Source organism: Chelon labrosus, assembly GCF_963514085.1.
Source record: "Chelon labrosus genome assembly, chromosome: 21".
NCBI classification, from domain to species: Eukaryota; Metazoa; Chordata; class Actinopteri; order Mugiliformes; family Mugilidae; genus Chelon; species Chelon labrosus.
In genome coordinates, this window is record NC_140354.1 from 12517961 (window position 1) to 12662139 (window position 144179).

A 144179-nucleotide genomic window follows, 5' to 3' on the forward strand; every position below is an offset into this window, starting at 1 on the left:
ATAAGAGATTAAGAAACAGGAGCTCCTTTATTTTAAGATTAAAAAAACATCATAAACATCATATGAATAAAATACAGTCTAATGCTGAATGAAAAATAATAGTAATGAAAGTATAAACCGCGCACTCACCTTCATTTCTGTTTGCCAGCAGGATACGAGGCATGAGTTTCTCCTGGCAGTACGTCCGGAAAGAATCCCTGATCATGATCTCGTCCTCTGTCAGCTGGCCCTCCAGGTCCAGGGCATCTTGCCAGTTGAACTGGACCTTAGCTGTAAGACGTTTAGGGTAAGAACAATGTTACATTTACCATGGGAAAAACATATGTTCTGGTAAAAGGTCCAATTTCAAAACGTTATCTAGGGTTTCAAAAGTGAATAGTTGTCTCCACCTACCTGGTTTAACTTTCTGCTCGGTACTCTCTGCATCTGTGGTTAAAAGACAGATAAATTATCAATATTGTACGTGAAAGTTTTTTCGCTACCTAAGATAGTTCATGGGAACGCAAGTGACATTTTGAGTTAGTAATATATATCTAGAAGTACAATCATAGTTGAAGCAAATAGCTAATAAAAAGTTCAAGTGAATGCCTTTTAACGTCACAAGTTCTTTTGTTACTCAGCCCAACTAGTAGTTTTGGAAATCAGGAAGTGTTGCAGTATTAAGGTTACGGAGCAGCAGAAACAAACTACCTTGAGCATAAATGGATTGATGTGTGGAGAAACACACGATAAATCAGGGCTCTTCAACGTTTTCCAGGACAAGGACGCCCAAAATGATGGAGAGATGGAGCGGGGACCCCCTACTTATGTATATGTGTATTTAAAGACACTTAAATTTGTGGAAAGAAATGCAGGGGGGTATAAAAAAAATGTCTAACCCTGCAGTACCTCCACGGACCCCCTGGGGGTCGTAGACCTCCTATTGAAGACCTCTGCGATAAACAGCCCTAACATTTAGTTAACTCTGCACAGTTTCACATTAAAAACTCATAAAAAAATCACATTTCCCCCCGTGGATGTCAAACGATTCTTCACGTCGTACGTTCCTCCGTCTACATAGCTTGGTGTACAGTCAGTTTTCGGTGCTTGAATCATCCAAACACTCTCTATCTCATGTTCTGATCAACACACACTGATTCTGTATTGTTGTGGTCCACTGACAGCTGCACTTGCCACTAACCACTTGGAGTGGCCAGATGCCAGTGTGGGTGGTGCGACTTCCCCTTATAACTTCCCACAATAACATCTCTCTCTGGCTGGTGGTGGTCATAGTACTCACCACGTCTGGCGGGTGCTGCAGTTCCCTGTGCCCTGGAAGCTGAGATGATGGCACATCTGTGAGGGTTGACCAAGAGACGGCACACAGCGCTTCTTAATGCCATGATGGAAGTTAAAGTCTGTAAAGATAAACACACTGTTATGATCCACGTTCATTAAATTGATGACTTAAAATTTGTGGTAACGTAAACCCTTGAAGGAAGGCAGGAACTTATACAAAAAGGTCTCTAAACTGGAGAGAAGAAGAAGTAGTAGTATGTTGGATTGGAAGTAGTCTTGAGAATATTGTGTTATTTAAAGTTATTCAAGCGGGTTCATTCTCTCTAAACGACGTCAAACTGTTTTAAATTGCGAAATAAGCTGTCCCAGTGTCAACAGACCTCGGTGCATACAGTTGCAAATATAGCCAAGCTAGGCTAACTCAGGTAACTAGAGTTAGGTAACTTGTAGCTACAAGCTAACAACGCTAGCTCGACCTCGCCAGCTCGTATTTCGGGTAATTTTTAAATGTTTAACAAAACAACATGGTACTGTAGGCATAGGGCGTGTTAAGAATATAAGTTAAACCCACGGCGACGGCTCTGTGAGGGGCTTTTACCTGAGTTAAATAGGACGGATAACCCTGCTCCTGGCTTGTCTTTCTGCTCCTCAGGTCCACACAGCGCTGTCACCCCTAACGTCAAAACATGGAGCATACGTCATCACGTAAAGCAACCCGAACGAGCCATGATGCGTGTGAAAAAATAAAAGCGCTGTTAAATTAACAAACTACCCGGACTTTAAGTACATGCAAGGCTTTAAAATCCTCGTTTTAATTTTGAACGTATATGTACTCGTTTGTATCCTTTTTTTTGTTTCTTGTTCTATAATAATTGTACTGTGTTGCTTACAATATAATGTATTATTCCTGCGTAAACATCGATTTGTTTTGTCTGTGTAAAGGCTTCACATATAAAAGCGGAGACAAAAAACCAGAAATAGATTATTTATCTCTTTGTTTGTGTCCAGTCATCATCTTTAAAGATAGCGGCGTTTCGAGGACACTCCGGCCACGACTCTGATTGGCTGATTAGTGGGGGAGTGGACCTCGCTTCCGTTTTCAAATTAAAAGCCTTTCAGTTCCAAGGAGGTATTTTTTTAAACAAACTTTATTTAACATATCACAATAACATATAACAATGCATATCATTAACTGTATAATATATGTATATAATAATACATGATATATACACTAAGTCTTTTAAGTTTTTTTTTAAAGAAACATGTATGTTTACTCCTCCTAAATTGTTTTGTAATATATATATCTATATCTATATATATGTCTATATATATAGATCTATATATATATGTTACTTCCCATTTAAAACAATTGTAAGGTTAAGATTACACCCAGAATAATATATTGTTGTAAGAAAATAATTCTGTGTTTATGGATTTGGATTTCAGGTAGTCATAAGGATTTTCAAATGTATTGAAGCTTGTCACAATTTAAAAAAAATGTAATGTACCTTATGTGATTACATAAATTGTAATTCTGTAAATCAAATTTATATATTTTTTGTAATAAATTCATCTGAGGGGTAAACATAATTGATGTGTCTGAAATGTACTTCCTTGTATTTCAGAGGATGTAAGTGTTTAAGGAATATTACTCTAACTGCCTGTATTTAATTGATTCTTCTTTTTAGTTTAGTTTTCAGTGCCCATTCTGCTTGTCCATGGTACATAGTATTTATCAGGTGTTGCTTTAGGAAGACCTAACGGTTTAAGTCCCTCCGCTGGTGTAAAACTACAGAGGTAGTGTCCTCTCTCTGCCCGGAGATGGCAGTAGACACACATTTAACAACTTGATCCTGCTCTGGTGGACAGCCAGTCAACACTGACATTGTGTTTCACAGTCAGTGACATGCAAATATTAGTTGGCTTTTATTAAAGAATCTCACCAGTAATGTGTTGTCAAACTAAATGAATCACTTGTACGATTCGATTGTTATTTAAACATTTTTTTTTATCATCTCCTAATATGAGATACAGATTTTGTAGGTATGAACTTTGTGTAACGTTTTCGTGGTGGTGAGGTAAAGTGAGGTAGGACCAAAATGCAGGACACATAGACACAAGAAGGCGAGGCAGGATGAAATAAGAATATTCTCTTAAATGTGTCTTACTTTGATAACAGAAAAAAGAAAAGAAAACTGCTGTCGTCAAGGCAGGTAATCCTAACAGAGTTCAACAAGAGGTAATCCAGAAATCCAAAAAAGATGTCAAAACACAAGGAAATAACTAGAAACTGGAGGGAGCACAGGCATGGAACCACGAGGGGAAAATACAATCAAAACATCCAGGGAAGAACACAGATGAAATGACATTGTTAACAGAACAGATGACTTGACAAACAGCAAAAGGGGAAGGCAGACAACATATAAGCACACATGGGCAGAGGGGTTAACCAGACACAGGGGAGACTAGTGAGAGCGGAGGCCACAAGGAGAAACCAATCAAAGAGGATATATTCAGACTGTGAACCTCCGAACATCACACTCAGATGTACAACGTGTCACTGTGCCCGGCACAACCTCAGAGTAGAGACAAGACATTAGCCACTTTTCGATCTCAGCCTCTCTCAGACCTTATGACTCCAATGTTAAGCCCAAAACATCTGGTTTATCAGAGTGGTCGGCTACAGTTGGCTTTCTGCCCTTTACAAAACAAGAACAAGAAAACAGTCTTTCAGTACCCTTGCATTAAAGGATGTTTTAGTCCATTTTTGTTTTAGTCTTTCTTAAGGAACCGTAGTAGATTCAGAAGAGAAACATTGTGAGATGTGAGTCTCATAATCAGAACTCTTGCACTGAGTACGCTGGTTAAGTTCAGCTGTCACCTGTTTTCTCCTGCTGGACCCCTGTAGCCTGCCTTCCTACCCTCTTTTCTTGCCTGCTCAAGGTTTGGCCATATGGTCTGTCTGGATCACCAATCCTCCCGCGACAGGTCTTCAGCAAAGCGCATTCCTTCTTCGTTACAGGCCGATGAATCTTTTGTATGTTTCCATATGGCACCTCTCATCGTGCACTTGCCAAAGTTTTTTCTGTCTCCCTTCCAACTCTGTGAACGATGTCGACTGCATCTTCCATCTCTTCAGAATAGGCTCTGGTGCCTTCTATGGAAAAAACACCATCTTCTTCTGTGTCCTTCCTGGTTTAAGATGCGTTTCTTCATGGTCTCATTTTCATTTTTTGGAGCAGTTCCAGTTGTTTTTGTAGGTTTGAGACTCCCATCTGACATTCATTCAGCTCCTCAGAAGTTAGCATAGTGCAACGCTTCTCCACATGACTGCTAATTTCTTCCATGCCGTAGTCAACGTGTCTATAGCTTTTAACATAGTCTCTATGGATGTACGTATCTGTTTGTTCTTTAGATATACCTTTTACTTTCTTGTCCATGTGGACTTTTTCAAGAGTATTTGTTGGTGTTGCAGTTTCTCTGTCTGGTTTGTTGGTGCTAGTTCAAAGAAAAGGAAGGCATCTAAGTGGAAGTTCCATCTATCAACAGGTGTTTTGTCGGGACTCCCAACCGACGCCTCTTACAGATATTCTGCTTAAGCTGTGGAGGCTTTTCTGCAAGGTAACTGAAGCTTGAACACGGGCTACTGTCTGCGATAGACAATGAAATTCACAAACAAATTGTTGATGTGCAGCTTCGTTCTCCGTTAAGTTGTTAATTGACTGTCGTTGAGCCGTTGGACCGTTCCTCTGTTAGCGTTAGTGGATGCCTTTTCAGAAGAGCGTGTGATGCAGTAGCACTTTTGTTGCATTTCAGGACTGACTTTCTGCATGCCATGGTAGAATTGGCTTCACCTTAAGTGAAGTATTTCCACACGCTTGATGAACCGCTGCTAGTTTACTGCAACGACCCACTGGGCACTTCACCTGTTTTGTCCGACTTTCGGGTCGACACAGGAGTCAAGCAGGGATGCGTCATTGCTCCATTGCTGTTCTCCATCTTCATCGCAGGTATCCTCCATCTCACAGGAAACCAGCTGCCACAGGGAGTCAAAATTATGTACAGGACTGATGGACTTCTGAACATCAACAGATTCAGGGCTAAAGGTCAAACCACCACCGTATCCATCACGGAGCTGCAGTATGCCGACGATAATGCTATTGTAGCCCTCTCAGAAGAGGACCTACAGTGCACCTTGACAGCTTTTGCGAAAGCATACAAACAGCTTGGTCTGGCCATTAACATCAAAAAGACTCAAATCCTCCACCAGCCACCATCAAACAGCGGCACTCCCCCAAACATCTCCATTGACAGCACCAGGTTGGAAAATGTGGACCACTTCCCATACCTTGGCAGCCTCCTATCATCTAAAGCCACCATTGATGAAGAGGTACACCACCGTCTTAGCTGCACCAGCGGGGCATACTGTAGACTAAAGAAAAGGGTCTTTGAGAACCGGGACCTCCAGTCAAAGACCAAAATCCTAGTCTACAAAGCAGTACTGCTCCCCACTCTTCTGTATGGGTCAGAAGTCTGGACCACATACAGCAGGCACCTGGGAGCACTTGAGGCCTTCCATCAGAGGTACCTCCGGAGAATCCTCAGGATAACTTGGGAGGATCGACGGACCAACACCAGCGTCCTGGAGGAGGCTGGCATCCCTACCATCACTGCCATCATCGCCCAACACCAGCTCAGATGGATTGGCCACGTGATTCGGATGCCTGACTCTCGCCTCCCCAAACAAGTCCTCTACTCACAGCTTGTCCAAGGAAAGCGTGCCCCAGGAGGCCAAAAGAAAAGGTACAAAGACAACATCAAAGCAAACCTCAAGAAGTTCCACATAGGCCTTAATACCTGGGAGGCCACAGCAACTAACAGGGCGGCCTGGAGACAACTTGTCCGAGATGGAGCTGCACGGTATAACGACGACCTCCTTAGTGCTGCAGAAGACAAACGCAGACGCAGAAAGGAAATCGCCTCCATCAAAAAGGCTCCACCCAAATCCACAATCGTTACTGCCCACCCATGCTCACATTGCCCCAAAATATGTGGGTCCGGGATTGGCCTCTTCGCCCACCTGAAGACCCATAAGGACCAAGAAGGAGGACCGACATACTCGACCACGAGTGTCCGCCGATGATGATGAGTTTACTGCAACGACCCACTGGGCACTTCACCTGTTTTGTCCGACGCGTCTGTGTTGTTATTGTCACGTGAACGGCGACTAGTCGACTTCCTGCTTAAAGCGTCACAACATAGCAGTAAAGTCGACCAGTCGGAACAACTCCTAGTGTATACTGTACGCACATCCAGCCAAGCCAAATACTCTTACTTTGCGAAAACAAACATTCAAGTAGAAAAAAAAGTACGAAGATAAGCAAAAGTCAGTCAAAAGTTTGGACACACGTTCTCATCCAGTGGTTTTCCTTTATTTTCTACATTGTAGATTAATACCGAAGACATCAAAGCTACGAAGGAACACACGTGGAATTATGTAAAGGATAAAAAGTGTTAAATAAACCAGAATATGTTTAATATTTTAGATTAATATTGATGACATCTTTGCACGCTCTTGGCTTGTTCTCAAACAGCTCTAGTCACGTGGCATGGTTTTCCAGCAGTCTTAAAGAAGTCACCTGTGTGAACGTTGAGCATTTGTTGGATGCTTTGTGGTCCAACTCATCCTAAACCATCTCAGTTGCATTTAGAGTGGGTGATTGTGGAGGCCAGGCCATCTGACTCTACCACTGCTACTTCTTGGTCAAATGACAGGATGACATGTCGCTGCAGAGTGCTGTTGTAGCCACGCTGGTTATTCGTGCCTTGAATATTGAATAAATCACCAACAGTGTCACCGGCGAAGCGCCCCCACATCATCACACCTCCTCCTCCGTGCTTCACAGTGGGAAAAACACATGTCCAGTGACCTTGTTCTGCATCTCATAAGGACGTGCAGGGTGGAACCAAAAATGAGAGAGCCAGTTTCATCGTAGTATTTGATCTACAGTGTAGAAAACAATGGAAAAAAAAAATAAAAAATCAATGAATTAAACTTTTAACCGCATATCTTGGGTAATTCTTGCACGTATTGCAGGTGTCATGCCTGTTAAAATATTTATTCAGCAAATAAAAAAAGTGTGAAAAACAACAAAACAAAATAGCATTTATTTTAAAGTGTTTAATATGAGATGACTCATTTTGGATCATTGGGACATAACCAAAGATATATGCAGTACATGTGGATAGCAGCTTAAAAGATTTATCTCTGCTTGGCAAGCAACCTTTGAAGAGGAGGCAGACTAGGATTTGTTTTTAGCCTAGACCCACAGACCCCAGCCCTCTCTGCTGCACCTCCACCTCGTTGCACACTACTTACAGCATCCCTTCCCCTGACCTCCAGCACCGGGCAACGCCGAGGCTTGCTGCGGAGATCACATAGCTTATCCAGCAGATCAGCTTATTGGGTGATTTTTATGCTGGATCAGAGACTGGGATGGCAGACATAGACCTGTTGCTCTGATGTCGATATGTCATGAAAAATCAGTGGAAGTTTTATGCATAATCGTTCCTCTCTCTCTGCCTCTGCACTGGTCCCATCTGAGCCAGTATTTCAACACAGATACGTGTACATCATAGGATATCGTGTCATCTCGGGACTATTTCACAGAAACAACAGGATTTGTATCTAAAGAAAATCATTTTTACAAATTGCTTCTTTAAGCTGCAAATATTCCAGTGCCGATACCTCAGTATTCAGACCTGCTTTAGTCAGCCTCACCAGGGTGCTGGGATGGCGGCGGTGGCGGTGGTTGTGGGGGTGTATATTCATCACTCTGCTGTGCAAGTTTGCTCTGCTGGGAGCGATGAGGTTAGAGCCCACACCGACTACTGGTGTGTGTATTTGCATGTGATAAAGTTTATTCTGTCTCTAAACAACACAGAAATTAGTGATTTGGTAGGTTAGTATTTTTAATTATTCTACCGCTATGACCCTGAAGCTGGCTCTTGTTAATATCCACATATGCACATTTAAACCGAATCTACATTTTAAAATACCAGCTGTTGTGTCATCTGATCATTAACGCCCCAGAGCGACCGTGTCTGAGTCAGGACTACTCCGCAGAAATATATATAAAAACGAGGAGAGGAACTCCAGGGACGGCTACCTTGACATTTTACATCTTAGTCTGTTCTTTGTCTTCACCAGAGACCTGTCGTACAGCATACCAATTAGAAAAACTATACTTGTAGCAGAAGAAGTCCAATGCACGTTTAAACAGAAAGTAAAAAAAAAATAAAAATGTCAAGGCATCCTTTTCATTTGATTCATATTGCTCCTGTCTGATCTTTGCGACGATAACGTGTTTTGATGTTTTTTTGTAATTGTCATCTTCCTGTAAATTGCCTCATCCATGTCTGCGTTCTCGTCTGCAACCCTGTTATTTGTTCTGCCGCCTGCCTCGGCCACGACGCTTTTGTAATATAGATTATAGACAGAATACTAATAATATTAATAACAGCTCGTGTCTGTGCAAATTAGCTAGCGCCGTGCTATGAGGTTCTCACGGCCTCAAAGCAGTCACAGTTTACTGTAAGTTGATAATACCTCTAACAATAGTCAGTGAGGGCTTTGTTGATGTCGTTTTGTTTTGTGGTTCTCTCCTGCCTAGTCGCCTGGAAACGATCAGTGTAGCTGTTGAAGCGGTGGTTTGACATTTTTAGTGGCTTGAGAGGAATGTTTATTTGCTTAATGCTCCAACTGAAACCAGTTAGCATAACATTGAGGCCGTTCAGTTCATATCACCGCTCTCCTTGGATTATTCTACTTTCTATTTTGTTACGCTTCATGTACACCCATTGACCTGGCTCAGTGGAGAACTAATTACCTACATGGTCACACATCTCTGGAATATTGCTGATTCTCACGCAGTTGTAAAAACGTTTATGTATTTAAATCAGGGGTGTCTAACTCATTTTAGTTCAGGGGCCACACACTGCACAGTTGGAATAAATAACCGCAACTTCGAATGTTTCCCTTTGTTTTAGTGCAAAGAAGTACAAGGACGTTATGAATATGTTAACAATTAATGCTATTACAAAACATGTAATGAACAACCGGACATTTCTTAAGAAAAAGAAGTGAAGTTCTAGGTCTCAGTTTGTGTTATGTCTACCACTCTTAGTAAAACTCTGTGAAACCTAGAAATAGCATTTACTTGTATTGGAAAAATTGCAGTCAATGTCATCAACGTAATTTTTGCACTTTGCAAATTCAACCCCGGGCCAGATTAGACCCTCTGGCGGGCCGGTTTTGTCCCCCGGGCCGTATGTTTGACACCTGTGATTTAAATATACAGATGAGATAAAAATGAGAAATGACAACAGTCTTCTGAGTGTGTCATCCTGACGTGGTCTCACTTTTGCCTTCGTCAGTCATTTGTTGAGAGGTACAACAGTAAGGGAGTTCTGCTCAGATGTGATTTCTAAATTGGCTCCAGTGCTGCAGATACTGCAGAACCAGCTAGTTTCTGGCCAGCGAGTCAGGAGGCTTCTGAGGGCCCCGAAGACGTGGGAGGACCGCCAGCCCCTGGAGGTTGCACCAAACCGCAGAGCAGTCGGCGCGTATAGAAAACTTTATGTGACTGTTTTTGCGACAGGTGCCAGTCAAGGGACCTGTCTGGAATACTATTATTAAATTTTTAAATTTAGAGCAATTTATCCTTATAGATGGCGGAACCTCTCGGGACTGAAGGTTCCCAGGAAACATACAATCCTACGACTTTCCCTGTGAGAGCTTCTGATGAGTTCTCCAGCTTATTTCTAAGAGACTATTTTAACTATCTCAGATCATTTGCTACATCACCTCGTCTTATTTCCAGAAGGCCCACCTGCTCTAAAAAAACTGAGGGCTTCAGCTGCCTGTTACTTTCCTTCCAATTAGCAGAGCAGTGGTCACAACGTGATAAACAACCCACATGCTGTACAATTCCCACCTGGACATAAAAAAAAGAAAAACTTTCACCAGCAGACATTCAGGCGTGGGTGAATTTTCCATATAGGACGGGAATGTGTCTATGTAACTGAATTACGCAGGCAAATCACACACACATTTGTCTTCACATTCTTCCCATGATCCAGATGATCCAGATGAAGTTCCTGTTAAGACAGCTGTTTTCTTTATTAAATACACTATAAATGAATAGTAATTCAAACATTTCTCCTTATGAAGTATCTAAGCAAGTTACCAACACTATATGCTGTGTAAGGCCCATATTATTATTTAAGTTTTTTTTTTTCACCTACGGCATAAAGTGAAAATCAGTGGCTGTGGCTAAACGTCACAAATTCTTCTAATTATAATATTTCATTTCAGCCTTAATTTTGAAACTCATGTCAAATATATATTTTATTTAAGAGCATCAGTTTTGGGTGAATTGATCTGCATGTAAGGTTTATGTGCTTCTTTGCTTGTAAAGCTATTATACATAAGAAACAATGTTAAAATTATTATTATTATTAGAAGTAGTAGTACTATTGGTGTAATAATCATTGAACATATGCTAAGTGAGCATGGGAGACGTATGAATCAGTGTCCTGGTGTTTTGGATTGTCCAGACTTTAACCCCATTGAGAATCTTTGGGATGTGCTGGAGAAGGCTTCGCTCAGTGGTCAGACTCTCCCATCATCAATACAAGATCTTGGTGAAATATTAATGCAACACTGGATGGAAATAAATCTTGAGACATTGCAGAAGATTATTGAAACAATGCCACAGTGAATGTGTGCTGTAATCAAAGTTAAAGGCGGTCCAACGAAATATTAGAGTGTGTGACCTTTTTTTTGGTGGCGGCCAGGCAGTGTATTAAAATTGTCCGTAAATGTAGTTCCTGGAATAAGTCCTACTTGTGTATAAGTCCAAATACAAATGAATAGAGTAAACCGTTCAAGCTGCAAGCCTACAGTTTATTGTTTGAGATTTGAAATGTTATCGTTCTTCAAAATGTGTGCACCCTTAATGGTTTGACCCTTATCATCTTGAATTACCACAACACTAGTTACGAGTACTGTCCTCTCAAATGCACTGGCGGGTTACCTCAGGAACAGGTGTTCAGCCGCCGTACTGCTTTCGTAAGTTTCAGAAAATAAATTTTCTCATTTTTAATTAATAATTAAAAGTTGGAGAAAAAAAATGCAATAACTTTCTGTCAATGTCTGATGATGGAGACTGAGACAAAATTAAAAAAGGCAAAATGAACACCGTTCAAAATTACTCATTGACTACCTTTGATTAACTAACTTAAATCACTGGCTCTGAGGCTTCTCACTTACAATAATTGATATAAAATTACATACGCCTTTCCCCTGGAAAGATCCCAGAAAATTATCAGTTTTATGGACTCATAAAAAGCTCACTGAATTATGAATCTATTTGGTGAAGAAGTGGTCAAAGTGGTCTAAACACAGAACCTATTAAAAGTACTAAAATCAGACTAAAGAACACAAACCATGTTGAGTGGTTTTACTAAACTGCACATTAAAAAAGACACAAGCTCAGTTTCTAAAGGTATCTATAGCCTTGAAATTAAGATCTGTAACATGGTCTTAAGGGTAAGACAGGACAGTTTGTGATGGAGTATGAAGAGAAGAGCATGCCCAGGCATAAATGTACTTATATATGTATGGCTGGCCTTGAGGTTCTTTTTTCAAAGTGTCCTTGTGTTGTGAATACTACGCAGATGTACCGCTGCAGGACATTATTCAATTATTCACATCCAAAGTCCTTCCTCTCCACAGTGTCTTTTCTTCTCTCATTAAAGGTGGTGCTTCTGTTCGTCTGACGGCTGCTCAGTGGGGTTGACAGAGGACAACATGTTCATGTGACCTCCGGCCCAAGACCTTTGCCATGTCACTCAACTTTTATCCCCTTACATGACAATGTACTGTGTCACAAAATGTACTGTGTCACAAAAGAAGAACGATTTCTGCCTTTCACATCCAGCTTCTCAACTCTTGATTATACTTTTATCTCAGCTCTATTGGAAGGATGGTCAAGATGTCTGGTTGGTGTCGTAATGACATGAGTGAGCCCCTGCCTTACTTATTCAGTTAAATATCTCAAAGTGTACTTGATGGATTGATATTGAGGTTTATACAGATATTCATGGTACCCAGAGGATGAATCCCACATACTCTGGTAATCCCCCCCCCCCCCGATTTTAGTTCTGGTGCCATCAGGGTAACTGAATTGTATAACCTGGACAATCCCCTTTTCTGCACTTGTCAATGAACGGTGGTGCTTCTAACCAGTTTAGCTAAATATTTCTATCAGGAATTAAAGGGGAACTACCGTTTTTTACAACCTGGACCTTATTTCTGGCATATAATACGATTGTTTACTCACCCATATAACTTTGGTGTCATTTTTAGTCCTTCGGAAGATATTTAGATCCAGCGGAGCGCCGCGTATATACATATAGTGGGAGTGACTGGGGCACCGAAACGCAGCCTCTAAATAACGCATTATCTGCCACGAAACTCGTTCATTTCACCAATATTTTGTTACACTTATTTTGATACGCTAGTGCTATTCCCCGTTGAGTCCTGAGTTACCTGTTATCTATTTGCGGACGTGCAGCGAATACAAAATTACAGGTAAACAAGCAGACCGTCGCGAGTGAGTGCGGCGCTCAGAGACGACATCATCCAGGTCAGAAGACATCATCCGGGGTCTGTAGGTCAGTCTACAGACCCCAGCTAACTCCGGACTATAGCACTAGCGTACGATAACAAAATATTGGTGAAATGAACAAGTTGCGCGGCAGATAATGTGTTATTTAGAGGCTGCGTTTCGGTGCCCCAGTCACTCCCACTATATGGATATACGCTGATCTAATTATCTCCCGAAGGAATACCATTTACACAAAAGTTATATGGGTGAGTAAACGATTGTATTTTATGCCTGAAATAAGGTCCAACTTGTCAAAAACAGTAGTTCCCCTTTAAGTACTTAAAATAACAGAAAACATCTATGGTTCGGATATTCATGGTTTCCAGAGGATGAACCTCAAATACTTTGGTGATCTGCTGACGTTAGTTCTTGCCATCGATTGCCATTGTATTCAAGCCACCATTAGCATAAATGGTACAACCTGTGCAGGATGTGCATAAAACCTGTGCGCTAAAATACACAACAAAAATAGAGACATCTGTCTTTCACATTCTGCTTCAATTTGACACTCGAGGTCCCAGAGAAGAAATCCTTTTGGCATTCCTCATAATTTTCTTCCACCGCCATGATGTTGACATTTTTAATAGAGAGAAGAGAAGATATAACACCCATTCAAGCCTCCATTAGCATAAATGTATAATCTGGGTGTTTCTCCTTTTGCCTAATACCTCAAGTAGTCAGAATTTGAATTTGCACAGCACATTGGTTTGGAACTATTTCATGCATTTGTGTCTTCCAGGCTGGATTACTGTAATTCATTACTGTCTGGCTGTCCAAATAGCTCTTTAAAAAGTCACCAATTGATTCAAAATGCCGCAGCAAGAGCACTGACAGGAATTAGCAAGAGAGATCACATTACTCCAGTTTTAGCTTCTCTTCATTGGCTCCCTTTAAAATCTAGACTAGAATTTAAAATCCTCCTCCTTACATACAAGGCCCTTAAAGGCCTACCTCCATCATATCTTAAAGACCCCATTGTACCATATCATCCCAACAGATCACTTCGATCTCAAAGTGCAGGCCTACTTGTGGTTCCTAGGATTTCAGAAAGTAGAATGGGAGGTAGAGCCTTAAGCTATCAGGCCACTCTCCTGTGGAACCAGCTCCCAGTTTGGGTTCGGGAGGCAGACACCCTCTCTACTTTTAAAGTCAGGCTTAAAACGTCCCTATTTGATCAAGCTTATAGTTAGGGCTGGACTGAACCATCCCTTAGTTATGCTGCAATAGACTTAGGCTGCTGGGGGACGATGCACTGAGCATCTGTCCTGAATTTCTTATCTATAACTAGTCATGCAATTCTGTGCTATTACTGTATAGCATGTTAACTGCTGTGTGTCCCCCTCTCCCCTTTTTTTTCTCTCTACCTGGCTGGCGTTAGGCAGATGGTTCCCTCCATGTGAGCTGGGTTCTGCTCAAGATTTCTTCCTGTTAAAAGGGAGTTTTTCCTGCCACCATCGCCTTTGGCCTTGCTCTGGGGGTTTCAGGCCAGGTTTCAGACCGGATGTTGTAAAGCGCCTTGAGACAATTTGTATTGTTATTGACACTATAAAGATAAAATTTGAACTGAATTGAATTGGTTTCTGGCTGAAAGATCTGCAGAGCTAATCACCATTAACCTCACCTGTTGACTTTGTGTTCAATGCCAGGTATACATAACATTTAGCTCAAATAGCTTTTCTGCCCAAGTACATATTTATGTATTAACTAGTATGACACATGGGCCTTCAGTCTTGCTAATGTTTCAATACCCCAAAATCTAAATGCGGCTCCAGTCTTTACCACTTTGTCATGAGGATTAAAAGCAGTCGGATAGAAGAAATTCAGGGACATAGAAATGCAGTGACCGACATCAAACCCTGAACCTTGTCAAGAGATGCTACAGTCTCAAGGCTGAAAGCCCAATTTATCTTCATTTTAAGGAACTCAATTGATACTGATTGTCTGCAATTAAAAAGAGTTTGTTCTGTTGCCTCTTTATGGCTGTATTTTCTCAGGTATCTATGTACCTATGTACCTATATACCTATCTATCTACATTAAAATCCCAAAATCTGGTTTCAAAAGAAGCCCCCAAGGACTGGGATATTCTTGGCCTGATGCTCATTATTTACCTGTCATCACAGCAACGGTGCATTCCCATCATAGGCATGTCCAGCTGACGGAGTGGGATGTTCTAATGAGAGCGGTGTTCAGCCTGCAGACAGTTCCAGGCGGCAACAGGTGAGTGCTCTAATTTCTGTTGGAAAAACCAGCAGATGGTGCATATGTGGCATGTATCATCTATCTTCTCTGCCTGTCTCCTCTTCCACTGAAGGTTGCAGGTTAAAAAAAAAAAAAAAAAAAGAAAAACCAAAAGGTGATTTTATTTTCTCCGCCATTACAGTTTCTGGGAGAGAAAGATTTAACCAGTAACAGGGGTTTGTAGTTCCTTTTTCAGGGTTATGGTCTGAAGATGCAGTTAAGAAAGTGTTCCTGGTACCAAACAGAGGTTGACAAACGTTGTAGAGGACTTGTTTCAGTTCTTTCACTCAAGTGTTGGTATTTCTTTTAACTAGTAGCGAAGACATTCAATTTGAACAAGGACCGCCAAAGAGTTGGTCATCATCTGTGGACTATGAAGGTAAATGTAGTCATTTAGTAGTTGCAGAAATATTTCAGCCTTGAAGTGGTTGCACAACCAACCGATGAGCTGCATGTCACTGATGCCTTCATTAAAGCCACAACATTATGACCACTGACAGGAGAAGTACATAACATTGACCATCTTGCAACAATTAATTGTTCTGCTGGGAAAGTTTTGGACCTGGCATTCATGTGGATGTTACTTAGACATGCAGGCACCTCCACCCCATAGCAATGACACTCCTTGATGGCAGCAGCCATCCCTAGCAGGATGCAGCCTGACACAGGCACACACAAAAACAGTCTAGGAACAACTAAACAAAACATGAAAAACAGCACAAGGTGCTGACCTGGCCTCCAAATCCGCTAGATCCCAAACTGATCAAGTATCTGTGGGATGAGGCCCCTCCCCTCAACCCATAGGAACCAAAGGCCCCCAACCAATAACATCCAAGCCCTTCCTGTTACAGTAAAATCCCAGAGCATGGGTATAAATTCTTAGCAGTTTGTTAAGGTGTCTGTTTCATCAAATCCTACTTCCATTTCTCCCTCCAAACGTAGGTTTGGAGGTTTGTGGCAAAAGACCACCAATTTAAACTTCATCTTTCCACAGCACTCCTAAAACCACTTTGGCTTTGGTGATAAAATGTCAGGTAAGGTTTGTCTCTGATGACCCATTTGTGAGCAGTGGAACGATGCTCCACTGCTCCTGTCTCAGTTAAACCTTTCTTCAGCTTAGCTGTCTTGACTTGCACGCCGTCATTTCTTAATGATATCTCAGACAACAGGAAACTGAAACCTGGTTTCACTTTGATATCATTTAATCCCCTCCTCTGCTTTGTTTTCATGCATTAATCTGACAGATATCTCAGTGCCTGTGGTTAGTGAAAAGCCCCACGACGTTTGAAGAGTTAAAACATCGGGCATCAGTTGAGGCCTAACAAGTTAATGACAGTTAATCTCCTTTTAAATGAGAGTAAAACTTAATTGGCAAATGCATGCGACATTTTCATACACAATAAGAGAGCTGATTTGGTTTCTGTGGCATAAAGACAACACACTTATTCACACGGGGCTTTTAAGGTTACTCCAAAAACGCCTCAAACGATCTTAAACACATTGAAAGCGCGATGATGCAGCGGTGATGCATCTTCACACACCCACCAAGCATTCACTGAATTACCGTTCGTCTCAGTCGGAAGCCATTTACGGCAATTAAACCTCAGCATTTCTTTTTTGCACAGACAGAATCCACAGATATTATTCTGTGGCAAGCTGGAGGCGGGATTAGGTGTTCTAAATCTGGTAGCGCCGTTTGGCCTGGTTGAGGCGCTGTAATTCAAGGGAACATGCTGTTGTCGCTGCCTGCTTCAGAGTGTGGATCATTCATAGTAGATGTGTTCGTACGTAAATAATTAATAGACGCTATGATTTGAAAAAATAAATAAATAAACGCAAGCAAAGCAGATAATCTTCAAGCTGCTTGAGCACAACAGATATTTATTGACACGCAAAGAATTCAGAAACAGGGTGCCGATTATTCATGTGTACTCAAAAGGAGATGCCAGGGATTTTACTACTACTAGTAAAGTTAGGTTGCTAGGATACAATGGCAGGCTGGAGTGAGATGGAGGGGGAGGTGGGTGACGGGTGCGTGTGTGCGTGTTGAAGGGGTGAGGCTGTAGAATCAGATGGTACCGCCACTGAATTCTTATTAGAGAGAGAGAGAGAGTGTGTGAAAGGAGGAGGCTGGAAACGACAAAAAAACGAGGAGATTAACGAGATGAAAGAAGGAAAGGTAGAAGGCTGAAAGGAGCAGCAGTGGATGGAGAGGGAGAAGGGGGTTGTGACGATTTTGTCCTGACAGCGAAAAGGCAAAAAAAAAAAATAGGTGAGAGAGGAGGTAAAGCAGGTGTGTGTGTGTGTTTGTGTGTGTGTGAGAGAATCCCAGGATGTGTGGGGGAACTCAAGGGAGCGAGTGAGGAAGAGAAATGTAGGTGGAGAAGAGATGAGGAAGCAACTGTGTGTGTGTGTGTGTGTGTGTGTGTGTGTGTGTGTGTGTGTGTGTGTGTGTGTGTGTGTGTGTGTGTGTGTGTGTGTGAGCGAGGAAGATGTGGCCAGAAGTATGTGGATGCCACGGCATTAATAGGACTGCAGAACATGTCCCAAGAGGAAATTAAAGACATCGGTCACTGATGTCGTCCCCAAGTTACTAAGCTTAGTTTTTAACACCTGAGGAATATTTCTAAAATCCAGCCCATCTCATCTTTTAAAGACACAGAGACTGTTTTACATGCTTTTACTGTAACAGCCCTTTTACCTTTTTGAACAATAAGTCTGTTGCAAGACTTATTAGCACTTACCTTGACATACCTTGAGGGCTACAGGTCTACTGGCTGTTGCAGGGGGCCCGGCCGAAAACGAGAAGGGACGGGGGTGTTTGCAGTCATGGCCCCACGGGTCTGGAATGATCTGCCCGAGGAGTTTGACTTTTTAAGATCTCCCAAACTATTGCCACAAAGTTGGAAACAAACCATATCCTGTAGCGGCACGTGTGCCCTTAACGGGGAATTACCATTTTTTACAACATGGACCTTATTTCTGGCATAAAATATGATTGTTTACTCACCCATATAACTTTGGAGTTGTTTGGACAATATTTAGATCTGTGTATATCCATATAGTGGGAGTGAATGGGGCACCGAAACGCAGCCTCCAAACACGCATTATCTGCTGCGAAACTCGTTAATTTCACCAATATTTTGTTATGATACGCTAGTGCTGTTCCCCGTTGAGTCCGGAGTTACCCGTTATCATCATCCCGGGTCTGTAGATTGGGCCTATTAACCTCTGACCTGGATGATGTCATCTCTGAGCGCCGTGCGCACCAGTGACAGTTGGCTTGTTTACCTGTAATTTGCCACTGCTAGTTTTTTGCAACATGGCTGAATATTTTTCTGATTCTGAGATTGTGGACGATGACTTTATGTTTAGGATGGACGTCCTTACCGTTTTGAGCCAGAGTATAGGGATGAGGAGGTCGTTGAAAGGAGGATGCAGAGATGCAGAGACACAGAGTGGAACAGCTGGCCAAAGAACAACAAACCGCTGCACGTCTGTGAATAGATAACAGGTAACTCCAGACTCAACAGGGAATAGCACTAGCATATCATAACAAAACATTGGTGAAATGAACGAGTTTCTTGGCAGATAATGCGTTATTTAGAGGCTGCGTTTCGGTGCCCCAGTCACTCTCACTATATGGATATACCCAGATCTAAATATCATCTGAACGACTCCAAATGACACCAAAGTTATATGGGTGAGTAAACAATCGTATTTTATGCCAGAAATAAGGTCCAGGTTGTCAAAAACGGTAATTCCCTTTTAATTTAAATAAAGGGAAGGAGTTGAAACTTTAAAAAGAGAGCAAACCAGAGCAAAAGCACTAGAAAGCAGACATGACTGCACGCGTTTGGCTTCACTGTGAAAAGATGAGACTGGCATTTACATTATTGCTCATCGCTTCTGCGTCGTATTGTGTCAAGAAGAAGGCGCCAAAGAGATGCAGCGGGGGAAAGATGTAGACGGAGTGAACGAGTGCCAGAGAGCGAGTGTGACAGAGAGACAGAGGCAGAGAGCGGGTGAACTAAATGGAGGAGCAGCATGCTCCTAACCTGAGGGCAGAGCAGGGTGTGATATTCCCATGGCTACTACTGTGACAGACACTGAAACCAAACCAGACAGCAGGCTGCTTAACACTCAGCATCAGACCCTCTTTAATCTGACAAAATACAGCCCAGCCCAGAGCTGGATGGATGGATGTGTACGCGCACACATACACAAGCGTAGGAAAACAGGACGGCGCACAGACTCCGCTTCGCACTTACAGCTCTGAATCCAAAATGAGGATAAATATTTGATAAGGAACGCCTTGTGAGTTGAATTTGCAGACAAATCACGTTGCTCCGTGTCTGTGAAAAAAAAGAAACAACTCCACGCACTTCAGGAGAGGATCTGGGTCAAATACAGTGTAGCTTCTCCAAGACAATCTCTGTTATCTCTTTATGTTGAAATTACCCCGACAGAACAAAACTCAATTATTCAATGAATCACCATTCATCCTTTTGCAGGAGCATGGTGTGTATAACTAATCAGTTGGATATATAGATTGATTTGAATACATTTTCATTTGTGCGGGAGCCTTTGAAGAATATTTCCGGTTTCCTTGGTGGCTAATTTTTCTGTTTAAACAGAGTCGGAATCAAAAGCAAACTCTCGAATGATTCGTTTAAAAATGATTTAACTGAAATACGCTGTTTTGTTAGACTTTTCGTTTGCCCAAATATCTACAGAATTACGGATATAGATAATGCGATTGTAGCTTGGCCTCCAGAGGTGACCTCAGATAACATTCAATGCCATATGCTGAAACCAATTCTGTTGCTAGAGATGGCGAAATAATGGACAATGTGGAAAGTTCTGGAACTTGTACGTACAATTGTGGTTGGTGTTCTTAGTAAAGAGTTAAAGGGGAATTACCGTTTTTTTACAACCTGGACCTTATGTCTGGCATATAATACAATCGTTTACTCACCCATATAACTTTGGTGTCATTTGGAGTCGTTCGGACGATATTTAGATCCGCGTATATCCATATAGTGGGAGTGACTGGGGCACCGAAACGCAGCCTCTAAATAACGCATTATCTGCCAAGAAACTCGTTCATTTCACCAATATTTTGTTATGATACGCTAGTGCTATTCCCCGTTGAGTCCGGAGTTATCCGGAGTTATCTATTCACACCAAAGTCATATGGGTGAGTAAATGATTGTATTTTATGCCAGAAATAAGATCCAGGTTGTAAAAAACGGTAATTCCCCTTTAAACAGATGCTGTCTTAAAACAGAAAGTCTAAGCTGAGAAATCTTGCAGCACCACTGCACTGACTAATGTCTGTACACTGAATGTGAAGGCAAGGCCAGCAGTCGGACAAGAAGAGCACAATGACGGCAAACTCAGAGTCTGGCTCTGGTGAACGTGACAAAATCCATATAAAGCGATTGCTTAATCCATTCAAGTTTGATGCTTAAGACTAAATCTGTGACAGGAATTCAACAAATAAACTTTTCTGACATTTTGAAATGTGGGATGCATACATGTCAGCTCCTTTGCAAGTCTCTGCCACCTCTATTTATCCGTTGACACCATTCCTCATCTGCGGAAATGTTTAAGACAAGAGAACAATGTTTTAATTTTGCTCTTCCCATCTAGAAAACAGCCCGACTTTTCTGCATACAATATGGTAATCATTGCTCCGTTTTTAATGAATAATTTCATGAAAATGAGTTTTCACACTCTTGTGGCTCATATTTCTGGATTATTTCAGCATTTTCTTTTAACCATTTTAACCATGACATTCTTGAATTTTTATTTCATTCGTTTCTTCTAAAGTACATTTAAGGAATCTTTTTCTTTGTATGTCATTATTATCTTTTAATTTGTATCTATTTTGTTTCCATTTTCCGAATCACCTTATATATATTTGTTTTAACTTGCATCTTGGTGTCCATTCCATCTCCAATTCAATAATTACCATATTAATTGATTGAGGGGGTAAAAAATAAATAAATAAAAGCATTTGTGGCATTCCGAGTAAGTCCACAGATGGGATGAGTTTGCGTTCCAACGTTAATTTAAGCTTTAACCTTCTGTTTTACCTCAAACCTTGATCTTTTTTTTTTTTTTTTTTTGATTAAGTCAGCTATGTGAAAATAAATGAACGGTCTGAGGAAGGAAACAAACCTCAGTCTCCTAGCCAAGAGTCCTTTCTTTGATTACTGATTGCTTTTCTTTAGTTAAAGTTTAAATGTTCTTTTGGGGAAACCTCCTATTCAAGCCCCTTGAGGGTTTTTGGGGTTTCCCTGGCATTCCTTCATGCTTTTTCTTTCTTTAATTGCGTATTGTTAATGTACTTTCGGTATTGTTATTGTTGTTCGGTTGTTTATGAATGTACAAGTATGTGTGCCTTTCCCAAGAGTGAGCATAAACTGTGACGAGTAACTGAACCTACAAAGCTTTACCTACAAAATTTGTGGGATGCCCCTTTAAAAATGTACATAATTTCAGTTTAAGGAACAACACTGTATGATTGATTGGGGCCTAAGATTGTTCTTCATCCTTTACAACGTCCATTGATACGATTCTGAGCGATCAGATATAATGGGATCGTCTGGAACAGTCAGCCTGCACCAGACAATGGGCAGATTATATCTGATCTGATGTTAAGTTGTAAAGATGATCCGTTACTCTTATCTTGACAACAAAATAGCTTTTATAAGCCTTGTGCTGGCACTTTACTATCTTAAAGGGGGTAACTCACAATGTTCCACTATTGTCAAAAAAGGAAAAAAATTGTTTTGTTATGCTTCTGCAAATTACAAATGCTCAATTAATTGTTTTCCACCAAATAATATGAGAAACATTATTAGGGAGCATTCATAGTGCTGCTCGATACCTTTTGAATCCACGTCAATCAAGAACATCAGCAAAGACAATGAGTTCCTTTTATATCATCTTGGCATCCAGCTGCCTGACAGAGAGAAATGCCTTCTACTGAGCTTGAAAACTGAACTTGGATGTATTATTTACTTCAGTGGAAGTTGGAACCAGCACATCCTGACAACCCATCAGCATCTCTCAACAGAATAATAAGGAACATCTCGGGCCTAAGAAATGGCCCCGTTTCAAGGTTTTACAGCGATTCACTTCAGCGCTGATCAGATATTATGTTCTTATCCTCTATGTCCATGCTGTATGTTTTCTTTTATATCGTATACCGCTTTGGTCCGTTATGTCAGGCCGTCAAACTTATTGTAATGATCCACAGATTCTGTGCCGTAACCAAACTGAGTGTGACTCAGCCGGTTGGGTCTGAGTACCAGGGCGATCACTTACGTAACGTGGGTTTTTCCGTTGGGTTTATGCTGGTAGCCTTGCAAGGCCTCACCTGGTGCAATGGAACATTCTTATGTAACATAGACAAAAGCTGCTGCTGCTTTTATATATGGGAGCAAATGTGGCCTTGAGCTAAGAACAACAGTGTTGAAGTCAGATTTTTTTTACACTTTGATTTTGTGCTGAATAAGTTTTGTAGCCTGAGCACTCTTAAAACTATTCATTTTAAGATCAAAGGGGATGTGTGATCTCATCTGACCTATACAGGCTCCTAACTAGACTTGATCAATTAGCATACACCAATCGAGCATAACATTATGACCACAGGCAACAGAATGTTGTTAATGGGGGCCTTTGGGTCCTATGTGTTGAGGGAAGGGGCCTCTGTGGATCATCCCACAGATACTTGATCAGTTTGGGATCTAGTGAATTTGGAGGCCAGGTCAAAACCTTGTGCTGTTTTTCATGTTTTTGTTTTAGTTGTTCCTAAGCCATTTTAGTGTGTATGCCTGTGTCAAGATGCATCCTGCTGGGGAGTGTCATTCCTATGTGGTGGAGGTGCCTGGTCTGGTCTCGGTGGGTGCTACATGTCTAAGTAACATCCACACGAATGCCAGGTCTGAAAGTTTCCCAGCAGGACCATGAATTGTCACAAGATGGTCAGTGCTATTTACTTCTCAGGTTACTGTAACTCTAGAGAAGCCAGCAGGCCGAACGTCACTGCTCTTCGACTGGATACCTATGACTGTGCACCTGCATGAAACATCAACGCAATCATAAAGTACAAAGAAGACGCCCCACTGATTCACTGTGGTTCTGAGCACTGATGCAGAGTCAGCCTACAGAGAAGAGGTGGTGCTGAGGACACAGTCTGACTCACAAAACAGCTATTGATCTCATCTTAGGAGAGCCACAGCTATAAGTTTAAATAAATGGTGTTGAAGAAAGACAACTTTCTGGGCATCTGTCTTTCAGAAACATTGTAAAATATGTTAAACAAACAAAAACAAAACAGCTAAATCTTTATTTTCTAAAGCAGTTTGAGACAGAAGTGTTAATTTTGTCCTCCACGCCGGTACTATAATGCAGGATTTTTTCATCCTGACATGCAAGAGTAAGAGAAATCGCTGGAAACGTGAGGCCAAAGAGTTCCTGCATACCCATCGTCTCTATCACTAAATAGCTAATTTTGGTCTGTTTTTCACGGCCACTAAAAAGCGTGAGCAGCTGATGCATGAGGTGTACTTGTACGTATTTCCTGTTTCCTGGGGTTGCGTTTATATCATTGTTGTTGAGGATACCCTAAATCTTTGGCTACTATTATTTTTTTTCCCCAAAAGGGAATGATTTCGACTGTAATCTGGCAAAAACAAACTAAATTATATTTACAGCACCACTCAAAGTATACCTCATGTTCAATTCAGGTGACCTCAAAATAAATAACAGAATTTTTGTAATTGTGAATTTCGTCTGAGCTGAATGTGGTAACACCAGTCTCCATCATTGTTACACATCCTTTGTTTTATTACAGTTACATTTTGAAAATGAAATGGGACAGACGGACTCGGCTTTGTTTCCTTCATGAGATACAACATCACAGCAAACAGAAAAAAAAAAAAAACTATTCAACAAGCTACCGACCACTTGTGTTGGTATTAATCCAATGTTCAATCCTTACATGCACCCTTAATACAAACTTAAATTGTCACTTTGAAATTCCACATACAGACTGTGGATTAGCTATCTTCATGGACCTTGACCGAAGAATCGAAGTCAACTGGGTTTCAGTCATATTTGGAGAATCAGGTCTGTGTTTCAATGTGTCCGTTTCCTGAATGGATACAAGCAGGATCTTCATCTGGTCTGATCGGGCAGTGGGTCGACCCATGAAGACCATCACGTAAAAAACGGTATCTGAAAAACTGATAAAAGGTGCCGTGTAGAGTTTTGGACTTGTTGAGCAAGTTCTCTATTAATTCCAGTTTTGCGAACAAGAAAACTCCACAGAGCATCTTTAATATTACAGACACTAATATTTGTATCTTAGCATAATATTCATTTCAATCTATGGCACAAATGTTCTCTTCAAATGACACCTGGAGGACATTTTACTACTTTGTTGCCTCTATCTAGAACACCAACTTGTAATGTTTCTCTGTATAAGTGCACAACGGCCTAACCTTGAGTTACTTCGGCAACATCTGTCAAGCTTTCACTTACATGTGACACATATGCACTTGGAGTAATGTCAAGTCAAAGTTTAACGGAGTAATATTAATAACTGACCAATCTCTTAGTGGTTTTTGAGGCAAAAATATTTTGAGATTTTTAGCAGACAACTGAAGATTTTGTGGCTGAAATGACAGTAGCTAGCAATAAGCTAACGGTAGCTAGCATCGCAACCATAGCTGCTCATCTAACGGGGAATAGCACTAGCATATCATAACAAAATATTGGTGAAATGAACGAGTTTCGTGGCAGATAATGCGTTATTTAGAGGCTGCGTTTCGGTGCCCCAGTCACTCCCACTATATGGATATACGCGGCGCTCCGCTGGATCTAAATATCTTCCGAATGACTCCAAATGACACCAAAGTCATTTGGAGTCATTTGATTGTATTTTATGCCCGAAATAAGGTCTAGGTTGTAAAAAAAACGGTAATTCCCCTTTAATGGTATGAAATTAATTTTCTTGTTAGGTAGGTAATGATGATCAACAAATAAATTTAGCCAATATCTTTTGTTTTGTTGGTATTTAATGATTTAGTGATGACAGAAGCAGCAGCACAAACTGACTGGCAGCTGCTATCTTGACTGAATACTCATAAAAATCTTTAAGTTTATCACCTTCACTCCTACAGTGTTTTGTCAACCCCTCCATCCGCCCTGCCGTCCTCCTTGCACAGACTTTGTGGATCTTAACACACTTTCCAGCATTTTCATATTTTTAATTTCCACCGCAGTATTCAACCTTTTTTTCCAGCATTATAGAAACCCAAAGCTTGACAGATGTGCCTCGTCTTTTCCCAGTTGGACTTCAGGGGTAGGAATTTACCAAGTGGTCAGTTTGCCCATGTACACCACAAATACCTACGGAGTCATAAACTAGAGCTCTGCGCTTCATGTTGCTGCGAAAAGAGACCCGATGCGAGGCGAACTGTGTCACCACGTTTTAATTAAATACCACGAAGACGAATGAAATATTCCAAAATCATGCAAAGTGAGAGACCCCTCTGATTTGGATCTGCAGGGATTCCATCTGTTGAAGTCTGCAAAATGTCAGAGTTATAGTCTCTCCCTCTGTTTCTCCCCCCTTGAGCTATGTAGATTGAAATTCACAAAAAATAAATAAATAAATAAATAAAAAATTGGCCTTATTTAGTTACGGACAGGATATCAGGAGCAACATATTTTTAACTCTCACATCATCGTACCACCGCTGAGTCCAGGTCATCAGTGGATATGTAATAATTCCTCCAGCGGGTGGACGACAGTTTTTATAACATCCCTCCGTAGCCAGGATTCTTATGTAGACGAGTGATGATCAAAGATAAACATCACGTACTGTAGTCTTTAGATAACATCCATTCTTTTTAAAACCAGACATAAAATGATCTAATCTTTACATCTCCAGTCTTTGTGAGTTCAAACGACAAATATAAACACAGCAAACTGTGAACGACATCAGAGTCCTAGTGGTCTATTTCACACTTTGGACCAGTCTGTGCCGGCTCCGATGAGTTGTGTTACATTGTGGATGGACAGGCCCGCACGTTGGTTAGTTTAGAGTTCGGTCAGTGGAGCTTAGCTGGTATCGGTTTAGTTAAGCTGTCCATGGTGAAGTGCAACTCAGTTCATTTCCTGCTAGTTCAGGCCAGCATGGTTCGGCAGTGTGAAATAGGCTCGAACGATTCCTGCCTGTCTTCTCGTAGCGCAGCAGCTTCACTCCTTTTTTTTTTGTCTTCTACTTCAGAAGCCACTGATTAACTGAGGGAGAAGAGAAGAGAAGAGAAGAGAAGAGAAGAGAAGAGAAGAGAAGAGAAGAGAAGGAGGAAAGGAGATAATTAGTACAGAAAGTATAAGCAGTGCCGAATAAAAACAGGACAAAGGGGTGCCTCAGGTTTCAGAAGTTGCAAGGCGAAAGACAAGCAAGAAACTGAATGTGTGCACGGGAAAGGATAATGAGAGACGAGAAGGATAGAGGAGCAATAACTCTACGAGTCTGTCCTAGTTCCACACTGTTTACCAACTCTTAGAGGTTATGAGCATGCGGTGCATTCACAGCGGAGAAGTGATGAAATTATGTATACGCAGAGCTGTCAGCGTGCAGACTAAACCAGATCAATGTTTGAGTGTGCTTTTGGACATTAAATTCCCACAATGCACTGCACAAAGGAAAGGAGAGCACCAAATTAAGCTGTAAAAAAATAATAATAAATAAAATAAATAATAATAATAATAATACATTTTATTTGTAGGCGCCTTTCAGAACACCCAAGGTCACCGTACAGGTAAAACAGGGTTTAAAATACATTACAGACATCAAAAGCATTTAACAAACCATAATACACTAAAAGATACGATAAAGAGATAAAAGATTTGGTTTAAAAATTAAAAATGTGGAGAGAGTGACAGTCAAGGAGGGTATGATTGGAGAAAAAGGTGGGTTTTGAGATGAGATTTGAAAATTGCCAAAGTGTCGATGTTGCGGATGATGGGTGGAAGGGAATTCCAGAGGCGAGGGGCGGAACGGCTGAAGGCTCTGGACCCCATGGTGGTCATGCGGGCAGGAGGGATGGTGAGGCTGATGGATGAAGATGATCTAAGAGTCCGGCTGGGTGTGTTGAAGTGGAGAAGTTCTGTCAGATAAGGAGGGGTGAGGTTGTGGAGGGCTTTGAATGTTAAGAGCAGAATTTTATAGGTGATGCGGTGGGTGATGGGAAGCCAGTGAAGCTGCTGGAGAATAGGGGTGATGTGATGAGAAGAAGGGGTCCTGGTGATAATCCGGGCAGCAGCATTTTGCACAAGCTGTAGTTTACGGAGGGACTTGAGGGGGAGACCAGTGAGAAGTGAGTTGCAGTAATCCAGGCGGGAGGTGACGAGGGAATGGACCAGGATGGCGGTGTTGTCGGCGGTGAGGGACGGGCGGAGACGGTTGATGTTGCGGAGATGGAAATATGCAGACCGGGTAATGTTATTAATGTGAGAGTGGAAAGACAGAGTGCCGTCCAGGACGACACCCAAACTCTTGACTTGAGGGGAGGGGGAGACAGAGGAGTTGTCAATGGTGATGGTGAAACTGTTAGCTTTGGAGAGGGTGGATTTAGAACCAATGAGAAGAACCTCAGTTTTGTCACTGTTCGGTTTGAGAAAGTTGGAGGAGAACCAAGTTTTGATTTCTTGGAGGCAGTCACAGAGGGAGGTGGGAGGGAGGATGGAGGTGGGGTTAGAGGAAAGGTAGAGCTGGGTGTCGTCCGCATAGCAGTGAAAGTGGATATTGTATTTATGGAATATGTGACCAAGGGGGAGGAGGTAAATAATGAAGAGGACTGGACCGAGGACAGAACCTTGTGGTACACCAGAGGAGATGGGAGATGGCTGGGATGCAAAAGTTTTTAGTTGAATGAATTGAGTTCGGCCAGTGAGATAAGAGTGAAACCAGTCCAGGGGTGTGCCAGATAGTCCAATGGATGCCAGTCTATGGAGAAGGATGGAGTGGGAGATAGTGTCAAAAGCTGCGGTAAGGTCAAGGAGGATGAGAATAGATGGGAGTCCAGAGTCTGCTGCCAGGAGGAGGTCGTTGGTTATTTTGAGTAGAGCTGTTTCAGTGCTGTGATGGGGACGAAAACCGGATTGGAACTGTTCGTAGAGGTTATTGTCGGAGAGATGAGAGTGGAGTTGGGATGCAACTGTTTTTTCCAGGATTTTAGAAAGGAATGGCAGATTGGAAATAGGCCGGAGGTTATTGAAATTGCTGGGGTCTGAACCAGGTTTCTTGAGAATCGGAGTTACTGCAGCACATTTGAGAGATGGTGGGACAGAACCAGAGGTGAGGGAGGAGCGGATGATGGTGGTGATCAGAGAAGACAGGTGGGGGAGACAGGCTTTGACCAGGGGTGTCGGAAGGGGGTCGAGTTGACAGGTGGATGGTTTCGATTTTCTGATAAGTTCCAATACATCAGCAACAGAGGGAAGGTGGGAATTAGAGAATGGTTGAAAGGAAGTAAATAAAGTAAGATCTTGGGGGAACACACAAAATGTAAAAGGTTTTTCTCCATCAAAGGAACATGCTCCTGTTTTAGCGGTGCTTAATTTGCAGTTTGTTGATACTAAACTGTTAAAATGATGTGCTATGACTATTAGTGTGTGATACTGTGTGAAAATAGGAGCTATAGTACAAGACAAGCCCTCACAGTTTCTCTGTATATTCAGATCTTGTTAGAATTTGCTGGTAGTAGTACTTTTTATTATTTTTTTGTTGTTGGTCTACCATCTGCCAAAACAGTATTATCCATTTTATCATTAAAGTTGATAAGATGTACTTTATAGTCATACAAATGCACCCTACCCTAAAGTGGAAAGAAATAAGTTCTGGTATGCCCACTTTTTCATTTGTTGGTTTGTGTATCAAGCATTCGGTATCGGCAAATAATTACAAATCATATTCTGTAATTTTCACAACATATTGATTATTAGATCAATAAAGATGGAACACATTGAGCAAAGGTTAACCGAGGAGGTCGGATATACAAACGTTTGTATTACTTGCCATTCACTGAAATTTCGGCGAAAGTTTCAGTTGCCATTGTTGAAAGTGAAGCAGGAAGTTGAAACAAAAAATAAACTGACTGGCAAAAAAGACACAGCGCCAACTAGTGTGTTGGGTTGCGTTTTTACAGGGTAAGCCAGGCTGTCGAGAGCACAAGTATAAATGACTCGCACCGGCGCAGCCTGCATGCGTAAGTTAAATGAGACATTTACATGAACATGCTTTGCAAACATCTTGGAAATCTAGCCATTGAGAATCGTGACAGAACAGCACAATTTTTCAAACTTCAGTCCAAAACCATTTCAGTCAGAAAAATCTGATTTGATCAAACTGTATTTACGCTTCAGTTACTTCTTGCATCTTGAATGAACTGGGAAAAAAAAGCGAAGCGTAAATACATCCAAGACACACTAAAGACAGATTGAAGACCTCACCGAGATGCATTCTTGTTAGATATTGAAAACAAACATTTTATGTTTGATAAAATGTAGAGAATGGGGTTGTAGTCAAATAGTTTGTTTTGCTTCTGACTCTGTGAAATGGTCCAGACAAGTGATGAGAGCTGATCAAATTCTCTAAATTCTGTAAAATCTCTCTCTAACTCTCTTCCTTTCTTGGCTCCTTCAGCATAAGGCGCAGAAAAGGAAAGGAGACGCCACAATTCCTTGCAGCAGGAGCATTTGTATTCAAGCCCTTGGCTAAGATTCCCACACAGTGACACGACAGCTGATTAGCTATGTCCTCATTGCGACTCTTATTGTATACTTGAAGAACACCATTGATTCATTTGACTAGATAAAAGAGAATAACGTGATGAAGTAACACTCTTCGCCGCATATATCCATATAGTGGGAGTGACTGGGGCACCGAATGCAGCCTCTAAATAACACATTATCTGCCGTGAAACTCGTTCGTTTCACCAATATTTTGTTATGATACACTAGTGCTATTCCCCGTTGAGTAAGGAATTAAATGTTATCATCATCCGGGGTCTGTAGATTGACGTATTAATTTCTGACCTGGATGATGTCATCTCTGAGCGCTGCCCACACCCACGACTGTTGGCTTGTTTACCTGTAATTTGCTACTGCTAGTTTTTTGCAACATGGCTGAATATTTTTCTGATTCTGAGGTTGTGGACGATGACTTTGTTTATGATGGACATCCTTACATACGTTTCATAACAAAATATTGGTGAAATGAACGAGTTTCGCGGCAGATAATGTGTTATTTAGAGGCTACATTTCGGTGCCCCAGTCACTCCCACTATATGGATATACGCGGTGCTCCGCTGGATCTAAATATCTTCCAAACGACTCCAAATTACACCAAAGTTATATGGGTGAGTAAACGATCGTATTTTATGCCAGAAATAAGGACCAGGTTGTACAAAACGGTAGTTCCCCTTTAAGGACAAGAGTGAAGGAAAAGGTATAGACGCATAGAACATTTTCTGACTATTATACCCCGACCAAAAGGCTCTGCAGGGGCCACACAGGTTGTCTCAGACAGTTCTTTTTGACACTCTGGTTGTATGTTTGGAGTGGCTGCTCTGGCGTAAAATGACTTTGGTATCAATCAGAAGCTCCACTGATTTTATTGCATGATTAAAACCTACATAACATAAGCTCTAGCATTGTATTATGCATAAGTGCATTAAATCAGTCTGCATTTTCTATGGTCTGCCCTTCAAAGCACCTCTCAATAAAACAAAGTGTGCCCCAATGAGCAATGAGTGTGCCAGGAGAACTAATCCCCTTCTACTCTCGGCAAAAGCATACCCAGGTATTAGATTTTTAGAAATATTACCCACAAAGGGGAGGAGGAGAAGGAAAACACACGTTGAAGGTTACAGTGTTCTCTTTGAAATATGACTGGGCATTATTTGAAAGCTTGATTTTGAAGAATAATGTGATTTCTTTTTTTTTTTTTTTTTTTTTTAATTCCAAGCTCATTTATAATATGGGAGTGGTAAGATGTAGGAGGCTAAGGAAAAGATTTTTATACCCATGCTGCCAAAGAACATATGAGCAGGTTGACTGGTCATTGGCTATAGACTGAGGTTAGCTTGGCGTGTCAATGCGCGTCAAGACCCTGCTCCTACCAACAAAACAAAATGGAACAAAACAGAGCTAGGACAGGAAACACATAAAGGGAGTCAAAGGGTATGAGTACAAGAAGAATAAACTTCAAGAGTGAAAAAAAAAAATCGTGAATAAACTTCAGACAAAGAAAGAGACAACTTCAGCCAAAAGATAAATCCATTCATTTTTTCCACTGTGATTTATTATTGCCCTGCAAGTGTGTTTCTGGTCTTTTTGAAGCAGCAGGCTTTAAGAAGAGCGTCTAGCCGGTTATTACATTCTTCCATGTTTCGGCTGTATATCAGTCTATCAGATTTTGTTCCAAACTTATCGCAGTAATGCTTTGGCCCGACAATGGATATTCATCATTTTCACACAACACAATGAAATGGCCTCGACATTGCTTGCAGCCAACAGAAAAAAATAAATAAATATAGAAGACGTGAGGGTCCGTCCTGAGTTTACAGACGTACAAGCCTGCCGAGGAACTGGTCACCCTCAGTAATCAGGGTCTCCAGTCCTTCCACACCTTGATGGAAAGGACGACATAGGGTGGAACATCTGACCCCGGTGTGGCAACATGACGCACAACAACCTGACAAAGGTGAGCAGCGTACACTATTGTGAATCTAAAGCTCTCATATACAGTAGACGCTCCATAGGGTTTAGATTGTCTCTAAAAGACACCTGCCTTCGCGGGTTGACCCATAACCAAACATATCAGTCTCACGGCAGTTCATGAAAAACGGTCACGACATTTAATCAACTGATTCACGGCCATGTCCGGAGAGAAAAACATTGTCCCCGTGCAATATGTTTGAAAGGCCGCCCAGTCTCAAGGCAGTAGAGGAAATAGTCACAAAATTGCACATTCCTTTCCAAATTTTTATAAGTGGCGCTGACCACGACTTATATTAAGGTGCAGCACAGACCAATAAATGTCGAACCTTCAACTTTTGCCGTGGTGGATGTGCAGTTTGAGTCTTACTTGTTTTTTTCATTTTGTGCTTCTGGAAGAAACCTCCAGCACGGTGTATCTAAAACAAAAATAAACCAAAGGCAACAGGGCTTGTGGGTTTTGTTTTTTGGATAAGCCCCAAGCATGATTTATCTTATATGTAGGAGAACCCCCACGCAAGTCTGATTGCATCTGTGTTATCTTTGTTTTTGTTTGACTTATCACCAGGAAATGAACACCTGTCTGACCTCAACAGCTGTGCGAGTCTGTTAATTATTATTATTTTTAACACATGGTGGTTTACATTCGCACAAACTGGCAACACACACACACACACACACATATTTTTTATTCTGTGTCTCACTTTTCATTTTGCCTCCTCTCTGTTTTATTCTCTATACTCAAGTCAGTGCTGACAAAGGAACATGTGTCAGCAGCTTTAATGATCAGGTGCGTCTCCGTGCTTAATAACCACCTTCTGCTGACTTCTGCTGCATTGGCTCGAACAAACTAACCTAAACATATTCCAGATTCAACCTTGAAGCGCTGCACAATAACACGTCTCCTCGGTGCGGCCCAGAGCTTAAGGAAAACCAATGCAGATTTTATGTATATTACGCTGTGGTGTGTGCTTTAGGCTCATCTACGACAAAAGCAATGAAATGCAACATGCAGATCCTCATGCAGATCCTCTCAGTCTTTAGACAGACACAAAATCAATGAGTTATAATGGTAAACTGTTATATTTTCATGAACTATACACGTTTGCGTGTCAATTAAGACAGGAAACTGATGAATGACAACTTGAAAGCATTTGCTATTGAGTATATTTAGTCTGATTTAATTTTAATAACAACGATTACTGCTGTACAAGCAATAGTTTAACAAATTAAAGTCATATCTTGCATTTGGAAAAACATCAACACTAAAGTTAACACATGGGCTGGGCTGTAATAAGGAATCACTGATGAAGTGATGACTCTCAGAGTGTTCACAGACAAGAAGTCCTTTTAGTCCAGATCTTTGTCAAATGTCGAACTGCAGCCTGTTTGGATCACCTAGAAGAAAACTTTACACAGACAAATAGATATGTTAAGGAATGTATGTGTTATCACCACAATCATGAGGTTATATTTTACACGTTACATTGTCCTTGTTTGGTTACAGGCTTATTTGTGACAAATATTTCTCAATTATCAGTATTCACTAGTGTAAAACACCATTGACATACATTTAGTAGACCAAAGTTAAAATCTAGTTACAAAGTTACGACAATACTGTTTTGTTTTTTTTCAAATGTTGAACGAATGTGTGTCGTATAATGTCAGTAACACAAATCATTGTTTCAAGTGGGGTGTAGCTTAAGGTTAGCTTACCTCAAGTAACGTGAGGTTGGACAAGTAGCATCAAACAGGGAGCGAAGAACGAGGCCACCGCGTTAGCTGGCTGCTAGCACCTCAGATAGCTCTTAGCCTAGCTTGGTAACCTAAGCTAACACGGTAGCGAAGGGTTAGGTGGGTATGTTTCAACAACCAGGCTTCATTCGGTCTGCCCCAACATGACCCCCGTGCCCCTTTTTGTCCGAGAGGAGGTAGAGTAAAGCACAACCAACATGGTGACCGCAGGCTTTGCCAACTTCCGGCTTCAAGCTCGCTCTTCAGAAATCCAGTGGTCGACGTCACAGTAGGTTTGTCAGTTGTCAGTGGAGCTAACACAGTAGCGGTGGGTTTGGTGGGTGGGTATAAGACAACCAGGCATCATTCAGTCTGCCCCCAGTATGACCTCCTATTTTTGGATTATCCAAGTAAGGGTGGAGTAAAGGGCGACCAACATGGCAACCGCTGACTTTCGTCCACTTCAGGATTCAAATCCAGTCTTCAGAAGGATGAGGTCACAGTAGTCCATTGTATATACAAACCAATGGTTATGACATCCAAACAACTTTTCCCTTCTCAGCAATATCACATTTTTTAAATTCAAGTTTCACTGAAGAAACGTTGCACTTGACCAGTTACCACGACAACAGCTCTGTGCCAACTTCTGAAGGATTCTGCGGTGGTCCTTACAAATGTGCCTGCAATCTGCAAAGGGCTACCATTTGTGAAATGCTGCAAAGTGAATCATTGTAACACTGCCACAGCTGTCATCTGTGTCCAAGTGATTCACCGTGACTATTGTCCTAGTCATACCTGAAGCAGCACGCTGTACTAACCCGGCTGACACAGCTGCTTGCATTTATTAAAGCAGACCTGTCTGAAGTCTAGAGGTCATTGAATTATAACGAAAATGTTAAAACATCTATTGAAAAACATTATGGACCTGACTGTTACTAACGGCGAAGCACTGGATTTGACTCAAAGTTTCCAGGATATTTATAAATGAATAAGTGGGACCCATGAGCCTGACAGTTTTTGGCAAAAAGAACATGCAAAAGCTGCCCTAATTAGCTTTAAAAGGATGGAAAGAGTAAAAAGGAAAAGGAAAAATCACACTTGGCATTAATTTCTGCTGGAGCTGAATATTTCATGATTGGCTTAATTTATTAATATAAAAATAAGAGCACTGCTCTCTCTCTCTCCGCCGCTATCACTCATCTTACCTCTGTACTGTGGGCGGAGGGCGCGGTTGTTCGGGCAGTCGCGGCCCTGCTTGCTGAAGTTGATGTTGGTTCGGATGCAGCGCTGCAGCAGAGGCTGGGTGGGCCGGGTGTTGTCGCTCATGCTCATGAAGATCTTGTAGGGCTCGTTCTGGCTGAGGAGGCGCAAGGAGTGCATCTGTGGGGGCACGGTCGGGTTTAGTTCAACGGGTGACCACAATTTTATGACTTCATCTGTAATTTGTCTGTCGCTAAACTAAATGGTGGCTTGCAGAAGCATGAATGCAAAATGCAAAACCTGCAACAAGGCAATGTTTAAACAGATACTTTCCCAATAAAACAATGCCTAGAGTTATAAGAGCATCACTTCCGTTGCAATACAATCATTACAAGAGGTGTAGCCAGAAAGCAATGAATAAACAGTAAAGAGCTACCTGCAAGGTGGTCTTAGAGACACAGAATGAGGAATCAGTGGTTGTCCCTCTCTAATTAAGACAACACAGATTATTGTTGCAGCATGCTAAGAAGGATGTCAAATCACACGCAAGTAACTGGTGGGAAGACTTGCCTCCCAATAGGGAAGTGCACAAACAACAAAAAATTTAAAATGCTAAACACCTGTGTGAAATGACAACAGGCACAAAGAGGTAGTTTGACTGAAAAGGAAATGTTTCTTTCTTGCGTCTTTCAGAATGTGTCGAAAATTACTACTGACATCTATTATGGGTAATTTTTTATGCAATTATTAAAGCGTGTCAGTTCCAATGATCAAAGCGTTTTGCAAATGAAAGCCTGTGTGAATTACTGAGGAGGTATGACTGTAGCTGGAAGGCCAAGACCGTCACAGGTAGCGGAGAAGCGGCTCAGGAGATAGGAGACGAAAAGAAGGGGGAAAGAGAAAGGATTGACGGAGAGATTAAAAAATGGGCTGACAGGCAAGTGAGAGGAGAAGACAGGGGAGTGAGAGCGGTAGTAAATGCAGTGAGAATAAACGGCAGACGGTGTGTGGAGCTCATCACATCAATGCAGGTGAGTGCTGCGCTTGGACGTTGAGCTTCCCAGTGTGAAGAGGCTGAATCTGATCTTTGTAGCTGCTCTTCGGGGACATGAAAGACACACTACAGCTTTATGAGTGGATTTATAGCAGTGGCTCTACGACTACATGGAGATGATGCTAAATGTGCTATCACCTACATTCACAGCGGTGTGCATGAAGGGAATACCCGACCTCAAAGGGTCTGCTATGTAGCTAAGATAATGGCATATAAATATTTCATTACTGTGTAATGATGTGAGTGGATTCAACTGAACCTAAATCATGCCTTTTTCTAGATACAACCAAGTGTTTTTTGTGCCTAAACCTAACCAAACAGTGAATAAGATTTAGAATAATGGTCTGGCTAACCCGAACTCTGTGGCTAAAATATTGCCATGTGAAGACTGCAGTTCCTTGAACAGCCACTTGAGGCTGGAACCACAAGCGGGTCAACCCCCATAGACCATAGTCCTTGTTAAAAAGTCCAACAGTCTGGAACAAAAAATCTTAAAAATCTAACATCCCAAATCAAACAAATGAGCTTAATAACATTACTACCTATTTATTAAAGGGGAACTACTGTTTTTTTTTACAACCTGGACCTTATTTCTGGCATAAAATACAGTCGTTTACTCACCCATATCACTTTTGTGTAATTTGTATTCCTTCGGGAGATATTTAGACCTGCGTATATCCATATAGTGGGAGTGACTGGGGCACCGAAACGCAGCCTGTAAATAACGCATTATCTGCTGCGAAACTTACCCGTTACCTGGCAAATGACTCCAAATGACACCAAAGTTATATGGGTGAGTAAACAATCTTATTTTATGCCAGAAATAAGGTCTAGGTTGTAAAAAAAAACAGTAGTTCCCCTTTAAGACTTGCAGGTATGTAAAATCAAGGGAATGGTCACTTTTTGTGGTGGGTGGTTGCTTTCCCAGGTTGCTAGCTGTCTGCCTAGCGTTCCCCCACTCATCAACTCCACCTCTTTGCAGTGAAAGGCACTGCCAAGTGTTTGTCCATCTTCAAATTGGGTCAATCAACCCGACACAGAATCCAGCTTCAGTCCTCTAAAACTAAACTTTGAAAGCCCACAAATTTGTCAAAAGCTATATTTGTTAGAAAAAGTGCTTTTTATTTTTCTGGGAATCTATGGCAATCCGTATACACTGTTATTTATGGATGAGGATGTACTGAAAGAGACAGACGAAGGAAGAGAGATTTATTTTTTTTTTAGACCTTTATACAACTGGGAGGTTAAATGTGTCTTTCATTTAACACTTGGATGGGTTTTGGGAGGTTTACTCACTCAGGAAAATATAGATGCTTTCAGTTGCAGGTTATGAAGTCGTATTTTGCATTTCCCAGATGTGTGTGCCCCATACCGACAAGGATATTTAAAATTACCTTTCCACCTCGGTCAACACATGCATGCCGTTTTTCCTGCATCGCGTTCACCCAGCCTGCACTCACATACCTGCATCTGTGTGACATAGATCGGCTTGTTGATGAGTATCCACGTAGACGTTTCGTAGCAGGGAGGGATGGTGATGGAGCCCTCGTATGTGATGTAGCGTGTGGTGTCAGGGTAGAGGTCCGCGATGTTCAGGCCCATCAATAAGAACGCGTCATCTAGAAAGAGAAGAAGAAGTGAGAGTTTTGAGGTGATCCGCTGTGTTGTCTGACAGTCTGCTATGTCCAGACACGTTGAGAGGAGTGAACTGTCAAAAGATTAAAGGGAAGAGATGAATATATTATTCATGCTGTGGAGACATAGACTTTCAAGTTAATATACGTAAGCTTAGGAAAGTATTAGCTTGGGTAAGTCTTCAAGATATAAACACAAGTATCAACCTATTGTTCTCTGATGTGATGGAAAATTTTTGTGTTGACAAACTTCAATACCGTCGCAGTGAGGACACATCTGCATTATGAGGACACGTCTGCATTGCGAGGACATTTTGAACCGGCATTTCAGATTGCCTTTCGAGCATCCTCAGAAAGACAGGAAGATGTGGGTGTGTGTGTGTGCTTGTCGTTGAGCACTGCGTCGGGGTGTAAATCTATAATTTCTGGACTAATTAAAAAGGAAAGATTTGCCTGAGAAGCAAACGTGAATGTGTTGGCGTGGAGGGGGTTTATGTGTTTTTGTATTAATGAAGGACAAAACCTGCTCACACGGACATTATCTGGGCTCAGTTGTAATTTAGGCACTATCTGCTCTTTCCCAGAGGCTACCCTATAAAACTTTTAAGGTTAAACCTGGACTCTGCAGGAAACACGCATATGTCCAAGTAATGTCTTCTGTAGTGGCATAAACAACACTGCGATGTTGTGGTGGGGTTGCTCAATTGTAAGCAAAGCAGGCAGGCAGGACTGTTGGAGGAGGTAAAGACCTTCGAGGGAATGGGCAGGAGTTACTGGGGTTCAACAGGGATGGGGAAGACAAATATTGCTCGGGCTAGAGGTCAACGGTGAAAGCCAAATATGGATCTGACAGCAGGTCAGCAAGGGGCCTGCCTCTTGGAGCTTACTGGGTGTTGGCTGGTGGGATCAAGCAATGTGTTGACCAACTCAGTAACATAGGAACTCCTAATTAGGGACCAACTGCTGATTCCCATCGACTAAAACGCTAAATCTAAAGGTCAGACCTTGCATTGTAGTTGTGGGTAAGTGTACGTATATGTAGAGAATGAATGCAAGTCTAAGTGACTCTTTCTAAACGACACAAACAAGTTCCTGTTTGTGTGTGTGGTTGCACAGCTCTGCTATGTTTAGCCCCATTACCAGGGAGGGAACTCTCCAGAGGGCTGTTCATCTTCACAGCAGAGGTTGGAAAACAGATTTTTGGCAATGTAGCACTGATTTGTGTGCAATTAAGAATGCGTTCTTGCTGAGGGAAGACACCAGAAAACCACCAATGAGTCAGGGTTGTCATGTTGCAATGCACAGAACAAGAGCGTGGACAATATCCCCCAGCGTTCATGAATTAACCGTTATTCAGCGAGCTTCAGAAGCTAGAGGTTGACTCATGAGTCATTTAGACCTGTGCATGTTCAGTGACGTGCTGCAGGTAAAATGCTGATATAATGAGTGGGGGAAAAAGAGAACAAAGATTGGCACCAAAGCGGGATATACGAATCTGGTTGCAAACATGAAAGGCAAGATTTGCTTAAAGCTGGTGAAAATACAAAAAAAGAAAAGAAGGTTAAAAAGAATTCAAATTAAACACGACACAAGCCGGGAAAAGTACGCTGGAGAACGCAACGACGATGGGCTGACGAAAGGAAAACACAAGAGACGCAAGAGAAGCAAGGGCAGGGAAACAAACAAAGACAGGAAGCACGACCAACAGATACACACAGGGTAAGGGAGTCTTTCAAAATAAAACAGGAAACAACACAAATAAGATTCTTCAAATTGATATTTGAAAGCAGGTTAAACGGTATACACAGCAGATTGAAAGATTTCATTAGGTCCAAGCCCTGTAGATGTTCAAAGCAGGATTAGCCCGTCTAGGGAGAGAGATGTGTAAAAAGAAAGAGTGTGCCTCTTACGTTTGTAGTTAATTCTGGTGATGGTGTCTCTGTTGAGCATACGGTTGAGGAAGGCGTTGGAGTTTTCAGAGAGCTGAGAGACAAAGAGAAACGGAGGATCAAATATTCTTCACAAACCACAGAGCTACGTACACACACACACACACACCCAACACACACACACTCACCAGTAAAACACACGTATCAAGTGCGAGTTTTGCCCTTCCATTTAGATAATGATGATCTATAATCCACAGCTGTTTTAAATCCAACATATGCCGTGGAGTAAGTGAGCTAAGTGAAACATGAGATAAACTCTTACACAGATTTGTGTGTTACAGTGGAGTTCAGATGAAACAATACATTTGTCTGATGAGTCTGTCTGATGGTCACTCCTGTTGGACTAGGAGATAATAGAGTCATCCATTCTTGCCGTGATTTGGCCGAGACACTTGACAGACTACACCAAAAGGTTTTTCGCTTGTGGTCTTTCATGACCTCCGTGATCATCGTGAGTAAAGCGGTTCCAGGAATAACTACTAGTTTCACACGTGGCATGGTGTCCAAACTACGACACATCTCGTGGTGATTAAACAATTCATTTACGGTCCTGACTGCTTCCGGGTTGGGCTGTTTTCATTCAGGTATCGGATAGTCTGAACCCAGCATTAATTCCTTCACTATTGCTCCCCTGTTGTCCCGGATGGACGCACAGACCTTTATGAAGATGGTGACCACAGCAATGCCGTGAGGGCTCTTAGTTGCCTCGCTGTAGTTGGCGTAGAGATCCTGGTTATAATGGATCAGCTGAACCTGGGAATAAAAGAGAGAGATTTCATCCAGCACTGCAACTGAAACACTTATGAGTATAATGTGGTTCTGATTAATGTTCGAAAGCTGTATGTGTTCAGCTCTAACCGCAACCATCTCATGTCATTTTATGGCAAACTATCACATGATGTGACACCTTCATTAGCTCCTTCCCTTTCACCCATCCTTCTTTCCCCATCAGTTATCTGGTAAATCTCTCCAGTCCTTCCCAGACTAGATGGGTAGTGTAATTGTTCCAGGGTGTCCAGGTCTACTTGAGTGTCTTCTCCTAGTGATGCACTGTCTGCTCTGAGGACCTTTCAGATGTTACAGCGACTCTATAAGACTAATTTGAACCCCTGTGTTTGTGACGCTGAGCTGGAATATAAAGTAACGTGTTAATCAAGGACTACTACCACTAGGCTGAGCTCCCCTTCAACATGAAAGGCCACTGCAGCCCCTGAATTACCGTTCGCATCTGTGACGGATCTCTCTCTCGGCCTCGGTGGTGAACAAGACACAGAGATAACTCTTTGTCTCACTTTTATATGGGACACCACTTCCAACAGTAAGTCGGCAAACCACCGTAAAGGTCTTTACGTATCCACTGGGATCCGAGATTAAAGGATAAGACCAACGAGTCGGACGAGGCCCAAGTCATACTCAGTCTAATTGGGTCATTTTTCTGTCGTGGTGTCGGTGTTCTCTTTCTGTTCATGTTCTGGACTGGGTAAAAGTAAAAGTAATTCGGGGACAGTTCATCTTGCTTGCTGATTTGAAAACTATACAGTATGTATGCACTTTTGTGTCCTTCTAGCATTTCTAACCCAGCTCATCCACTCAAGGCTACTTTTTTTTTTTTTTCCCCAGCAAGTTGCGGTTCTCTCACTCTGTTCAATCCATTTTGACTCAGTCAGTGGGATTACTTCTTTCTCCACAACATCTCTAGTAGAAGTACAATCGCAAACCCAATTTGCATAACAAAACTGAGACGCATCTCAAAGGTTTACAGTTTCCTTTTAAAACGTCGACACGTCTCTCTGGATGAACTGGATTTACAAAACAAATACAGTACAGCGATTAGTGGCTGGTTAAAACGTGGGGACTCGCCACAGTGCCCCCGAAACTGCACAGAGACAGATAACATTAGCTTTGCCACTTTTAGCAAACAAATGTTGGAGCTTGAGATGAGTTTATAATCCGTACTGAATGGGACAGAACTGCAGCATGCCTCCTAAAGACTGAAAACTGTATCAGAGTGTCTTACTTTTGTGAGGGTCTTTACACGATGTGCCTTTTTTGTTTGAAGCATGCATGCACACCTGCATGTGATATTACACCTATCAGGCATAACATTATGACCACTTTCCTAATATTGTGTAGGTCTCCCTTGTGCCTCCAAAACAGTTGTGACTCATCAGAGAATGGACATGGGCTATGGGTTGAGGGGAGTTCCAGTGCACAGATACTTGATCAGTTTGGAATCTATTGAATTTGGAACTCAGGTCAACACCTTGTGCTGTTCATGTCTTTTTTAGCTGTTCCCAAACTATTTTTGTGTGTGTGTCTGGGTCAGGCTGCATCCTGCTAGGGATAGCTGCTGCCATCAAGGAGTGTCATTGCTATGGGGTGGGGGTGCCTGGTCTGGTCTAGGTGGGTGGTACATGTCAAAGTATCATCTACAAGAATTCCCAAAAGTCCAAAAGTTTTCCAGCAGAACATTGTATTATCACAAGATGGTCAATGTTATTTACTCCTCCTGCCAGTGGTCATAATGTTATGCTTAATTGGTATATAATTATGCAAGTGTTAACTCTAATGATTTGTTAGTCTGTTGCCAGTAATCATCTTATTGACCTGCCAGTTTTCACAACATTTTTTTCCCCCTCACCTCTCCAGGAAAGCCCTGGCCGTTGAGGAGGTGCTCTGAGCCCTGAGAGTCTTCGCTCCCAAAGTGTAGGCGGACTTCTTCCAGGCGGTAGCTGTATCCTAACGGGCCTCCTGAAATGTTCACCAGGTGAGCTTTATCAGGCCGCAGCGACACATGTTTCCCCGTGTTGTACATGGTGCCTCCCATCTGCAGAGAAACACACATAGAAGGACGGCCATTAATGATGCTACATTAATTTGTCATACCGTGAGGTGAGAGGACACCAGGGTAGAAACTAAACCAAAATGACTGAGGACTTATGAGGAAATAAAGTTTTTCTGTCTTAAACCGCATCAATTGCAGTGTTCATTATCTCAGGAAGGAAACCTCCCTGTGGGCTTAAAGTTTAATTAACTATAAGTGTCTGGCAACTTAGACTGAGCCCTGGATTCTGGTGGTGAATAGATTTTGACCACGCTCATATTTATCTTACCTAGGTAAGTAGACCCACTAAGCAGCATGCTGGGCGATCACAAATAAACACCACATTAGTTGTGCTCGCTGTTGTGGCGAGAATTCGATGAATAATGGAAAATGTATTATGTTGTTACACTAATAATACATAAGCAGGAACTGTGTCTTGCCCAAGGACACTTTTGCATGTGTATGGATACTCTTTAACCCTAAGTGCCTTAATGAGCCACTTCTTTTTTTCTTATTTTTAACATGGGTAATCCCATCGCCCCAAGCCCTAGCAGCACCATGGCCCAGTTTCAGGGCTACACCGGCTTTGCTTGCTGATTAAATGCAGAATGGAGAAGCAACATGTGCCGTGATGTGTGACGGGGGGTTTGCTGCAACCTATTTTTTCCCCCCAAGCTTTTATGGAAGCTCCAGTGAGTTGACTTTCTCGGCTTAATTATGGAACAAGAGGACATTTCCGCTTCACTTGTTCTCTCTGGATATCAATGCTGTGTTATACCAAGTTATATAACCGGAACAAGAAGCAACGTATGCTGTAACCAGGGCAAAAGATCAACAGCAGTTTGTTTGTGGGTAGTAGCAGGTTTGTATACATCTCTGCAACGTTAATTAAAGTAACTGGTACAAGCAGTCAAAGCAAAACTGAAGTGCTTCTCCTCCTCACTCGATCACTCAACCATGAAATCAGAGTAGAAATCTGAACTAAATAATTCAACATTACAAACAGCACTCAGTTTATTCTATTCTCGTTGTCTTCTGCCCTCTTCCCCTCTACTGACCTCTCCATTTGAGGAAGAGGAGAGCAATGTTATTTCGGTAAGCCGGGGATGTCTCTTTAAGTGCAAATTGTACATTCTGTACTGGATTGAGTCTGCCTCTTTAACCATGTCTTCTTCGGCAACCCTTTGGATTCAGTGCAGATTGGTTGTCCTTGGTGGCTCTGAGAGAAATAAAGTGATTCTGTTGGTGTGGATTAAAACAGCTTTTCTTGTTGCTCATGTGGCCCCAGAGCTGTTTGCTGTCAGCTCCACTCCTGACAACACATAAACCATTAATGCTCTTTACCGCACACCAGCCATATTCATCATACATATTATATGACACTGCATCGCATTCAGATATTCATTACTGCTGTTTGTATATAATAAAGGAAGCGAGAGCGCCGAGCCTCAGTTTAATTGTGACATGCCGCTGCATGTTACCAGGGTGGTATGAAATTAAACAATTATTCACCAGCCTGAAATCTGTTCACAGCATAATCCTTGAGGAAAAACACATTATTTTAAAGGAGGCCAAGGATTTAGATCTAAAAATGGCTGGATGATTCAACAGGTTGAGTTACAGGAAGTACACAGTCAAAGCACTTGCCAAATCTACACTGTACCACATACAGGGATATCTGCATATTTTCATCTTATAGTGTCAAAGAAACCGCTGTCGTTTTTATAAAGAAGTCAGACAGTAATTGGACTTGTTCAGTCAAGTGTGATTTTATGCTGGACGCGGCTTGAACGTGTGAACATGTGAAATGAGTTGGTTGCCTGCAGCTCCTCATCTAACAGCTCACTGCAGCCGCACCTTCTTGTTCCATTATTTCTTTGTCACCAGATTATTCACCATTGTGTTAAGCCATTCACCCACAGATAGTCACATTTATTGGCATTTGAGTCACCCAGTTTGGATTTAGTAACAGGCTATTTCTACTTGAAGAATGGCACCTCTGACCTCATGATGAAAACAGTGTTGATTGTTGGTTAAAAGGGGAATTACCATTTTTTTACAACCTGGACCTTATTTCTGGCATAAAATACGATCGTTTACTCACCCATATAACTTTGGTGTCATTTGGAGTCATTCAGAAGATATTTAGATCCAGCCGAGCGCTGCGTACAGTAGGAGTGACTGGGGCACCGAAACGCAGCCTCTAAATAACGCATTATCTGCCGTGAAACTCGTTCATTTCACCAATATTTTGTTATGATACGCTTGTTATGATTTGCTATTCCCCGTTGAGTCTGGAGTTATCTATTCGCAGACGTACAGCGGTTTGTTGTTCTTTGGCCAGCTGTTCCTCTCTCTGCTGGCCAAAGCAGACTATACAGACGAGCTCCTCATCTGTATAGTCCGGCTCAAAACGGTAAGGATGTCCATCATAAACAAAGTCGTCATCCACAGCCTCAGAATCGGAAAAATATTTAGCCATGTTGCAAAAAACTAGCAGTGGCAAATTACAGATAAACAAGCCGACCGTCATGGGTGCGAGCGGCGCTCAGAGATGACATCATCCAGGTCAGAGGTTAGTAGGTCAATCTACAGACCCCGGATGAAGATAACAGTTAACTCTGGACTCAACGGGGAATAGCACTAGCGTATCATAACAAAATATTGGTGAAATGAACGAGTTTCGTGGCAGATAATGCGTTATTTAGAGGCTGCGTTTCGGTGCCCCATTCACTCCCACTATATGGATATATGCAGCGCTCCACTGGATCTAAATATCTTCTGAACGACTCCAAATGACACAAAAGTTATATGGGTGAGTCATAAGATGCCAGAAATAAGGTCCAGGTTGTAAAAAAAAACAGTAATTACCCTTTAATGCCTTCTTGTAAAATGTAAAGAATTTCATATTGCCCTGTTGTTGGAAGTTGGAACTGGTGAAATGATTAAACCAATAGAAACCTAGTGAATGGAAAGCGTCATCTTGTTGTACATAAACATATGGGTCACTTCATTGTACGAACATCCGTTGTTTTCCACTTTAAAGTGTAAAGGGCTTTGGAGATGCAGTGAAGAAACGTCTGTTTGCACAGAACAGAAGCTAAGAAGCTCTCGAGTGTTTTTCACATCTTTAACAAAACCGCATAAGATGGGGGTGTTGTTGCACAGCAGGCGGGATTAGGCAATTGCGCGGGGGAGCCCCCTGCGCCTGGATTGATGAAAACAAATCAAACGTACTCCCAAGTAATTGAGTACAAACAGGTTAACGCCGTTTGATGTGTGGTCTCAGAAAACTAAACCAGCTTGAGGCAAATCTTCAAAGGCCCTCCTCTGTTTTTCGTCAAGCATGTGATGAAATCCAACACACGGGGAGAGAGGTGAGATGGGAGGGGGGTTGGTGAACAGAAAGAGACTAGAGAGAAAAGAGAAGAGAATTTTATATAAAAAAAAGGACTGTAGAAAAGACACAATCAGAATGTGTGAAAAAAAAGATGAGAGACAGGGATAGTGATACATGTACATGCAGAGAGTCGAAATCTGGACAGAAAAAAGCAGACGTTTTGGATGGAAAATCTAATAGAGAATGGCAGAAAGGATGGAGAAACTGTGGCAAAGATAACACTGAGGAAAAGGAGAGAAGTGAAGGGTGAATAGCTACAGCAGTGAACATGAAACCTAATGAGGAAGCCAGAGCAAACCCAGCTGACAAAGAGGTGAAATGGAGAACGTTTTCCATACCCTTATTTATTGACATGTAGCATGAAAAAACATGGATCTAATAAAGGTCTACTGAAGGTGGTATAGTATTGTGTTGAATAAAGTTAGGGAAATTGCATAAAGTAGATCTGACGAAGAAACAGAGTGGAAAATCCCATATTGTCCAGGTTTAAATGACATCAGTCAGCCTCAGACTGCTGAAATCTGCAGGCAACAGATATTATATTTCCCGATTTGAGATGAGATCAGATTACAAGAGTTTTAAAATGTGATTTTGAAATCTGCTTGCATCACAGTAATTTGTGGATTGTGGTTCCTACGGTGTGAACTGAATTGGGAAAGACAGCTTTTATAGGGTTTCTGCTCCTGCTGCACGGAACAACCGACAGTCTGATCTCAAACTTCGAAGTTTAACGTCCCTGAAAGATGGTGAAATCTGCCGAGTCATGTTCAGATGTTTTACCTGAACATTTCTATGTTATGTTTTCATGTTATTTCTTGGTCAAACTGTGGTGCTGCCACTCTAGTCCACAAACTGTATATAAATATAGACAACATCCCCACTCCCTTTCATTAGCCAAACGATGCTAGCTTCCCGGGTATACAAGCGGCGCCGTCTTGTGAGTTTGGAGCCAGAGTCTGCGTAGTACTGTCAGAGAGTGGAGCCACAAACACTTCCAGGCTCACTGACATTTTCGGTTAATTAATACTGCGCTGTGCTCTAGCTCCACCAGTTACAACTTGTAGTCATCATGTTGTCACGTCCTGTTTTTATAGTGTCAAATAACGAACTAAAACGAAACCTATCAGAAAAATGGACACTTGAGTATGCATCAGTATTATGTTAACTACCTAAAATAACAGAAAAAAAATGTATTTGACGTGTACTTCAGTGTTTTAGTTTGGCCAAAGTCCCAAACCACTAACATGGAGGAGGTGGAGCTATACTGCAGCCAGCCACCAGATGGAGCTCTACTTGCTTTGGCTTCACTTAAGAGGAGCTGTTACACTGCCCATCTTTATACTGACTATGGTTTTGGCCAATAGATCTCGGGGATATAAAAACCTTTTGAAAAAAAAAACAAAAAAAACAGAGGTCCAAATCCACATAGAGACATGTGGCCCAGACCTGGCTTGAAGCCGGCACAGGTGGTGTTCACTCGGCACTGGCATACGGCATGTGAACCGGACATGACCCAGATGCGGCAAAGGCAGCACTGTCTTGACTCTGGCAGACAGATGTGGGCCACTTGTGGAGTGCCGAATTCGGCCCACATATCAGCTTAGACCTCTAGGCCACATATGTGAGGCCGGACTCATCCCACCTTTAAAGTTATTTTTCGATATTTTTGAGTGAGTTGTTGTTTAACATCACAGATTTAATAAAAATAAATAAATAAAATATTCTTATGATATATTATCAATGTCAAACAAAATCAACTATCACCCTTAATAGCGTTCTTGTCGAAACGCACACAGACAAGAAAATATTTGAGGAGACACTTTTAGCACTGGGTACTGGAGTTAAGCTTTTAACAGTCAGATTGTTGCTTGACAACACAGTCAGCTGCTCTCTGACCTTGTAGACGCATCTCTCTCATTGGTTATTCTTAACGTACTAACAAATTCCTAATTATCAAACATGTTTGATACCGATTGGAGTTAATAAGTCTGCGAGCGAGACGGGATCTGCACGTACCACATAATCTGGGCTGAACCTTGGAACTGACGGAGGTCTGGACCGGATATTCCTGAAGGTTGTCGGGAGGTTGTGAAGAAATCTGCCTGAAATTCATGTAGTCTGAGCCCAATTTTACACAAAAACCTTAAATACTAATGGTAAATCATATTCTGGTATATATCTCTGATGGATCAAACAGAAATAACGGCTAATAGTGGGGTTATTTTCAAAAGAAACCATTTAATCGCATGAAGCATGTTGAGAAAGTGCTCTGATCAAAGGCTGTAGTTTGGGTTGTTAGCATTGTTCCAAATGTCCATGAGATTTTAAATTAGGCTTCTTTTCTCTTTAACTTCTCTGACAAAAACCCGCTTTGGCTTTCCGCGGAGAGAAGAAAGAGAGAATCAAGGCTGAATCGTGATTCCCAGAAAACCGATTAGTCAAAAACACACACTCACAATCTGCCCGCTTCACACTGTTCTGCATCTTTCAGGGACTGAATTTAGCAATTAGTTAACATGTAAAACTCGTGAGTCAGTGGGAAATGTGCCTGATAGAAGAGCAGGACAGAGAGCCATTATCATTAACATGTAGCAGCAGATATTTATACAGTTACTGATCCATAACGTGGACTGGATAACTGATAAGAGAGAGAGTATAACTAAAGTCTATTCTTCTAGGAATGTCAAGGATTATTATTTGAAGTAAAACGTTCTAGAAAGAGTGGGCATACTGAAAACCATTAGCCAGTCACGCCACAACACCTCACACTAGGAATTAATTGAAAGAGAAACAGACAGGGACAAAGAGAGATTCAGGAATCAAGTCGGTCAAGCAATCACACATCCAGTAGGAAATGGACAAAAGGAAGATAAAATTAGCAGAACTGACGCAAACGGCAAGGCTGAATAATAATGAAGAAAAGTACGATGGAGGGGAAATTAACAGAATAGGGCGCAAATTAGATAAACTAATGATTGACAGACCGAAATAGGTTGGAGGGAGAGTTTGAGATATGCACGAAGCACGAAGCACTTTTGGGTGGATATAGAAATGGGTTAGGACAATCTCCAGCTCCTCAGAGCAACACTAAGGGAAATGAAATGCTAATATTTAAAAGAGGAAAAGTGATCAGTCCCACCTGGGCTTGCGCTGTAATAGGCCACTGCATAATGCATGTAACCCAATGAGCACACAGCGAGGGCCGAGGTTTTAATTTAAGTCCTCTGCTCTGTCAGTATCTATTAGACGAGCTCTCTGGCTGTCCCTCTGTTGACACTATAGGCTTAATTATCACACCGGAGGACGGCGAGTAGAAAGCTCCTCTTTGCCGGCTCCTTTTGCAGCATTATTCTGGCGCCCGGCGGTTTTCCAACCATTCTCCCCTTCAGGGATCTCCGCAACGCACACGCGATAGAGAGACACAACGCTGCAGGGCTGAGCGTCTCTTACGAGGCTAATCCACACTCTCAAAGAGATGTTTACTCCTTCATCTCTGGAGCACCGACCCCTTGCATTGTGACACGAACATCAAAAACGTAACATCCGCTTTAAAGTTCATTTTAATCAGAACACGTTTAAAGATTCAAATAGGCTGGCAAGATTGCAGCGCGTCTAATAAAGCTGGGAGTCCCAAAACCAGATGTGGAAATGCTATGTTACGCTTTTGGAAATCCCCCATTTGAAGTTAAATACTGGAGGCACACTGTGGAAATCTGTAAGGTATACGGGATTGGAAAGATAACCCAGTTATAAAAAGTTTGAATATTTGGAAGTTCAACTGCTAGATCAACCACTCTTCAGTATGCACCGATCAGCCACAACATTATGACAGGAGAAGTAAATAACATTGACCATCTTGTGACAGTACAATGTTTTGCTGGGAAACTTTTGGACCCGGCATTCATTGGTGTGGATGTTACTTAGACATTTACCACCCACCTAGACCAGACCAGGCACCCACACCCCATAGCAATGACACTCCTTGATGGCAGCAGCCATAGCCAGCAGGATGCAGCCTGACACAGGCACACACACAAAAACGGTTTAGGAACAACTAAAAAAAACATGAAGAACAGCACAAGCTGTTGACCTGGCCTCCAAATTCACTAGATCCCAAACTGATCAAGTATCTGTGGGATGATCCCCTCAACCCATAGGACCCAAAGGCCCCCACTGACAGCATCCTGTTGCTAGACACCACAGGACACCCTCAGAAGGCGCATGTCCATTCTCTGATGAGTCACAACTGTTTTGGAGGCACAAGGGAGACCTACACAATATTAGGAAAGTGGTCATAATGTTATACCTGATCGGTGTATTTACTAATCGTGGCACATGCCTCCCATCAAAAACAAATTCCTCACCTTCATCCAAATCTCTATCTCTTTAATTCTATTTATTTAATTGTTTAAATGCACATACACTGGATGACTGTGCCACTGCAAGCCTACTTACATCCTCTCAGTAATAAGTAGAGCGTGAATGATCAGATACTGGTCTCACTTCTACGTCTGCTCTTTCTATATAAGTTGCACCTCTCTGTTCTCTGAATTCTGCTGCATGCTGGGAATTGCCTGAGCTTGAATAGCTTCAAACTGTTTTTTAAGGTGAAATTGCCTCAAGAGCTTTCACCTTAAAGTTTATATGTCGGTAGAATCTCAGTCTTAGGGTCCCATAGTCTCAAAGATGTTTTTGTCTTATTTTCAATCCACATTTTTCTGTTTATGTTTAATGGGAGCAGGTGTTTGAGATTAAACACAACCAATGATTGAGCCCAATCTAGCAGATGTTTGACCATGAATATGACCCCGCGAGGCGAATATCATGACCTTCCATCCCATCTATTCTCTAATTTTACGTATACTTGCAACAGAGCCAAATTTTGGAAACGAAATCCACGCGGAGAACTCGCAGCCGCATTTAAAAATATCTTTTTATTTTTAAACTGCACTAGGTTCGGCGTCTCCTGCTGCACCCCTACTGCAATTATCAGTTTGTCACATCTAGTGGGCAGAACTGATTTCCTGCAAGTAACACCCGGCATTAGTTTGAGCAAAGACTCGCAGAGGACGGGAGTACGGCAGAAAGAAAGCGCGGAGGCTAAAAGGAGTCCTTTCGCACCTGCAGTCCGCATTCACATCGCAATTATTAGAGCTTTACAAGACGTAACAAACACCCTGCCGTCATCACCTCCAGCTCTACGTCTCCCTTTGAGTTGACTGGCATGTTGTCTGAGGTTTCTGACAATTCCTGTGAAAGTGAAACGAAATATACGGTCTCCACTGAATGAATCTTCAGTCCTTATAGTATCAGTGAAGGATATTCACTAGATTTATTCAACCGCTGTGGCCTCACTAGTCCACAGAGCAAAAACTTTGTATTTTTTCCCCCTGATTTCTTAAAACATTTATAAGAATTACCAGCAGACTTTTTACTTTGTACGTAAATGTGTTAAGATCACAACAAGACTGAACTATCTCAGACTACAGCTTTTTTTTTTTTTTCTGCGGCAACTCCTTATGTTAAGAAGTGTTTAAGTGGTTGAAGTGTGCATGTGTGTGTGAACGGGGTGACAGATAAGCTGTCAAAATGATTAATTCCCTCTTTGTATGACCCTACGCTCACCTCTGTCTTCTTCCATCTACTCCCTCCCTTCATCTCCTCTCATTCTCTTTACATCCCCCCCGCTCCCGTCTCTTCCGACCTCCTTACTTACTCTTTCCACTCCTGTTCTCCACTTCACTCCGTTCCCCTCCCTTAATCACTACCTCCTTTCAGTCAATTTTTCTTTCTTTTTCCTCATCTCACTTGCTCCCCTCTTGACATTTCTCTTGTCACTCAGTCAGTCTGATCTTTTGCCCGAATTCTCTTTTTTCCCCCTCCGATGTGATCTCCCTTCTCTTCCATCTCATTTATAAAGTGAAGAAAGTCCCGCGACTTCTCCTGCGGATTTCATCAGTGCTGGTCTTTCATTAAGCAGATTCATTTCTCCCAGCGTCAATCTGCAATCTAATCTACCTCCTTAAAGGTGGTTTAAAACTTTGCAATTTCGTCCGCGGTGCCGTCACGCTGTAACCATGGCTGCACTGACCTAGTAGAGGGCCACGGGGCGCCTGCCAGCAGTCAGCCTGTGGGATTAATATCGTGCCATAGTTTCAAACTGCAAAAAAAAAAAAAAGAACAGAGTTCTACAGCAGAAAACTCTAATATAAAGTAATAAAGTGAATAAATAAATAAAGTTTCAGACCGATCAGTGGTCACGTCTTTAAGCGGTATATCTGGTAACACCTTCTCAAATAGGAATACTTTCTAATTTCCTGGTTTTCTATCACAGCTAAATGTGTTTTTCTGCAGGTTAAACAAAGAAGGCATTTGAATATAATGGACTCCAGAGCAAAGCAATTTTTCATGTATGGCAGTTTAACAAAAGGGTAGCCACACTTTCTTGGCTTACAACCTATTTTTTTTTAAAAAAAATTGTCCAAATCAAAATGATCTATCCACATTAAAAATGTATATGTTAAGCCATCAATCAATCAATACAATACATTTTCTGGTCACTGCATGAGGTCAGCCAAGCTTGCATAGTCCAGACAGTAGCTGCTGGTTGCCAGCCTCAAGCAGACTTTCTTACTCGGTCCAGCACTGGAAGGCTAACTTAGCTACTTAGCTTCCTAGAGTTTTGCAGAAGCTCTGTGCATGCGTGGGGACCCTGTCAATTCGTCGTTGTACTGTACGCCAACCAGATGTCGGATGCCGTAGTGAGGATAAATGATCTAAAACATTTTATTTGAATGGCACGACATCTGGAGCGGGAGATCGACAGGCAGATCGAAACGCCGTCTGCAGTGATGCGGATGCTTAACCAGCTAAGCCGAAAGGCGAAGCTCTCTCTTTACCGGTCGATTTACGTTCCAACCCTCACCTATGGTCATGAACTTTGGGTAATGAGTGAAAGAACGAGCTCGCGAATACAAGTGGCCGAAATGAGCTTCCTTCGAAGGGTGGCCGGGCTCACCCTTAGAGATACGGTAAGGAGCTCAGAGTAGAACCGCTGCTCCTCCACGTCGAGAGGAGTCAGTTGAGGTGGCTAGGGCATCTGGTAAGGATGCCTCCCGGACGCCTCCTGGGAGAGGTGTTTCGGGCATGTCCCACCGGAAGGAGACCTCTGGGCCAACCCAGGACACAGTGGAGGGATTATACCTCTCGTCCGGCCTGGGAACGCCTGGGGGTTCCTCCGGAGGAGCTGGTGAGAGTGGCTGGGGAGAGAGCTGTCTGGACTTAACTGCTGAAGCTGCTGCCCCCGCGACCTGGATACAGATAAGCGGGAGAAGACAAAGCCACAAGATCTACCCGCACTGCCTTCGCAATCTATTTGGCACCCCTGGTTTAACACAAGATCAAGTAAAGTTTCAATACCGTCATTTCAGCCCCAAAAATCTGCAGTCCTTTTGTTCTGCTTACATGTGAAACCAAGAACTTGTCGTTTCTGAAATTACTACTGGTCTTGAGCTGTAAATCTGCCACTGTCATCATTCTAGTTAGCGAGGTACTTGACTGTGCCCCCTTGGCTCTTTTAAAAGGAGTCGAGCGTCCTTCTCCTTGAGGTCTGATCTTCGTCACCTCTGCTGCATTCATTTCAATAGAAACCATCCCTCGCAACACAATTGTGTGCACATACTTTTCAATTTCCCACTCATTTTGTCGGAATTACGCAAGAAAGACTTGACGATGGCTCCAAGCAACACAAGTTCTAAAACTGATGACGGAAGTACAAGAAGCAGGTACATGAATCTGGGCTTTTTGAAGTATAAACTATTATTTTAGTGCATATGCTGGCACTAAGAAGCTCTTCAAGGCAGACTACAAATCGGATCAAATGAATGATGCAAATGTAACACAACCACTGATTACGAACACAGAGAAGAGGGCAATTTGTCTCTCGGCCTTGAAGCTCAAACTCGGCTTCCACTTTAACAGGAGTTTCTGGATATTATTATTATCATGTAAGGCCACATCAAAAATTAAATGGAATTCAACAATTAGTCCAAATTGTCTCTGGTTTGGTTAATGAGGGTGATTTTTTCTTGTCACTGATCAATTACAGTGTGACTAAGTGGGTGTTTGCATGTGTGTGAGCCTTTGCGTACTCGAGTCAGCCCATGAGATAGGATATGACTAATGAACCATGACTAATGACTAATGAATCACTTTCACAACAACACACACACAAACACACACGTGTACTATCCAACCTATTAGTAAAACGTAGGATGTCTATGAGCAGAGCAGTTTGATGCGTGAGGCCTCCAAGGCTACGCCCCAAATTAAGGAATATACTCTCATTCCCACAGTGATATATAAATTATAAGAAAATCTAGGGGGGGGTTTCTGTGAAGCAAATGCAATGCAGTCAAGCTTTCTTTGTGTGTCTAACTTGAACAAACTTCAAACCCCATTCAGGGATAATGGGTATCACAGCGGTTATCAAAGTTCTTTGTGAACCCAGATTTTCTTCATCAGACTCTGTGAGCCTTAAAGATTATGTGAGGAATTGGAGTAGAGCCGCCGTTCCTCTACGTCGTAAGGGGCCAATCGAGGTGGTTCAGGCATCTGGCGAGGATAACTAACCCTAACCCTCATGTAGGTTTACCAAGCATAACCAACAGGAAGGAGACCCCAGGGTAGAGCCAGAATGGAGGTCGCTCTGTGATCATTCCCATGGAGGGAAAGTTTTTGCATCATTGGACTCTTCTTCCACATACACACAGTTCTTCTCTGTGTCCCCAAGTTAAAGGGGAACAACCGGTTTTTACAACCTGGACCTTATTTCTGGCATAAAATACTGTTGTTTACTGGTCATTTGGAGTCGTTCGGAAGATATTTAGCTCCAGCGGACAGCCGCGTATATCCATATAGTTGGAGTGACTGGGGCACCGAAACGCAGTCCCTAAAGAACGCATTATCTGCCGCGAAACTCGCTCATTTCACCAATATTTTGTTATGATATGCTAGTGCTATTCCCCGTTGAGTCTGTAGATTGACCTACTAACCTCTGACCTGGATGATGTCATCTCTGAGCGCCACGCACACCCCGCGCAGCTTGTTTACCTGTAATTTGCTACTGCTAGTTTTTTGCACCATAGCTGAATACTTTTCCGATTCTGAGGTTGTAGACGACAACTTTATTTATGATGGACGTCCTTACCGTTTTGAGCCAGAGTATATAGATGAGGAGATTGTTGAAAGGAGGATGCGAGAGGAACAGCTGGCCAAAGAACAACAAACCACTGCACGTCCGCGAATAGATAACGGGTAACTCCGGACTCAACAGGGAATAGCACTAGCGTATCATAACAAAATATTGGTGAAATGAACGAGTTTCGCGGCAGATAATGCGTTATTTAGAGGCTGCTTTTCGGTGCCCCAGTCACTCCCACTATATGGATATACGCGGCACTCTGCTGGAGCTAAATATCTTCCAAAGGACTAAAAATGACAACAAAGTTAGATGGGTGAGTAAATTATTATATGGCAGACATATGGTCCAGGTTGTAAAAAACAGTAGTTCCCCTTTAACCAGAACAGAGGTCTTATTTAACCAATCTGCAGAATTGAAGGCTGTAATGTTGAAAGTAGACGAACAGGAAGAGTGACAAAACATAACAAGGCAACCTATGGAAAGAGCAATAACCGTTGCTTAGATTATTCACTTTTAAAAAGTCATATAAGAAGAAGTCAGACAGAAATAGTCAGACTTGCTCATGGGTAAGGGACGCTAACAGTAACTGGAACAGTCAGTACAACACTGCTCTGATTCCCTACCACGCGGAGGCTTGAAGTGGACAGGCTACAGTAGCAGAGCTATCCCTTGTGAGCTCTATTTGAGGCACAAACATGATGCTGTAGCGATGACGATGATGAGGAGGGGAGCAAACAGTGAGTGTAGCTGTAGCACGGTATCGCATGCCAGACATATGAATCCTTTAGCCGAGTTTCTGCGGTACTTAGTTGGTGTGCGAGTGATATTTGTGATCTCTGTGCGCTATATGACTGTGTAGAAACAGTGGGGGATTACTGTAAAGATGCATGTAAAGGAGGTCCATGAATATCCAAGCAACAAAGAAATCTGTTGCTGACAGCGGGAGCCAAAACAGCCAATCTGTTGTGCAAGAGCTTCTAGGGGGGACACTCGCTTACAAGAAGCTAGAGGCTGCAAGAAAGGTTTGCTCACATGGATACAGGCACTATACTACACTTAAAGTCAAAGGGGTCCTTCAAAGGGGTCCTTAAGTTGCACATACACCCCGCTAGTAATCTTCGGGTCACAGAGAGACTTGCCTCTGCTCTTGAACTTTGATGTAATTTTTCTCTGATCTTAAACATAATCTCACCGTACACATGCTTTCCATCTCTCGCTTCCCAGCATACTTCCAAACACACACACAAACACACACTCACCAGGACAGATGGCCATGCTATGCACTCTCACTGAGCAGATGCACAAGAGCATTAATCATGAAACAAGACTCAAACAGAGGATTTAACTCAGCAGCTTCCTGTAAAGAACCCTGATTTGCTTTTTTTCCCCCTTGACCATCACAGACACACCAGCCTTCTCAGATGATTCACGTGTAAACATGTCACATAGTAATAAAATGTGCTGAAAATTCCTCAGCTGTCAAGAATTGCTAAGGAGAACAAATTATAATTCTTAAATCTCGCTTTCATATTAAATATACGCTTCTAGTGCGTCTATACCAGGATGACGTTCAGCAGTTATAATGACAAACTGCATTCACAAACTGTGGTGCTGTTCGTCTCTTAACACATAGAGTTAGTGGCGTTCCTCCCACCAGGTGCAGCCACAGCCAAAATTTATGCACACGTGGTTGTGTGAGAGTTTTTGTCTAAAAATGGCATGTAGTTAGTTCTGCTCTGGAAAGAGAACCCCGATCTGATCAAGAGCTGCAGGATGGATCAAGGTGGAGTACTTCCATCCAGGCTAATGAAAAATAGCATCTAGCGCCACCATCAGTTTGACATTCGTGATTTTCAGTGAAATATCTTGATCGTTGGCTTGATTGCTAAAACATTTGGGGGGAAAAACAGGATTGGTGACTTTTTCCATTATATCATCACGCCAACCTTTTAAGTAGTATCATATTTTGGTTTATGACCGTACAAAGAAATGCAATCTCAACTGGATCCTACGTAGCACCCCAAATTTTCAGTTTAGTTTGGAGTGAGGTTTGATATTCGTGCGATTACTACATTACCGCTAAATCCCAAGGGATTCTGTTTAAAAGTTCAGCATCCAAATTCACCACTTCTAATCTCTCTGGAAAAATGTGAGGCCGGGCCCGGAGGTGTAAAATCTGGAAAGTAAGTAGTTTAACGGAGGTCCCTCCTAGAAAACCGCCAACTCTTGGATTAATTCAAGAAGTGGCCGACAGCGTGATAGTTTAGTGGGATTAGGGGTGCTATGAAAACCTAGAATTCACCAAAAACAGAATACGATAAGTTGGGTCAGGAAATGTATTGACTGTGAATCGATCTGTGTCTAGTTATGGGAAATCTTTCAACCAGTAAATGTTGCTATCTTCCACAAAAGCATGGCACTCAGGGTTTAATGTTGCATCTGTGTGAGGCCATGTTGTCTTAAAGGGGAACTACTGTTTTTTACAACCCGGACCTTATTTCTGTCATAAAATATGATTGTTTCCTCACCCATATAACTTTTGTGTCATTTGTAGTGGTTCAGGAGATATTTAGATCTGCGTATATCCATATAGTGGGAGTGACTGGGGCACCGAAACGACGCATTATCTGCCGCGAAACTCGTTCATTTCACCAATATCTCGCGACGGTCGGCTTGCTATGGTTCGTCCACAACCTCAGAGTCGGAAAAATATTCAGCCATGTTGCAAAAAACTAGCAGTAGCAAATTACAGGTAAACAAGCCGACCGTCGCGGGTAAGCGCAGCGCTTAGAGATGACATCATCCAGGTCAGAAGACATCATCTGGGTTCTGTAGGTCAATCTGCAGGTCAGCCCCGATGAGAATATGTAACTCCGGACTCAACGGGGAATAGCACTAGCATACAATAACAAAATATGGTGAAATGAACGAGTTTCGCAGCAGATAATGCGTTATTTAGAGGCTGCGTTTTGGTGCCCCAGTCACTCCCATTATATGGATATACGCTGATCTAAATATCTCCCGAAGGACTACAAATGACACAGAAGTTATAAGTGTGAGTAAAGGATCACATTTTCTTCCAGAAATAAGGTCCAGGTTGTAAAAAAACAGTAGTTCCCCTTTAAAGGACTACTCTGCTGTTTCTCATTCTACTTTCAGCATGGTGTCCAAGTATGACTGGCTGGTGCATGGGTTTGATCACATTAAACAGCAACACAGATGAAGGCATGGATAAAAGGTATAGGAGAGTGGAGTCACCTCTGTTCTGCTGAAGAAGCTCATTTCTCCATTTTATGCCGCAGCTCTTGAGCTAGGTCACAACATACACTGCCTCCTCTCATCCTCTTGGAGGGTGTTTCTCCCTTTCTCCAGCTAAACTAGTCCAATAACACCTGAATTGTCATAGCAACCTCCCACACACGACGCTCATGTAAGGCAAGATGATGTACTAGCAGTGTGTTTAAAAATATATCCTTTCATCATCACAGAGAAAATGTTGAAAATGAAATCGCGGAGGCAGGCATGGAGGCAGACAGACTACCGTGGCTGCTCAGGTGCTACTCCTACTCCTACATGGCAGCGCTCCTGGCCGTGTCAGCTGGACAGCAGCCAGAGGAATGACCTTTGTGTATGGCCATGAAAAATGTGCTCCTCTCAAGCTTTCATAACCAGCTAATCGGTTTCATTCAGACAGGTGTGGGAAGAACCCCTGGCTGGGACGGGAAATGCTGCCTCTTATCTAGGAGTTCTGTTATTAGCTTTGTCTGGACTTTATAGATTTGAAATAATATCACTGACAGTGACCAAACAACACACCTATTGCCTCACCACTAAATAAATAAGCCCCAAACAGTCTTTTCAAAATATTACTTGCGCGCACAGCAATGGCATCTCATCACAGAATGGGGCAGAATGAGATCTCCTTTTAGAAAAGCAGCAAATATATACATGGTGTGTCTAAATCTTGGACTTGAGAACTGGTTTGGTGGCTCCGGTCCTGCACTTAAAGTCGGGAGGGCATCTTCTTTTTCACAATCTCTCTAGACATTTAGGGCCTGTTTAGACCTTCCGTTAAGATCCGATCTGGGCAAACCAATCGCAATGAGAGCTTTAAGTACGTGTGTTCAGAATCAATAATTAACAGAGACTCATGTACTCATATTAAATACTTTCATTTGTAAATTCTTTCTTGGATTTATTTATTTTTTAGTTAGTTAACAGCTACAAGGTCAGACTATTTTAGAAGGCTCTCGTTACTAATGACCAAACATCATTTATAATTACAGTCGTGTGTTTTGTTTCCGGCAAAACTCTGCTGGTCCAGGAGCACCCCTGTTGAGTAAAGGCAGTCTGAGTTCACACTACCGAAGAAATGCGACCCAGACCACCTCCAAATGTGGTCAGAGATCGGATCTCTCAACGTGTCCGGCGGGTGTTCACATATGTCTTTTACGTGATCAGATCAGCCAGATCGGATCTTAATGCAAGGTCTGAACGGGCCCTCTCTCGAAGAGGTCAACAAATTTACCTACCTGGGAAGTATGACAGCTGTGGAAGACGAAGGAAGACGAAAAGGCAAGAATTGGAAAAGCTAGAGCATCATTTAACATCCTAACCAAGATCTGGAAAACAAAAAACCTCTCTCTCAAGACCAAGCTCAAAATCTTCAACTCAAAGCTGTACTGTCGCACGGATCCGAAACACGGGAGAACGCCACTACCGTCATAAGCAAGCTGCAGACATTCATGAACCACTGCCTAAGACGCTACCTTGGGATCTTCTGGCCAAACACAATCAACAAAATCAGTCTGTAGCCTATGTTCCAAAGGGAATTCAAAGGGCTGAGAAGAAGAAGAGCGGGCCCTTAGAAATGAAGAAGCCACTTGGGTGAGTGGCATAACAACTTCAAGAAAACCAGAAAACAAAACCAGATACGATGCTGCTGTCTATATGACTATGTTCTATGGGCTTTAAATGGGGCAACACTGAATATTTCACTGTATTTTTCCTCAAGTATCAAAAAACGCAAACAAAAACAGTTTTTATAGTTTTACAGTTTGCATATTTATCCTGCAATGGAAACTGAAAGTTCTCTGTTTGTCTTTCAAATTCACAGCTGAGATGAGTACACTGATCTAAATCTGTATCAAAATCAATAAACGTTTCCCGTTAACTTGACTTGATCAGAACAGAGTGCAGTTAGGGCATCCTTCAAGCCACTGAATCTTTCACTAATCTTCAGGCACCTTCAAAAACTTTATGAATTTATCAAAGTTAAGCCAGCAGCAGCTTCCTGTAATCACCTCGGCCGCAGGAATCGAATCTCGGACGTCAACATGATTTGCGAACAATAAATGCGAGAGGACACAGCCGACTGCACTAAAACCATCCCACACCTGAAACCTAGAAATACCGGGAAAGCCAGAGCACAGGGTGTCACAGTTCATCAAGCGCTTCCGAGAAAATCCTACATGAATTTCCCATAAAGCAGCTGACCCGAAAGCCACAAAGTAAGAGAAAAATCTGACCTACCGTTAAGTAAAGAAACACACATTTTGCAATAAAACATCTGCGTGTGAATGCCATCCCATGGGGAGAGGTCCCGTTAAGCCTAGTGTGGGTAAGCAACATGGATTGTGGATTTGATGCACGGTTGGATTAAGGCCCCCTGGATCCCTACTGTGAACATGCCATTCTGTCTGAAACCATTTTGGACAAAACGCCCCCAGGGGATCTAAAGGTGCTAAGAGATTTTAAAGCGTAAAGTCACAGTCTGTTAATGTCTTAGGGAGCTGAACCTGTTATAATGCTCCATCATCATTTTGAAGAGTGAAACACAATGTTGTTGCTAAGGCGGACTGCTATTCACAAGCCGGTGTGTTGCAAACAGTTAGGAAACACATTTAGCCAAGAGTACACCAGCCTTTTATTTGAGTATTTACATTTATACACCTTTATACTTCCACTCTTCTACATTTCACAGGTAAATATGGTTTTTATTTCTCTACATCTGTTAAATAGCAACTCAACACTTGGTGCATATGATGCATTGTGAAAAATGAGTAGTAGCTTATATAAGGCAACTTATAAGTGCTCCAAGAAAATTGATTTGATGAACGTCAGCAAACAGAAGCAGCAAGACAGAGCAGCACTGGCTGGAATCATCCTTGTTTTCACCTGAGTCCAGTTTAGACCTTGAAAAGCTGCAGGCTGAAACCAAAGATGTCCTCATTATTGTGATTATTAATACCGTTAGTGTCGGGTCGTGTCCTCTGTGGATTTCATAGCTATCAATTCCATTCCTAAAATGCACACTTAATCTACAGCCGTGCTAACAGGTCCATGAGGATGTACTTATTTTGTGTTAGTTTCTGAATAAACCGAAAAATGAGTTCCCATCTGGGAGACAAACTTGCCAAATGCCAAACCTTTGTCACATGCAACCTGCACATTCATCTTCGACAAAAGTCTACGTTTCAGCAAAATGCAGGTAGCAAAAAACAAAACAAAAAAACACATCGTGTGCAGCATCCATGATGTTTTAACATCCTGACTTCCTGTGTAAAGCTACAAACCAGATCCAGCGAGGCAAGAAAATGCAAAATTCTGTCCTGATGTGAATCCAGTAATACTGATCATCTTTTTGTTAGCCTATAAAGAGTGGTAATCATGGAGGAAAGAGCCATGTGCCATGATTCCTGAGAAGAATGCAATCAATTTAATAAAATATTTTTAGCATGTGCTAGTGGGATGATTTTCCCTTCAGAACAAAAATTAAGTTCATTGATTCTTGATAAAATATCTCCAAACCTATTGGGTGAAATGTCGTGCAGTTTAAGCCCCAGTTGATATTGTGTTTTCATTTGGTTTACGACCAGATGTGTCAGAAACTACTGATGCTCCCATCAACCTCTGCTGTGCTGCGTTCGGTGCTAATTAGCCAATGTTAGCATGCTAACAGCATTACCGGCTTTTAACTACCAGCTGGAGTGAACTGGTGGCGGGGTGAGTGTCCTTTAGGCTACGTGTGAATGTATTCATCTGCGCAATTATTAATTTGACATGACGGAAAAGAAAATACATCAGGAAGGTAACCACCTACCACCGACTGTGTAATGCCTGTGTGTTTGGCTAGTCCAGACACAGTTGCCCACTTGACTTTGCGAAAGTTTGAATCACGCGCAGAACAAGAGCGGGCGCAAACACTTGCTCTATTTTTGTCCCAAATTAGACCACGAACTGAGCCGCACCGTGCGTCTGCGAGCATGTAAATACATGCAAATGTATTTCAAATGGCACAGTGTTTCAGTAATCCAGATATTTCATTAGCCCATGCGACCTACATTCCCCGGCGGTTTGGATTAGCAGAGCCTGAGCTTCTGCTGCTGTTCATCTGATCTCATGCCATCCTCTCTCGTGTGAGCCACGGCGTGCAGCGGCAGCCGTGATGAGTGGTTGACACCGCTCTCTCGGAGAATGACATCCCTAGCCCTCCCGACAATGTGCAAGTCTCATAGGGGAATTACAGGGACAGGCCATCTGCAGAGATCACGTATGGGGCTGATGTTCCTCTAGGCTTCTCTTTGTCCTGTAGGACAATGTTGGCCGTTATAAGTACGTAACAAAAATTGCACCTGATATTAAAAGAAATAGCTGAAAACGCTAAGCCAAATCCAAAAAGAGTGACGCGTACAACGATGTGTGCCTTTAGTTTTCAAGCTGACAAGGATTTAAAGCTTGATTTCAGAACATATAGGATTAAGTGTAATTACTGTCTATACACGAGACCTTAGATAAGAGGCTGGCCTAGATGTAAGAGGTAAATGGATGAGTGGCCGGGCTTTGTCATTTAAGCTATGAAGTGGGCACTTTACGTCTTACAGTTGTTCTGTCAGGACTGTAATCAGCCCTCTTTCTGTCTGCTCCTGCCCCCTAACAGGCTTTTAGCTTTTTGTTTCGGAAGGTGACAAACTAATAATTCTAATAGTGTGCATTCAGAGGGGCAGAGTACATTTATCAGGACGTCACAATGATGTTTTTAACATGAAATTGTCGTTATTCTGTCAAACATATTACATCAAGACAGAGTGTGAAAACAGCAAAGAGAAGAAGATGCTACTGATTTTTGATAATGTTGAATTATTGTAACTATATACACCAATCAGCCACAACATTAAAACCACTGACAGGATAAGTAAATAACACTGACCATCTTGTGACAATACATTGTTCTGCTGGGAAACTTTTGGACCTGGTATTCAGTGGTGTGGATGTTACTTAGACATGTACCACCCATCTAGACCAGACCAGGCACCCCCACCCCATAACAATGACACTCCTTGATGTACAGCAGCCATCCCCAGCAGGATGCAGCCTGACACAGGATCACATATAAAAACAGTTTAGGAACAACTCAAAAAAACGTGAAGAACAGCACAAGGTGTTGACCTTGCCTCCAAATTCACTAGATCCCAAACTGATCAAGTATCTGTGGGATGATCCACAGAGGCCCCTCCCCTCAACCCATACAACCCAAAGGCCTCCCACTAACAACATCCTGTTACCAGACACCACAGGACACCCTCAGAAGACCCATGTCCATTCTCTGATGAGTCACAACTGTTTCGGAGGCACAAATGAGACCTACACAATGTTAGGAAAGTGGTCATAATGTTATGCCTGATCAGTGTATAATGACGCAGAGTCTGACTGACATTCATAGTATAAGAGTTTTTGCAGCAAAGCAGTCTGTTGTCCTGGAAAGTAAAATACATGGGGTTTTAAAGATAATGTCTTAGATATAATACGTTTTTCTTTTATACCCCATATAAATTACCCAGCTAACAATAGTATTTATCGTCCCTCAAATACATAACTAATGGGACTAAAAGAGAAAGCACGGCAATCAGTATTCAAACATTCAACTGTCTCTGAGTGGTTATGAAACACCTACAGTCATCATCACATTCAGCTCCAGCCAGCCTTTAACAACACCTCTAGAGTTGGGAAGCCTACGAGAGGAACATTAAAAGATAATAGCGAGGCCCCGTATTGTACTTTGCCGAGATCAAAGCCGTCTGCCGTGATCAAATTTTCACAAAGACATGATGTTTCGAGATAATGTCCCATGATTCAAAACAGATCCTCGTCTAAATCAAAGGCTGAGGTGTTATTGTGGTAAAAAAAAATAAAAAAATTACCTCTAGTTTGAAGTCTGCCTCATTTTCAGGGTGGATTATTTGAAATAATGGACTGTGGCAATTTTGCAGGTGCGACTAAGAGCGGCTGATCTTAGTGAATGAATGTGTGCGGTGAACTGATTTCAAAGGAAAAATGAAAACTGAAGATTTGGTTTGATGTGAAGTGAAAGATTAGACGGATAATATTTATCCACCTTGATTGAAATCATCCTGATTAGAGATTCTCACTTAACTGTTTAAGTGCTAAAAAGAATGATCTGACAAGATATGAGATAGATATATTATTACCAATACGTGATATGCTCCAAAACAAGCTGACTTGCTGCCTGTTTTTATACAGGCTATACATGTCTGCAGCACACAGTATGTAGCACATCAGCTGTCTGTTTCTTAGCATATGTAATAAGGTCAAGAATATAGCTTTCATTGTTGAAAAGCATTACTTTCTACTGTGTTTTTATTAGTGTTGTCATCAGCGACTAGTCTGTGTCCTCTTGACTTTCGACTTTAAAACAATCTGAAGTCTTACAACCCCCTAATAGAGCATGTTGTTCAAATATAAAACCCTGGTGCATGAACCATAAAACAGCAATAAACACCACTCGCTGTCTTTGTTCCAGTTTCAATTTGATTATTTTGTGATTCCTGAAATCCTTTTTTCCCCCTGCCACAGCAATTGTTCCTTGTATTGGAATAAAATTGGTGTTAAATAACCCTTAGATTGTGAGATAAATTCAGATTTCTTGTTTGCTTGTTGCAAGACATTTTTGTGATCTAATGCAAATTATATTATGCTGTACTCTAAGTAGCATGTTAGCAGAGCAGCATACTGTGCAGAGCTCAGTGCATGGAAAACACAGAACACGTTCTTCAGTGGTGGTGTTTACGGGCCTATAGAACATAACTCTTTGCTGGAGTTTTTCAAATATCACCTGGTGAGATGGTGAAGAGCGTCTCTTATCCACAGAGCCCAAGGTTGTTCATTTCAGGCTTAAGTTTATCAGGTGAAAACTCGGAGAATAGCCGAGGGCTTAAGGGATAAACACTTGGATTTTGTGTATCTCGGCCCGCTGTTTTCCAACAAAACTATTCCTCGGCTTCCCTCAGGACAGGACCTTATAGTTCTAAACAGAGAACAGTTTCTCACGAACAGAAGGTGAAACCCGAAACCCAGAAAATGTAACAAATATTATCCCACAAAGATTGAATTCAAGATAATTAAAAAGGATTAAGTGTTTTTATTTAACTTTACTGTAGGACAGTTTTGCCATCTAGTAAGTGTGAACTTTGAAACACAAACCTATCTTTGACTATTCATGCCCGGAGACTGTGACTCAAAATTACTTTTTTTTTAAAAAACATTCAAATGCTTCTAGCTTTGGAGAAGTTATATTTTGTTTCTGAAATTGGGTGATTTCTCTACCTGCAAACTAACCTTAAACGTTACTAAGCTATCTTTACTCTGAGAACAGTATTCATTTTGTGTAACCGCTTGTCCTCTGGAGGGTTGTGGAGGGGCTGGAGCCTATCCCAGCTGTCATTGGAGAGGCGGGGTACACCCTGGACAGGTCGCCAGTCTATCGCAGGGCTAACACAGAGAGACAGACAACCACTAACACCTACGGCCAATTTAGAATCACCAATTAACCTAACGAGCATGTCTTTGGACGGTGGGAGGAAGCCGGAGTACCTGGAGAGAACCCACGCAGACACAGGGAGAACATGCAAACTCCACACAGAAAGGCCCAATTGGCCGATGGATTCAAACCATAGACTGTATAAATATGGACAATGCGTCACCACTTCCTTGCATTGGCCTTGTGACTTTGTAGCCAGAGTCTGCGCAGTACGGTCCGAGAATGGAGCCGCGCATATATTGAATTGTATTTTAGTGTTTTAGCTTGGCCCAAGTCCCACCCACTAATATGGAGGAGGCGGTGCTTATGACCTATACTGCAACCAGTCACCAGGGGGAGCTCTACTTGCTTTGACTTCACTTGTGCCGCTGTCCATCTTTATACTATGATTCAAACCCAGTGCCTTCTTGCTGTGAGCAATTTTCAACCTTTTTAATTCTTTTTTCCCCCCATGGCGAGCAATTTAATTTGCCTCACCCCGTAATGTATGACTATAATCATTCTTGGATACTATCTGAATTGTGATCTTTCATTTGGTAGAGGCTTTGCTTCGTCAGCGGTCATACAAGCTATGACTTTATTATGTTGACTTCTGCAAGGCTTTATGATGAGAGCCCTACATCACTGTGGTTCATTTGGATTGTCACAAAATGTTAAATGTGAGCATAAATATCAGTATAATTTAAGCAGGCTGTTAAATGTTCTGTCAATGACGAAAAGAACAAAACGTATTTAAAAGAGGAAACTAGAGCATCTGGATTTTGACTTGTTCTCACATCTGCCCCGTCAGTCTGGCATTAATCCATCTAAATGCCAAAAAACTACGCTACGCTACTAAATGTCAAGATGAATCCAGGGTGCAATGTACAACGTCATGGAAAAGCTGTGTTTAATAGTGATCCAGGGTGATTTAGAGAGGATTTTTTATTTTTTTTTGCCTGTAAAGATTAACTGTGATTGCTGCGTAAAGGGCTAAAATTGTAATGCCTCCTGAGCCTTTGGTCAAATGCAGCTGGGAATGTTAAAGAAGATGATGAAAAGTTTGTGGTCTCTGTCAAAAGAGTCTCCGAATCTCGAGCTTGATTCTTGAGGTAGCGCCATATTTTCTTTGTGATGAATTAAAGCCCAGCTGTCAGACAAGGATGGTCCTGCTGGTACTGAGATGATTTGATGAGTTCTGTCTCCTCTTCCATCGCCGCCGCCGCCGCTTAAACACTGAGAATCACTGAGGGAGTGTTTTCATGTAAAGATTAATGTCTTGTGGATGAGTTCATCTCTTACCTTGCGTCCCCCTGTGTTGAGCCTGAGGGGGGTCAGGTAGGGGTCAAAGATCATGTGGCTGGTTTCGATGTCGATGGGGGACTGCCTCTTCCCAATGGCGCACAGGTTCCAGGCTGAGTTCACCAGACCCCAGAAGGATGGGACTGGTGTTGGAGAACAAGAGGCAGAAGAAGGAGAGTAATTAGTGTGTGTGCATGTGTGCGCTTTCAACGTATCAAACCGTAAGAATAGAGAAAAACTGAGCAAATGAGCTTCATTATGATGGGATGGGAGAAATGAGGGAGGCTGGGGGAGAGCCGAATTTACATATGGCTTTCATTAAAGTCTCTAGGTTATTATCTGCAAGTACAACTAAGGCGGAGAAACAGACTTTATTAAAGTCTGTCAAAAAACGTCTCCCGCCAGTGTCCACTGCTTACCCTCTACAGTTTTTGAAGACTCAGGGGTCACATTTGGCCCTCCAACCAAAATATTTTACCTAAACATGAAAGCTGTAATTGTCCCACTGTGTATTGTGTTGCTAACCCAGTGTAATTATAAGCTGAGCCTATACTTAAAGCAAAACTGCGTTTGACCTCAGTTAATAATAATAAAACTCACTTTTATAAATGAAGTGATATTTAATATATAACATATTGTGGTATTCTGTGTACAGTCTTAAATATTTCAGTATTACAGTTGCATTTTTTTTTCTACCTCAGGCTCTGTGCTCCAGCACATGCAATATCAAACATACTAATTTATACCACATTAAAGAGCTGACTTTAATTAGAGTAGATTTGCATTGATATAGACAGAACTGTGTGGGAGATATAGTCCTTTTAAGACATAGTGCATTATGACGCAACATGGAGACAGAGACGTGAACGGGAGAATAACGAAGGGTAGAATGAGATTTAAAGAAAAAGGTTGAGGGAGGAATAAAAGATTCAGAATGAGCCTGGGTTCAACTGAAAGCGAGCCTTAACCAAGCAAAACATTTACTTATTTTAATTCTTTACCACATAAAACTACAGCACCGGTGAACCCTTGAGAACACGGTTTACATCTATATCTATGCTACATAAATGCCAGTGTTAACCCTGTAGTCACCATTTATACCAGGTTATATGACTTAACCTCCATCAAATGTCCGTTTTCATGAAATTTCCATTGTTACCTCTCACATGGGCCCCGAACCAGTTTGTTTCCTGGGTATCATTCCTAAATTACCAATTCCATTAAAGTCAAACACCAAAACAGCCACATCCTCAACAAAAAGGAAAAACAGCTTCACTTTTTTGCCAATATCCTGTCCAAACAACACACTTTCCGATCTGAACCGTGTTTGCGCCTGAACTCCTCATTACTTTGAGGTGACTGAACTGTAGGAAATTGGACAGTGGAACTATTAAAACTGCAGGACCTTCCAGCAAAATTTCTGAAATGCCAAATATCTCCCCAGTTGCTAGAGATCCTTGTCAGTTCAGGATTTAATCCTCGAACTTACAACAACAAACACAGGAATTGGGCAAATTTTGCCAATTCATGGTTCAACTGAGGCCTTCAGTATAATTATTAGGTTTAGCCCTGCAACCGTTTAGCCGAAACATGATCCAAGTTTTTGATAAATGAGACTATACGGCATGTTTTGATACCGCATGTGGGCCTGCGATGTAGGATCTGTTTAAACCTAAGCCCCATGTAGGATCAGATGCTGCAGGCTCGCTTTCTATGACCAGCCGATCAGTTGCCGTAATAAGATTACCGACTTCTACTACGCTGCAGCGTTGAAACTGCACTGTGATTGGACAAGTGCGTCGGGCTGATTGCTCTCCCAAGGGCAGACAGATGCGGAATTGCATGAGTTTCCACTGCAGCAAATAGATATGAAGAGGATGATCACATGCTCAGAAATGAACACAGACCCTTGGATGACCCTACTAAAGCCACTGTAATTTTGACACATGCATAAGGAAAGTCATTCTCTCTCTCTCACACATCCAGATGAAAGGGCTTATCACCAGCTAAACTGTAATAATGCTCGTCAGGGTCAGGCTTACTGACAACTCAGAGTGTAAAACAGCTGTCATAAAACTGATCAATAGCTGTTAGCGGGTTCCTTCTCTACCAAGATAGATAAAAAGAAATGTAAATGCAAAAAAAAATAGAGTCTTAATAAGAAAATATCTAAATATATAACATGTACAACCCCTCTATGCATCTCCTTACTTTCTCTTCATCACTCTCTCTAGCTCTATACATTCTCCTATCCCTCTCTGGCACCATTCGTGAATGAGTGGAGTGACAGATGTGGCAGCCCTGATCCGCAGAGTGCAATCCTGACCCCGTGCTCGGCACACAGCCCCGTGTAAACACTGTTATATCACCCAGCTGTGTGTGTTTGTGTTTTTAAGTAGGCGGTTCATGTCTGTGATCCTTCCACACGAAACCCTTCCATGCAAAATTTGTACGGCGTTCCGCAGGGTTCTGTGCTGGGGCCGATACTATTCACATTTTAGATGTTGTTTTTTCGTTATATTCTTAGGAAATGCTGCATAAATTGAAGTTGCCAACAGATGACACTCAGCTATATTTATTTAAACCCTGGATGAATTTTCTGTTTCGAATTCAGACAAAAGTGAGGTTTTTGTGTTTGTCCTAAACACCTCAAAACACACTAATCATATACATGGTTGCCCATTAAGTTGGAATCATTTTGTTTCCAGATACATTAACATTTTTATTCCTATTTATACACATCAGTTATATATTTGGAAGAGACTAATCAATAAAGTTTTGAGAAGACTTTATTGACCAAGAATAAATCACGTTGTCACAATCATTTCGTGAGAGGAGGTAAAAAGTATTTTATTCCAAGTCTATGAGGTGTTATCGTGGCCTACAGTACAACAATGAGAAATCTTGGACTTATTTGACACTGATATATATGTCCTTTAACTCATTCATAAAACAAGTGACTACCTTCACCTGTCCAGTCTTGCTACACTATCAAACATTAGATCTCAAAGTGATGCCGAAAAACTAGTCCGTGCATTTGTTAGGTTTAGGGTTAGGGTTAGGGTTGTAATCTGGATGACTGCACTTCCTTATTATGTCCAGATAAGAGATATTTAGCTCATCTTCATTGGTTCCCTCTAAAATCCAGCATACAGTGTACTGTTAAAGTCCTCTTCTTACACACAAGGCACTTAAAGGCCAACCTTCATCTATCTCAGACACTTCATAGCAGCATATTGCCCCAGCAGAACACGTCTCTATCAGAGTGCAGGCTTACTTGTGGTTCAAAAAGAAGAACTAGAGGCAGTGTGTTTGACTATCAGACTCCCCTCCCGAGGATCCAGATCCCAGACTCGGGGGTCAAGAGGAATACACTCTTCTCGTTTCCGATCCGGCCTCACCAACGTGCACAGTGTTCTTTAGCTTACAGCTGTCAGCTCCGCTTATGATTCATCTTACATTTACGCCGGCCCACTCACCTGTAATATAAACAGCTATTATCCTTGACATAGTTTTCTGCCTTGATGCTCTTGTTAATCCTCATAACATTAACTTTATGAGCACACTTCATACCCTCTAAGCCGTTTTGTAATAAATACTTTGAGTGCTGGCTCTCTTTAGTATATCCACCGTGAATCTTACATGTGTCAGATGTGTGTCATGAAATCTTGTTCATCTGTATTTTATTCATATACATGCCCTATATGCTATGCTAATGTGCTTTATCTGGATGCATCTGTGAATTTATCTGTCTGCTTCTGATTATCCCTTCCAGCTGGGACTCCCTGCTCCATGTTTCTTCCTGTTAAAATGGGGGGGGGGGTTCCTTGCAACCGTCGCCCTAGTGCACGCTCTGGGGGTTTCAGGCTCTGTGTTCTGTAAAGTGTCTAGAGGCAATCCTGCTTGTTACTGACACAATCTAAACATAACTTTTATTAAACCGAACAGTGTGAGCGACAGACACTCACAGTATGCCAATTAGCACATGTAGCTGTGCTGGAATAAACAACAATAGGGGGCAAAAAAACGAATCTACTAAATGGTGGTAGTGGTGGTGGTAGTGGTGGTTATGAGCCTAATAAAAATCTTTATTGCAGTCTGAGACAGTTTGAGACATGACAGCTTGTGCGATTAAGGCCTCTTGAACTGTAGCGCTATGATGTAAATACAAACACCGGGGCGAGATAAACACGAACATTTAGCAGGGCAAATCAAAACAGTAAATATAATGTCATGTTTAATCGTATTTAAAAACTGCAGCAGGTCTACGCAACAAGAGCTCTTCCACATGAATATAAGGATATACTAAATGTTAATTATTTAAAAAGGGGATATAATACTTTAGCTGTTGTATACTTGCACGCTATTTTGTGGTGGTTCCCAACTTTAGTCCGTCAATTTAGATCAGGAGAAGTCATCAAGAAATAATGTAACCCGGTGAAAATGTAAGGATATGAACTAAGGTTGAGCCTTCCTAATGGAATATCAAAATAATTTTACCCACCTCTCTGATTTTACCCTTTAGCCTATTTATTTACAATTGGCTTTAAGTACCTGCTGAGAGCAAAAAATATCTGTTCATTCCCAAATAATGTATCCCTATTCATTTGTATCTCTTCACATGCCAGTTCACTGTCTCAACCTCCACACTATTTCGTTCCACCTTCCTGAATTAAGGGTACGCTACCTCCTGCACTGGTGTTGAACAGCGACACTAGGATGTTGTGTAGGACTGCTGGATGACTGGGAGGTGAGTCATGGCAGCATTGCACCGTTTTTGTATCAAATTTCCTACACAGTCCCTCGATAGAGGGAGCCGCACTTTGGACGCCAAAGCTCTATTCATCAGTGGATGCGTTTGGGACCCGATGTCTGTTCCATAGTTGCTAGTTTTCAGCAAAGCAACCAAATTCCATGCTCACTGCTCAAGGAGATAGTACGAGACCATGTGGCAGCTACCATAGCTTGATGATGAAGCCCAAGTAGAAGTGTGCAATGCCAACACGGATGCCAAAGTGTCCCTGGCTCCAACTGACTCCCATTCAAAAACTACAAGTTCTCTCTCTGCTAGTGGTCATTCTGGATATTATTGCTCTGTGAATAAGATTTGAAGGCTTGTAAAATGTTACGTTTCCTGAGTTTCTGTTTAAACAATGTCCATGCATGTACACTGATCAGGCATTATGACCCTTGACAGGAGAAGTAGATAACATTGACCATCTTGTGACATTACAATGTTCTGTTGGGAAACTTCTGGACATGTAGCACCCACCTAGTCCAGACCAGGCACCCCCACCCCATAGTAATCACACTCCTTGATGGCAGCAGCCATCCCCAACAGGATGCAGCCTGATACAGGCACACACACAAAAACGGTTTAGGAACAACTAAAAAGAAAAAAAAAAGAACGGCACAAGGTATTGACCTGGCCTCCAAATTCACTAGATCCTAAACTGATCAAGTATCTGTGGGATGCAACGGAACAAGCCTGATCCACAGAAGCAACCCATAGGACCCAAAGACCCTCACTCATGTCCCATGTCCACTCTCTGATGACTCACAACTGTTTGGAAGGCACAGGGGAGACCTACATAATATCAGGAAGGTGGTCATAATGTTATGCCTGAACGGTGTAGTACATGATAATGATGATTTTGTTAAGTTTAATATTTGTACCGAAAATTATGGGGGCAGGCTAGGTCCAAAAATGAGCCAGTTCCCATAAACCTCTATTTTAAAATACCAGTACCAGAAATGATATCGATAGAAAAATATTGGGTTTAGTTACTAGGTTTAGTAAACAGGTTATATTCATGCACGATTAAGTGCCTTATTTTGTAGAAAACCCATTAGTTCAAGGAGAGTGCAGGAGGCCTGAGGCCTTGGTGCCGTCTCAAGGAAGATACTCCCTCCTTCCAGAGAATAGATAACATACTTGTTGATACGCAGCATGATGTGTACTAAAGACAATTTACCATTGTGTATAAATACGGTTTCATTTTTCTGTTCTGGGAGCTCCTCTCCCATAACCTTGTGTTGTGCAAGATTCAGTGCTCTGCTTGAATAAAGAAACGCTGACGTCAAGATCCTCATTGCAAGAGTCTTGATTCCTTTTCTCATTCCTTTTTCCTCATGCATAGTGTCCTGCTTGGGTGCATTGAGTGGCAGGAGGTGGGCCAGCAGGTTGCTAGCTTTCTGCCTTGGCGTCAACCACCAACCTCAACTTAATTCACCGGACTCGGGTAATGGCAAGGGCACGTCGTGGAGGGTTCTTGTGTGAGCGAATGGGTAGATGTGTCTGCGACTGTAAAGCGCTTTGAGTACCAATAGGTAGAAAAGCGCTATATAAACGCAAGGCCATTTACATGCAGTACTTGATTACAAAACCAAGGTTACGACCATGGACATATACAGTTTACACAGGAGAATTGTTCCTCTACAGATACAGTGAAGTTGTGGAGTAAGGGACACGGAGACAAATGGAGGACTGAGAGAGGAAGGAAGCAGAGGGATGAAGCTAGAGGAAGGAAGCCCTGAGGAATCACCCTCCTTTTTAATATTAATGACTGACTGGGTTCAAATGGTGGGAAAAAGAGAGAGAGACTGAAAGGGAGGGAGAGAATAAGGAAGGAAAGCCTGAGGATCAGTCGAGCTGAACAGTTTTCCGGAGACTTATGTGTTAAGGACATGATTAAACATGTGGAGTTGTGGCGTACATTACTGAGTGGCGAGTGATACGAGCTAATTTACACTGGATTATTATATATTTGTCCTGTCAACAGCCCATCTGACAGAGCCCAGTGCATCAAGGACTGCATCCGACTAACAAGGACATAATGTTTATCCAAAGCCTCCGTGGCACAGCTCTGTGCAAGTGTCGTCCCTACGGTTAAACTAGCTGTTGCCTTCATTACCATTTCAATCCAAAACATACTGCTGGCCCAAATTCTCACAAGAGCACCGCATATGAATTAATCCACCACAAAAATAGTCCCAGACATGTGTCCTATTTTCACCTAGAGTGCCCGTCTGCTTTAAGGGAATTACCCAGCCTCAAAATAAAACACAGCCTTACAAGTAAAAAAAAAAAGTGATTAATACTGAAATATATTGAAAATATATATATAAAAGTCCTCAATAAAAATGATATGACATAAAGTTGAGGGGGAAAAAAATGGTATAATCAGTGTTATAGTTGGTCATAAAATATTATTGGAAATATATAAAATGGGATGCTTCGGCGGGGTCTCTCTCTGGGACTCACCCGCCACTCAAAACAGCCAGGCCCTAAATTATGCATTAAGTCTTAATAAGATTTAAACATACGTTATGTAAAAATGTTCCCTTGGTGATTCAGGCTGTAAACATGTTTATTTCAGCTGTAAAGTTGGAGACTTTAACATGGAGGTGTGTGGGGATTAAGTCACTATCATGGTTTTTTTTTGTTTGTTTTTTAGCCCTGAACACTCCTGCTTGAGTAATGGCTGTATGCTAGTATGTACACCGATCAGCCACAACATTAAAACCACTGACAGTAAATAACATTGACCATCTTGTGACAATACAACATCCTACTTGGAAACTTTTTGACCTGGTATTCGTGTGGATGTTACTTAGACATGTACCACCCACCTAGACCAGACCAGGCCCACCCCATAGCATTGACACTCATTGATGGCAGCAGCCATCCCCAACAGGATGCAGCCTGACACAGGCACACACACAAAAACGGTTTAGGAACAACTCAAAAGAAACCTGACCTGGCCTCCAAATTCCCTAGATCCCAAACTGATCAAGTATCTGTGGGATGATCCACAGAGGCCCCTCCCCTCAATCCACAGGACCCAAAGGCCCCCACCAACAACATCCTGTTGCCAGACACCACAGGACATCCTCAGAAGGCCCATGTCCATTCTCTGATGAACCACAACTGTTTTGGAGGCACAAGGGAGACCTACGCAATATTGTTTCTTTCCTTTGTGAAAAATTAACTTAAGACATTTTTCTTTACCACCGGACTGAATTTTGTTTGCTCCATTAATTCTCGGCTGAATCGAGCTCAAACCCTAACCCACAAAACCTGAGGGACTTTGTACACATCTATCTCCTTGCCTTGATACAACTGTGAAACAAACATTTGGTTAGCTTAGCTTGAAAAATTGTGAAAAAATAAATAAATAAATAAAATTCTCTGTTTTAATTTGGGGGTTGTATGCCAGACTATTTCTTGGCTGCAACAGTGTCTTTCTGGAGTCATGTTTCTCTGCTGGTAGTCTGGAAAGAAGCCTTCTTACATTTCATTCACTATTTGTGACACAGCACAGAGCTTGTGGAATTAATGGAGTTAACGGAGTATAGACGGCATGTCCACAATAGAAGTGATACAAGGTTCAGACTGCACAGTGGAGTATAAAAGTGAGAAATGGGAGAGATTATCTCTCACGGAGCTGGGACATAACGGCTGTTTAGACCTGAGCTTAGGAGGTCGAGCCACTATCAGAGAGCCAGGAGTGGAGGCTTGATGAGTGGATGACTGGGGGAGCAGAGCAGTTGGTGGTGGAAATCTCACGCTGGGAAGGGGGAGTGAGGCCAGACTGAGGCCTGTTTGTTTTGGGATGGTGCACTCACAAAATTATTGTTTCACCGAGCGTGAATAACTCGTCAGCTTTAATCAATCTGGAGTGACCCACCTCTCAGGGCAAACAATAGCCATTAAATGGATTGGTTACGTGTTAAAAAATAAAAAAATTCTGAAAGTTTTCCCACTTTCAGAATTGATGTGTAACGGCGGTGGACACACAATGTAGTCCCAAAGTCTGCAAATGCTCACATTAACCTTTCTTGTTCTTTTCAAAAGCAATTTATCCTCTGAAATGATTTCATTATCAGCTCCTGCTACAGCGGAAGCCATAATAGAAGTCCCTTATCAGACATCCATTGTGTGTTAGTGGTGCAGCATCCGCTGCAGCTCATACAGCTCATACAGCCAGCAGCACTGGCCTCATCTTAAAAATCTGGAACATACCTATTCCTCTTGCTCTTACTTTTATCTACAGTGATGTCCTTTCTGCTTACTAAACCTTGTCGCGACAATGCGCTTTCTAAAAGAGTTTCAGAAATAAATGCATTTGACTTGATTCAGACAGAAACAAAATTCGTTATGCTTGGCTCACTATGAAAAATTCTTAAAAAGCTTGTGACATATATATATATATATATACAAAATAAAGTACAAACTCAAATCAAATCTATTACACCGTAAACCAGAACAAAGGTTGAAATAGAGTTCAAAGACTGGCTCATGAAGGGGAATTACTGTTTTTTGCAACCTGGACCTTATTTCTGGCATAAAATACGATCGTTTACTTACCCATATAACTTTGGTGTCATTTGGAGTCGTTCGGATGATATTTAGATCCGCGTATATCCATATAGTGGGAGTGACTGGGGCACCGACACGCAGCCTCTAAATTATCTGCCGCAAAACTCGTTCATTTCACCAATATTTTGTTATGATGCGCTAGTGCTATTCCCTGTTGAGTCCGGAGTTACCCGTTATCATCATCCAGGGTCTGTGGATTGACCTACTAACCTCTGACCTGGATGATGTTATTTGCTACTGCTAGTTTTTTGCAACATGGCTGAATATTTTTCCGATTCCGAGGTTGTGGACGACGACTTTGTTTATGATGGACGTTCTTACCGTTTTGAGCCAGAGTATATGGATGAGGAGCTCGTTGAAAGGAGGATGTGGAGGCAGAGAGAGGAACAGCTGGACAAAGAACTACAAACCGCTGCACGTCCGCGAATAGACAACAGGTAACTCTGGACTCAACAGAGAATAGCACTAGTGTATCATAAATGAACAAGTTTCGCAGCAGATAATGTGTTATGTAGAGGCTGCATTGCAGTGCCCCAGTCACTCCCACTATATGGATATGCGCAGATCTAAATATCATCCGAATGACTTCAAACGACGACAACAGTTATATGGGTGAGTAAACGATTGTATTTTATGCCAGAAATAAGGTCCAGGTTGTAAAAAACGGTAATTCCCCTTTAAGGGCTGGAACAACCTAATTGGCAGTGATGATAACCAGATGACAACCAGTTAAAACCTTGCATACCAGTTATGCCATGGAAATACATGAGAACTGAATGAAGGAAGTACAACTGCGCCTCAAAAATGAAGGATGCATAACCTCAGCGTGTCCACAACCTTAGCTACAGCCTTGCTGGTCAGCAGTAATTGGTGTTGACCGCTCCAAAAGGGAAGTAAAATGTAATGTGAGCTCTGTATAGCTGCATCATTGAGCCGCCCATTAGAACCACACATTAACCCGGCTCAAGGCTTAAGAGGTTGTCATCCATACTGGTGCAGATTGCCAGGGTCTGGCAACATCTAAGTACACTATATTCACTTACACGCTGTACGTACTGGCAGGATTTCCTCACCAGCAGTGTATTACTGACACGCTGTTTGCCGGATGTCCGGTATGTACTTTATTCGGATCAGCCTTGATAAACCGCATATAATGTGTTGATGGGAGGAGGTAATAAGATTACGAGATCATGTCGCTCCATTAAGAAAGATGACAGGAAAAGAAGTGGACACAAGAATTTAACAAAGCTCCAGAAAGTATTTGGACTAATTATAAGCATGTGCAATGCTGTGATTGGTCCCAGAGACTAACATAAGGTGTTGGGTAAAAGATAATTTGGACATTTGGCATCATTGGCTTCGTTTTTAAAACCAGAGGTTGCTGCTTGCTTTAAATTAGGCAGCTAAGCCATTCATTCTTGTAACTGTAGGAGGTTACAGGCTTAAAAGCTTTTTGTTGTTGTTAAACTGCACCTTTAAAGTAAAAGAAATCCCAGTCAATTTAAGGCAAACCAAAACAACCAAAATATTCTCACTCTCAAAAGTTCTGCATTTAAACTCACTTGTGACGAGCAGCCAATATCTTCTTAAACCGGTCCACATGATGTTTTACTGACTAAACCTCAAGCAGCAATCAGAGTCTTTGTAGCTGTGGCCCGCAGCAACACGTTTCAGAAAATGTTTGAACCAAATATGAGTGTCTGAGCAGCAGAATGGTTGGAGTTAGCTGTGGGGTGCAGCAGCGTGCAGCGGCTATGTGAGATTTTCTCGGCGCACTTCAAAACATTTAAGATTGGGAATTTGACATGTTACAGGCGGCATTCGTCAATGGAAAATTTATAATAAGTCGAGCCAAATAAAATGCCTCGATGCTTTCAAACAATGATGTAACACCGCTGTAATCCACTTTGTGTCCCTTCCTGTTTATGGTCTCTCTGTTCATCTGCTTCCCCCCTGTTCTCCTGTATCCTGATCACTGATGTCTTTACCTCTGCGGTGGGTGGAAGTGGCCAAGACACACTGTGAGAGACACGCAGAGAAGGACGAAAAGGAAAAGGAGGACTTGAGCATAATGACATAGCAGGAATTCACACCAATCTCCTGACACATAGAGTTTATGTGCACTATTCTGCAAACGTCTAGAGCAACATCAGAGAGATGTCTGACTGATCCAGCATTCATCCTGCAGCATGACTACAAGTTCTTACATCCAGCGTGCAACTGTCTTCAAAGAGTACACATGGTCTGGCAGCTATAGAGACAGAAGACATTGAGACATCAGTGTCAACTATATATATATTTTTTTTTTTACATTACAGCAATTATTCTTGGCATCCTTTACAAGTATCACAACTTTTATTTTAGTGCTGAAAGGCTCATTTAGGGTACTGCGGGAAATAGACGCTGTAACCTACGTACGTAGCCCAGTGCGAGACATTTATACCTAGGCGCTCATCAGTCTGGCTCGCTCTGCAAAAACGCCACCCAAACGCTATAGATGCCGCTGGGTCTTTTTTAACATATGGGTTAATTTTTGCTTCTCTTTCCACTTCTGGCTTCACTTTCAGCAATGGCGACTGAAACTTTCGCCAATATTTCGCCGAAGACGAGTCATACAAATGTTTGTATCTCCGAACTTCCTCAGTTAACCATTCCTCGATTTGTTCCATCGTTATTGATCCAAAACAATCAATTCGAAAATTGCGAAGATGGAGAAGCAACGAGAAATACTAAAGCGGAAACACATTCGGACAAAGTGGACTAATCACAGCTATTGCAGCTACGGCGTTAGGATCTGCGTATGGTCTGGGCTGTCGCAGAAGCCTTAACCGGCTATTAGAGATTTGCAAAGAGGTTGTTCTTACACCTCTGTAAGCTGTTTGTGCAAGCAGCTTATTATGACATGTACGTACTGAATGTCTAAGACAGCATCAGACGAATCAGCAAATACCCAAAAATGACGCATGTTTACATCACACTTGTCGTGGAGCCACATAGAAGTCCACGTAGAAATAAAACTGTGGACATGTGAACAAAACACTAGACTGTAACACGGGAGTTTCCTGTTCGTTCCAATTGACGGCAACTAAATCAACCCAGAAATATAATGATCCTTGGTCACCCAGGTCATGGTAAACAAAGCTAAAACAAAGGTAATTGGGCATGTTGAGTTTTCTTTGGATGTTACCTTGTTAAAACTCAACAAATCCAGCTGTTTCAAGAGAAGAATTTCGCTTTCTGTCTTTGACCGCATGATATAAATAAAATAGGCTGTTTGCAAGGGAAAATCCCTACAACATCAATTATGCTTTGTGATCTGTTCCTTCCAAAGCTGCTCCCCTAGGCTCCGCCACTGAATAAGCTTGATCCTGGCTTATGTATATAACAAAAACCAAGAAAGTAAGATATAGTGCATACAGATACACCAATCAGCCATAACATTAAAACCACTGACAGGAGACGTAAACAACATTGACCATCTTGTGACAATTCAATGTTCGGCTGGGAAACCTTTGGACCTGGCATTCATGTGGATGTTACTTAGACATGTACCACCCACCTAGAACAGACCAGACACCCCCACCCCATAGCAATGACACTCCTCGATGGCAGCAGCCATCCCCAGCAGGATGCAGCCTGACACAGGCACACACACAAAAAATGGTTTGGGAACAACTCAAAAAATATGAAGAACAGCACAAGGTGTTGACCTGGCCTCCAAATTCACTAGATCCCATAATATGTTGTGTCTTCTACTCGTCTCTGTATGGCATATTCAAGCAAGTGGTCAGTCAATGTAAAGTTTAAAAAAAAAAATTTGAGGACAAAACATGAAACCCTACTCTTAATCAAAGCTGAAAGAAAGGCAACTGGACTTGTTTGAGTTTTCTCAGAGACTCTCACCAGCTGTTAATGACTGGTGGGGAGTTCAGAGGTTTTTATTTTGGTACTGTAACACCATTGCCTCACTGGCTCTATTCCAGGAACATCCAGCACCCCCACCAGCCCGAGGATTTGCGAGTGAGAGTGTGATGGTGTTAAAAAAAAAGCAGGTGCAGTTTGTTACATCGCTGACCCAGGTGTTCAGCGTGAGCATGACCCAGAACACACAATACTAAACTATAAATGTAACGCATTACGTAACCTCTGGAAAGCGCTGCAGCTGTGGTTAAGTGAGAGTGAATATCAAGGCAGATGATTGTAGGATAATGTGGGAAGATCCCAGGAGAAATTCTGACAATGAGACAGCTTAATGTGGTGTCTTCTCCATACCATCTAATGCTTCCCCCCACTTCTCTGATATAAATTACCTTTTGAAGCAGATCACCAAGTCGAGAGCCACAAGACGAGGCATCAAGGGGCCACTTATCAGAAGCAGAAAACTATTTAAGCATGTAACTGGGGGTACTGCAAAACAATCCACATTGAGGAATAAATGGAATCATGGAACATCACGGGGACTATCAGATGAAACCTGGATTAACAGTAACGATTAATGCAAGTCTGCTAGCAACAACATCTGATCAACAAAGTCTGGTAGGTTGGAGGGAGGTTGAATGAAGCTCATAATAAAGCTCCTGGATTTCCTCATAACATACGTCTTCTTATATGCCGTCGTACTTCAAACAAAGCACTTTTTTTTTTTTTTTACGCAGCTGAGGACCTCTCCTTGTTGTAAATCAAGTAGGATATTTTATGAGCCGGTGAAAGGTGCATTTCTTTTGTGACCGACAAAAAGAATTTATCTAAAGCCAGACTTCGAAATAGCTCACGTTGCTGCTTTTGTTTACTCGTTAGCTTGTGTTTTATTCCCATTTTGCCACATAAATCCACCAGGACTCAGCTGAAAGGATTAGATTTTCCAATTTCCAAGCAGTTTGAAAAATAGCAGTCCAAACTGGGGCAGCGGGCCACCTTTTGAACCTTTGAGTCTCACCATCAACAGCAGACAGTCACTGGGGGGAAAGCATTTTTAGCTCTTAAACTTTCTATGAAAATATAGGTTGGATGTAACGCTTAAATGGAGAAATTACATATTGTTTTCTTTTTATGATTTAGACATTATTGTTTATATATGTAGCATCTCAATTAGAAAAAGGACCCATCAGGTAATGTTTTACCATCTTAGTTTGGTATGTTATTGCACTAATGTGCTAATTTTTTTATATATATAGACTTAAGATTAAAGATGGCTATAGCTTACAGTCATCCATTGGTTTGTGGATTTCTATTTTTCAGTTGCACTTGACCACCATCTTGGTTTTTGGGAGCCACGTCTGACACACCATATTTGGATGACAGGGAGGAGGTGGGGCAGAGCGAGGGGTGAATACAACCCAGGACACGTTGTCAGACATGTGAAACATACTCCCAGACATACCTGCCTCTCTTTGACGCCTGATATATAATTATGGAATGATATTGCAAAAAAAATGTCAATTCATATTAAAATTTTTACTCATCATAAAAGAGAATAAAGGAGAATCTATTGGAGCCAGATATTTCATTGGAGTATACACTTTGGGACAATTAGTGGTACTTCACTTAAAGGGGAATTACCGTTTTTTTACAACCTGGACATTATTTCTGGCATAAAATATGATTGTTTACTCACCCATATAACTTTGGTGTTATTTGGAGTCCTTCGGAAGATATTCAGATCCAGTGGAGTGCCGCATATATCCATATAGTGGGAGTGACTGGGGCACCGAAAGGCAGCCTCTAAATAACACATTATCTACCGCGAAACTTGTTCATTTCACAAATATTTGGTTATGATACACTAGTGCTATTCCCCGTTGAGTCCGGAGTTACCTGGCATCTTTACAGGCTGCGTTTCGGTGCCCCAGTCACTCCCACTATATGGATATACGCACTGCTCCACTGGAGCTAAATATCTTCCGAAGGACTCCAAATAACACCAAAGTTATATGAGTGAGTAAACGATCATATTTTATGCCAGAAATAAGGTCCAGGTTGTAAAAAAACGGTAGTTCCCCTTTAAGACTACTTCTGCATACCTGGTGGCTATATTTGACATGACAGTTATAAAACATAATATTTTAGGTCAATTTTTGTTTAAGAACAAAAAATTCTGCAAGATTTCATGGAAACGCTACAAAAGTCAGTCTGGGGCGGTAGAATGGGCAGAAATCCTAGTGTAGATGGCACAAAGAAAATAAGGAGGAACTAGCACCAAACAACACCAATCAAAACAGACCACTGCAACTGTATACTACTGCTAATATACTGGCTTTAAATGCACCATAGCTTAATCATACAAGCCTCATATATCATAAGTGGCAATGCTTCAGGCACCAGTAGAAGAGACTGCATAGCCCAACAAGGCAGCCACATATTCACATACACACATCTGACAGGCAAAACAGCATCATTAATCAAGTCTGTGGATAACGGGCACTCCAGCTCCTAAATGCTCAGCTACGATAAAGACAGCACTTGAATATACAGACTTATAAGCCATGTAAGGTAAACACATGCACCTGAGCACGCACCGAGAGATAAAGAGAGACAGCCGAGGCAACAGAAGCAGAAAATCCAACTGTCAACAAAACGCAAACTAAAAGCAAAACATCAGAATTGTTTATATTGATCACATCATGTATGCAGATCTAGTTTAGTTTATTGTACAGTAATTTATCACTGTAGATTATTTAGGTTCAATCCTGTTACAAAAGAGGACCAATCACCTCAACTTGCTCAGACTGATAAGTAAGGGCTGACTGTAATATGTTAATATACACATAACACAACGACCTTACAATAAACTGAAGCTTACATTATTATTAATAGGGGAAGTAGTGGTTAGAGATACAGCTTGGGTCCCAGGTTTGCCTCCCCCCATGCCCCACATGTGTCTGCCCTGTCATTGTTGGTTTTGTTTTTTCATGATGTTCAGCATGTTGGCAGCATCTCTAACACTGCAACTAGTCAGATAACAACTACACTACGAATGGATCAGAACAAAGTCTAACCCTTTTAATCACCGACTCATTTTTCTCATCACACTTTCTCTGATGGTGATGCTGATCCGGTCTTCTCCCGCTCCATCTCATCCATCTCACATCCTACATGACTTAGATGTTTAAAAATAACGTCGTCTCCGGAGAATCAAGCTGTTCAGGGCGCCGTGTGTCATGCGGTAATCTCGTGTTCTTAAGGAGATATAACGTGGGCGGGAGAGTAGTGTGGGTGGCGCGGATGCTTGTGCGGATTGTTGAAGAATAGCTTAGCTGTACTCTTGAACAATGAGGGTCAACATGAGACTGCTGTCAGCAGCGGATAGTGCTATAAGGGTGATACCGCAGACTGAGCAGAGCTAGAAGTGGCCACATTTGATCGCTCCTGGTCTGAAGGTAGACGCTGGTCTGGATCGAGAGGTGGATTTGTCTGAGAAATCAGGGATTATGATCATAATTTAGAGAATGAACACCATGCTGTAGTGAAGATGATAAAGTATTTGGAAATTATTTACTGAGGTAATAAATCAAGCAAGAAAATGTTGTTTTTTTGCATCTGCGGAACTGCTATTGTTGATATTTAAGGGGCTTCACTTAAGGGACTTTGATTGCCTTCCCTTTTCAGATCTAGAGGTTGTGTCCACATCTTCTATCCAGGGGTGATTCAGGTCTCAAGCAAATCCTACATTTGCACTTGAACTATACATACAAGATACAACTATACAAGATCATAACACATGGAGCTGCACTTGTAAGCATAGGTAACAGGTCAAGTACAACTTGTGGGGGGTATTAAAGAATGGAGAAGACCAATATTTAACTTTAAGTTATGCATACTTGAAATGAAAGGTGTGCACCGTATTTAACCATGAGTTTTGTCCGGTAACTTTACAAAAATGGCATCTTTTTTATAATATATAAAAAAATTAATGCCATTCCTGTTGAACTGTTTAAATAGCAATAAGAAAATCCATTTATTTCATTAATTTTCCATTTGAATGCAGCCTTTCATACTCAGACTAATGTATCCTTCAAACCATCTTTTGGAAACGGTTGGTGTTACGATAGTTGCATTCATCCAAAAACCTGTCAATAGCCAAGTCCTTCATGATGTTTCAAATTGGGTGTGTTTATCCATCCGAGCAGAGGTAAGGGCTTTATTTTGGGTCATGCATCATGTGTAGCTGTTGTGTGTTGCAAATTGTGGTATGAACCTTCAAGGATGTGCATATTCCAAATGCATTGCGTCTTAAAATGCCAATGTTACCAGCATTTCCCATATGCGTTAATTGGAAAACTAACATTCAAACTGTAGACGTATTCAGAATAATAGTTGAATATCAGTGTGCGAGTGAAGCAGATTTTTTAAAAACATCCCTTCCAGTGTACGATTCAGTCACGGTGTCACGGTCCAAGTCCAATTAGGTTACATATCATCTCTTCTTTCTACCGTTTTCCTTTCCATCCTTAAATCTGAGCTATCCAATTAAAAAGAGCCCCCCCCCCCCCTGAACACACAAACAAAAAGATCGAGGAAGGATTATCCTGCGATAACAGAGACTTTCAAGCTCGAAGCAGAAGACGCCAGCTCAGTTGAAATAATATCTCTTGAACTAATTAAACATCCAAAGTGTCTGTCCCCGGCCAGATTAAAGATCAGAGCGCTGGGAAAATGTTCAGACTGATGCAATGAGCCCCCCCAAAAAAAAAAAAAAAAAAAAAAGTGTTCTTCCATGTCAATCACCGGTTTGCATCAGCCTGGCTAATAGAAGGAAGTTTCTTCAAGGCTATGTGGAGAGTTGATGTCCATGAAAACTAAAGTAATAATGTCGAGCTCCTCTTGCAATTTCCGGGGCTACTGGCCAGTTTTACATTGACATATTGCATTCAATTGTCCTGGGCTTAATGTGACATTTCTCACCAATCTGATATTTGGTGCGGATGCAGGAGGTTTCAAAGGTTCAGGAAAAGAAAGGACATGTGGGAACTTCAGTGAAAATGACTATTGAGCTTCAAGACTTATTATAGAGTTAAGGTAGGTAAGTTCAGCTTTGAACATAACGGGTAAACAGAAACACGAGAATCCGATGAAACAAGTGACAGCCATATCAAAACTGTGTGGTAAGCCAGTGTCAGATTAGTTTGGTCTAAATGTGTAGGGAGTAGAATTTATCGGATGCTGCTGGTAAACACATGAAGAGAGGGAGCGGCGTTGGCATGAACAAAGCAGTGAATTCGAAAGTTAAAGAGTTGTTCTCTGATTGTTTTGGTAGGTCTAGCAGTTCTGCTCTAAAGCACAAATAAATATACTACACAAGACCTGCAGCTCTTAATATATGCACTGATCTGGCATAACATTGTGACCACCTGCCTAATACTGTGTAGGTCTCCCTTGTGCCAAAACAGTTGTGACTCATCAGAGAATGGACATGGGCCTTCTAAGGGTGTCCTATGGTATCTGGAAACAGAAAGTTGGGGGACTTTGGGTCCTATGGTTGATGGGAGGTGCCTCTGTGGATGATCCCACAGATACTTGATCAGTTTGGGATCTAGTGAATTTGAAGGCCAGGTCAACACCTTGTTCTGTTTTTCATGTTTTTTTAGTTGTTCCTAAACCGTTTTGTGTGTGTGCCTGTGTCAGGCTGCATCCTGCTGGGGATGGCTGCTGTACATCAAGGAATGTCATTGCTATTGGGTGGGGGTGCCTGGTCTGGATCTGAAGACCATGTAGACCAACAGATTTGCAATTACTTTCTTGAGTATAACTGTCACATAACAATAGAAAAACACAATCAGCGTTGTGATAAACCCCAGTTTAGCGATGGTTCTGAGAGAGGTCCATTGTGAAAAAAGTTGAAGCAGTGTGTACCAATGTTGACCTGAGACAGATCCGATTCTTCCTCTAAGAAACTCAGCACGTCTAATGAAATGCCAGCGGGCCGTTCAGTTCACTGATGTGTGGAGAGCCATATCACTCCGCTCACAGCAGAGAGCGTCTTCTCTCAGCTGGACTAAAGTAGGTTGAGGTGCTTGAGAGAAATTACTTGGCGTACCAGCTGTTCTATCCATCTCCTAATCGCCCTGACCATATGAAAGTCTGCTCCTGACTGCCTTTAAGCTCGCAGCGGTACCACTGCGTTAGGGAACCTCTGAGTATCTTAAAGATCCTCCAGTAGCTTATAGATTTATAACAGGATGGCTGTTTTTTTTTGTTTTTTTTTAGAGCTAGTTGGATAGCATGGAGGATTGGAAGACGTGATTCTATCCCTTCCTCTGCAAACATGGAAGAACACTGACACTGGTGGAAAAAAGCAAGCGAATGAATGTAAAACAGGTTGTTGCGGGGAATACACGCAGAGCAGTCTGTTTTGGGTTGATTAGTAAAGGTTATTACACTGAATAAAGAAAATGACAAGGTAAGACATTCGAGCTAGAGGCTGGTTGGATGAGGGGGCTAAAGACCTGGCTGTGAAACAAAGAATTTTCCTGCTCGCTGACGAAGGCTTCTCTGATCCAAGGCTGGCCTTTCGCCACGATTCCTCACCCCGGTTTCTAAGCACTCCAGCTAACGTGTCTAATTTACTTGTGATCAAGCTCGGTCTGCCAAGTTTCATCTTTGAAGATAATGAATTGGTCCCAGATTTAGAACATAGGAACTGTTGACTAGACAGAGAGGGACATGAATTTTTTTCCCCCCCTTTCAGATTTAGCTGCAGTGTGATTCAGAAATGCAGGTTTATCAAAGTTTCAACAAAAGTAATATGGACATTTAGAGTATAAATATCCACATTGCTTGATAAAAAAAGTGGATGTTTTGTTCCAAAACAAAAGGTGACATCTTATTTCTGGCATAAAATACGATCGTTTACTTATCCATATAACTTGTCATTTGGAGTCATTCGGACAATATTTAGATCCACGTACATCCACATAGTGGGAGTGACTGGGGCACCGAAACGCAGCCTCTAAATAACACATTATCTGCCGCAAAACTCGTTAATTTCACCAATATTTTGTTATGATATGCTATTGCTATTCCCTGTTGAGTCCAGAGTTACCCGTTATCATCATCTGGGGTCTGTAGATTGACCTACTAACCTCTGACCTGGATGATGTCATCTCTGAGATAATGCGTTATTTAGAGGCTGCGTTTCGGTGCCCCAGTCACTCCGACTACATGGATATAAGCGGATCTGAATATCGTCTGAACGACTCCAAATGACACCAAAGTTATATGGGTGAGTAAACAATCGTATTTTATGCCAGAAATAAGGTCCAGGTGGTAAAAAACTGTAATTCTCCTTTAATATTGCTTGCCTTCAAGTTTCGCATAACCGAAAAGATTGTCATACAAGATTCTGCAACCATTAAATTTTGGATGTTTTAATAAAATAAACTCAACTTATCAACCTTGAACTGACTAAAGGATCAAATGGTTAACCATTTCAGCTCTATCAATGCACGCAATCAGCAGCTGCACCTCATTCATCAATGCAGCACGACGACTGCAGCAGAAGAAGTCCTGTCTGATGGTTGACATGTCGAGAGTGATGGACAGAAAGAGAGAGAGGTGATCAAAATGCTTCAGTGGCAGAAGCACAGAATATCTAAAAAGATGCATTAAAAGTTAATTCAACCAATCCCTCTCTTCCGACACCACAATGCAACACAATTGTACCGATCCGCTTCACTCTCTGTTCGCCTGCTGGAATACCAATTTTCCCCCGACTGATGACAGCTGCAGTCCACTGTGATATGATTGAAACAGCCAATTAAAAACTCATTAAATAGGCATGTTATATTATTTTTAATCTCTTTTTTACAGCAATAATCTAGTTGAAGGGCTCTAAAACTTAACATAAATCTTATTAAGTTTTCAGTCGATTTTAGAGCATTTCCTCACATACTGTAGAGCCCTTATTCTTGCAGGATGAAAACTCACATGTATTACCAACAATGCATTGTTTTTCAGACACGTGCAACACAGACGTGAATTTAACTTGCAGAACTCTAGGCTGGGCACATTTGCTTTCTGTAAATACCAAGGAGAATTGCTGCAATACAAAATGTTGGCAGCAATTCGCAACACAGCTACAATTGCCAGTTTGTGAGGCTGCACCTGGGCAAAGCGGCATTTTAAGCTAAACACTAATGGTATCAAGCTTACACGCTAACCATAGAAATCACCTGTCACAAATGCAGCTAAGAGGACACTGAATCAAACAAAAGTTGCGTAATGGCTGCTTCAAGGACGTACGCCGGGATTCTGGACTCAGTGTCACGATGTGTAAAACAACAGCCACCGTGTCTAGTGTGCGAGTCCCATCATGTCAGTTCTTCCCTTCACAATGTCGCGCATTCGGCATCGTGACCTTCACTGCTGTAGGCTTGAAGGCGCAACAACAATGCCATCTAACCCCTAGTTCCATCTCTATACCTTTTCACGCAGAATAAGACTGCAATAGTGATACCTTTGCTGTGTGGAAGGGGATAATGAGTAACTGTTGTGCCACTAATTAACCACAAACCAACAGACAGATGTTGATGGATACTATTATCTCACTGACAATGTGGGAATAGCTCACAGCTGGAAAAAGTACATTGTGTTAATTGATGAAACAACACCAGAAGACATTTTGCTTTTTCTTTAACCATATTTGATTTCTTGTTAGCATAAAATCGTATGTCAGTTTTTTATTTAATAAAAACTTCTGGAACAATATACTGTCATGTTTAGTAGCATGTTCAGGTTTTATGGTTCAGTTATCACGACAGACCTTAGGGCATGTTGGAACTCAAGTGCGTCCAAAATTTGGCACCAAAGTTGGTTAGAATATGTCAGCATGGAAACATGAATGTCTGACCCAATCAGTAATAGCAACGATAAGATACGATCAGCCACAACATTAAAACCACTGACAGGAGAAGTAAATAGCATTGACCACCTTGTGACAATACAATGTTCTGCTGAGAAACTTTTGGAACTTGCTTTCATTGGCGTGGATGTTACTTAGACATGTAGCACCCACCTAGACCAGACCAGGCACCCCCACCCCATAGCAATGATACTCCTTGATCGCAGCAGCCATCCCCAGCAGGATGCAGCATGACACAGGCACACAGTTTAGGAACAACTCAAAAAACATGAAAAACAGCACAAGGTGTTGAGCTGGTCTCCAAATTCATTAGATCCTAAACTGATGGAACAAGCCTGATCCACATAGGCCCCTCCCCTAAACCCATAGGGCCCAAAGGCCCCCCACTAACAACATTCTGTTGCCAGACACCACAGGACATCCTCAGAAGGCCCATGTCCATTCTCTGATGAGTCACAACTGTTTTGGGGCCACAAGGGAGACCTACACAATATTAGGAAGGTGGTCATAATGTTATGCCTGATCAGTGTAGATCAGATAGGTCAAGGTGATTGAAGTTGCCTTGATTCAAGTTTCAATGCAACTGATCCAAAAGAATGTACAGATGTTTCACTTCGGACCAAAGTGGCAGACTGATTGAGCTTCCCGCCGACACTTACACCTCAAGAAACTGACAGCTAGCCATGTTTGATCTGACTGTATCTACTAAAACAAGATGGTATTTGGCATCGTTTCCACAAGACAAAGACGTTTTCTCCAGACTCAAACAGCAAACGCATCCATGTTCTAAAACACTAGTTAGCTGTACACCGTAACGTGTCTGAAGGTGGCCTAGGTCAGGTGCTAGTGTCTACCCTTTTCTTAGCTTATAATAAAAGCTGTCATATACAGAGTGTAACACTTCTGAACAAACATACGTATCAGCACCAGTTCTGGGACAAGTGGGGGTCTTAACCTCGCGTCGGCCTCCGTAGGGGGAGTTACAGCCATCTGCTACAGGAGCTCCTGTCTTTCCCTTCATCTTTGTGTGTGTGTGTGTGTGGGTGTGTGTGGGTCATTTCTCTCTAACCCCCCCGCTGCCCATTCTCTTTGTATTCTTGTCACTCGTCCATCCTACAGCTCGTCCGTCTCTGTCTCTCTGACTCACGCAGCGATGATGCTCAACACTAAAAAGAAAGGTCATATTTAAAGAGGCAGTGAGACAGCGTGACTGTAACACCACCGAGCACGATCTCTCACGCGTGTTCCTCTGCTTTATGGTTTGCCAAGATTTATCATCCATCAGACATCACGTCCAAACAGAAACGAAGGGCAACGAAAACAACACGAGAATTATCGTATTCAACACACAGTAATACAGCATGAACAGAGCACAGCTGACAATTATGGACCGGCTTTAATATACCTAATACACATCGGATTATGTGTGGATTTCAGTAAGAAACACATAAAAGTGAATGTGAAATAGGAAGAGTAAGACAAAGAGAGGTATAGAAGGAAGGATTTAATGTACTTCAAGAAAAAAAAGGGCAGAACAAATAAAACTATAGAAGAAGGAAAAAAATATATATATAAAAAAGGAAAGAGGCAGATAACTGGAAATTTCTGAATGGCTGACTTTACGGTGAGGTAGTACAAAGAGTGACAAAGTCCCCTCTCAGAGAAAGAGGGATGGTGGTGGCTTAAAGTCAAAATGCCAGAATTATAGCCAAGAGTATTTATCCTGGGTATTGGACGATTGTTGGTTGAAGTGCTTAAATTCTTGTGTCGGACCATTAATTTGTCACGTATTCCCTTATTGAATAATTACTTTCGTTCTCAGACAGTGTTTGCTTTGATTTATAGTCAGATTACGAGACTGGGTCGCGAAATCGAGCTAAATGAGACCATCAGACAAGACAAACTTCAACAATTTGTAACATGATTCCTCCAAGATTTTCTAGCTTAGGCCAAGAGGAGAAATTTAAAATGCACGTATTCACACAACCCCAGACAGACCGATGGATCCATAAACCCCAGCCGCTGCAATCGCCTCAAAAATTCAACCACTATTGGCATTTTTCTAGCAAGCTTACATGCGGCCTTGTTACATTTAGTTACAAGCAACTGGTTTGACTTGTCTCAGATTGAACAAAACATTCCCAGTGTCGAACTAAGCATCAAGCTGACACTCAATTCAAAGTAGAATGAAATTTAAACCAGAAATCAAGAAAGTCAAGGAAAGGAAATGTGAACTAATGCATGTTCCCATCCTCTGTTGTTATGCAGGTTTAATTAATGGGTTTTTTTTTTCATATTGGCCTTAAACGGGAATAATCGTTTTTTTTTTTACAACCTGGACCTTATTTCTGGCATAAAATATAATCGTTTACTCACCCATATAACTTTGGTGTCATTTGGAGTCCTTCGGAAGATATTTAGATCAGCATATATCCATGTAGTGGGAGTGACTGGGGCACCGAAAGGCAGCCTCTAAATAACGCATTATCTGCATAGAGAGGAAAAGCCAAAGAACAACAAACCGCTGCACGTCCCTGAATAGATAATAGGTAACTCCGGACTCAATGGAGAATAGCACTAGCATATCATAACAAAATACTGGTGAAATTAACGAGTTTCACGGCAGATAAAGCATTGTTTAGAGGCAGCGTTTCGGTGCCCCAGTCACTTCCACTATATGGATTTACGCAGATCTGAATATCTCCCGAATGACTCCAAATGACACAAAAGTTATATGGGTGAGTAAATTTTATGCCAGAAATAAGGTCAAGGTTGTAATAAACGGTAGTTCCCCTTTAACTCACTGCATATATTAAACATTTAAAATGGATTGTTTTCATTAAATTCAGTAAAAACACAGCTGAGAGTGTAGCATGTGTTTGTTGTAGTGGTATATTTCTTCACTCAGGAGGTGACACACGCATTTTTCACACATGAAAGATCAGATGCTTTACTGGGCATCAAAATAATGATGCTCACCTCTGCTTGTTTGTCATAGCACATTCATACAGATAAATGCATGAATTGCTTGAAGTATAACTTAAGGTTTTCTCATTTCTCGACACAGTTTGTCATGCAAAAATACGACTGTTTTTACATTACGCTGCATGACTGATGAAATGTAAAGTGTGCGGTACAAAAAAAATAAATAAACAAACAGAAACAAATGTTTTAAACTAAGCCTTGGAGCAAGGCACAGGAGGTCATCAGTGGGTTAGCGGGTGGTTTTTACATAATGTATTCTGAAGTGATTGCATGATGTCATTTAATTTTGAGGGAGACGGTGTGATTCATTAGAACATGATTAAAACACTGATATAAAAGATGAATTTAAATGCTCTGAATCTTAAATAGTGACCTTATCATTACTTCGACTGAGGGAAATAATTATAGGACAGTTTATATTATAGACCAGTCTAATAATAAACTTTGACTAGAGGAACTTTTGTTTGAGTTTTCTTAATTTTACTGTTAACTCAAAATGATTTTCACGTTAAATTCAATATAAATGCATATTTCAATGAGTACAACAGCAAAGTCGTGGTATACCCATTACTCTACTATACTGATACGGTTTCACACACACTCCTAGCTGGAGATAAAGCCTGAGTTAACGGCTCCAGGATACTGGTTATCCAAGCTCAGTGAAAGTATTCAAACCCAGAAGAGATAAAGGCTGTTGGCTAATCGGCACTAGAAGATAAGAAAGGTTCCTTCTTGGGATATTGAACATTTGAGTTCCATTATTTGTCTCTTTGTCTGTTTGTGGTGACGATGTCTCCCGTAAATGATTTTAATTAGGTGTTTATTATGAACATCTACTCTACATATGGAGGTGGCATAAGATCAACAGATGTTACAGTGAGTGTGATTTCTTTTAATGCCGACTTTATCAAACTAAAGAAGGCTGGGAAATATAAATGAAACTGAATCAATGTGAAAAGCGCTAGTGAAATCTGAGTGTTTGGGTCATCTCCTTCTACTGAATTAATTCAATGTTGTTAAAGTTGTGGGGAAAAAAAATCTTCTGTTATCTTCTGTTACACTCTTCTTCTGTCTCTTATCAGCCACAACATTAAAACCACTGACAGAAGTAAATAACATTGACCATCTTGTGACAATTCAATGTTCTGCTGGGAAACTTTTGGACCTGGCATTAATGTGACGTTACTTAGACATTTACCACCCACCTAGACCAGACCATGCACCCCCACCCCATAGCAATGACACTCCTTGATGGCAGCAGCCATCCCCAGCAGGATGCAGCCTGACACAGATGCATACACATAAAGTAGTTTAGGAACAACATGAAGAACAGCACAAGGTGTTGGTTTTGCGTGCCTGTTAGTTGGTTACTAATGTGCTGCTAGCGAGTTCATATTACATTTGAGTGTTAGTCGCGATTGCTAGCGCTATCATCCGTCTTGACTTGCAGGTTTCTTCCAGTGGTTTTTTCCTTATAAGGATTAGACAACAGGGTTTTGACCATAGACTGGACAGCGGAACTGCTCTTCAAAAGTGAAGCCAAAGCAAGTAGAGCTCCCCCTGGTGTCTGGCTGCAGTATAGGTCATAAAATAGCATCAGTTTGGCCAGTGCAAAGAAGTGGCGACACGTTGTCCATATTTATATACAGTCTATGGTTTTGACAGTGGAAGAGTCAGTAGAGTGTGTTTAGGTTTCAGAGAGACAACTAATTTCTGTCTCACCTTGAGCTGATAAAGTACAGCACTCCCAGGTTTAATATTACTTGTTACTTGTGATTATGTGTTAATGTCGTCACACTGAAATGTCTCTTTATAATGAAGTATATTTTGGAGCAGCTGCCTTCTTTGTGTATTTCTCACACTGTTCAAACTAAAAGCAGCTTCAGCAAAGAGCTCTGTGATGTAACAGGCCGGTGGGCTGCAGAGGCTGCTGCACAGCCATACATCAAAACAGGGCAGCAGCTTCGCTTCATGGCAGATTCACTGCAGCCACTGTGTTGTTGTTTCAACACCGAGGGTAATAATAGAAACAGAGCCATTTCATTAGCACCTCCTCGCCCGTATAATGCGCGGCGGAAAAACCTTTAAAAGCACGAAGAAATATGTAACACAATGGCAGACGTGGGGTTAAAAATGTAGCACGTATAAAATAAAAATGCTTTCATGCTCTCTCTACAAGAGCTAATGCTGCTGGGACACATTAAAGAAGAAACATCTTTCAGTTTTAATAAGTGATGCTCTCAGCGACTGAAGGACTTCAAAAACAGGATGGATTACCAAGAGATGCCAAGTCTATCCCAACGCCTCCACTATCTGCTTTATAGATAAAGAGTTTATCTTAAGATGCTTGTCAGATTATATTTGGGGGTTATTTTAATACAATTTATCATATTAATTTGAGTTTCCTATTAAGTTGCTTGCTGTTATTTGCAGAGCTGAGTTTCTTATAATTCATTCATTGACCGTATATTCCTCAAGTGTTTAAGTCCATTTTCCGCATTTTTGCATAAAAGTCACTCAAAACATCAGCGGATTTTCACACAAGTCTGGGAAGTGGACAACGGGAACCCAGTCAAACACAAATATTATACTTGTGTATTTGTTCGTTTAGAAAAATTAGCCAATACCAAGTGTTTTGAGAGACTGGTGCTAAAACACATAAAAACCACCCTCCCTCCTGATCTTGTCCCACACCAGTATGCTTACAAAGCAAACAGGTCCACAGATGATACAACTGCCACAACCCTCACACACCTTGACCAGAAAAGGACATATGTGAGAATGCTTTTTATTGATTACTGCTCTGCATTTAACACAACAGTCCACAATATTATAGTGTACACACTCCACAACCTCTGTCTCAGCAGTCCCATGTGCATGTGGATTAAGGACTTTTTAATCCAACCGTCCACAGTCAGTCAGACTCGGCTCACACCTCTTCTCCAGTCCGTCTTTCAGCACCGGGGCACCCCAGGGCTGCGTCCTCGGCCCCCTCATCTTCTCCCTTTAAACATCGGACTGCACTGCTACTCACCTTTCAAACACAATAATCAAATTCACAGATGATACAACAGTGGCGGAAGAACAAGGCCGATCTCACTCCTCAAACCACCAACAGAGAAGACGTAGGGAGAGTCTCCTCCTTCAAGTTTCTGGGGACCCACATTTCTGAGAATCTCACCTGGTCTGCAAACACCACTGCTCTGGTTAAGAAAGCTCAACAGAGACTCTACTTCCTCAGAGCCCTCAAGAAAACCAATCTGTGTACAGATCTACTAAAGGCCTTCTACCACTGCACCACTGAAAGCATCCTCACTTACAGTATGACTGCCTGGTATGTAAACTGCACAGACATAGACCGGAAACGCCTCCAGAGGGTCATCAAAACATCTCAAAAAATAATCCCCCTCCCGACTCTGGACAACATTTTCACAACGCGCTGTCTCCGAAAGGCCAGCTCCTTAAAGATGCACCCCTCCCATCACTCTTTACTCTGTTGCCATCTTGGAGGCGCTATAGAGCCATTAAAACCCGCACATCCAGACTGAAAAACAGCTTTTTCCACCTGGGCCATCACAGAACTGAATCAAATACTGAATTTCATTGTACCATTTGGTACAACGGCAGTAAAGCTTTCTGATTCCGATTCTGATGAATATGACATTTAAGTTGCTCCTCTGGAAGTGATTTTTGGTTTGGTTGCCTGCGCTTACACGGTACAGATGTGATTGTAACAGTCTTGGTAACATCTGCAGCTGAGAGGAGAGGGTAAAGGTGAGTGTATGCTACCCCGACAGTTAACAATCAGTTAGTATACTCCTCTGTTGTGTTAATAAAGGTAGTATAAAGAGAAACTGAACTTGTCATCCACAACCCAGATGATTTGTTAAACACCAGCTGGTATGGACGCATTCTTCCGCTTATTCAATGGATAAACATATGGTATTCTCCTTGTACCCTGATGTACCCTGACATGTATCTGATGTATCTGAAATGACTGCATCATACCTTCCCTTTTGCTACCAGCACTAAACAGAAGCAGCACAATTCACCAGGGCAATGTAACAGTGCAGCAGAGCTTTGCACTGTGTCATGCATGTTAATGTGACAAGCATGCACGTACTGGACAGCCAAGACAAATTATTTTGTTCTTTTTTTTTTTTTTTATTACTTGAAAGTGTGCAGTGCTGGAGAATGAATGCTTCGGTGCTACTTGAAGACGCCTCAAGTCACTTCAAGTAGACTTTGAACTGCAACAGAGACAAGATGCACATCCAGGGAAGATGAAATATTTAAAAACAGCCAGAGGTTTGGTGTTAACCTAGACATTCGGTTAAAGTCGGGACACGGCAACGAACCTGTTGAGCACAACAGCAAATAGGTGCGAAATCCAGAAATCTCAAAGCATCACGAAGGAGGAACCCCATTCTTTGGTGATGTCTCCAGTCACAGACTTCAAGTAAGTACCTTCTAATGCAAATTCTACAAACATATAGGGTTAAATTATTTAAACAGAATTTTTAAATAAAGTAAGGATGTCTCAAGAAAACAGTTTGCAGCTATAGGTGGGGAAGAAATGTACCTAGCTTTGCATGTATGTCATAGAGCAGGTGTTTCGAACTCATTTAAGTTCAGGAGCCACAATAAATATGATAATTTGATCTCAAGCGGGCCGGACCAGTAACATAATAGCATATTGACCTATAAATAATGAATAACTCCAAAATAATTTTGCCTTTGATTTAGTGCAAAGAAGTAAAAGCTATCCCTTTACAAAACATTTTATGAACAACCTTACATTTCTTAAGAAAAATAAGTGCAATTTCAGCACATTGCTGCAATTTGCAGTTTAGTTGTGGGTTGCAGTGTTGACTTACGTCCGCAATTTTTATTAAAACCATTTCATTCCTAGTGGAAAATTTAGAAATAGCAGTTACTTTTATTGAAAAATTGCAGTTAATGTCTTCAGGTGAGCTTTGCAAATTCATCCCACGGGCCAAGCTGGACCCTCTGGCGGGCCGGTTTTGTCCCCCGGGCCATATGTTTGACACCCTCGTCGCAGAGCATCACGAGAGCCGACATCTCTGCGTGGAAAAGATCGTGCTCTGATTGCAGCGAACAGTCGATGTAGCTCCGGTGTGGGAGCTGGAAAAGTAATTAGTAATTCAAAAGACCTCATCCATTCAAATTAGATGAAGATACACAGCAGCGGCTGAGCGTGTGCTGCTGCCAACGAGATAGTGCCGTGCTTCACATGGCATATTTCTTTCTAACGCCGACATAAAACTGGCATCGCTGGCATTTGTGGTAGTACTACATTAACCTACACAGCAGCTGCAGAGTTTTGGCAGAAATCAGAGCCCGGCACATTATCAATTTATCTGCTGGGGGGAAAAAAAGGAATAAAAAATTGCTAAAAGCGTGAGCTGGTCCATCAGCCTGTGACATAACGTGTCCCCCAAGTTGCATTATAGGAAAATCCAGTGACCAAATACTGTATATACTTAGAACTCAGGATATCTCAGCTGATGTTACCTTCATCTTTCTTTTTTTAAAGCCTTCTCTAGTGATTCTGGATGTCCTTTATCTGCGCTTTCTCATCTGTAAATAAGACGAACGACAGAAAGCCCCAGAAGCATTAAGGCAACGGGGGATAAAACCGATTTCTGTGCCACTCGGACTTCTCGGCCTCTTTGAGTTGCACTTTGAGCTTCAGAGCATGATTCTAATTCTGCTCTCCTACGGGTGCCCCTGGCGGCCGGCTGGGCCGACGTTCCCTTTCAGCATCTGAAAGTAGCAGCGGGACGCTTGCTCTGAGGCGGCACCTGAAGGGCCGTCTCGAAGGAGGCTGATGAGACACTGCTCCGGCTCTCCTCCTTCAGATTCTTGTGCCGGTCGACTATGGACAGTTTAAGCTCTTTTTTTGCCTTCAAGGTCCTGTAACATCCTCACGATGATGTCTGAGCTTATTTTTTCTATTTTATTTGATCTCCAGAGAGGACAGACAGACAATAATAACAGAGAAATGCACATTAGGAGATATATTACGACTGCAGCGCTTTCCACAAACAACTGCAACTTTCCATATGCTTTCATCTGTTATAGATGTTAGAACTTGGAGACAAAATTGTTATGCATCGTTTGAGCATTAAAGGATTAGGTAAGAGCGAATCTGACCAAAAACATCAGTGAGATCAGGTAATTTTCCTAATGTATACTAATCTTCCACACCTAACCTGTTTGGTTCAGTTTGTTTGGGTTTATAAGAGAGGTGCAAAGCAAACGCTAGTGAGGACTAAACGACCAGACAACCCTCTCAAAAAGCGTGTCCTTGTCTGGTGTGAAGCCAGAGGAAAATGTGGTACAAGATTAGAAGGATTTTAAAAGCTAAAGTGCTATTAAATCTGTCTGAAGGTCATGAGCAAAAAAATCAAATATGAAGTCCTCTGTAAGCAGACGGGAATACTGGAGGTAACTGTAAAATGCCATTTTGACAGGCGATAAGGTTTGAACTAAAGCATAAGGTACCAGCAATCAGTGAATGTGATGCGAGTTAATCAGTTTTGAAAAGGTAAAAATGAATTTTCTTTCCATTCAGACACCTCCGTCAGCCTGAAACTCAGCTGTTTCAGTTGAACCGGCCTCAAATGCAGCGCCGGTCGGCTAATGAGCTGCAGAGCGGGGCGAGAGTCTGGACACCAGACGTGTGCAGGCACCTGGGGAGAACGTGAAGCAGCCAATCAAAGAGCGGGCCTCAAGCTCACAAAAACGAACCGAATGCAAATTGAAAGCTAAGTTTAAATAAATGCTGACATGCCTAGCAGGTGCACTGTGTATGCAGAAAGCTTTAGTTAACGGACATGGTCAGATTATGTTTTGTCCACGGGTCCTTCCATCCCGTTCACGTTAACATCTAGAGGGATTATTTTCAAATATTATAATTTGGTGTATTAATAGAAGGAGCTTCATTAGCCAAGCATGTGCAACTTGACTCACTGGTAATGTATGTAAAATAGAAACTAAGGTTTAAATATACAGCGATCAGGCATAACATTATGACCACCTTCCTAATATTGTGTAGGACTCCCTTGTGCCTCCAAAACAGTTGTGACTCATCAGAGAATGGACATTGGTCTTCTGAGGGTGACCTGTGGTGTCTGGCAACAGGATGTTGTTAGCGGGGGCCTTTGGGTCCTATGGGTTGAGGGGACGGTCCTCTGTGGATCATCCCACAGTTTGGGATCTAGTGAATTGGGGGACCAGGTCAACACCTTGTGCTGTTCCTCATGTTTTTTGAGTTGCTGGGGATGGCTGCTGCCATCAAGGAGTGTCATTGCTATGGGGTGGGGGTGCCTGGTCTGGTCTAGGTGGGTGGTACATGTCTAAGTAACAGCCACACCAATGAAGGCCAGGTCTATAAGTTTCCCAGCAGAACACTGTATTGTCCCAAGATGGTCGATGTTATTTACATTTCCTGTCAGTGGTCATAATGTTGTGGCTGATCGGTGTGCTTTTTTTCGTTGTTGAACGCTCCTCTCCTCCTTACTTCGAGTAGGGTTAGGGTCACTACTAATTCACTTTATGTACTGATATATCAACTTAGGGTATAGCTATCATTTGATTAATAATTAATTAAAGGTTTAAAACTCAGCTCTACGAGGCATTAATTCATAATTATTTTACAATTCATTCATGTTTAACAAGTGTGCGTAGACTCTCTTCTCTGGATGACTGACAGTGGGAGGTGCCTCGAGTAGTTTCAGGTCATTTAAGTTTAACCACATCATTTAGTGAGGTTAGGTTTGGTGAGGGAAGTGGGAAGGTGCACTCAGCTGGCCACGCCCGCAATTATGGAAAATGTTAATCCTTAGAAATTCACCAACTGTTCATTTGTCAGGGTTAGTTCTGCTGTAAAGCTGGACATTTTAACGTGGAGGTCTCTGGGGAATTGAGTGAAGGCAATGTAGTTTTTGGCACTTTGAGGTTGCTCCAACCAGATGCCACTGGTAAAGATGATGTAATATATCACTACAGTTAACCATAACCTGGTTAAACCGAGCTTTAACAACCTAAAAGTACCTGAACGTGTGACCTTTACGTAACCGAGAAGTCACAGGTTCAACCTTCATACCAGCCTGCTCATTTACAGCAAGATTAAAGCTGCAGCTAAATGAACAAACCCCATAGTCACACCCCGTACCTTGGCGAGCCCCCTCATCTCATCTCATCGCAGCTCTGCTACATTATCCCGTAATGAATCCATTGCGATCTTTAACTACGGCAAACGCGACGCCTCCGAGAGCACGTGCCCCTCCGTTACAGCAGCCCCCGCGGCGGCCCGGCTACACGAGAACAAATAGCGGCGGAGCCATAATCACCGCCAGCATTAGCTCTAATGTCGTTACTGCGGTGAGTAATTGCGAGAAACGTAGCGGGCGGCCATCAGGCATGAAGAATGTGGATGTGTAATGATATCTGGAGATTATTGAGATCGAGTATCATAACTCCATTGGCCTCTCTCTCTCTTTATCTCTCTCTCTTCCTACACTCTTCTTTTATGTCTTATTTTCTCTCTTCCCCCCCCCGTTTCACATCCCCTCTGTCCTTTAGTCCCATCTAAAATTGCTCACATCTCCTCTACTGCGTGGGAGGAATGAAGTTTCCTCCTCCTCTTCCCCCCTATCGCACTACTTCTCTTCATTTCCCCCCCTTCTCTCTTGTGGCTCCCTGCAAGACTTTATACGTGAGAGAGAGTGAGAGAAAAGAGAGAGGGGGAGAGAGAGAGAGAGAACGCGAGGCACTGACAAAAAGAGATTTTATGAAGAAAGAGTGAGAAAGAGATAGGTGGAAATAGGGAAACTGCATGACAATGACGAAGAGAGAAATATATATGGAAAAGAGCAATGTGTGTGTGTGTATGTGTGAAAGAGGGAGCGAGAGAGCAAGGCAGAGGCTCCTGTGATCACTAACTTGGTGTCCTACTTACTCACTCTGCAGCACACCCAAATAACAACCCTGAGCTGTGATATTATACACCCGAAACACATGTGCACCGACACAGAAATATCCATTTCCGCGCCACGCACACAGGTGCACGTGTCCGCATTTAACAATAACCACATTATTGCATCCTGAACCGACACACGCCCCCGCCGCCGCAACAACGCAAATAACACAAAGAGGTGTGACTTATATGCAAGTTGCCTTTCTCTTCCACAAACACGCCGGAGGTGATACAGTCTGTTTTGCCTCCTCATTGTTCTCGCTTTTCTTTGTCTTAAGCGGGCCGTCCGCCATCTTCGTCGGGGACAGGTGGGAGACGCATTCAAATGCAGCCTTTAAGAGCGCGCGAACGGGAACATCGGCGAAACCAAACGTCAGCCCAAATTAGGTTCAACTTTTTTTATGTACAATTGCAAATTCCAGGGAAAGGCAAACAACATACTGTTTAATGCCTTATATGTCTTGCAGCGCATTTAAAAATGAGCTCCTTAAAGAAAAAAAAAAAAAGTACAGTGCCTCTTAAAAGTATTCCCACCTCTCAAAAATATTGACATTTCTACATAAAAATGGCTCGAAACAGAAATATTATGCTTTTGTGTTTCTTTATCCATTAAAATGACCCAATATTACATATCTGTGAGGTGCAAAAGCAAGTGCAACCTTCTTAATCTTAGAAAAAGAGTTGTTCTTGATCGTCATTCTGGAAAAAGTTAAAAAAAAACAAAAAAAAAAACATCTCTAAGAGTCTGGAATGAACAAATCCACAGTCAGCTTGTGAACAAATGGAGGAGATATCAGACGACTGTTACCCTCCGCAGGAGTGGTGGACCAACAAAGATCACTCCAAAAGCAAGGTCCCAAAGGAACCCTTTTGCCAACCCTCCGGATTCTGCCGAACATCCTCCTGACTTAACTTTTCCACAATTTGAGGAGTGATAACCCCGACCCCAGCAACGCCGTTAAATCGTCATATATCATAAAATGCGATGACTTGGGCGATAACTAACCTCCCTCCAAACTCAAAAAGCTGGAAGCATTGACATAGACGTCTTAATTTGGGTTTAAACACTTTAAACTCAAGTTCTGTGGCGTTTTGTTTAGAGCACTGAACATATAGAAGAAGATGTGCAAAACCTCTGTGATGACATCCATAGGATTTTTGAAGCTTAGTGTTTTAGCTCCGGCCGTCGCCATCTTGGTGGTGCCAAACAGGCAGCATTGAGTTGCCACATAAAGATAACTTACATTTGTGAAACTTGAAACCCAAACTGCAAAATTATAAAGAAATATGTCTCTCTCTCTCAGACAACCCTCAACGCTGCCGTTAAATTTGACTCTGGCTGCAGCTGCTGGAGAAAGCTGAAAGGTTGACTGGCTCAATCCCCTGAGATCACCTTCTCCTCCTCATCTTTTCTTTCCCCACCTCTCACTTTAAGGCCAGCGATGGACACACACATAAAGAAACACACGGTTAGAGCTAGTGTGGAGATATATCAGTGGGAAAGGGCAGCTCCCCCGAGACAACGCTTTTCTTCTGTCTTCATAAGCAAGACCCTGTCCTCACACGTCTTCCTTGCTTTTCCCATCTCCGTCCTTTCAACTCCACGCTCTTGTGGCCGAGCAGGCACACGAACACAGTGGCGACAACACGAGAGAAACCACAAGAACACGCTGTATTGCTTGCTCCATCTCATTCCTGTAACATAATTCCAACATCCATAAAGGGAAACTACTGTTTTTTACAACCTGGACCTTATTTCTGGCATAAAATATGATCGTTTACTCACCCATATAACTTTGGTGTCTTTTGGAGATGTTCGGAAGATATTTAGATCCAGTGGAGCGCCACGTATATCCGTACAGTGGAAGTGACTGGGGCACCGAAAGGCAGCCTCTAAATAACGCCGCGAAACTCGTTCATTTCACCAATATTTTGTTATGATACGCTAGTGCTATTCCTTGTTGAATCCCGAGTTACCTGTTGTCTATTTGCGGACGTGCAGCGGTTTGTTGTTCTTTGGCGAGCTGTTCCTCTCTCTGCCTCCGCATTCTCCTTTCAACGAGCTCCTCATCCGTATACTCTGGCTCAAAACGTCCATCATAAACAAAGTCGTCGTCCACAACCTCAGAATCGGAAAAATATTCAGCAATGTTGCAAAAAACTAGCAGTAGCAAATTACAGGTAAACAACCCGAACGTCGCAGGTGCGTGTGGCGCTCAGAGATGACATCATCCAGGTCAGAAGTTAGTAGGTCAATCTACAGACCCCGGAATATGATAACAGGTAACTCCAGACTCAACAGGGAATAGCACTAGCGTACGATAACAAAATATTGGTGAAATGAACAAGTTTCATGGCAGATAATGCGCTATTTAGAGGCTGCATTTCGGTGCCCCAGTCACTCCCACTATATGGATATATGCATCGATCCGCTGGATCTACATATCTTCTGAATTACTCCAAATGACACCAACGTTATGTGGGTGAGTAAATGATCATGTTTTATGCGAGAAATAAGGTCCAGGTTGTAAAAAAAACGGTAATTCCCCTTTAAGATCTCACAACTTGATCTTGTTACAAATTGTGGCCAAAACGACAAAAGAACCCGACTCTTGATGATCTCTTGTCGGAGAAGAAGCGCAGCACTTAAGTTAATTATCTGACAATCACTTAAGATGAATTATTATTTAAAGGTCCCCTTTTTGCTCTACATACAGCAAGTCTGAGGAAAAAAATAAATAAATCTATTTTTGGTACATCCCTCTAAGAGGATGGCACTTCACAAACACAACGCACACTTTTCCACCTCTTACAGCGCCGGGCAGACAAGTTGTGTGTTGAAGAATGGCAGTTTGACAGTTTTTTTTCAGTCTGCCACGCTGAGCCAAAAAAGCAGAGAAGCTCACACTTTAAAAGGAAGTAGAGAATCCCATCTCACCAGTTTGCAGCCAAAAAAATAAAAAATAATAATAAAATAAAGTCCACATTTGTAGCAGCTTTAGCAACAGGAAGGCTACAGAACAGGGGTTCAACTTCATTTCACCTGGTTCAGAAGAGGATTTTAATTCGTAAGATATCACTTTAGTCTTATTTACATCTAATTTTGGGCATTCGTGCTATGCTAAATGCTATTATCAGCATGCTAATATGCTCAAGATTGACAACAGCGATATGTCTGTGTTTTTACGTCGTTTTAGCATGCTTTACTAAATAAAGAAGGTGTAGCTAAGGATAGTGGGGGTGACTTAAGTTTCAAATCAACGTGTCTACAGAAAATGTCATTCTTCATTACCAAAGCCGGAAAAAGGAAAACCAGAATGACAATACCCGTCAATTAAAGAGAAGTTGAAAAATGTAGCTAGAAGTCAAATATGCCGACCTCATGGTGGCACTGGGGGTAAAGTCAGTGGCTCACCACAACCACCGTGGTGAACCAACTGAGCTTTAATGCCTTGATTCATCAGCTCGTAGCAATGAAAGGTGAAAAATAAACGCAAAGTGTGCAGCTACCAAGTTCCACTTATTTCAACTTTTAAGCGACAACCAATGGGAGTTGACTGATACAGTTGACCAACTTATGAGGCAAACATCCAGATGTTTCAAGCATCACAACCAAATTGGAGCATAGAGTGAACCCAGAAGGAAAGGCCGTGGGATCATTGTCGGTACTGTCTTTTTTAAATTGTGGTGACGACAAGAGCTAGCTCCGTGTTGCCTGGGCAACCGTAGCCTGAAACATTTACTAGCAACCAACCGTCAGCTACAAAGTGATGAACGAATCCCTTTAAGATTGCGTGGACAGGGTTTAATGAATCATCATCCAGACAATGTCCTCACAATTCCCAAATTTCTGCTTGCGATCTTCAAACCAAAGCCTAGAACGTTTCTCAAACGTCAAGTTTTCCCAAAGCCACAGAAGACATTATGCTGTCATTTTCACATGCTGAGTAGTACTAACCATGACAGCTAACCAGCTCACTCTATAAATAAACATGACATTGTCTAAGCATCTAATTGGATAATTAGGAGCTCGTATTTCCCAAGAGCTCGTCTAATTCACACTGACTGAGTATTTAATTGTATTGTTTTTTTACTCATTCACTATACCCTAGACTCTATACACAGTACAATATAGTAGGGGTTTGTGACGTAGGACACATGCTAAATTAAGTGCAATTTTGTGGCATTCAATCACAGTAAATGTACATATCCAGCTATGGATGGACTGTGAGGTTAATAGCAAAGAGTTGTGTGAATGTTGTTAGTGCATTTTTATTCCAATGCGGGGGAAGAAAGTTTGGGCAGCAGCAATTATTGCATTGACCAAATCATTTTATATTAAAACGCATTAAGCGGAATTTTTAAAAATGACCTATTGCTCAAAAGCGCGGAGCCTTTTAGCCTCTGTAAGCCCGTAGTTTCGGACTTTTTGAGCCACACTGCCCAGAAGAAATAAATAAATAAAGGCTTTTATGCTTTGCGAGCACAAAGTACAACAGAGCAACTGCACTAAATAAATGTTATGCCACTGTGTTTGCCGGAAGTGTAAGTAGGCCATTGTTTGCCAACGAATGAGTAATAATATTAATATGGTGATAAACAGTAACGCCGTTTCCAAAAAAGATAATAAAATGTATCTGTGAGTCCAGTTTTAATTGTTCCTGTGCTGCCACACGCATTAGCAGCTGCACCACTAATTATAAAGAAGTTTGTGTAATCTGTTTTTCTGTTTTATTTGCTTTAATAATGCATTGTTGTGCTGCTACTGTGACAAATCTACGCTGCTCCTCTCTGTAACTTAATATGTACGGAGTCCTAGGAGTGCCACAAAACAAAAACTAAAAAGATGAAATTATAAAAACGCAATAAATAAAATGATAAATAGGTTAATAATTACAAGCAAAAACAAAAATTCATATATAAATGAATAAATAAAATAGATAAAAATGCAGAAACATGAATGAATGAAAAAATATACCGTATATGTGTATATGTATATTTTTTTTAAAATACAATGTTTATTGTATGTCAAATTTCTTATGACGCAGAAAAATAAAAATTGTGTATGTACATATATTTTATTTGTTGTCATAGATGTAGTTTTACACTTCCTGAAGAACCGAGCTGTCAATCAACTGGCCTTGAGCGGCGCTTCTTGAACTGACCGAATCAATTGCCCGCACATATGAATCCCGCCGTTGTAGAAGTTTTGTGGCGTGGATGATGAATCGACTACCCTGTGTGGAAAGGAAGCCCCTCCAAAGGCCAATTGATTGATGGTTCTTGGTTCTTTGGGGAGAAGCAAAGGCAAGGGCACAAAGAGTAAGGAAAAATAAAGGAATAAAAAGAAGTCCGCAACACTGCATAAAACTAAAATAAATGATATACAGAAAAATATGCAGTCTTTTATAGATTTTTCCTTTTTTTTTTTTTTTTTTAATGGCACTCCTATGACTCCATAATTTTACCTTCTATAGTCCTTTTGGGAAACTAGTACGTTATGAACCTGACGATTTCAGTTTTTGCTCAGTACTCTGCTCTCCTCTATTGAGTCTGTTTATTAATCCTCTCTCTTTGAAACAGCACCGTATAAGCTAGAAGCAGAGACCTGAAGATTTCTGTCACCGTGACATTTTAGGTTAGCATGACCAGCAAAATCTAACCCCCTTTTTTTCCCCCACATGTCCAGGTAACTACTCACAGAGGAAGCAGCCTCATCAACCATCTCTAATCACACTGCACCGTCTACTTTTCCTCAGAGGCTCCAAATGGCTCTCAAGTTGCGAGCAAATCAGAATCAGAATCAGAATCAGAATCAGCTTTATTGGCCAAGTATGACACATACAAGGAATTTGACTCCGGCACCTTCCTCTCTAGTACTCAAGCATCATAAATAAGGTAAAAATAAAAAAAAAATAAAATAAAAAAAATAAGATAAATAAGATAAAAATAAAATAAATCTTCAAATTGTACACATAAAAACAGGATAATATATACACCGAACTGGGGTTATTGTACAGTGAGTATATACAAAAAAAGTTTATTGATCATGTGTATGGACTCACACTCTGTGACTACTCAGAGTTCAACAGAGCGACAGCCCGGGGGAAGAAACTGTCCTTGTGTCGGGTGGTTTTGGCGTACACCGCTCTGTAACGCCGACCTGAGGGGAGGAGTCTGAACAGATTGTGGCCAGGGTGTGAGGGGTCTGTGGTGATTTTTCTGGCCCGCTTCCTGACCCTGGACCGGTACAGGTCCTGAATGGAGGGAAGATCGGTACCAATGATCCTCTCTGCAGACCTGACTGTTCTCTGCAGTCTGTCCCTGTCTTGCCTGGTGGCGGATCCAAACCAGACAGTGATGGATGTGGTCAGGACAGACTGGACTATAGCTGTGTAGAAGATGGTCAGCAGCTCCTGAGGCAGGTTGAACTTCCTGAGCTGACGCAGAAAGAACAACCTCTGCTGGGCCTTCTTCCTAATGGAGTCAATGTGGGAGGTCCACTTCAGGTCTCGTGAAATTGTGGACCCGAGGAACCTGTATGAGTCTGCAGTTGGAACTGTCCTGTTTAGAATGGTGAGAGGAGATGTTGATGTGGGTCTCTTCCTAAAGTCCACTGTCATCTCCACAGTCTTGAGCGGGTTTAGCTCCAGGTGGTTCTGACTGCACCAGAGGACCAGCTGTTCCACTTCCCTTCTGTATTCAGACTCGTCGCCGTCCCGGATGAGTCCAATGACGGTGGTGTCGTCTGCAAACTTCAGGAGTTTCACAGAGGGGTCCCTTGAGGTGCAGTCAGTAGTGTAAAGGGAGAAGAGCAGTGGGGAGAGAACACATCCCTGGGGGGCGCCAGTGCTGAGGGAACGGGTGCTGGAAGTGAAGTTACCCAGTTTCACCTGCTGCCTCCTGTCAGTCAGGAAACTGGTAATCCACTGACAAATTCAAATGAATGATAGCAACATCTCCGGGCCGTTCAGGCTGGTAGGAAGACCGAGCTGGAGGGAACAGAGCTGGAGAAGAGAAATGAGAGGGATAACAAAGAGAGAAAGAGAGAGGAGGATGGGTGACTGGGGAGCGAGGAGCTGCCGGAGGAATAGAGAGTAAAGGAGAGTGGACCAGGCCCAAGCTCAGGCGGGGGGAAAACCGCAGGAATCGAGTAAGGAAAAGAGCTGAAAGGGGTGAAAGAAGAAGAGAGAATAAAGGCGAGGGGAGGGTGAAGATGAAAGGAGACAGGGAGACAACCAGACCCAGATGTGATCAAATATACATAAGAACTGTATAACTCAAGGATGAACCTGGCAAAGATAGACAGAGACAAGGAGAGAGATGACAAGTTGGCACCTCCACGGGACAGAGTGAATGTACAGAAGCCCCAAATGTTATAATATAATAATAATGATACACATAGTAATAAATATATTAAAACATATGACAAATTTCAGTTTCTCGAGTTCATAGATTGAAAAGTACACTGTAAAACACTGTATGAGAAGTTGGTAGAATCAACTAATCTTTTTGATTTATTACCAGTATGTGACTGGATTACTATTATTATAAGTATATTATTTGGTTTAATATTGTAAATGAATCACAATTACGAGGGTGTCAGTGTATCGAAAACTCAATAACATGCCAGAGGTAGTGAAAAATTTCCGTTAGGCTAGCTCTTGCAGCTGTTGCGGTACCATTTAGCCTATAGACTAATTTTGACTTTAAATTAACCACTGCCTCTGCACGAATATATTAATACATTTTTATTTAATTTAACTTAATAAAACACATCACCACATCAAGATACAAGAATGTGATTGTACACAACCTTTGGAGAAGCTCAATGAAGCCTCCAAAGCACAGTTCGTCAAACTTTTGCATGCAACTGTAACTACAGGCCAACCAGATTAGAGAAAAAAAAGCGGTATAAAGTTTCACAGGTTGGGTGTTCTCGTCTAAGTAGCTGCTGTTGGATGAACCGACGGACTAAATCAGAGGACCGGATATGCTTGCTGCCATTCGTGCTTGCCAAACACTCTCCATTGTTCCTTGGCGTCTGCGGTGCATACTGCAACTTGCGTTATATTTAGGTTCATATCTTACGGTGCCAAAGTAAGAGCTCACAGTAAGACTCCCTCCTCTCCCTCTCTCTCTCTCTCTCTCTCTCTCTCTCTCCCCTCTTATCTGTCATTTTGAGCACCTATGTGTTTATGACAAAGTAGAACCGAAGTTGCATCATTTGCGCTCCCCTCAAACTCTGATGGGCTATCTCGCAAGTAATCTTGCTCCAGAGGGAATTTAGTCTCTGGTAGAAGTTTCTTGGCAGACTCTCTTCTTGCACAATTTTCCTCCGGCAACACACCCACAGCTTTGCCTCTCTTATCTCAACAAATCGCCTCTTTGCCACGCAGGTGATCACAGCAAATATGAGCACAAGATGACACTCATCAGTGGCCTAAGTTGTGAATACCATTCTAGTTTGGGGTTTTTCTGTTTTTTTTTTCTTTTTTGCTGACTGTATTCCCACTTCATTCTCCAGAAATAGCCTAAAGCAGACATTTCTCCTATGCTGGCACAGCACTAACACAATGTAGGGAGAAAGGTGCAGTGAGAGTAGGGTGTTAAAGCTGTAGTCAAAGTCAGGCTACGCTCGCTGATGTGATGAGCCTACCGACAGTTCTCAAATTTCCCCGAAGGCCCTTTTCTCTCTCACACACACACACTTCATTTGGACACATTTCCGTCCCTTTTCTAAAACGGGAAGCGTGACTTCTGCTCCAACATGCAAGTCCAACTCCGAATGAAACTTGATTTTAATTATAAAGTTATGCGGCACTCCTTTCTGCGTGTGCCGAGCCACAGACAAGGAGATTGGCCACGACGTCTCGGCAGCTTCACTACCTTGGATGAAGTTAATTAATTATATGAGTCAGTGGAGGTGTAAAGCTGAGTTGACGTGTCCCTAATTGGAATCATCTCCGCACTCATTTGCTAACACAGTCTGTGATTGCTGCCCCTGGATGTCAATCCAGTCAGCAGAGATGTTGCTGATATACTTGTGTTGATAAACGCTTTGTCTATACCCAGGAAAATATGTACGTGTGATATCCCCCCCAAGTCAAACTAGCAAACTCTTTCACAGGGCAGATACCAGGGGATTGCGACATGTCGACATGGCCTTCATAGGTTCAAGGGGGTTTATGGTTGGCATATCAAAATATACCGAAAGATAATTCTCTGCAGGCCAGAGTTCACACTTTGGTAAGTTATTAAATTTAACCTACACTTTTTACAATTCGAATCACAAGAGTGACTGCATGCTGGGATGTCTGCTGATATGCTAGCTTTGCGTTCTTGAAATCGTAATGAGTGAACTGTCGATAATTCATTGCTTCGGGTCAAAAGAACAGCTCGTTACTCAGAATTTGTCCAAAAATGAAAAACAGCCATTTCAACTTGAATGTACATGAAAGTAGCACAATCTACATTGATGCTGTAGTTTGGGACATTTACATATGAGTGAACACCTGCTATAGAGATTTACTTGGTGCAGATTAATCAGCACTGAATGAATGTGTTTGACTTGAACGTATGTCGCAGTATGCCAGAGTTTTACTGGTGTGTTTTATGTCAACCTGCACCGTGACCGTGACGATGGAGACAGAGTAACCTGAAGCAGTACGGCGGAAATGAAAGAGTTGGGAACATCACTGAGGCTCTAGGAATTCATGAATGAATGAAACCGAACCTAGGACGCTTCCTCGAAAAGTTCCTGATGCCCCAGATAAAACGGAAATGCTTTGCTCGGAGAAGATTACGGTCTAAAAAAGGAAGCAATGAACGTTCAGGACAAATGCAGATTACTGCTAGTTGCATTGCAGAGGGAAACACATGAAACAAAGATACTGAGTGAGTTGAGAGAAGCTTTGCATGCTTGTGCGTGTCCGCTGTTGATTTGGCCTAACCTTGGCTGCAATGCACTTAAGCTTCTTGAACAGAACTTCATCTGGTGCTCACAACTCAACCTAAACACACATATCTACATGTTTGCATTCGCTGCGGCTTACACTTTGAGGCTTATCTCTGAAGCCCATCCAATAAATATCTCAAAACCTACTTAAGAATCCCAGAAGAAAAAATGAAAAGACTAGTTTTGATTTGGTCCAACCGACCTCTGCCTCTGACAGCTGTTGAAACAAACCTGTGAGCTCACAGGCCCAAAAGTTGCTTCTCCACAGCCCCCCCCCCATATTTGACCATGCATTGGTTTTGAAACGTGTATGAGGTGTGTAAGACGGTCCATTACCTGGAACAAAGCTTCCCTGGACGACATCCTTATATGCCCACCAACCTGCATCAAGCTTGGATATAATCGGCTGAGCTGCAGCGAGAAAAAGAAAAAAAAAAAAAAAAAACAGAAACAGTTCTTGGTTATTTTTTTCTTTTACATGTTCGTGGGTAGTGTACAAGGTACATTTTCAGTGCAGCAGCAAAGGGAAAGAAATATGAGGAGAATAAGGTGAAATGATTGATAGAAACATTCCGGTGAAAAAGAGTAAATGAATATGCGGAGTTGTGATGAGGTGTTATGCCAAACAGACAGCTCAGAAATGTACCCGTCAGTCACTGAAGGGGATTTTATTTGGCAAGAATACGAGCTGGATTCTCACAAGGAACATTGTTAAGAAGGAAAATTCATGGTTTGCTGTAAGATTGGTCCCCAGTCTTTGACTATTGTCTTCTGGAGTCAGGACCCTTGGACATATGAGTTAAATTTGTACAATATATCCCCAGGTACACACATTATTCCCCAACTGCTAGCAGACGCCAAAGAAGAGCTTTCTTCTAATCTGCTTTCAGTTCAGTACGACTGGCGTAAACGTTGAATATTGGTGAAATCACTCCAGTGTGCCTTGACTCTATGGGTTGCAACTGTAGTACCTGGTGTAGTCTACTGCCCCAATACACTCAACCCTAGCCAGTGTGCACTCAAAAGGTTGAGTATTTATTGCAACCAGTTCCAAAACCCCACAGACGTAATCATGAGCTCTACTCATTTTCACACTCCATTTAAAACTAATTTCTAAAATCTATTAGGAAAGCGTTCCGTTAAAACCAAAGCTACCAAACATGTAAATCAAAACAAATAAAGGCTGCTGTCACATAACAGATGAGGCCCCAATTTGTCAAAACCAAGCTTGAAGGGAAAACACAAGGGAGACGAACACATGTTGGTGTCAATTTATATTTATTTGAACTATGAATATATGAATGATCTGAATCAATCCTTGTATTCTTGTGCATTTTGGTGGGTGAAAGATGAGGTGTAGCAAAACAAATTAAAACCAACCACCTGGGAGGACTGAGAGAGAACCAGCTTCAACAGGAGACCACCCACTCAAGACGTCTCATACAGGAAGTTTTAAGGCTGTTAAATACTCCGTGAGAAGCTTGTTCTTCTTGACACATCACCCGGGCAGAACATTTTTTTTTAGCGTAGTGTCTGGCAACTATTCTGTGATTGATCAGAAGCTGGAAATGGGCGTGGTTAATGCGGAAAACAGGAAATGCTAGCAGGCAACTCTGTGAGCTCCCAGATGCTAATATTCGCGCAGTGCGACCACTAATATCTCCTGCGTTGAGATGAACGGCATGATAGGGCGACGCATTTCCCACAATGCTTAGCGCGTGTGACGTATGCTGCAGTGGGCGGGCCCTGTGAGGACTTCTCCGGAGTTCGGCACAAGAGCTTCTCGTGAAGTTTAAAATGACCTGGCCAAAACGAACTTTTCTCTTGCTCACCTTGAGAACAAGAACAAATTTGCTTCTTGCGGAGTATGTAACAAGTTTTAGGGCCATCACACAGAGTTTTAGACAAAATAATTGTTGGTTTTCTTTGTCGCCTAGAAGTCCCTGACTGCTGAATATTTCGCATAGTTTGCAGTATCACTTTAGAATGGCTTTACAGAAACGGCAAAGTTTGAGCAAGCAAGTTTATATGTCGATTTGTTGTATGTATAAGTAGCTACAAAAGAAAACCTGCTCTACCACCAGAGTCACACACCCCCGGCACAAGGCCCATTTAGAGGTAAGTGCAGTAAAGCTGGTATCACATAAAGCATTCTCTTGTTATAAATTAATGTTAATAAAATGTAAACTTAAGCTTGCCCTTGAAATGAGGTCAAGAAACTGTCTTACATTTCAGCAGTCCAAAGTGAAGCAAACTGACAGGAAGAGAGCGTAAACATAAGCTAAACAGTGTAGCAGAAAAGGAAACATAAAATGGCCGGTATATATACTGTGGGGCTAATTGAGGGAATGGGGGACAGGTGTGCAGAGAGGGGACGGGTCAGCTGACTGGGAAAAGGTGGGAAACTCTGGGGACATCTGGTGGACAGGTGGGGAATGACAAGATCTGGAAGGTTTCAAGAAAGTGTGGGTGAAAGAGACCAGATAAGGCGCCAAGGCAGACAAACACACAGTTTGAGTGATTAGAGGCATACCATACATAAATCATTTTGACTGCTAGCATGTATGCTAGCATTAAAGTAATGTTTATATTCCTGTAAAACATAGTATTAACACTTCGAGCATTAAATGGTGATTATAATGGATCCTTTGTGGTAATCAGATAAATGTACTGTTAAAATTAAGTGTTATTGGTTGATTTCTTGTCAAACTGCGTAACAAAGCTGTCAAAATGGAGTTTCGCTTGTGTGTGATGCATGCAGTGAGTGCCAGTGGAAAGTCCACAGCCTGCTGCGGTACACATAACTCTGCACTTTTGAGTCCTGTGTGTTTTCTGGCCTCAGGCTGCCACTGACTTGGCTGTAGCTCTGTCATAATCCATCCTACAGTTTGCAACCAACCTGCCCGGAAGCAACAGCGCAATTAAAACAGAGCCGCCGGGACGTGACAGGTGCATCTGAACGCCAGGGTTTACTACCCTTATCCATCACCTGCAAACAGACATGTTGCAAACATAGAGTGGGCTGTCAGAGACACGGAGGATGCAAAGAGGAACAAGACTTGTGAACTTGTGAAAAAGTATGTTGATAACCCACAGTCTCAGTAGCCACATCTATGCGTTATGTACACCGATCAGCCACAACATTAAAACCACCAACAGGTGAAGTAAATAACATTGATCATCTCGCGACAATTCAATGTTCTGCTGGGAAACTTTTGGACCTGGCATTCGTGTGGGTGTTACTTAGACATGTACCACCCACCTAGACCAGACCAGGCACCCCCACCCCATAGCGATGACACTCCTTGATGGCAGCAGCCATCCCCAGCAGGATGCAGCCTGACACAGGCACACACACAATAACGGTTTAGGAACAACTAAAAAAACACGAAAAACAGCACAAGGTGTTGACCTGGCCTCCAAATTCACAAGATCCTAAACTGATCAAGTATCTGTGGGATGATCCTCAGAGGCCCCTCCCCTCAGCCCATAGGACCCAAAGCCCCCCACTAACAAGACTCTATTGCCAGACACCAGTATGCAGCTTGACATAGGTACGTCTCCCCAAAAATGCTACTACACGTTGCGGCAACTGGACCGCAGCCACTGTTACTCATCCAAAATGCGTTTCCTCACTGGCATTTCTCAGTGGCCAGAGAAGCACACAGAATGTATTTCCTATATTCTGTGTTGTACATATACCATTTATGAGCTGCAACTCAAACACGTTTTTGAAGAAACTCAACACAGCAAACGGTGACACACGAGCGTGCAAGTTTAAATGCTCCCAACACCGCGTGCCACACGTGTAGGCTGACGTTAACATTATGCAGAGCTATGGCGTTGGCTCTGCGTAGATCTGTTGCAGACTAATAAACCGAGCTTCAGTGAATGACTGTTTTAGGAGTCAGGTCTCAAACACGATTAACAAAGATAGCAGTATTTTTTTTCTACCAAAATTAAGTCTACACCATTATTAGGAGGGGTACCCAACCATGTCTTCAGTGTGACTGTCAAGACTTTGTGGAAGCATGTAACAAAGGATCCTGCCGGAGTATTCAGAAACTTAAAGAGCTACAGAGTGGGGAGGGTCTGATGATATCTAGCTGCATTATGGGAATCGTAGGCTACAGAACCATTAGAACTTCCCTCAGCTCGTGACTAAATCTCAGATTATCTCAGCTTGTGTGTCTTTAAATTAGGTTTCTTCTTAGTTTCCCAACTTTATACAGGTAAAGTGCAAAATCACTGATGTGCTCCTTTAAGATGGATATCAACCAAAGTGACAGCAGCTTTTTGCCTAGAGGTTAAGATGCATGTTTTATGACTCCATCAACTCAGATTGCTATTTTGTTAAAAGGTTGGCAGCTTCAGTGGTGATTGAGTTGACTCATCCCATCATGGGGACCTTGACTAAACTGACAGTCCCATAATGTCTGAGCTCTCTGACTAAACTCACAGTGATATCCACGAACTATTCACACACTCTGCTTTCTGTGTAGGCTGCGTGTGGCTTTTACTGTATGAACTGCGGTTACTACTACTCTGATATGCATGCGTGCGTGTGTGTGTGCGTGTGTGTGCGCAGCATGAGCGTGATCAAAGTGCTGGGTTTTGATGTGGGAGTTCTGAAGAATAAAACATAGAGTTGCTCTCGTCGGTGCGCACCGACCTGTGTTTACAGTCTCCGTGTGAAGAGCCTGTTGACACATAAATACTGTATAACACCCGAATGAGTATAGGCGGTGATTTACCTGAGAGGCAGGTGACTTTTATGAGCATCCAAGAAAAGTCACTATAATAAATGCGTAATATTTAATCACCAGCTTCTATGAGTGGAGCTCTGGCATTCGTGTATATTTAATTTGATAGTCAAATCTAATTTTCTGATATTTTTCCTTATGTGTCAGTGCTGTTGAAATGCTGTGAAGGATGGAGGTCCCCTTACCTGATGAAGTGCAGATGATAAATGTTTGCAAAATCACAGCTATATCCCAAACGACATGCATTCTTCGTTTAATAATTCATGCCCATTCTCTGCAGCTGTTGCGGGGTCGCACTTGTAGACGACGCGGCCAAACTTTGAGCATTTTTTCCCCTCACTCCCTCCCTCCTCCTCCTCCTCCTCCTCGGTCCTCGCCTATCCCCCGTCTCTCTCCTCCTGTGGAGCGCCGGGATGGCTTCAAGCCTCGCGGGAGGGACCCGTTCTCACAGCGTCGTCGAGCTCCTTCGCTTCCCGGTTTGCTTCTCAGGCGACATTTCGGTCTTTTCTCCTTCCTCACCAGGTCTTGTCAAACCCACATAAATGCGTTGACCTCTCGGTCTGTCCGCGCTTAAGGAATTTCCTCCGTCAAGTCCGTTCGTGATTCATGTTTTTCCTCTCTTTTTCCTCTTAGGAGCGGGGTGGATGTTCGCAGCGCACCGCTCGCCTGCAGTGGATCAGGCAACTTCACTGACGACGCAAAGCGCACCCGGAGTGCACAGCCTGACAGAGAGACAGCATATTCATGACATGATATGATGTCAGAATTGTTTCCGCAGAGCAACAAAAATGGTGAAAAAAAAAAAAATCTATCTTAAAAATGACAATAGAGAAAAGGCCAGACAGAAAAAAAATGAGACAAGATCGTGCGCGTAAAAGTGCAATAAAGTCAAAATTTGGATGAAGAAAACTTCTGCGCAAGCCAAACACTGTCAGGTTAAATGGTTTGCTTCGAAAATAAAATAAAAAGTCATGAGTGGTAAAGTGAACGTGTGACTAGATCACCCGGTGCAGTGAACATGTCCCAAAGCAAACAGCTCTGGATGAAATGAGTTGTATGCAGATAGCCTTGGTGAACGCTTGGTTTTATTGACCCACATAAACACTGTTCAGCTTCCTCGTGTGGAGCTTGAGCGACCTCTGGCGTTAGCTTCGTGTTACTGTAATTCAAAGTGGTGACAGAGTGATACACTGACTGACGTTAAGATGAAGCATGCGAAGATATACGGTATGAATGAACGGTCTACAGGACTGTTGAGAAACATAATAGAGCTTTTGGGACAGGTTCACTTTTTTCCGTGACCTCAAGAAGTACGGGCTTTGTTGCGCCTTCTTCAAAAGGGAGGTGGTGTTTGTGTGCCATGCCAGGTCCCGAGAAATGTGTGTTCCCAGAAAGCAAAGTGGTTTTAACCTTTATGCATCATTATGGACATTTCTGTCCGTTTAGGCAAATTTTTGTCTCTTGCCACTCTAAGAAACCTAATAGGTCAACAGAGCACTGTGAAAAAACAAATTACTACCCTCTTGTGTAATTAAGGACAGAAACGTCCACTTCCAAAAAACTGTTATAAAAACTGATTAATTTTTTTTTTCTCCATAAATCTCTTAAAGAACTTCAGCACTTTACAAAACTACCAAAAATTCAATCATTTTGAGGATTTTAGTCCTTTAAATGCCAGCTTCATTACTTAATTAAGTAACAGTGTGTTTTTTTTAACAAAACAATTACACACAAAAAATTAGTTATTTTCCATAAAATTAATGTTGGGAGGCTCTGAGATTTTTTTTCAAATCACTCTTGTATATGACCGAGATTATCTAAAATATTGACCTGGATGCATTATTAGTTTTTGTGTCGCATCAGATTTAAAATTTACTATCCTCTTGAGTCATTAGCAGACAAAAATGCCCCATTGACTCCCATTATAACAACATTTTTTAATCTCTCAGCCATGAGACTGTGTGTGTGTGCACACAGCCATGCATGCACTCTTTCAGGAAAATAAAAACATGGGCCCCTTCTCTTACTGCACTTCACTGTGAAGAAAACAACAACGACGGTTAGTGAGTTCATGCACCTGGCTGGATATGACCAAGATTCAAGATTATCTCGTAAATGAAACCGACGCCAAGGGGTTAAATTTAGAGTCTTCAAAGTAGAAACGTTTTGCTGTGAAAACAGAAAAAAAAAACACTTTGAATTCCCTCGACATTCTCTCAACCAGCTCAGTTTGTGCAGTATGAGGTTCATATGATTTTATTTTACTGGTACCAAATATCAGGGCTGTAACTCCAGAGATCTCTGAGGTGTTTCCCCAACATGATTCAACATTTCTCCTCCAGAGTTCATATCCTGATATTGGCTTTGAAACGGTATTTGAAGCCTTGATATAAAAATAGATTTTTTTTTTTTTTTTAACAAAGCCTCAATAATGCTTATTTCTATGTTCCAAACAATCTTTATTTGAAGATTATATCACTAGCCACATTCACATAGACAGCGTTTCCTCAACGAAGCAATATGAATGAAGCCATTCTGATTAGAGATTTTTCTCCAAAACGTGAATTAGAATCAACATTGTTAACAAGCTTTGAATATTTCAGAAAATATGACAGAAAAAGAAGAAGAAGAACTTATTGATGATGTATCTTTTGAGTGGAGGTGTAGGGGTTAGCACTGACGCCTCACAGCTAGGAGCCCAAAGACGTGCTCTTTGGATTAACTGATGATTCTAAATTGGACCTAGGTGTGCCCGTGAGGTTGTATTTAGACTGGCAACCTGTCCAGTGTGTACCCCAATGTCAGATGGGGCCGCCCGCCGTGGCCCCCTAGAGGAAAATTCAATTCAATCCAATTTTATGTACTATATAGCATCAATAATACAAACTGCCTCGAGACGCTTTACATAATCGTGTCTGAAACCCCAAGAGCAAGCATGACGGCGATGGTGGTTCCTTTTAACAGGAGGAAACCTTGAGCAGAACCCAACTCATATGGAGGGACCCATCCGCCTAAGGCCGGCCGGCCGTAGTGACAGAAATAGAGAGAGAAGAGAGCAGCAGGATGAGCGCTAACATGATAATGAATGGATTTCTTGAACTGATGATTAAATGTTTATATCAGCCCTCTCAATCAGATATAAAATTACCTCATCATTACTCTGATTATTGGTGGAATTATTGGAGCAAGTTTTAAATGGTGTGTGCACCGTGGTAATCACAGAACGTTGTTTGGAGGTACAGGGCACTCCACAAACTTCCTATAAAGGAGAAAGAAAGAGGACATATTCGTTAGGTCAGTTAGTCATATTACATACACTCCTGTTTACAACATCTTTTGATATTCACCGGTGTCTGTTGTAGACAAACATTGACACGCGGTGACCTCACAGATTACAGATCTGAGATTGCGGTTCGACCTACATTGACCCTGCTTGCTCAGCCGGCGTTGGAAAGCCTTTTTAATCTCCCTCAGCAGAGTTTCCTTGTTGTTCTTCATATTAGCTTTTGCCGTCTCCAACAGAAATTCAATCTTCTCCAGACTGAAGGGACGCTGGAAAGTGTTGAATTCCTCCATTCTTTTCTTGATTTCCTCTGCATCTGTAGAAAACAGCAAGGGTCAGTTTAGGCTACAGCCACCTGTCACTAAACGTAGTTAGGCATGGCTACATGAATTAAATAATATGGGGGTTTATGGGAAGCCTGCTGAAAAGACTCACCGAGGAGTCCTTTCTTGTCTGATTTAGTCCTAGATCACACTATACAGACTGCATTTACACTTGCTGATTATGAATCGTAGTGTGGTCTAATTGCATGTGATTGTGAAGCCAAATGTGAAGGGGGTAAAAGTGGTGCAAACATGCCCGGAGTAATCAGGTCAACATGCTGGTTTTGGCATTTGCCAGAAAGCATTCACTACAAAGTAGAGCTGCAGCTTCAGCAGCGTTTTGCTTATGAACCAGGGTTGTGCAAAACAAAAATGTGGTTTCAATTCATACTGGAGGAAAAACCTTTTCAAAGAGCCACGCCACTAGCATAGTGTAAAAAAAAAAAAAATAGTATAAAAACTATGCAAGAACATGTCATAATTATTACACTTCTAGCACTTTTTTTTAGTAACGATTACACAAAAAGGTACAGTTTCACAGAGTTTGTACTTGACTGTTGGCTTTGATTGATGGTGACTGAGCTGATGAATTATCAAGGACACTTGGCTTACTTCTCTACAGCGTTTTTTGTTTGGGCAGGTGTAAGATTTTCCAACATCCTGAGTGAAAGGAAGAACTTCTGCAGTTTGAACCTACCACCAATGCTCTCTGTCTGCACCACAGTTACGATCAAGACATACAAGAGTGTGCCCCAGACCTTTGCAGTTCCGCCTGTTGAAGAGCGGCATGTAAATGATCGTGGGCTCCTTCTTCTTTCCCTCAAACACGTAGCAGTCCTTTGGCCATTCTCTCTCCTTCAAGACTTTGTCATCTATCTTTGGGAAAGGCTTGTTAACCTCAGCCGCATAGTCTCTGGAAATAGTCAGGGTCTGTTCATGGAGCAGAGGGGTGACAGTGTTTCAGACTTCCACTTTTATGTGGGCAGCTAGATGACGATCAGCTCCTCTTTCAATCATTGCATAAATCCATGATAATCGGTTCCCGAGCAGTTCCCGACCAACTTTCCAGCACAAACTAAAATTTAGAAGTTGGTCTGGCTTCCAGGCTAAGGCAGACACATCTTACTTTACCTCGAATATGTTTCCTGCGCTAAACTCAGGTGCGATGATGAGATCGATGTCTCTCTTGTCGCCCAGAAATGAAGGGTAAGCCACGTTGATCAGCAGCCCAGCGTCTAACAGGTGTAATCTTTCTCCGGAGAGGCGTGCTGGAATAGAGGAATCTGCAACAGAAGTCGCCATTTGCAACCAATATTTAAAGTAAACGCTGTATTTACTAATTTCTTTTCTTTTTTTTTTTTTTTAGGCATTACTCAGCACCAAAAGTGTTTGGTGCTGAGTAATGCCTGGTCTACTGTGGGATTTTAAAGCGTTTCCACGGAAAACAACTCCTTGTTGTAGCCGGAAATGATGTAATGTTTTTTGTACTAAATGTATTTATTTGAGTGACTCTAATTGTTCCTAAAGATGTCAGTCATCCCACCTTCGTACTGGTAGAGGAAATTTTGCGTCGTTCCCCACTCCCACCTCACAATCAGGGGTAGGAGATGATCCGTAAGGAAAACAACTGGAGAAAACACATTGAAAGGAAATACAGTCAAATGCGTCTATTATTTAACAGTGATGACCAATCTGGATGTTTATCCGCCCTAGCAACACACTCACCACGCGTTTTGAAAGTCCCTTCCTCCAGACTATGGCTCCAGGTATCTACTAACAGCAGCATCTCATGGCTCCACTGCTGAACAATTCGAATTTTTTCCTCCACACTCATTGTCTTCAGATATTCGCTCTTATGCTCACTCACCTTTTCTGGAAAAGAAAGGAATCTAATGGGCATTTTCATCAGACATTTGCAGCATCATTACCACATTCCTGACCTGAAACTTTGAGGCCGCTCTTTTGTTTCTCTCAATGGCTGCAATCTTATGAATTTGCTTTCAAGTCAGTGGGATTTAATGCACTCTGAGTGGGTGTGATCATCCTCATCACCCTTACCTTCAAGGAGTTTCTGCAGCTTGTCCAGAGCAGCGGTGGAGTCGGGATCGTTGATGGTGTTTCTGGTCATGGCTACCACATGCTGAAGGATGTTGTATACACGCACGTACTTAACAGCAGTGTCCAGAGATTCAGTCACTGAAAGGCACACACAGAGGAAGTGTGTAAGATGAGATTTCCAGCATAAAATTGGGAGATAAGAATTTCAGTTTTCATTACCATTCAGCCAGGAAGGGGCCTTAGCTCTGATGGTCTCCCCATGAGCCAACGCACAGCCCAAAACACCTGCACATTGACAGAGTGAGAATTGCATGTCCTATCAATGCATTGCATAATATGCACCAGTAAAAAAATGCACATCTTGTAGTTTTATAAGCCTAGAAGCTTGAATCAGACTTCGACCCACACAATATTAGGCAGGTGGTCATAATGTTATGCCTGATCAGTGTATATACGCTGTATATGTCTGATTAGCTTCAGTGGGATCCCTGGCTTTGAAGATGACGGAACGCCTTATTTCTAGTCTACACTGATAGTACCCAGCAACTCAACTTTTCTCAGAGTCTTCAGACTCGGTTTGTAAACACACACCTTGCAGTCGGACGATGTCCATCTCTGGCTTCTGCTCCAGCAGCTCCCCACCCTGGAATTTACTCCCAAGCAGAGACGTTTCCACAAAAAGACCCAACTCCGTGAATCCGGCCTCGTGAGGGCTAACCTCGAACCATTTCCCTAAGAGACGAGTGGCATCACATTACACTTAATGCAAATTAATAACTCGTTATATTTCCTGTCCATGTATGTCCTACCTTCTGTTGGCCCGTTGATCAAGCAGTCCTTCTCCACGGCACAGTAGATGGGGTAAGGGTTGGTGGCATTCCTGCAGGATTCATCTGAAAGACGCCGTGTGTCCAACTAACAAAACAAAATATGTTTCTCTGAAGAGCAAAGTCTTTATAACAGAGAGTGAGTCAAAAGAGAAAGCTCAGAAGTAACTTTTTTTGTGTGCTTGGCCTGGTACCTGTTTCATAACCCCTGCAGAAGTTAAGACCCCCCAGATATCAGAGAGGGAGAAGGTATCCTCTCTTGTCCTCTCAGCCAACCAGGCCAGAGCCTCCCTCAGGTCAACCCCAGGACTTGATAACCGGATTTCTGCTTCGTCCATGTTGTTGCTCCACTCTGGGTCACCATACAAGGTGGCCATGGACCTATCAAATGGGATACAGTTGTGTTCCTCTAATTCTGGAGCTTAAATAGGGAGAAACCCCATTGCCACAGAACCATGAAAACATTTCCTATTTGTGAAACTCTAGAGAACTTCTCCATGAGTAGTAAATAACAAAACCTGACATTTACTGACTGACTCCGGTCGCCATGTGTGTAGGTGTGTTTATTGTTACCATGTTGCCCCTGAAACTCCTCCCAGGTAGAGCAGAGTGTTCAACAGATTGTCCTGTTTCAGCTGATAAAGGGAACCCACCAGACCCACGGCCGCCCTTTGACCTCCACCTGATCCCAGCATGGCGATGTGGGGAATCGTATCCTGGAAGGAGGGAAGATGGAGAGATGTGTAACTCCATATTAACTAATTGTTCGCAAGAGACTGTACGAATCAAAATACTAGTGTTTTGTCAGTGCCGGATAATGAAGCTATGCTATGACGACACTCTAATGGTGAGGGCAACTATGGCGGAAGCAAAAGAAGGAAATACGTGATCATTTTGAAATCACACCAATACCCAAATGGAGGAGGCTGGGGTTAAAGGATGGGTAAGCAAAACACCTGATTTTATGTATTTTCTTCTTATGATGAACTCTGAAAAGCTGAGCACTAAAGTTGTAAAGAAATGTTTGCAAAACTGACATCCCCACTAGTGTCCCTTGCTTTTAGCGCTATATAGCAAATATTTGCACCCAAAAACGAAAGATGGTGAACATGAGAAACATGCTGACATTAGCATTTAGCACAAGCGTTGCCTATGTAGCCTACAGACTTGAATGTTTTCAGTTCCAACAGTTGGTTATAAGCCCGGGGTTCATTGTGTGAACATTGTTTTTCTTAAAGGGTGGTCAATCTGCTTATCAAATGCATTACATAGAGGTCACAGGAAGAGGTCTTACTGCATCGCAGTCAATTCCCAGACTGTTGAGCGCCTCCAGAACTATCTGTTTCCTCATGTTGATATACTCCCGTTCACCATCACATAGGGAATGGGACCGACGGATATAATTCTGCAAGCAATCAAGGACAGGAGAACATTTACATTAATCCAGAGGTGACTCAGACTCTCAAATGTGTTGCGCCGTTATACATATTGCATATTTGAATTATTGCCGCTGCGAGGTAGTATCATATGAAGTTATACTAGCAAGGATGCATGCACCCGAGGCAATAGACAAATCAAAAGGGCCAAAGGTCAGCTGTAAAATCCTAGGCAGACAAGACTTTGTTGATCGTCTATAGGTAATACACAGACAGTAAAGAGAAATAATATAGAAAAATGACAAGCCTATAATCAAAAAGGAAGACACGACAAATAGAACAATAGAAACAGAAGCAAAACATGAGGTACAATAGTCGCTGGGCTATAACTGAAGCATGTGTTTGGAGAAGTTATCATATGTATGGCTCAACTACACTGTGGAAGTATTCACATCTCTATGATTTAAGTAAAGGTAGCAATACTACACAGCACAGGAACCATCTGTAAAGTTAATTCAACATTTCACTTCACAAGCTAAAGATGCAGAATAGAATAAGAGCAGTGAATAGTGAATCTGCAAAAAAAAAAAAATACTATCAGACAAACAGACAATAGAGCACAAAGTCCATTATATGCCTCTGACATAGAGTAGATGTATAAAGTAGCATCCATTTGAAACTAAAGCAAGAGTACCTCTAAACACATCACAACCTAAACCTGTTCCGATGCATGTCTCACCTCACAGGGAGCTTCATCTTCCTCCATGGTGCTCGAAGTTTGCGACAGAGCTCCTGCAATCACAAGCCAAAGACAAACGACTGCTGCGGGCAAACCTGTATTTCCTGTGTTCATGGTGCTCAACCTTCCTTTCAGTGTTAAAATGCGGCAGTAAAAGTTATATCCCCTTTTCTGTTCACATTCACCTGATCAGAAGTCCCACAAGAACTCAACGGATATGTCTGAACACACACTGGCCTTTTGATTTTCACTGTGTGTTGACCAGTGAGGGAAGTGTTTCCCAATACTGACCAGAGTTCAGATTCAAACCAGGTTGTTCCAAGGCCTGAATGATTCAACATTACTAAACCTCTCTTCTCTCTGGGCTGTAATCTGTTGGAGCTTGTATTTGTACTCGGCCTGGGGCTGACTTTTAACCAAAGGACGACAGACAGTCAATGACTGATTGTATCAACGAGCAAAAAAGAGATTGATGCATGAGAATAGAGCTGAAAATGTGGTGTTGGGGAAACTGTTCTTTATTTAAGAAACCTGGACATATAAAAAATACTCTACTACAAGCAAAAAGCCGCACAGTGGAACATCTTTTCAAGCGAAACTACAGAAATATTATCAGCAAAAATAAAATATGCAGGCATGTATGGAAATAGTATGGAACTAGTTTTAAGTACTTTAGATAAATATGTTCACACCTTGAGGCTGGGGTCTCTGGCCAGTAATGGTTTGTTAGAATAATAAATATGGGGAAGGAAAAGAGAATAAAAAACTCTCTGAACACCCACAAATGTTCCTATTTAACTCCCCGCTAGGCACAACATTAAAACCACTGACAGGAGAAGCAAATAACATTGACCATCTTTTGACAATACAATGTTCTACTGGGAAACCTTTGGACCTGGCATTCATGTGGATGTTACTTAGACATGTATCATCTACCAAGACCAGACCAGGCAGCCCTACCCGAATTAGCAATGACGCTCCTTGATGGCAGCACCCGTACCCAGCAGGATGGGTCTGATGAGTCACAACTGTTTTGGAGGAAATAAGGGAGATCTACACAATATTAGGTCAAACTGTTATGCCTGATCGGTGTATATAAATACCCTGAGAAACAGTATAAGGATAAGTGTCAGCCTTTGTCAAACAAACTTACGTCCAAAGGTATCTGAACAGTAAATTTCTATCTACTAAAATACAAAGAACAAAAATAACAGGGTTGTGCTTGTTCAGAGAGAGTGACTCAGAGTGAACAGATAAGGAGACAGAAACAAAACATTTCTATGAGGACACCGAAGCAGAAATATGTCAACACTTAACCAGTCAAATGCCACCAAAACACCAAATTTCACACGTTCCCACACAACAAAAAACAAAATTAATGTAAATTAGACCGCAACTGGCTACATCTGCAGAGGGCCAGATCAAGTCAACAAACCCAAGACGAGGTGAGAGGGTGTTAAATAGGTCAATATGCTCAATCAGACATAAAATTATGACCACCTTCCTAATATATGGTCCCCGACCTGTCGAGGCATGGACTCTACCAGACCCCTGAAGGTGTGCTGTGGTATCTGGCACCGAGATGTTACCAGCAGATCCTTTAAGTCCAGTGAGGCCTCCATAGATCGGACTTGTTTGTCCAGCACATCCCACAGATCCTCAGTTGGACTGAGATCTGGGGGATCTGGAGGCCAAGTCCCTTGTCAAACCTCGCTCAAATCCTTGCCAGTTTTCTCTGCTTCTAACACATCAACATTGAGGACAAAATATACACTTCCTGCTTTCTATATCCTGGCCATGATGAAGAGATTCACTTCACCTGTCAGTGGTCATAATGTTATGCCTGATTGGTGTATATTAACTCAATATTGTATTGCTGAGTTTCTCTACATTAACCTCAATGAGATATGACAAAGAAATAAGAAACATATTTAATTCTTCTGTCAGTATTTGAGAGTTAACTAAGTGCTATGCGTTTGGTGGAACTGAGGAGTGAGCCAAAACCCGGACAAGAAGTCTAGATGTGGTCTAGACGACAACAGAATGTGCATAAAACAACAAATAAATAATTTTTTAGTTGCTTTATGCTCCATTCAAACTACACTAAAATGTATTGTTTATACTCTGAGATCATTACATTTGCCGTCAACAGGAAATTAATCTTTTTTTTTGCCTTGTTGTGCTCTGCTGTGCTGATAACTGCTGATAAAAAGGGACATTCAGATGTGATACTGTGTTCTATGAACCATTGTTTAATGTTCTCTTTGTTCTGTCACTGTATGACCGCCTGATGTGTCTGTCGGACGTTAATGTTGTCCAAATTAGTCACAAAGATGCGATATAAAGGGATATAAAATGAAACAGGAGATCAGATGTTTGGCATTGTGAACTGTCCCATCCCTGGTTCTTCTTACAGTCTGGAGTAATCGTTAGCCGACGCTATGCGGTGTGGAAGTGTGAGCTGGGTCTCTGGGCTCGTCTGTGTTTATGCTGTGATGCTGGGAGCAATGGGACAACCTGTGGACGACAGAAAGGACGGGGTGACAGCCATCCTTGAGACAGAGGACCTATCAAGCGAGACCACAAATTCAACCCTTGCACCTGAAATAGAGGCTACTTCAATGGTAACTCTAAAGGTGAGAAAATGTCTCAGTCCAGAATATAAATACCCTGAATTACTCCTAATGTTAGGAATTTAATGATTCAGAGAGCATTTTTTGTTTCTTAGACCACAGGTTTGAGTCTTCTATTGAAAAATAATTTACTTTGGCTTGTCATGGGACCCTGTGATTATGGTGATGGTCAGAAAATTAAAGAGAACTTGACATTTAAGGCTTGCATACACAGCTCTTGTAATGACATTTGTATTTTATATATATTATATAAAAATGAGGTTCTATCTGTGCACATTTAATATATTATGCTGAGATTTAGTATCATATAGTTAATGCATCTGGTGCTTCTTGGTTGTGCACACTGTTAATGTTGTAATTCTGTGTGTGTTTCATTCTTATGTGCATCAGTCCCAGCCCTTGTCTAAAGGGGAGCAGGAGTTTGTCCTGAGGAGAAAACAAGTCGCTCTGAAGTCTCTCAACGAGCTGGGAGTCAAGTGTAAACTAGTAAGACTTTCTTTTAATGTGTTAAATTAGCAGGGAGTATTGTATCAACCACCTCCCTTTGTAGCTTGTTAGAATACAGATATTTTGGAAATGCAAAGTAAAGCCAAGGCGACGAGATTGTGACTAAATTTTCAGACAGATATAAACTTTGGCCTGATGAAATAACGGCGTCATTAAAGTCTTACAATTACAAAGTCTTTTGTAATTTTCACTGAGAAATGTATTGACCTAGGTGTTAGGTAGAGTAGCCATCCATAGCATAGGAAAAAACTGTGTCCAAATGAGACTGAGTGATAAAGAGTCCTTCAGAGGTCTGTTCCTTGCACTCTGTTAACACAAACAAAGTGGACGGTACTGTTCCTATACAAAGATAACAAAATCTATCAGTAGTAGATAGTTGAGGAATCACGTCAGCTCTCATACCTCTGCATCCTAATAAGTCAGGATCAAAGTGAATTGATTTACTAGCAAAAATAGTGAAATGCTACGAGCTAACTAGCATGCTAACATGACAACGATGAAGCTAATGTTCGTTGTTTAGCAGTTTTACCAAGTTTATGATCATTATTTAGCACGCTAGCATGCTAACAGTCATTTATTAGTGCACACCAAACGATGGTGATTGGATTTTTTTACTATCAAATACAGTTTTTGACCTGATGCTAGCTCTGAATGAAAAGCTAAGGGACCGCATAAGTTGTTATACTTCATGCTACGAGGAAAAAGTTCCACTCAGTAGTTCTTGGGATATCTTGATGTGGGCAAAAATGGTGAACCTAATCACCAAATAATGTTGCTACCACTAGCTGAAAGTACATTGCGTTCATTGTGTTTCATTCATGTGGTTTTATTAAGGCATCAATTGTATAACAGCCCCTCAAAGACTTTTTAGTTTCTCCGTGTCATATGTTTCCTTATTTTTCTGTTTTAATTCTTTTCCTTCTTCTGTCCAGGATTCGGTTCCTCACATCGCACTCTTGGGGTCAGGCGGTGGTCAGAAGGCAGTTGCTGGTTTTTTGGGTTCCCTCTATCAGCTGGAAAAAGAAGGACTTCTAGACACTCTACTTTACCTGGGAGGAGTTTCTGCGTCTGCTTGGTAAATGCACGCAAGACAGCGACCTAACACTGCACTGCTTGGGGAATCTGGAAAATTAAAAATCAGCTTACTCTAGACTGATTGTGCATATTGATTAAAGGTATGAAAGGTGCTGGTTTAAAACTTGAAATATGGTAAAACTGCCAAATTTTGCACAAAAAGGAAGGAAAATGTGAAGTTACCACCAACATTTATGGAGCCCTGCTACAAGGGGAAAACAAAAGTAAAGGCAGCTGTACGTCTGTTCTCTTAAAATGCAGAAAGAGGAAAGGAAATCAAGCGAGGTTAGTCTTGACCGTGAAGCCAGTGCAAGAAATGTTAACGCAAGGTCCAATTACTGTGTCTTTCCAGAGCTTTCTCAACCGCAACCACACTTTACAGTCTTCCTTGGCAGAGATCCTTTTACATTCAAGGCCATAGTTGATAAAGTAGAATAGTCTGTGGGCTGCTCTGGTGCTTGTCAGTTTTTTTTATCCTCTCCCTCTCTCCCTCTCTCTCTCTCTCTCTCTCTCTCTCTCTCTATCAGGGTTATGTCCACCTTGTACAAGGACCCCCAGTGGAGCACCAACATGGATAAGGCAGTGTCCAGGCGCACAGATCCTGTGAGTGGGCTGAAGGAGGTTCTCTCCTGGATGGGAGAGGAGGCAAAAGAGCAGCACCCATTTCTCAGTGATATGTGGGGAGATTTAACTTCCAGTGGGATCATGAAACAGGTAGGCTGCAGTACAGCAAAACTGATATATGCTAGAAAAATAAAAAGATGGAAGTAAGTTACGAATTTCCTCTGGATCATGGCTGTTATACTCTTTGACTTAGTGTCAGTTTTAAATGATTCACATAAACATTACAAAATTTTGGCTTATAAGCAGCAAGTCTGGGTCTCATGTGTTTTTACTGACAGCTGACAGGTTATTGTCTTATACATACATTTACTATGGCCTTTATTGAATATTGTGTCACGTCACATCACGTCACGTCACATCGAATTGTGTCATTCTGTATCATATCGTATCGAATTTTATCGAATCATATAAAATTGTATCATATTGTATCGTATCAAATTTTTATCGCACTGTATCATATTTTTTATCGTATCATTTCATATCGTGTCGTATCGTATCGTATCAAAATTAAATTTTATCGTATCGTATCAAGTTGTATTATATCAAAACTAAGCAAGTCTGACTTACATAATCAGGGATATTGCATATCACTAGACTCTATGGGTCACACGTGTATAAAAATGGCTTTGCAAGGTGTTTAAGGCAGCAAGCGTGTCTAACCAAATTCAGATCCTTTATGCTCCTTGCAAAATGGTCCTTCCAGGAAGGTAAACTCTGTGTTTTCTTTCAGAAATGAAAACCAATGTTTAAAAATGTAAAGCTTCAGGCATCGCTTTTTTATGTGATGACACTTTACAGGCTTAATGTAGTGTGGAAAACTCAAATTCAGATGATAAAATATACAGTAGTGGCACTGCTGGGTAACCGCACACATGCTTCCCTTTGGTAATTCTTCTGTCTGTCTGATGCATTCTGGGGGCAACCGTTGATGAGTATGAAGTGACGCAATGCTCTGCAATGCAGTTGGTGTGGGTTGCACTCAGGTCACTCTTGGGTTATTGCAACTGAAGTCAGTCACGGCAGGATTAATGCAATAATGTGCAATGATGTGAGAAATAATGGCTTCAATGAAATATCAATCAGTGCTTTTGAGTGAAGAATTAGTATTCGATTTGAGATGGTATAGCCCGCGATTATTTTTAATATTTACATTATGTTTCTAAATGATATTTTTCCTTATTTTCTCTTGTTTTAATTAGTTTTTGTGATAAATGCAACAGAAAGGTTTAAAGTTTTAGACTTGCAGTTCACTGACCTGTTTTCTTTCTTACTAGCTGGACCTTCTACATCTTCCTGAGGATGGCATGAACGTCAGCAATCCGTATCCCCTCTATAGCGCAGTGAACAAAGACTGTCTGCAATACGGCCCTGAAAACGGTACTAAACACGCACAAGTACTTAGACAAACACAGTCTTATCTCAAACCCACTCAATGTACGTTCAAAGGATTACAGGCAAGCACCAACTTCTGATATCTATTGTTAACCAGCAGTAATTTAGTTATTCAAAACCAATCTGGGTTATTACTGAGTATTGTTTCCATCAGACTTACCGTCTCTGTCGTTTTGCCTCTGTTCCTTTGTCCCAGCCAAATGGTTTGAGATAACTCCTCATGAGGCTGGCTTCACAGATCTCGGTCTCTACGTTGAAACTTCACATCTGCGCAGCCCAACGCATGACGAAGATCCTGAAGGTAAAAACCCAGAGACTGAGTTAAAGTTATGTCAGCTTGGACTTGAGACAACTCTTTTGTAATTTCATGTGATCATTTGTGTGTTGTTTTGCCAGGAAAGTCGCCGTCAAAGCAAACCCACAAGTTTGTAACGTACCACAAAGACTTTGCTAAGCCAGCTACGGTAGCCTAAGGAAGTCTAGAAAAAGTCGGGCAACTGACCAAAAACATACTGTACACTTAGATATAATGTGTTATGAGAGTTTGGAGACTTTACTTGTTCTCACACTCAGCAATGAGCAAATAAGTACGTGCAATAAGTATTTTTATAAAAACATGTCTTTACAGAGTGTATCTTGTATGTGTCTGCTCTGTTATGCAGATAAGGACGGTGTGGGAATCTCCATACCTGACTGGTTGAAAGGTAGTAAATTTAACATGTCTTGTAATGTGCAAAACATTTGCTGAACTTATTTGAGTGCTCGGATGTGGTGTGCACAGCAGCTATTGATGAATAACCTACCCTATGTGGCGCTTCTCCTGACTTGTAACAGGCCATAGTGGAGTACATGTTATGTTACATTTTCCAGCTACTAGAAATCAAAGCAGGTTTAGCCGTTTCTGGAACATCTGACACATGTGTAATATATGTCACACATTTTACACATCTGTAAAGGTCTCAACAATGCATGATCTGACAATTTTTCAGACAAACTGGACATATTCCCATTTGGAAAGAAAGATAAGGATCAAAATAAACTGGTAAATTGGCGTCTGAAGATCTTGGCACCTTTGCAGAGTCCGGACCAAGGACCAGTCAAAAGTAAAGGTGAGTCATATTATTGTTTACTTGTCTTTAACGCTACGCTTAATTAATCTGTCTTGTAATATTATTGATCAGAGTACGCTTAGGACATAAAAAAAGACGATTCTTTATCGTATTTTATAAACATTAAAGTTTAAAGCGGCTTTGATATGATTATTGACCTCTTGGGGGCAGTGCAGCAAACAGCAAACACAACACTGTGTGTCTATATAAACTTGTACAGCTTTCGAGGCTTACAAGTTAGTTAATAGTTGCATAGTCGCATCCTGCAGAGCAAAATCAGAATTTATTCGGAGTGTGGCAGCACTGCTGAGGCAGTTGGAGATGTGAATTAGTTTTATCCCCCCAGAGACTTGAGTGTGTGCATTCAATTCAAATGCAGTCCATCTAACGTTTGTTGAGACGTTTCACATAAAACTACAAGTGTTGACCTCATTGTGCCAATAGAATTGAGGTCACTGAAGTTTTTGGAACATCCAACTTATTTGGAAATATCACGTTGAGATCCTTCAATGTGATAAAAAAAAAAACTTTGACCTGCCAAAGTCCACCCAATTCTCAAACAATATTTTTTATTGTATTACATATATTACTCTAGTAAGGTCAATGTGCCATTCTAACTATGAATTCTATGCTGTTTTATATGTGCTGCTATAACATTATTCACAATAACATGCTTTATGCGGGTGTGCTTTGTTTTCCCAGTCTCTTGGTTGATACAGAAAGCCTTCACACTGATTGACAACCTGGAATGGGGAACCGTTAAAAACTTCCTGTTCCAATACTCAGGTGACCTACCATCCTCTGAGCCTCACATCTCTACATATATTATTTCGTGTTGACAGTAATGTGATTTGCCAGATACATGGCCAACAAACAACTGAATGAGAAGATGCAGTGGCTAAATCGTTGGTGTTGTTTTTTTTCGTTGCTGAGAAGATGATGAGGTGCCGTCTTGCATTAGACGTAAAAAGCAACTGCAGCTGATGGACGCTGGCGTGATGCTCAACATGCCCTTCCCTGCATTCCTGGGAGAGAGGAGAGACGTGGATCTCCTCATTGCTCTGGAATACGGGTCTCAGGAAACCTTCAAGGTAAAGCCATGTGCTGGGAGAACATTTGAGGTGACATGTATGTGCTGTAGATAGATCAATCAGCCACAACATTAAAACCAATGGCAGGAGAAGTCAATAACATTGACCATCTTGTGACAATTCAATGTTCTGCTGGGAAACTTTTGGACCTGGCTTAATGTGGAGGTTACATAGACATGTAGCACCCACCTAGACCAGACCAGGCACCCCCACCCCATAGCAATGACACTCCTTGATGGCAGCAGCCATCCCCAGCAGGATGCAGCCTGACACAGGCACACACACAAAAACAGTTTAGGAACAACTCAAAAAACATGTTGATCTGGCATCCAACTTCACTAGATCCCAAACTGATGGGATCTGACTGATGAAGTATGTGTGGGATGCACTGGAACAAGCCTGATTCACAAAAACAGGCTAAAACTGGGGTCACTGACCAACAGTCCAACAGTGGCTGACAAACAACTCATGGTTTATCTTAGCCCTTATCTAAGTATAACTTAATTGTCCACACAGACTCTGACTCTTGCCAGAGACTACGCAGCCAGTCTGAAGAAGCCTTTCCCAGAGATAGACGACCAGATCCTGGAGGAGCGCGAGTGGCCAAAAGACCTCTACATATTTGAAGGAAAAGATCAGGAGCCCACCATCATTTACATGCCGCTCTTCAACAGAAACAACTGCAAAGGTCTGTCACACACACACACACACACACACACACACACACCCACACACACACACCCACACACAAAAAAACACTCTCAATGGTCAGATATGTTCATCACTGGTTTTATTCTGGTCCAGATTCGGAGCAGTTTCAAGCGAGGGTAAAGATGTACTCCACCTACCAGCTTTCGTTCGATGAAGACAAGCTTGGGTTTGTGATGGAGATGGCGAAAACGAACATCAAGAACAACAAGAAAATTCTGTTGCAGGAGATACGGAAGGCTGCTCTCCGCCGACAGAAAAAAAAGAGGGTGGACTGATAGGGACGTCTGCGTGGGTGGACCACTAATGAACACATGTATTTCTTCCTTTCTTTCTTTCTTTCCTTTGTTTATCATCTTCCATTCACATTTGTGTTTCCTCTTACTACTTTACCTGACTCTTCTTTCTCCCTCCCTCTTCTCCTTATTCTACGTTTTTCCTGTACATATTTTCCCTTTTGGCCTCCTTAGCTATTCCTTCTCACACTTTATCTCTTTTGTGTCCTTTCTTTTCACATCTATCAATCTCCATCCTCCCATTCTTCTACAAACATCCACCAGAATCTGACCTCTAAACTCTGCAGATTCTGTATCACTAACATAAAACCTAGCAAAACAGAGAGTTGATCTATGCTGTTGCTTGGGTGCAATAATGTCAATGAAACACTAGATGTCTCTATATGCCCACCATGGTTTGATTTGTATGAGATTCTCCAGTGTGTTTTTTCACTTTGAGATGTTGTGAAAAATAAATTATGTAAAAAGTGATTACTGCTTTTGGTTGTCCTGTTATTGTTGCCCACACTGTGTTCCTTCACATTTTATGATGTCTAGCATATTGAAGTTTATTGGAGATTTAAAACTTCTCTGAAAACAAACAAGCAAAGAAAAAACAATAAAGTTTGCAAAAAAAATGTGCATATAAATAAGTTTTTACTAAACAGTGATTCTGACTTCTACTGCTGAAGGGTGCCAGTGCAGAGACCCTGGAGTCCCTATTGCCTTAAAGCAACATTTTACCATTGTGGTTGCTCGCTTGCCATCTTTCCAAGACTGAGATGATGGAAATCAATGTCTAATCAATCAGTCCAGTTCATTTTTTTTTTTTGTACAAAAGGAATATTCTGTCTCTTAGTACTTGTGGAAAAACACACTGTCAGTGAAAACTGGAGTGAAAATGGGTTCTACAAGGTCTAAAGATTTTGTCCTGACCTGGAGTACTCGTTGAGTCTTCAGTCATCTTTCCACAATGTCTTCCTTTTTTTGTCTTTGCCACTTCCTTTCCTTTCATCCCTGTCACATTTGCCCCTGCCTCTGTCTGTCTTTCTGTCACTTTCCTGTCCAAATGCGGTCATTGATTAGAGATGTCTGGCAGATAACCAACAAGCTACTGAGGATCTGGCAACGGGGCCAAAGGTGACAAAGAAAATGTCTTCTGCTCAGCACAGGAAATGACTCAAGCCTAAACCTGACCCCACAGCTACTATTGTACAGCTCTCTTTGTGTCTGTCAGATGCACCGTGACATTGGTCTTTTTACTTTTCCCCTCTGTAGCCATTTAGCGAATGAACGCGGAAATAAAATAATTGGCATTACGTTAAAGCACAAAGCTTTAATTTGAGTGCAGGTAGGTGGAAGGTATAGGGTTTCAAAGTAATTGGACACCAAATGTGTCTCGTGCAGCTGTGTGCTGAGGTGATCATGCACAAGAAGAACATAATAATGAAGTACCTGGTTTCCCTTTCCTGGAGAGGAAGACTCGAAAATAAAAAGCAAGCTGTGGAACTGTTGTGGGTGAAAGTAAAATGGTGAATAAAATCCCTTTATTGCTGCACTGCTCTACAGGGTGTGGGTGGACATCTTTTCTTGTCAACAATCGAGACCAGAAGCTCAAAGGATTTACCACATGATGCAAACCCCTGGTAAACCTCAAAGACATAATCAAAACATCCAAAATGAGAAAGGTAGAGATCCGGAATGAATTTCTATGTAACAATGAGACAAAAAAAAACATACCGTATAAAAAAAAAATATGCTTCACACGCTCAAGAGGTTGAACACCTGTGACTGGTTGAGTCAGTCGCACAATCTCAATCGATTGAGCTGCAGTCCACCTGCTGAGGACCAGACTAAAGGCAAAGAGAGGCCACAACAAGAAAGAGCTGAAGGTTTAAGGCCTTGAAGAGCATCATCAGAAAAAAACACAATGCATGTGAGTTGTAAATGTCAGTATTTGTCCAATTATTTAGGAACACTTCAACTTTGGGCACTATGCTTTAAACAATTGGAATTAACTTTCTATATTCACATAACCCTACTTGTACGCACTTGAATGTATTCTCTGTTATTTTATTTCTGACTATAAAGAAGCCTAAAGCCTAAAGAAAAGAAAATACATACCTGTCCAAACACCTAAGGCCTTGACTGCATGAATTCATAGAAAGGCATGAGCGGAAGCATCCACTATGCTAACCTAATCGTATGCTCATCTAAGCTCACAATATATGTAGGTTTAAGGGGAGCGTGTTGTGTTATGTTAATTTTCTAAAAGAAAAGATGTCAGGTCAGATATACAGTAGATCCGAACCGACACATCCGAGAACTTTGGATTAAAACGAGTCTCCGCCCTGTTTTGGGGGAAAACAAACTTCACTGTAAAAAAAAGCAGCACAAAACAAAACCAACACGATAGTTTGTAAATCCCCCAAAGACACTATGTCAAGTAAATATGAGTCCACTTGACCTACTATGGGACGTGTACACATCTTCAGTCCTGTCCATTCAGTCAAGCCAGTGCCATAAATCCACTGATGATCAGTGATCAGAGGTGTCCTATCCAGGTGATTATTTTTACCTGGGTCTCCCGGTAATAAATTACAGTGTACTATTTTTATTTTTAAGTCCGTCTCTACAAACAGTGTGCTAGCTAACAATAGCCCTGTGCTCTGACAACTGACCTAGCTATGTTTTAGCTTGGACACTTGATTTATTGGTTGGTACAACTAATTGCACAGGAACTCTTCTGCAAAGAATTATTAATCAAAACTAGTTTGATTAAAGTGTTCATGCAGAGATGTGATTGTTTTCCTTGTAGGTCATATTAGTAAGAAAGGGTTAGTTTTGTCAGGTACTTTAGCTAGCTATGCTAAGTTACTGCCTATAAATATTTAAAACACTAATCTCTGTGTAAAAAGCACTTTCTGTTTTGATGTTCTTTTAAATTTAATAATGCATAAATCTCTATCTCTACTAGACTTGGTATGGGTTGGTGAAATATCCTAAATTTAAGCTCATTGCTCGGTATGTCTAACATAATGCCACCAGGTACAAACATTTCACAAGTTATCCAAATGATGTGACTTAACAAACCGTGAGTCACTAGTCAGTGTTATTCACATTTCAGTAGCAGTTCATTCCCAGTGAAGGGCAGTTTTTGTCTTTGGTTGTTAAAGCCTGGTTTGTGTAAAGGCTGCACCTTTAGCTTAGCGACCTTGTCGGAAAGCCTGAAGGCAACACAACCACAGAGACTCACACACACAAACACACAACTTGGAGTCATGTTGCCTTATGTCATCTCCAATCTCCGTGTTCTCTGACTATGTTCTTTTCCTCTTCCTCCTCCGCTGTCTCCTTGTATTTTCTGTCAGGATTTACCCTTGTTTTTTTTTCTCTCTCCCCATTTGTCACATTTTTTTAACGCTGCGTTTCTACAGATTGATTTTCACACCTCGCTGTCATTATTCAACACAGTGATCTGCGGTATTCTATTTGCCTCTCTCTCTCCGGAATAGAGGGTACAGTTTTTGAACCATATTAATAACGACAATTTCAATCAGTTGTGCCAACGTTCTTTATTTATCTCTTCATCTAGTTGACAAGAGATTTTTATTTCCCAGAATACAAAAACACACTGACGCAAACAGGATGATCAAGGTGTCGCTTTGGGGGGGATGTGGCCTTGCACGGACACGGTTGTCATTCATCGACCGGCGAGTTGACAGCATCACCAACCCACCGACAGCGATGAATGTGAACCGGAATCCAGCACACAACTCTAGCTAACGACAAGGTAATAACAGATAACAAAAATGAATCAAAAGCAACATTTTCCTCAGACGCATAGTAAAGTTATGAACACAGTTACACAAGTAGATTAGACAATATCAATTTACAGTTTGAAAATGGCGTCACAACTCTGGACCATACCAAAATGTCTGTGAGCTAGTTAGCTAGCTAGCTCTGGAGTAGCTAGCTAGCTACAACAAACAAAATGATATGTAAAAAAGTAAATGAATGAATGAATAAATAAGTAAAACATGGCTTGTCAGTAAAATTATACAAAACTAAGAGTATACTTAGACTTTCCAGATGGAGAAAAAAGTCAGTAGCTAAAAGTTAGTTTGTCTTTCATTAGCTTACATTGCTATATGTACTTTTTTCATGTCTTTTTTTGAAAAGGTGACACATATTTATATTATTAGAAGTTATCACATCAAGTATGAAAATATTACACATGCTAACTGCACAGTACACCGCTCATTATGCTGTGTTTTTCACACTGATGTGAGCTCAGGTGCCAGGGTACACTCAACACTCGATGGTTTTCTCTGAGTCACAAACTCACCGACAGCGTTGAATGTTCCCCGGGACTTGAAAAACTCGCTGTGACAGCGAGCTAACGAACAACCTGTCCTCTACCGCTACAAGGAGTGGACAGCCGTGACAGGACGGATCCAGGAGGATGCTAAACAAGAAGAGACAAGAGCTGTGCAGGTGCACGCACATACTTAAACCAGCGATGTAGTGGACAGAGAAATCACCTCAACCAGTTGATACAAGGAGTAGAAGACTCTTTAATTTCTACGGTTGATTTAAGCACGATATGTGCACAATGGAGAAATTAATTTTTTTGCGTTGTCATGGGTAAAGCTTTTAAACATGACAAAAACATGCAACATCAGATTATGAATTGAATGATTAATCATGGTCAATTATGCCAATACTATTTGATTTAAAAGGTAATTTTGTAAGAAATGTCTTGATTAATACGTAACCTACAGGCCAGTATGTGGTCCCAGCATTGAAAAAAAAGTCTCTGCACTGCAGAGTTGGAAAACGATATAAAAAGGCAGATGACTCATTCTGCACTCTGGGATGTAATCTAATTTCACCTCCAATTAAATGTTTCCTTAATTTTCATGTTTTTAAATGTGTATGGATCACTGCTCAGACCATTGGATCTGACCAATCCAAAGGGACTTTGTTCTTTTCATAATGAGATGGGCTCCTTTGCTTTGGTTTTAAACAAATACGCTGATCAGGAATAACATTATGACCACCTTCCTCATATTGTGTAGGTCTCCCTTGTGCCTCCAAAACAGAATGGACATGGACTTTCTGAGGGTGTCCTGTGGTGTCTGACAATAGAATGTTGTTAGTGGGGGCCTTTGGGTCCTGTGGGTTGAGGGGAGGGGCCTCTGTGGATCATCCCACAGATACTTGATCAGTTTGGGATCTAGTGAATTTGGAGGCCAGGTCAACACCTTGTGCTGTTTTTCATGTTTTTTTTTAAGTTGTTCCTAAACTATTTTTGTGTCTATGTCAGGCTGCATCCTGCTGGGGATGGCTGCTGCCATCAAGGAGTGTCATTGCTATGGGGTGGGGGTGCCTGGTCTGGTCTAGGTGGGTGGTACATGTCTAAGTAACATCCACATGAATGCCAGGTCCAAAAGTTTCCCAGCAGAACATTGTATTGTCACAAGATGATCGATGTTATTTACTTCTCCTGTCAGTGGTTTTAATGTTGTGGCTGATCGGTGTAAATATGTGGGAAAAAAATAGTCTCCACTCGCACTGTTTTAAGGTAATTAATTAACTGTAGTTAATTTGTGGAGTAGAAGGGCCTCCTGCCCATATAAACAAGAGCTGGCGGTTCTCCTAGAAATATTTATTTCTTTTTTTTTTTAGAAAATGGTGGCAAGCAGGCCACAGTGGCCGTCCTTGCCCAGGGGCCCAACTTAAATGGGGCATAGCCTGGTGCAGAGTTGTTTTCTCGGTTGTCACCTTTAATTTTCTCCCTTTTTTCTAACTCTCTCTTCAGTTGCCTTAGGTTTTGACTACATGGTTAGTAGACTGCGCTAAGACTGCAAAGTAAAGCTAAAAAAGCTAAAATAAACAAATAAACTTGGACTGCTGCACAGTCCTTTTTATCTTCACCCCTCAACAAGCCTTTAGACAGTTATATTGAAAAGACACTCAACAATAATAAAAATGCATGGAATAGTTAAACTGGTATGTAAAAAAACAACATATTTTCATTTACAGTACTATATTATACGTAAAGTACATTTTAGTGCAATATTTAGGGATCTGCAACCGGTTTCTGTTTTGTATTTAATACCACTGAATGCCTTTTTTTCCCTCTGCTAATCCAAATAGGAAATGCAGAGTCATCTGAGAGTGGACAAGTAGTGCTGGGAAACCTCACCCTAATTACTGGAGCTGAGGAGTCTGGGTTTTCTCAGCATCTTATTTTGAATTCAATAGTGTCTGTTTGCCTCACAACAACTGCAAGTCATATTGTAGGTTTTATTTTTTATTTTTGTTATCTGCCACTGCATTTTTTTTTTTTCCACCACACCGCTGGTTAAGAGTCTAAATTACTTACCTGGCTACCATAGACTGGATTTGTTCATGGCATCATACAAGCACACAGGACTCTTCCTACAGTTGCAGCTGAAACACAATGACAGAGAAATGATATGTGGTCAGCAGAGGTAGAAATCAATCAGATATATACACATGCATAGGCATGAAATACAAGAAATACAATATGTGAGTGCTTTTGTGTACTATGTGCAATAACAGTTTGAGCAATAATAGTTGATACATCTTATTTGCTGTGTTTTTTAAATAGTCTGTGCTCGTGAAATATCGGATTAGGCTGGCAAATTGAAATGTTGGAATAAATAAGTCAGATCATAATGCTGAAAAGGAAAAAAAATGGATAATTATTATTTCTTCTCCTAATTAGGTCATCCACACGTGTTATGAGGAGAGGTATGACAGACTGGGAGTTTGTTGAGTGTTTGAAAGGGAGAGTGAAAATGAGAACACAGGAGGCAGGTTGCAAAAACAAAAAGGGAGCTTTACTGACAAGCTGGTAAAACAACAGAAAAGCCCAACGTGACAAACCGAAAACACAGAGGCCAAATTACAAAAATAGAAAAAGGCTTTTGTGCGACAATCTGGCAACAGAGTAGAGACCTAGGTGAGCACAGAAAGCAGCTGGGGAAACACAAAGGCAGGAAGTAAAACAAAACAGGACACATGAGGCAAGTGAATTCCAAAATAAGACAGGAAGCAACTCAAATTCATGACAACCTTTAGTTGAATTTAAGTTTAAGTCAACCATGAAGAATGTTTTATTTTTGGTGTTATACGTTTTTTAGCAATTGAACTAGACTGAGCACAGTTTACGTCTCGAAGTAGCAAAGAATACGAGGCAAACGTTGGATTAAAAGCTAATTCATTTTGCCTTGAAGGTCCTGCATCCCAAAAATGACAACAACATTGCATGCACCAGAAAAACACGAACGCAAACTCTGGCACAAGTGCAGGCCACTGTGCTGGTTTCGTTTGTCGATGTATTGGACCGGAGAGTCAAGTTTATTAACCGCTCTGTTTTCTACTCATGATTAGAATCGTCGAATATGCTTTTATTGACTTTCAACACCACCTGTTAACCTTAACGATTTTATTTACTGACAACTGATCGCTCGCATTTTGGAAGCGTACCAGAGAGTGCACCGACACAATGAGACGGACAACGAAGATTTTAACTATGAACTAATGGGGTATTAAATCAATTTAAACCTGTGCTAATGTTAGCTGATGTGCTAATTCAAGGTGCGAGTGACATTTTTAAATTTCTCGTGTCTTGTCATACTAGAGAACCATACGTACAAAAAACTGCTATGCCACAAGCTCATGGCGTAACCGCTACAGGGTCGACTGTGTGATGACGGAGGAGCTGTGAGTTGGGAGGAAGGGAGGAAGAGTGTGGGGGGCACTGGGGGAGTCAAGGGTGAGTGGAGAGAATAAGAAAGGTGGTTGGGGACAACGAGAGCGGTGGGGGGGGGGAGGTGGTGGTGGTGGTGGTGGTGGCGGTGGGGGTCTGGCTGTCTGGGCGAGAGGAGTGTTGATCGATTCCAGGCTTGGTATTTTCCAGACAGGCTGAATGGTAAAGGTCAAAGGTCAGCCGCTCTTGTTTCCTATGAAAGAGGCGCTGTGTGTGTGTGTGTGTGTGTTTTCAAGCTCATGTGCGACGGCAAATATGCGTGTGTGCTTGCTTGACGTTGTGGTGAAGGCGTGTCTTAAAAAAAAAAAACCTCAAGCCATGCAAAACCATCCTAGTCGCGACAGCCGAGAAGAAATTTACATTCAAGCTTCAGTTTTTCTATTTCTTCCCCTACTCTTTTTAGAAGATGCACATTCTGAGTCGCCCTCGCGTCCAGTGGACGCCGTTTACGGCTGTATTTTAACTGTGAACTTCCACCAGCACCTTCGGTTTTGGAGTGAAGCACGGCTGAAGAGTTGGCTTTAACAGGAATATGAGCATTTTTCGGTGAAGTTCTGAAGCGATGAACTCAGACAGCAGCTAATGCGGCGCTTGCAGGCAGGTGGTTGGGTGTCTTGCTCAAGGGAACGTGGGGAAAAGCTAAAAATAGCCCCGGCTGCTGCTGCTGCTGCTTCTGCTGCTGCTGTTGGGATCAACATCGGACACTTTTATGACTACTCTGTCTGTTTGCCTGTCTGTTTGTATTGCACATAACCGCACAGCACAGGCGTGGTGATGATGGCACGAACAATGCCTCCACACCTGCGTGGCTGTACTTTAATTTATGGAGCGTAATCGCACATAAGCCTGGACACACACACACACATACAGACATGCATGCATGCAGCCACATCCAGACAGACAGACAGACATGCTAATAGAAGCCATGCAGGCAAAGACGTCTGAACACACACACAACGGCTCAGGTAACAGCAGCCAAAATAAACATTTAACACCGCTGGCCTGCACACACACACACACACGCTCACCACTACAGAGTGAGACGTGCCAGCATGAATAATAGGTGTCATACAGTGGCGCGCAGAGTTTACGCCAGTGTCGCATCTCCTTCCACTTCCTGCATATCTGTGTGCACGGTTGCGTGCGAGTGTGTCTGAATGAGAAGACAGATTGTGGCGAGGTAAAAGAAAAAAGCGGGGGGGGGGGGGGGGGGGTTTGAGACACGAGGGCGAGCGAGCGAGCGAGGGAGGGAGGGAGCGGGGAGGGGGCGGCCGAGCGAACGAATGAACGAACGAGTGAGTGAGCGGCGATCCTCCTCCTCCTCCCCCTCCTACCTCCTTCCCTTCCTTCGATCACTATCCCACTCGCTCCCCCTCCCCCACCTGGGACTTGAACCCATGACCCCCCGGTGAATGAGTTCAAGGGAGGCTCCGCCATTACTGGGGAAACCGCCGGACGGCTTGTGTGAGTGTGTGCGAGTGAGAGTGTGTTTTCAAAATGACCTCAGTTGAGTTCACAAGTATATATATATATATATATATATATATATATATATATGTGTGTGTGTGTGTGTGAATTTGTGTATTTAAAAAGTTTATTTTTACAATGAAAGCTCTAAAAGAGGTTTGCTTTGCTTACGGCCAACAATAGTACAGATATCTGTGTGTGTGTTTGAGTTAGAGAAAGAGAACTTGTGTTTTAAAGTGACCTCTGTTGAGTTCACATGTGTGTGTGTGTGTGTGTTTACAGACTAAATTCCTGTCATTTTTTTTTTTTTAAATGTAGATTTTTTTAAAGGGAGTTCTGAATAGGAGATTTTGCTTAAGGCCAGTATAGATAACACTATAGGCTTTGTGTGCGCGTGTGTTTTTGTTCAAACTTAACAATGCGCGTTCTGAAGCCGAGGTACGATTTGCTTATCAAAAAAATTATTAATGCTTACTGTTGGACTGTGTGAGGTGCAGGTGTGTGTGTTTTAAAGTGACCTCTGTTGAGTTCACCAGTGTGTGTTTGTCTTTTTTTAACCAAAAACATGATTTTCACAATTAGGAGTATGCTTTTGCGTATCAATAAAACTATTAATGCATATAGATCATATAGATATTAATGTGTGTGTGTGTGAGATATTAGAGGTAATGGCCCTTCCCCCTCGTTGGCTGCTGGGTATGTGACCGAGTCAGCATCTCAATACCTGGCCCAGACTGGATCAATACTTTAATCTAATTGTCATTCAC

The 144179-nt window shown here is 41.8% G+C and overlaps 4 protein-coding genes across 4 annotated transcripts in view; 1 reads left to right on the top strand and 3 right to left on the bottom strand.

Moving 5' to 3' along the window:
• The window catches only part of gcdhb (glutaryl-CoA dehydrogenase b), a 5797-nt gene extending 3828 nt beyond the window's left edge, over positions 1-1969 (bottom strand). The window contains exons 1-4 of the mRNA XM_084569930.1: positions 1877-1969; positions 1280-1397; positions 394-426; positions 130-270 (exon numbers count right to left, since the gene is read on the bottom strand). Coding sequence (XP_084426056.1) covers positions 130-270; positions 394-426; positions 1280-1382 — 277 coding nt within the window. The 5' untranslated portion in view covers positions 1383-1397; positions 1877-1969. The remainder of the gene's footprint in view (positions 1-129; positions 271-393; positions 427-1279; positions 1398-1876) is intronic.
• A 24583-nt stretch (positions 1970-26552) lies between these two features.
• LOC311506055 (carbonic anhydrase-related protein 10-like) lies at positions 26553-116368 on the bottom strand (the record flags this gene model as incomplete). The annotated part of the gene is made up of 9 exons (XM_084569931.1): positions 26553-26575; positions 34999-35173; positions 37512-37666; positions 39592-39664; positions 40288-40383; positions 42272-42457; positions 67175-67317; positions 111696-111770; positions 116308-116368. The coding sequence occupies 9 exons, from the start codon at positions 116366-116368 to the stop codon at positions 26553-26555; spliced, it is 987 nt and encodes a 328-aa protein (XP_084426057.1).
• A 2231-nt stretch (positions 116369-118599) lies between these two features.
• LOC311506165 (cytosolic phospholipase A2 gamma-like) lies at positions 118600-124755 on the bottom strand (the record flags this gene model as incomplete). The annotated part of the gene is made up of 13 exons (XM_084570044.1): positions 118600-119721; positions 120487-120658; positions 120860-121011; positions 121272-121355; positions 121454-121600; positions 121787-121924; positions 122006-122071; positions 122378-122518; positions 122596-122701; positions 122808-122994; positions 123187-123329; positions 123908-124018; positions 124729-124755. 13 exons carry the CDS (start codon positions 124753-124755, stop codon positions 119447-119449), a joined length of 1749 nt encoding a protein of 582 aa, XP_084426170.1. The 3' UTR covers positions 118600-119446.
• A 2414-nt stretch (positions 124756-127169) lies between these two features.
• LOC311506166 (cytosolic phospholipase A2 gamma-like) lies at positions 127170-134466 on the top strand (the record flags this gene model as incomplete). Its single annotated transcript, XM_084570045.1, has 12 exons — positions 127170-127364; positions 127746-127847; positions 128801-128943; positions 129470-129709; positions 130270-130273; positions 130841-130943; positions 131155-131259; positions 131355-131422; positions 132787-132853; positions 133004-133158; positions 133675-133846; positions 133963-134466. The coding sequence occupies 12 exons, from the start codon at positions 127170-127172 to the stop codon at positions 134142-134144; spliced, it is 1536 nt and encodes a 511-aa protein (XP_084426171.1). The 3' UTR covers positions 134145-134466.
• Positions 134467-144179: the final 9713 nt, after the last annotated feature.